The sequence below is a fragment of the Peromyscus maniculatus genome, chromosome 8, assembly GCF_049852395.1.
Source record: "Peromyscus maniculatus bairdii isolate BWxNUB_F1_BW_parent chromosome 8, HU_Pman_BW_mat_3.1, whole genome shotgun sequence".
Lineage (NCBI taxonomy): Eukaryota > Metazoa > Chordata > Mammalia > Rodentia > Cricetidae > Peromyscus > Peromyscus maniculatus.
Window position 1 is genome coordinate 27557252 of NC_134859.1, and position 144179 is coordinate 27701430.

General features: G+C 47.1%; 2 protein-coding genes across 2 annotated transcripts; one reads left to right on the forward strand and one right to left on the reverse strand.

Moving 5' to 3' along the window:
• Positions 1 to 34639: 34639 nt before the first annotated feature.
• On the forward strand, positions 34640 to 98167 carry Ccnjl (cyclin J like). The gene is made up of 6 exons (XM_006971610.4): positions 34640 to 34846; positions 35232 to 35336; positions 61384 to 61597; positions 90590 to 90892; positions 93648 to 93807; positions 95657 to 98167. The coding sequence occupies exons 2-6, from the start codon at positions 35274 to 35276 to the stop codon at positions 96075 to 96077; spliced, it is 1161 nt and encodes a 386-aa protein (XP_006971672.1). The 5' UTR covers positions 34640 to 34846; positions 35232 to 35273; the 3' UTR covers positions 96078 to 98167.
• An 8849-nt stretch (positions 98168 to 107016) lies between these two features.
• Positions 107017 to 111733, reverse strand: Fabp6 (fatty acid binding protein 6). Its single transcript, XM_006971609.4, has 4 exons — positions 111619 to 111733; positions 109662 to 109837; positions 108749 to 108838; positions 107017 to 107125 (listed from the first exon to the last, which is right to left on the reverse strand). Exons 1-4 carry the CDS (start codon positions 111683 to 111685, stop codon positions 107072 to 107074), a joined length of 387 nt encoding a protein of 128 aa, XP_006971671.1. The 5' UTR covers positions 111686 to 111733; the 3' UTR covers positions 107017 to 107071.
• Between the last annotated feature and the right edge of the window lie 32446 nt (positions 111734 to 144179).

The following is a 144179-nucleotide window of genomic DNA, read 5'->3' on the forward strand; positions in this document are numbered from 1 at the left end:
GGTCAACATGTGGTCAAGGATCCTGCCCAGGGCCCTCATAGATGGGTCAGCCTCTGAGATGGAGCAGCACCCCCATTTGTAAACAGTTTTTTTCCTTTCCTTTCTTTAAAAAATTGTTTTACCAGACATGATGGTGAGCACCTTTAATCCCAGAACTCAGGGTGCAGAAGCAGGTGGATCTCCATGAGTCTGAGGACAGCCTGAGCTATATAACAAATTCCAAGCCTGCTAGGGCTACACAGTGATACCCTAATCCTTCATCCTATCCCTAGCTGCTTCTTGAGGGTCTGGTGAACCAGGGGCTGTCTTTGGGTCTTCCCATTATGTAGGCACAGTGCATCTTTGTGCTGTAAAACTGTCTTTGGTCCAAAGGTCTTCTCTCATTCAATATACGGCTTTGACGGGCAGCTACCCCTTCTGGAGAAGGTTGGAGAACCCGCACTCTGATCAGGACATTGCAGGGAGCTTCCAACCTAGACAGACAGACAGATGCTGGGTTTCTCCTGATGAATGCATGTTGTACTCCATGAACTAGGGCTCTTCCTGTGCAGGATTACAATCAAGATTATGACAGGAGAGAATGAGACACCTATCTCACACACAAAGTTTAAATGACAAAAAAAGCTCAATACTCAATACCGAAAATATTTTAATACAGAACGCTAATAAATCAAAGACAAAGAGAAAAATTCAAAGTTTCAGTAAAGATAGGATCTGACAGGGCTGGGATTCTGGTGAGGTAAAGGAGGGGGGAGGAAGAAAGGGAGAGGGGACAGAGAGAGAGAATTCTACAAGTACAGACTGCATCAAAGCTGCATGGAAGCCTTGACATCCCACCCACCCCCACCCCACCCTCCACCCCCACCATAATAGGAAGAACCCGCCTCCTTGCTGCATGTGATCCTTACTTGGGTCACTAGAGGGCGCACACCTACCATACAACCTCCAGCAAGCCGCAGGCAACTGGAAGAACCAGCAGGCCTCTGCAGCAGGCAGTTTCTTAGATTCAGAGCCCCAGACAAAAGCCACGGTTCTAGGGTGGTCATGATCTTGTGCTGGAAAAAGAAAAAAAGGAAAAGGAATAAAATTAGTCCCACCTACTCCTAACATTTGCACTCAGGGCAGAGTTTGGGGCACCCTGTGCGTGGCAGAGACAGCCTGAGACGGTGCAAGAACACCTGCCTGCTCTTGCAAAGCAAGAACGAGATCCAGTCCTGAGTGTCTTTGAGTCCCTCATGTGGCTTGGGCCATGTTATTCATATGTGTGGCTTCAGCAAAATGAAGGGTTGGTCCAGATGATCTCAGATCCAATTTGGGCAACAAATCTTAATTTCTATCCCCAAAGCAAAGTCAGAAAAGGAGCCTAAGATTCCTAAAACACAGTAACTCTGCTGGAGGAAGCTGCTGGCATGTTGAATCTTCACACCTGGGTCTCTGCTTCCACTGCAGACGTGTGTGTGTGTGTGTGTGTGTGTGTGTGTGTGTGTGTGTGTATGTGTGAACTCATGCACACAGAGAGGACAGCAGAGGATATCAGATGTTCTGTTCTATCATTTTCCATCTTACTCCCTTGAGTCAGAGTTTCTCACTGATCTTGGATACAGGCTGACGGCTAGCGAGCCCCAGCAATCCTCCGGCCTCTGTCCCAGTAGCGCTGGGGTAACAGACTTGTGCTCAAACATGCCAGGCTTATGGGGGCTTTGGGGATTTTCATTTAGGTCCTTGTGTTGTTTGTTTGTTGTTTGTTTTTTAACTTTTTATTTATTCTTTGTGGCTTTCACATCATGCATCTCTATCGCATTCATCTCCCCATCTTTTTGTATCAGGCCTCTGCCCTTGCAACCTCCCCTCAAAAAATAAAATGAAATAAAGTTTAAGAGAAAATAAAAAAGAAAGAAAAGAAAAATCTCATTGTGGAAGCTGTGTGTGTCACGGTGAATCACACACACAGCTTACTCTTTAGCCCATATATCTTTACTTGCAAGTGTTCATTGCAATGAGTCATCGGTCTGGTTTGAGGCCTCTGGCTTCTGCTACACTCTAGGCCCTCACCACGACTCCTCTTGGATATCCTGTTTGTTACCCTGTGTCACGGAGATCCTGCAGCTTTGGATCTGTGGGTCAGGCCCCTTCACATGCAGATGCACATCATAGATGAGGTGGATGTTGGAGTGGGCCAACTTGTAGCCATAGATCTGGGCCTGGGTGGTAGCAGGGTTGGTCAGCCTGCCAGCTCTTCCCCATCCTCATCACTAGGGTGAGCTCTCCAGCACTGTCCCAGCTAGTTGACCCCATGCAGCAAGGAGCAAGAGGCAGAGCTGGTTCTCCTGCTTTCTCACCCTCAGGGCCGGCTCACCCACACTTAACACCACCAAGACCAGCACTACTGTGTTGCCCAGATGAAGTGCGGGGCCACTCTCCCGAGTGTTGCAATGAGGGGCAGGGACAGCTAGCTCTCTCATGACCTCGGGGCCAGCTCTCCCACCTGCCATAGGCAGTGAGGGAAGGGGCATCTCTCCCCTGCCCATACCACTCTATGACAGATAAGGAGTGGGACCAGTTCCTTCACGCTCACATTCTCAGGGCCAGCTCACCCACGCCCCTGTCAACAGGGTCAGCTCTATTGTGCTGCCCAGCAGAGTGCAGGGTCCGATTTTCCAGGTGCTGCCTCTAGTAAGGAGGAGGGTCAGCTCTCTTGCTGGCTTCAGGTGTGCAGGGGTGAGGCAGGGGGAGGGCGTCTTTCCTTCACCCTTGCCACCACGTGGCAGGTGGGGGGCGGGGCCAAGCTCTCCCATTCCCATACCCTCAAGGCCAGTTCACCCTCGCCCTTGAGAACTGGATCAACTCTATTGTGCTGCCCAGGAGAGGGGTAGGGGGCTCACTCTCCCTAGTGCTACAGCCGGTGAGGGCCGAGGATCCTCTCAGCCTTCAGTGGTAACAGGAGCCAGTGCAGACCACAGCTGTGGCAGGGTCACCAGCCCACACCTGGGACTGAGCTGCATCACCATGGCCCCAAGTGGCAAGCAGGCCACCCACCTCAGTCTGCTCCTCACCACCTTTACCTCTTCAGATCTGCCTCTCTCCACAGAACATGATCCATTCTGTCTCTCTCTCCCATACCCCACCATATAGCTGTTCACCATAATAGTGCCTGGCTGCCTGGAGCCACAAGACACCAGGCAGGCCCATGTGCTCTCCTCGTCACCTGTAACAGGCTGCAGGTCCCTGTGCTTTTTTTGGCCAGTGTTCTTACACCCTGAACCATCTTACCATCCCTCACTGAAGATATCGGTTATGACAAATCACTGCTAAGTTCTACGTTACGGGTGTTTGGTTGTTGTTGTTTAATATTTCTAGTTCTCAAATAACGACATGGAGACTTCTTATTAAGTGTGAAAGCTTGGCCTTAGCTTAGGCTTCTTCCCAACTAGCTCTTAAAACTTAAATTAACCCATTTATATTAATCTATGTTCTACCATGTGACTTGTTATATCTCCTCAGTACCATACATCCGAATTCCTCCACATCTGGCTGGCGAATCCCCCACCTCAGATTCTTTCCCATTTATATTGTAGCTCAGGAAACTATTGGGATAATCTTTTTGTACACGGTGTAAAGATGTGCCTCTGTTTTACATTATCTGCCTACGGCACTTTCTGATTAGCCAGTTAGCCCTTTATTAAACCAATCAGAAGCCATATTGTACCACAACCTACCCAGGCTTTCAGAGCAGAGTCGGCTGAGGGTGGATTGCCTCTTTGGGACCCTCTGATTCCATAGTCAGAGCCACAGAGCCAGCTCCCTGCCCACAGGCTCTGAGAGCAGGAAACCCAAGTTGGTGTGGCTCCCTTATTCTTCAGTAGCTACTTCTCCCTGCTGTAGCGAGATAAGCCTAAAAAGAACTTTCCAGAAAGGGCCACAGATGGCTCTAGGCAAATGCCTTTTTTTCTTCCTATTTAAGACATTCTTCATCTACTCTGTAACTTTTCTCATGTTAGCATTAATTTAAAAACAAAGTCATCACTGACGCCTTCCTAACCCCAGCAGGTCCCTTGTGTCTGCCTCACGTGGAATTTTCCAGCCCAGGCTGACAACCCTCCAACATGGTTTCCTAATGTGAAACATTCAGGCTATGAGCATATTGATACACGGAGGTCTCAGCGGCCAAAGGCTGTCCAAGACATTCACCTGAGATGGGGGGCCATCTTCCCAGCTGATCCACCATCCCTCCGCTAAGCTGTATGTGCAAATGTGCAAATTTCACAGCGCCCTACACTATCCAGGGCTGAGTGCTGTTCAGTCTGAACCTGGCTGAGGACTCAGGAAAAAACTTGCCTGTCACAAGAATGAAATAAAAACAAGAGTCCTGTGGACTCCCCTGACACCTTCTCCTGGGTGGCCTTGGGGTAGAAGGCCACCTTTGCTTTGAGGAGCTCTGGAGAATAGCCCCTAAACAGCCGCTAGCCTTTACCAAAATTGAATAGTCAACAAATAATTAATTGCAATATGCCAAGCTTCACATCAGGCATTGGGGACCCTGTGGTCAGAGTGAGTCTAACACAGGTGACAGACATTGGCTAAATGTCCACACAGATAAAAGCCAAAGGTCCACTGTGACATGAAGCCACAAGAATGAATGGCAAGATGAGGACTAGTCTGACAAGGTCGACCTTTACTGTAGACTCCCAACAGAGCTGAAGGGAGAGTGGGAGTTGGGGGGGGGGGCAGGTAGAAAAGGCATGTGTTGGGGAATAGGGATGTTGACATGCAAAAGCCCCGTGGGAGGCAAAGCATGGCAGGTGGGAAGAATCAAAAACATCCTCTCTCTCTCTCTCTCTCTCTCTCTCTCTCTCTCTCTCTCTCTCTCTCTCTCTCTCTCTCTGTGTGTGTGTGTGTGTGTCCTTTTTTCTTATTCTTCCTGTAAACTGGCTTTATTGTGAAATATACAGTTGATTACTGACTAACTTAAATTATTACATCTCTTCCAGATACATGAAAATGTTTCTTTGGATACACACATGAAGTATTTAATGATTTCTATATTCTCTATTAAGTATTTTAACATTAACATCATTAAAATGTTTTGACAAAACAACAATCGTTGGAAATACATCATCAACCCTTAGACTTGTACTCAGGAGACAGACACACACAAGGACCATGAATTCTAATGTATTCATGACTAATTACTGACATTCAAGCCAAGCTGGATAACGAACATTTTAAGGGAATTTGTGAAAAAAAATATTAAAAATAAAACCATGAACAAAAATCCATTGCCCTTTCACAAAAAAATCCTTACTTGAAAAATATGATCACATACTGCCTGAGAGTTAAATAAAAATGAACCACTTAGATGACAGGCATCCCATTCTATACAATGCAGCAGATAAATACCTCTCACTAAGTGAAAGTGCCAAAGAAGATGAGCAAAAGCCACAAAAGGAATATAAGGACCACAAAATAAACGTCACTAATTCAATTTGCCACACACATAGCACACTGCAATATCTATCTCAAATGTTGCAAAATAGAAGCCACAATATGGTCTTTACATCAGTCTTTAGTGATGTTGGTTAATAATTTACTTACTTCAAGGCTACAATGAAAAAGACTTAAAACAAGTTTTTTCCTTGAAACTGAAAATAACTGTGATATCTAAAGTCTTAACCAAATTGTTTACATAAATAGGGTTTTGGGTTGTTTTTTTTCTTGTTTTTTTTTTTTTTGTATGAGTACCTACCTATTTCCTGATATCAAGATGATATTAAAAGCTTTAAAATATTGACAGGGATAGAGATATGGCCAAGCCTTTAATACAAGTTCATTCCCTGAACCAAGGTCTGGTTTTTAATAACTTCCAGTAACTCCTGCTATAAGAAGCTCCAAGGGTCTAACCTTCTTGGGAACCAGAATGCACATACACATACCCACAGAAAGACATATAGACATTTCATAATTAAAATAAAAACAAATCTTTAAACTAACTTTCAATCATGAATGTTTTTCTAGGGCCTGGAGGGATGGCTCAGCGCTTAAGAGCACTACTTGTTCTTCCAGAGGTCCTGAGTTCAATTCCCAGCAATCACACGGTGGCTCACAACTACCTGTAATGAGATCTGTTGCCCTCTTCTGGACTGCAGGTGTACATGCAGATAGAGCACTGTATATGTAATAAATAAATAAATACATACATACATACATACATAAATATTTTTTAAAAAGAAAAAAATGAATGTTTTTCTATTGTAATTCTGGTAACATTGGTTTTGAGGCATCTAAAGGGTTACAGTTTTTCTCCATCATGAATTGGTCCATGTAACAAAAAGCAAGCATGTAGGCTTGAAGTCAGAGAAATCAATCATTTTTCAGTCTGTGATATCATTTAGGAAGATTTAGGAAATGTTACCCTGCTGGAAGAAGTCTGTCACAGGGGCTGGCCTGAGAGTTTACATCTGCACACCACTCCCAATTTACACTTCCTGCTTCATGCTGCAGGACAAGAATGTTAATTCTTACCTGCCTGCTCTAGCTGCCATGTCTGACACTTGTTTTCATGACACTTTTACAGGGTTCATGTATTGCTCTGGAACCAAAGGCCAAATAAAACCCTTTTCTAAGTTCACTTAGATATGATCTATTATCAAAGCAACAGAAAAGGCAATGATACACATCTATGAAATTTTACAACAGAATTCATTATCTCATGTATTTGAAGAGAAATATGAAATCTAAAAAGGTTATCTTATCCTTTAAATTCATAGGCCTTTTGTCCATATAAGTTTGCAGGTGTAAACAAAATAAAAAGAGATATTATAGGGCTGGAGAGATGGCTCAGAGGTTAAGAGCACTGACTGCTCTTCCAGAGGTCCTGAGTTCAATTCCCAGCAACCGCATGGTGGCTCACAACCATCTGTAATGAGATCTGGCGCCCTCTTCTGTATACATAATAAATAAATAAATCTTTAAAAAAAAGAGAGATATTATAATGCTTGAACAGATTATTGACACATGTCATATTTTTTTTCCAAAATAAATAATCTTGTGTAACTGAATGTAAGTGTGTTGGCTAAAGATCATACCAATTCATGTATATTCAGAATTCCTTTGGTATGAGTTTTTTCAGATCCTCAAAGTCTATTGTTATAGTCAAAGGTTTTAAGAGACCAATTACACACTAAAAGTTTTACAGTTATAGAGTTGCTCTGTGTTGTGACTAGGCATTACCACATTGATTACATTCATAGGTTTTCTCTCCACTATGTGTCTTTTATGTACTTGAAGATGCCTGGGCTGAAGCACAGCCATTATTAAGCATCACCTTTGTCTTTGTTCTGGGTTTGTTTGTTTGTTTGTTTGTTCAGGCCTAGGGATGAACTCAAGGCCTCTCACATGTTATCAAAAGTACTCCACCACTGAGTTACACCCCTGGGCTCTGGGCTGTCTTTTCAAAACTGCTTCCATAGAGTTTATCTACAGAAAGGACAGACTTCCTTATTATCCAGAATAATAAAAATATGGGTGGCAGATGGCTTGGTGGGGAGGACCAGAGTTTGGATCTGCAGCAGCCACATAAAAGCCAGGCAGGCATGGCAACTGTCTGTAATCCCAGAACTCTGAGAATCAGAGACAGGGATCCCTGAGCAAGCTGGCTCTGTGGTAGCCAGACTTAGTGAGCTCTGGGGTCAGAGGCCTAGCTTTAATACAATAAAGTAGACAGTGATGAAGGAAGACACCCCATTATCAACCTCTAGCCTCCACATACACATGCGTGCACACACACACACACACACACACACACACACACACACACACACCTTTATATACTTCTGTAGAACTATTAAGTAGGTAACTTATAGGACTGCAGAGTTGGTGAATCTTCCAGACTTCCAGAGGACCTGAATTCAATTCCCAGCGCTCACATCAGGAAGTTCACATCTGCCTGTAACACCAGCTCTAGAGGATCCAATGCCCTCTTCCAACTTTAGGAACACCCAAATACACATGTATAAAAATAAGTCTTTAAAAAATGGAGCTTCGCCAGATGGTAGTTGACAGGAGCCATAAGCCTAAGTGCCCCTTGGCACACATGCTGCCATATTTGGGCTTCTCTCCTCTTTTCTTAGATCTAGGCCTTGCTTAAGTCTCCATAGCACCAGAACCTCTTCCCACAGATACCAGAACCTCTTCTCAGGTATCAGGTGAATGAGCTGCAGTTAAGCAATTAGGCAGCTTGACAAGGGCAGATAGATAACCTTCAGAGCAACATCTCCTGCTGGCCGAACAGCCCATAATTAAGTCCCTTCCTGCTTGCAACCCCCATAATTAAGTCCCTTCCTGCTTGCAACCCCCTTTGCCTACCTATATATGCCTTGAGAGAAAAATAAAGTTTTGGAGGTTGATCAGATGTCCTGTCTTGCTCTCATTCTTTGTGTCTTTTGTCCCTCTCATTCGCCAGCCCTCCCTTTAGGTCCCCGTTGAAGACCCTGCTGGCCAGGGCAGGTAGTGGCGCATGCCTTTAATCCCAGCACTCGGGAGGCAGAGGCAGGTGAATCTCTGTGAGTTCAAGGCCAGCCTGGTCTAAAGAGAGAGATCCAGGACAGGCACCAAAAACTACACAGAGAAACCTTATCTTGAAAAATACAAAAAAAAAAAAAATGTAGCTTCTTAAGAAAGATGCAGGTCCTGAGCTCTGGCCTCTCCTCTGCATCCCTTCATTGTCTGTGCAGATGTCAACACTGAATGTATGCACTCCTTCCCCACACTGTACTCAGTGACATCACACCGGTGACTTAAAATCCACTTATGGCAGTTGCATTTACCCTTGCAGTTATATTTATAGAGTAGAAGTGTTCCCTTCTCCCCCCGAAAAGTGACAACTCTTATAAAGGAAAGCATTTAATTAGGGTGGCTTACATGTTCAGAGGTTTAATTCTCATCATGGTGCGAAATGGCAGCATGCAGGCAGACATGATGCTGGAGAAGGAGCTGAGAGTCCTACATCTGGACCCTCAGGCAACAGGAAGTAGTCTGAGACACTGGGCATGGCTTGAACATATACAAGACCTCAAAGCCCACCCACACAGTGACACACTTCCTCCAACAAGGCCACACCTCCTAATAGTGCCACTCCCTATGACCTTATGGGAGCAAATTACATTCAAACTGCCACAGACTTCACCAAAAATCATTAAAAAATTTACTTTGTGAATGACCCTTAAAAGGAGAAGAAGCAGCATTGGAGTGTGATTCACTGGTTAAGCACCTGCCTAGCATGTGCCAGGCCCTGGACCAGTGCCCAATACCATGCATACTTACACAGAAGCGGGGGGGGGGGGGGGGGGGGGGGGAATCTCATCCTGTAAAGGACTCCTTCAAAGGGAGGGAAACTACTTTCAAACCATATCTAGGACAAAGGACTAATATAGGCAATGTCTAAACCATCAAATCCAGTAGTAAGAAAGTAAACGTAGACCCAATGAGACTATCAACAAAAGATATGAAGAGACATGTCACTGGATGTCTTAGTCACTGTTCTTTTTTGTGAAGAGACACCATGACCAAGGCAACTCTTATAAAAGGAAGCATTTAACTGGGGGCTTACTTACAGTTTTAGAGAGTGAGTCTATGACCATCACAGTGGGAAGCAGAAAGGCATGGAACTGAAGCAGTAGCTAAGAGCTTCACATAATCCAGAGAGAGAGACAGAGACAGAGACAGAGAGAGAGACAGAGAGACTGAGCCTGGCATGGGCTTTTGAAACCTCAAAGCCCATCTCCAGTGACACACCTCCTCCAATAAGGACACACCTCCTAATCCTTCCAAATAGTCCATCATCTGGAAACTAAGCATGCAAATATATGAGCCTATGTGAGCTGTTCTCATTCAAACCACGACACTGAAGAACGTATGTAGAAGAAGTACCACAAATATACACATAAAAGATGTTCAGGATCCTACACAGAAGAAGAATTAGAATAAAATTAAAAGCACATTACCACATACCTATGGAAATATTTTTTTAAAGTGTTGGAGAGATGCTTCAGCAGTTGAGAGCACTTGCTCTTCTTGCAGAGGACCTGGGTTCAGTTCCCAGCGCTTCAGTTCCAGGGCTTCTGGCACCCATGTCTGACCTCCATGAGCACCAGGAACACAGAGTTCACAAGCATATATGTAGGCAGAAGATGCATACACAGACATTTTTAAATCTTTTTTTTAATGGCAATAAGAGCTGGTTAGATAACTCAATAGGTTAAAGGTTCCTGCTGTCAAGGCTGATGACCTGAGTTTGATTCCGGGAGCCTCCTGGGGAAAGAGAGAACAGATTTGGGCTGGCAAGGGTGCAGAAAAACTGTATCATTCCTGCGCTGCTGGTGGAGGTGCAAAAAACGCCACATCCTCTAGTAAACAGTTTAGTTTCTGGAGAAAGAAACATAACTACCCATCAACCAACAACTGTATACCTGAGCTCCCGCCCCCCGCCCCACCTCCAAGACAGGGTTCCTCTGTGTAACTGCCCTGGCTGCCCTGTAGACCAGCTGGCCTCGAACTCACAGGGATCCACCTGCCTCTGCCTCCCAAGTGCTGGGATTAAAGGTGTGTACCACCATGCCCAGCTCACACTTGAGCTTTTATCTTGGAGAAAAGAGTGCGTTCACACCAGCGACTATCAGTAGCAGCTTTGTTCCTGGTCTCAGTTGCTCCGAAGTGGAAACAGCCCAGATGTCCTTCAGTAGATGGGTGAGCAGTTCAACAAGCCTGGATGCTGTTCAGTAAAATGCTATTCAGCAATAAAAAAAAAAGTACAGACAATCAATACATAGAGCTGACAGATAAAGAACTATACAAAATACACCCATCACTGGGGCCAGTGAGATGGCTCAGTGGGTGAAGGAGCTAGCCACCAAGCCTGACGACCTGAGTTCAATCTCCAAAGCCCACATGGGAGAAAGAGAGAACTGTTGTCCTCTGTCCTCCAAAAGTGCATTATGTGGCATGAGCATACACACACACACATACACACACACACACACACACACACACACACACACAAAAAAAAAAAAAAAAAAAAAACCCAAGTATTTATTTATTTATTCCCTTTGACCCAAAGACCAACTAAAGGAAGAAAAATGCATAAGTAATAGTTATTGAAGTAAATACTTGGTGCCTATAAATACCTGGGCCCATTCTGGATGATACAGGGAAACATCCTTCTTCCTGGAGCCATGTTCTACTAAAGATATGACCAAGTAAATGGTAAAATGGCTTGGCAGATGTTACAGGAGGAAACTAGGGGTGGGCGGGGAGCCAATTGGAGAGCTGGTCAGGGGTGTTACTGCAGAGGTGGCATTTTAATGATAGGATGAGAACAGGTGAGGGACATGTGTAAGAAGGCTGCTGATGGTGACAGAACTCCAGGCAGAGGGAACACCAAATGCCAGTGCCTGTCACAGCAGCATGCCTGAGCTGAAGGAAAAACGACTGTGACCAGAGGAGCCCATCAGAGAGATCTCAGTGAGCAGATCATGGAGGGAGCATGGGTTATCCATCCAACGCTCACCTTGGGAATGTTTTGACCAGTGGTTTTAAATAAATGACTTGGTATAAGCAGGAAACAAATGATAGCTCCAGACCTCCCTGCAGAGATGCCAGTTAGAGGGACCAGAGTATGACTGTGCACTGAAGTGGGATTCATAAGGATTAAGAAAAAAGCAAGTGTGTAGGAAAGAGCTCAATGGACAGGCATTCCCCTGAACCTGGTTGCCATAAATTGCAGATAAGAGGTAATCCCACAGGACAGGCTGGTGATGTCTCTCCCCCTCCTTTATCAGCTGTACTCTGATAAGGTGACATGGGAACCTTAACAGCCCGGGGCCTGGCAATTGGGACACCCTGAGCCTGCAGCTCTGTCTTCCTCTTTCCCTCACCCCAGGGTCAGACACTCTCCCAAATGCTCTTCAAACATCATCTCATTTTACAGTTACTGTGTATATGTGGCAGGGTGTCTTGGAGCCTGGGTCGGCTTCAAACTCAGTGTGTAGTAACCTGACCTTGACCTTCTCATCCTCCAGTGCCTGCCTCCTAAGTGCAGGGATTACAGGCCTTCATCACCATGCCCGGTTTTAAGTGATGCTGAGAATCAAACCCAGAGCTTTGTGCATGTCAGGCAAGCACTCTGCCCACTGAGTTCCATCACCAGCCTTCAGACAGCATCTCATTTAAATAAATCCAATCCTTACAGCAGTCATATGATCTAGATTCTAGCTGTTTGATTCCATTAAGTCAATTCCATGTGTAAGAGATACCTTCAATTTTAGGATTTTTTTCCATTAAAAGGCAACCTCTTCAAATAGATTAATTTTCACACACATTCTCATGAGCAGAAATGTCAAAAATGAATGATAGAACTGAGGAAATTCAGAGTGACCACATCTACTTTACAAATAATGAAATCCAGGCTCCTAGGATTCGAAGCAACGGTGGGAAGTAGGGAACTTGGCAGTGCATACTGCTTTTGCAGAGGTCCTGGGTTTGCTTCTAAGCACCCCCATCAGGCAGCTCACAGATGCCTAGAACCTCCAGCTCCAGGGGACCCCACACTCTCTTCTGCCCGTCAGGGGTATGTACACTTACATGCACATATCACCCCCACAAGACATATGCATATACACTTAATTTAGTATAAAAATAAATCTTTAGAAATCTCATCCACGGCCGGGTGGTGGTGGTGGTGGCGGCGGTGGCGGCGGCAGCGGCGGCGCGGTGGCGCACGCCTTGGAGGCAGAGCCAGGAGGATCTCTGTGAGTTTGAGGCCAGCCAGGTCTACAAAGCGAGATCCAGGACAGGCACCAAAAGCTGCAGAGAAACCCTGTCTCAAAAAACATAAATAAATAAATAAATAAATAAATAAATAAATAAATAAATAAATAAATAAATCTTTAATAAAGAAGAAGCAATGAGGAAAGGTCTTGGACCCATAACCATTTCTCCTGGCAGTTCCTCCACTTAATGACTTACAGCTTCACCCATCCAGAGCAGAAATGTGTCAATCAGTCTCTCCACCACGAAGGGGTTACTTCAGTCCTGTATCAGTGGGACCTGGAACTAGCAGGCAGAAGCTTCTCCCTTCTGACTCCTTGCTCCACAGTTCTGCTCCTGAATTTTGATGCTACCTGCCACTCCGTAGAACCAATGTGATCTTGACACTACACTTTCACATCTCTGTTAGCACAAACATAAAGACAGAACACTTTCAGGCAAATCTTTGAATAATTCTAAAGCATGAGGAAAATGGGCCATGGCCTTGGGTGTCTGGAACACAATGATAAAGTCCCTCTATTTGGTCGTGTGTTTCCAATTAGTCGGCCACAGCTTGGGACTTGGCAGCTACGGGTCACAGATGAGAAAGCACCTCACGTATCTGCATGAATGCGTGACTGAAGCCAAGTGAGGGAAGATTTGCAAAATGAGGTACACATTTTGCAGAAAACCATAGTATTATCAGGCTGTAATATTTCGAAGAGGTATCTTTATGTACTGAAATCAAAGAACATGTTACTGGTAAATTCTTAAGTGGAAAAACAATAATGACTTTTCATGGTGGTGGTGCTGGTGATGGTGGCGATGGTGGTGGTGGTGAAGTCCAAATTATGTTTTAGTTATTTTCACCTAAAGTATGTAAATATGTCTTGAATATTTTCCTTGTCTTAGATTTTATGGATTCATCTTCAAAGCCACGTCTCCATCTTAGAGACCGGAGTGTTATTACAGGTGAAGTACTGAAGGTAATCAGGTCGGGACATTTGGGGCCTTAAGGGTACTCCGCTTAGGCTCAGGATGGATGCTTGTGGCTATAACAGCTCATGTTTCTTGAACCTTTATAATGTGCCAGGCCCTGCAGTAAATGTTTGCTGTTACCTGACTTAAAGTCCCCATTCCCTGTTGCGGTTTTCTGATCCTGTGTTAGTGAGCACCCCTTTACATCCACAGCTTCAATGTCCTTGCCCCTCTCCCCTCATCATTCATTCTCAGAAAATATTAGCCTGGCTAAACCTAACCTCCCCTCTTCTCCAAATAACACACTCCCAACAGCATGGAAAGAGAACACATAACTGTTTTTGATGAGTCTCACTTTAAATTCAAAATAGCCTCATACTGTGGGACATGTAGTGGGAAGCTGTTCTGTCTATGACCTTGAAGCACCGCCCCTAGAGAGGCAGCAGGTAACTGCTCCACCTGCCTATGACCTTGAAATACATGCCCCAGGGGCATGGCCTTGTGGACCCTTACACCCTGGGATGCACATAGGCATCGCTCTCTCTCTCTACCCCTCGTGGTTTTTGGATGTTGAGATGGATCAGGTGGAAGAACAGTGTGGACCATAGCTCGGCTTTCCAGGACCCTACGATAAATCTCCCATGCTGTACTGAGTTTTATCCCTAATACATTTCTTGCCCTTTAAACAGACCCTGTGGATTTATCGCATTAGGTACACATTCAGGAGACTGAAGTAGAAGGACCACCCTTACTAGGAAGTTCAAGGACAGCTGTGGAGCTGGAGAGATGGCTCAGTGGTTAGGAGCACTTATGAAGACCTGGGTTTAATTCCCAGCACCCACGTGGTACCCCACACTCATCCATAACACCAGGTTCTGAGGATCCAGGGGAGAGCCCAGACCACCCAATGCCACCTTCTCACCTGTGTGTCTGTCTGTATTTGCCTTTTCTTTATTCCCTCTCACTAACCCCAGTCAGATCCTAGTCTCTGGAATTGTGCATGGATGTGGCAACCTGTCTTATAAAAAAGAAAGAAAAAGATGAAGAATGATGAGAAAGACAACTGAGATCAACCTCTGGCCTTCACACACACACACACACACACACACACACACACACACACACACACACACGAGCCTACAAATCTCAAATGGCACAAAACGTACCCTGGTGATCCTACTAGCTCCCTCGAGGCCCCCAATATTCTCAATAAGAATTCATTTCGGCTAGTTCAGAATCTGAGTGCTAGAGGCGGCCAAAGACATCAGAGAGGCTCCAAGCACCAGGTCATGAAGGCCCAGCTAGGATGTTACTTTCCTCGGGCTGGGAGATGGGAGAACTACTGGAGAGTCCTGGGTAGAACAGAAATGCAGTCTGGCTTAGATTATAGGCTGGAAAGGACCAGGGCAAAAGAGGTGACAGAGGAGGTCATTGTCATCACCCAAACGAGAGACAGTGACCGAGGAGGTCATTGTCATCACCCAAACGAGAGACAGTGACCGAGGAGGTCATTGTCATCACCCAAACGAGAGACAGTGACAGAGGAGGTCATTGTCATCACCCAAACGAGAGACAGTGACAGAGGAGGTCATTGTCATCACCCAAACGAGAGACAGTGCTGGCTAAAACCAGGTGGTCACAGGAGGGAGGGGAAAGGTGATCTGATTGGGACTGTGACTTGGATAAATTTATATATTAGCTCCAGTTGCTCTGTGTGTGTGTGTGTGTGTGTGTGTGTGTGTGTGTGTGTGTGTGTGTGGACTCCCTGGGGTTTTCTATATATAGGCAAAGATTTAAAAACAGTGCTGACAGTTTTACAGCAATTTGACTGTAATTAATGACCCTGAACTACACATTTAAGCGTTTAAAAAGCTGTGTGTGTGTGTGTGTGTGTGTGTATATGTGTGTGTGTGTGTGTGTGTATATGTGTGTGTGTGTGTGTGTGTGTGTGTGTGTGTGTGTGTTGAGATAGACTAATAACATCTAACCCAGGCTGGCCTAGAACTCATTATGTACCTAAAGATGACCTTGAACCCCTCATCCCCCTGCCTTTACCTCTCAGGTGCTGGCAATACACAGCTTGGCACCATTCCAACTTAGTTTTCTTATCTTGAAAATGTGATGCTCTTAACAATATGGTACTTGCAAGGACTGAATAACTGGCCATATGTAACACACATGGGCATTGTTGGAGAAGATAATGGTGGAACTTGGCTGGGAATCCTGGATCATCAGTGCATATTTTGTACTGGAGAGGTCTTTCAAGTGCCTAAAATGATTTAAATTGAACACATTAACAAGTACCATGTAATGCCTGGTAAACACATATGTTATAATGTTCTAATAATGTTAAATTATCTATATCCTCAAAGATTATCGTTCCTTTACTGAGAAGCTTCAGAACCAGTCTGTTTGGTGGTTCATGCCAGCAATTTTAACACTGTCGGAAGGATCATTGGGGGTTGAAGGCCAGCCTGGACTGCATAGTGAGTCCTGACCAGGTCAGTAAAAGTTACTTAGCAAGACCCTGTCTCGAAGAAACAAAGGAAGGAAAGAAAGGAGGGAGGGAGGGGGAAAAGCTAAGCCATCCCAAGCCAGGCACACATCTGTAATAGGATCGGGGATTCAAGGCCATCCTCGGCTACAAAGTGAATTTGAGGACAGCCTTGACTACTTGAGACCCTATCTCAGAAAACAACTTCTAAAATGTTTTTATGAAATGTTTAGCATAGGATTGTCATCTACAGTTACCCTGCTGTGCAATGGTGCCCCACAGCTTCCTGATCCGGCTTTACTTCGGTGGCCATTGTTCAACCTTTTCCCATCCCCCCACACATACCCCACACGCCTCTGATAGCTGCCTTTCTGCTCAAGCGCTATAAAATGAACGGTGGTTACCTTCTGTGAGTGAGTGAGTGAGTGAGTGAGTGAGTGAGTGAGTGAGTGAGTGAGTGAGAGCTTGCAGCATCCGTCTCTCTGTCAGTGACAGTTCTAAAGCCATGTCCTCAGACACTGCCTGACAAAAGCTAAGCAGCCTGGTGTTAGGAATGGGTGATGGAGATAGACCCTTGGTCGCCAAGGCAGTCAGTAAGCATGACAACATCTGAATCTCACAGTGTGGGTGACCTGCACAGTCTCGGGAGAAGGATGGGTGTCCCCAAACCCACAGCAAGGCTGGAAATGCCTTGGCAGAGATGGGAGTCTATCTCACCAGCACACAGATCTCCATCTCTCCATCGGATGCATCATGAACCCGGGGATGTACATGGGACCTCAGATCCTACAAGGCATTGGATCTCACTGTGGTAGGCCTGTCTATGCTGACTTCCATGCTCTGTTCCCCCATCAGTAACGCCCTAATCTACACTCTACAGCCTCATGTTGCTGAGAGAGGCGTAGTGGCTGTGTCAGTGACCTAAGCCTAAAATGGTTCCAGTGGCTCAGTGTGGTTATTGACCGAGCAGAAGTCCCATGGCTTTGCCCAGAAGTCGGTTTCCCCATGGTGAGCCTGGTACTGGCTTCCAAGATGGGAGTCCTGAGCATCACTCCCTCTCCATCCTCTAAGCTGTAGGTGTCTCCTACCATGCTGCTAGGAACCCCCAATGTGTCTTTTCCTTTTGTTTGGCTAACAGCAGGCAGCATGCTCTCTCACCCAATTGCATGCACTTTGGGGAAGTCAGCTTGGTGTATGGGAAGCAGGTCTGGCTTGCTATGTCTGTGGAGCAGGCTCACTGGAGGATCTTACCGTCTTTCTCTGACCCCAGCACATCCTTAACAAAAGGAAATGTAGAGTGCATGGCCACGGGAGTACCCGCCAGAGTCATAGGTGAGTCACCTATCCCTCAACCAAGCTGCTGAGTTCTTACCAGGCCAGTGTCTGAGGAACTGTCACTCACAGAGGGACAGAGACTGTGAGTGCCCATTCACCCAGAGAAGGTAAGAAAGAGTTCATTTTATAGATGTTGAGAAGAATAGCTGCTGCTAGGAGACACTCCCCTCATTCTTCTCTGTTCTCACATATAAAAAGGAAGCATTCAGTGTTTGCCTGGAGAGGAGACAGGATGAAAATAGTCACCTAAGAAAACGGAAGTGGGAATGAACTAGAACAATGGTTTCACTTCGAATTCACACATCAGACTCACCCAGAGGGCCTAACAAAGCCGAGTGGCAGACTCAGGAGGGCCAAGCTGGGGCCTGGGAATGTTGGTCACTTAGAGATTCCCAAGTGGTACCCGTGTTACTGGTCCAGGGACCGCATTTAAGAGCCGTTGAACAAGAACACAGGAGGCTTGCCCAGCCTAGTGGAAGGTTTACAGTCGGCGAACGCATCTCAGGGTGGTGAGTTCACCGGAGGGCTATCCCTGCGACTGTGTGGCTCTCCAGCCAGGCTCAGTTGCTTCTTGGCTGGTGTGTTACAAGTAGACTGTTCAACCTGAGTTGAAGGAACTCCAGCTGACAGCATGTTACCTCAAGCCGCCAAAGAGGCAAGGACACGAAAAGTGGTCACTTATGGCAGGGGTGGGGGGTGAGTGGGTGTTGCCTGAGTCACTTTGGAGGTGAATCTGGAAGAAGTGAAGAAAGGAGGTGAGACTGAGAGATGGGGAAGGATCCAGGGCTTCAAGGCTGCTCGGTGTTTAGGGCTTAGAAGTGAGCTGGGGAATGGGGGGGGGGGGGGGTGGAGCCCAGCGAGTGATTCAAAGTTGAGATTTGGGGGTGAGGTGATACCAGAGCAAGGCGGGTGAGCACAGGGAAGGGCAGAGTTCTTTAAGACACCAAGAATCAAAGCAGGGGCTGTGCTACCTGGCGACAGACAGCAAGCCAGATGTCACACTCTTCAAGGAATCTCGGGTGAGCGGTGACTGTCACGGAGAAAAAGGGTAAGAGGTGACATTCACGGCCGGCCGGAAGATTTTACAGGAACAACGACAGAGAAAGAAGCAGTCATAGTGAGGAGACCAAGGAGGAACCCACCCCACATCCAAGCCCACCGTGCCTGAGGTAACCGGGGCTAGCACACTGACCGAGGCAGCTGCCAGGGAAGCCAATCTGGCAGGAGCACTCGGGGTCTGTCTGTGGTTCGCCACTGGTCCCTAAATTAAACACCTGGGAAACCTAGAGCACATAATTGGTCTGGCAAGGAGCCCAGGCTTTGGGCTGTTTTTAACTCCCCCTCAGGAAATTTGCATGTTTAGCCTGGGGAATGAGCTAAGAAGCTGAAAGTAGGTTCTGAGAGGATTGGCCCAGCAGGGTTGCAGGCGACAGAGTCAGAATAAGGCAGAGCAAACCTTGAGGATTTGAGTCTGAATGAACAAGGTAGGTGTGGGAGGGCTGAGCTCCTCATGGTCACAAGGCAGTCGTGGGGAGAGGTTCTACCCTGATTTCACAGAGGTGGTGGAAAGGCTGGAGACAGGGTGGTCCTCCTAACAGCAGTGTCTACATTAAAGGAAAAAACCGTCAACCAAGTGAACCTCCCAAGATCTGATTGGCTGTTATTAGCGGCTCATCCATTGGATGACATCATGTCTACAAAACAGAGGGATGCTCCTCGAGCGAAGCTAACAGGCAAGTTTTGTTGGCAGAATGGCTGAAGAAATACAAAACAGAAAATAGGAATCGTGGTGGTTTGAATGGGCTGCCTCCCTTCCCCCTAAGTCTCTGGTACTTGAATGCTTGGTCCCAATTGGTGACTGTTTGGGGAGGATTAGGAGGTGTGGCCTGGCTGGAAGAAGTGTGTCACTTGGAGCAGCTTGATGGTTTCAAAAGACCCGACATAATGAGTCTACTCTCTCTGCCTTGTGCTTGTGGTCCGAGGTGTGAGCTCTCAGCTGCTCTGATCACCTGCTGCCTGCTGTCTGTGCTCCACTGTCATGGACTCTAACTCTCTGGAACCGTAAGACCAGAATAAACTCTTCTATAAGTTACCGGTCATGTTTTGTTTGTTTGTTTTTTGTTTTCACAGTGATAGAAAAGTAACCAAGGCAAAAGAGCCAAGACTAGTTATGTCAAAGGTTTTTGTGTGGTTGGTTTGGTTTGATTTTTGGTTTTGTGGTGTTTGTTGCTGTTTGAGATAGGGCTTCACGCAGTAGCTCAGGTTGGTCTAGAACTCATGACCCTCCTTCCTTCACTCTCCTGAGTACCTAGATTGCAGACATGGAGTTCATTTGTGTTCATCCGATGCCGGGGAGACTTCCCTATCATGTCTGCTCAGGTTCATCAAGGCCCTTCAGGCTGGTTGTGATGAATCTCTTGTTTTTGCAAACTGGCTTGTTTTCTAAGTTTAGCTTACTACAAGGCATTAATGAATGAGTGACTGTATTCTGGTTGGGTCTGGTCAGTTGGGGCTTAGTACTGCTACTTATACAGTAATAACCACTCATAAATTTTATTTACACCAGGAACCCCAGGGTTTCAGCTCAGCCCCTTGCTTCTTCTTGCCCTTGTTATGCCCAGATCACTAGGACCCCCAAAAGACCACCACGGAGACTCAATCCCATAAATAAAAGCAAAGAGCCTTTATTTTCAAGCTCTGAGCTTGGTCTCTCTTTCTGTCCAATGCAGCGTGAGAGCAGAGAACCCTGAACCCACGCAAGGTAGCGTTTTTATCATAACAGAGGTTGGAGTGAAGGGATTTCCAGGGTTCAGGACCCTGCTTGGCTAACATTTGGCTAGGGGTATCTGTAAAACAGAAATAGATGTGTGCTAGACTCAGGGACATCTGACCATCTTATCTAACCTTATCTAATGATTAGAATATTTGGGATGTCAAGGTACTTCCCCTTAGATGTAGGCCCTCCCTGGGTGGGATCAGCTTATGGCTTTTCCTGGCTCTGGATGTTGCCTGCCAGTAAGCCTGTCACAGAAGCTGTGTCTGGGCCTCTAAACCTGTCATAGCAGCTGTGTGGTCGAGCTGTTTGCCCCCCCCCCCCCCCCCCCGACACACACCCTTATTGCCAATCCCTGAGAAAGAAGACAGACTCTGATGGGCTACACAACTTCAGAGGTTAGATCACAGACTGTGAGTGCTTGACTATTATGCACAAAGCCCGAGCACTGTCTCACACACACACACACACACACACACACACACACACACACACACGGGGATTGTAGCTCGTAGAATATAGGTATGGAGACCTATGGTAACTAAAGTGATGATTCAAACCTTTACTCTAGGTAGTCTTTGTGCCTTGCTTGACTTCACCCTCTGGAACCTGAAGCTAAGAACGGTGTCCATCTTTGGAGAATTCTGTGGGCGCTAATGATTTTCTCTCATCAGGATGAAGACACGCCATTCTCATTTTGTTTGCCATTATTCTTCACAGAAACATATCCCAAATCTACCTATCTCCATCTTTATTTGCACAGCACCAGGCCGAGCCACCATATACGGCCGGAAGTTCTGCAACGGTCTCCTTTGGCAGATACCTGTTACCCACTCCCTGCAGAAACTGCTGTCATGCCGAAGCTGCAGAGATGAGCCGGAAGTACAGTGCAAGTCATGCCTCTCTCCTGACTAAAACCATCTGTTGATTCCTTCTCCGTGGCATTTAGAATAAAATCCCAAGTCGTTGTACGTGGATTGCAGCAGAGGCCCTCATGATACGGCCTTCGCTCATGTCTTCATCCACCAGACCGGCTGCCGTCTCTTTTCTCTGACACTCCAAACATCACTGCTTTGAGCCTGTGCAGACCCACTCTCCCCTGTCTGCATAGTTTCCCACCTAATTAAGCACCTGTGGCTCCACTCCTGTCACTCAAGGGCCCTAGTGTCCTGTAGCCTGTGAACATTTATTTTGTTCATTCCCATTTTAATTCTGCGTGGCTCTTACTATTCTCTTGTTTTGTTTGTTTCACTTGCTTGTTTATAATTTGTTTTATTTTGGACTTCCCCCAAAGCAGACACTAAGATAAAGATTTGGGTGTGGGGTGTGTGCTTGGAAGATGTGGCCAGAAAGCCGGGAACATGAGACGGTAAGGTGCTAAGTCCGTGGATGGGAGTTATCAGCCACACTGCTGTACTCCAGGAACTGGATCTCACCAGAACCTCCAAGAAACATACAGAGTGTTACCAAGAAAGATGGGGTATAGCCGGGCAGTGGTGACGCACACCTTTAATCCCAGCACTCGGGAGGCAGAGCCAGGCAGATCTCTGTGAGTTCGAGGCCAGCCTGGGCTACCAAGTGAGTCCCAGGAAAGGCGCAAAGCTACACAGAGAAACCCTGTCTCGAGAAAAAAAAAAAAAAAAAAGAAAGATGGGGTATTAAAACTGTCATCGACCACCCCCCACACTCCCACACCCCTACACCCCCTTAACTCCCCTGACCCCCAGGGTCGTGCTTGCCTAAGGTTCACTGCATTTCTGCACTGGAGAAGGTTCTGGCAACCATCCGGGCATTGGAGCATTCGCCACCACTGTGACTGAACTCAGATGTGGACTAAGCATGTTCTATGTTAAGGACCAATGCCTGCCTCGTGATCCATTTCTTCTATTTACTGCAAGTTCACATGCAGGGACACTTTTGGTAGTGTTCACTGATGATCCCAAGAGCTTAGTGCAGGCCTGCACACAGTAGGTATCAATGAATGGACTTAACCCTTTCATTAGTTCAGCACTGCAGTCTTCCTTGCCTTTCCATGAGGCCATGCTTTCCTGCAGCCATGCAGACCACACAGGTGACACAGATGGATGATGGGAATTCTGCCTTTCAACCTCACAATTTTTTTTTTTTTTTTGAGACAGGATTTCTCTATGTAGTTTTGGTGCCTGTCCTGGATCTGGCTCTGTAGCCCAGGCTGGCCTCCAACTCACAGAGATCCACCTGACTCTGCCTCCCGAGTGCTGGAATTAAAGGTGTGTGCCACCACTGCCCAGTGTCCACCTCACAATTTTAACTGCAGGACTCCCCTGACAGTAGCTGTAGTTATTGAGGGACAGTGTTAATCATTCCTGGGCAATACTAAAGGACTTGGTCATCAAGGTTTGTACTAGAAAGACAATGCTTCTGGGTGATGTTTAGAGATTGCCTTGCTCACATGGTGCAAGGGCTTTCCTGTCACATTAGCAAATATTTAAAGTATTAGCAACACAAAGATGGAGAAAAGACAGTTTTTAGGGGCTGGAGAGTAGGCTCAGTGTTTAAAAGCACTTGTTACTCTTGCAGAGGACCAGGGTTCAATTCCCAGTACCCACATGGTAGTTCAGAACCATCCAAGTAACTCCAGTTCCAGGGGGATTCAATGCTCTCTTGTGGCCTGTAGCATGAATTTTAAATGGTCTCATTAATAAAATCAAACCTGAGGCCAGTTATTGGGGTGAATGCTGAACAAGCCTCAGCCACCTCACCTCGCCAGTTCCTCAGCTGATACTGTTTTTTCAGGCTGGAAGCCTCTGAGTCCTCATCCAAATAGATCTCAACTGAACTGCTTCTCAAAAGCCTGAGAGCTTAACCAGCCTAGTTCCTGGTTTTCATGCCTTATATACCTTTCTGCTTTCTGCCATTACTTCCTAGGATTAAAGGCTCTTGTTACCATGCCTGGCTATTTCCAGTATGGCCTTGAACTCACAGATGGATCTCTGCCTTCCAAGTGATAGGATTAAAGGTGTGTGTGCCACCATTTTCTGGCCTCTATATCTAGTGGCTGTTCTGTTCTCTGACCCCAGATAAGTTTATTAGGGTGCACAATATTTTGGGGAACACAATACCACCACAGTGGCCTCTGAGAGCACCAAGCATGTATGTAGTATACATACATACATACATACATACATACATGCAGGCGAAACACTCAGACATAGAATAAAATGAATAAATATAATTTAAAAAATTTAAAGGACAGCTTCTAAAAGAAGAAATAAAAGTGACAGGCACTCATACACTTTTTTAAATTGTTTTTTATTTTTATTTCTATTCATGTGTGTATATGCATGTGCTTGTGTCTGTGTGTGTGATTGTGGGTATAAGTTCCCACAGAGACAAGAAGAGGGTGTTAGGTCCCCTGGAGTTGGAGTGACAGGCAATTATGAGAGGTCTGGGAACAAACTCTGCAAGAGCAATATGTATTTTTCACATTCTTAATCGCTCAGCCATTTTTGCAGCTCTAGATACTCATATTTTAAAAACTCTACTTTTTCTGGAGAGCACTCCATGCATGAATGCTCAAGTATACTCACACGTGTACTCACACATGCATGCTCACCAATTGAATAAAAATTTATTCAAAAATTTTAAACATTTTTGGCTGGGCAGTGATGGCACACATCTTTAATCCCAGCAGAAGCAGGTAAATCTCTGTGAATTTATAGGCCAGCCTGGTCTACAAAGCAAGTTTTAGGACAGCCAGGGCTACACAGAGAAACCATGTCTCAAAGAAAGAAAAAAAAATTTGAAAGACTTTTTTTAAAGTGTCATAAAAATTTTTCATGAGGTGATTTGAGGCTTAAGAGCAGAAGGATGGTAAACTATGTATACATCTGATAACAAATGAATGATTCCATAATAATTTTGACTCATGTTTATTTGGCAACTGTAATGGCTATTCCTGGTCGTCAACTTGACTATATCTGGAATGAACTACTACTCAGAAATGGAAGGCACACCTGTGGTCCAAATCTTGAGGCTGGAAGACACAGGCTTTTGATGCAGATCTTGAGGCTGGAATACACATGCCTTCAATCGAGATCTTGAGGCTGGAAGGCACACCTTTAATCTGGACCACACCTCCTGCTGGAAGCCTGTGTAAGGACATGGAAGAAAGAAGGTTCAGTTCATTCATTCTCTCCTGCTTGCCCTCGCCTTGTCAGCATGCCCATTCCTCCACGGGAGCCGACCGCTTCAGGATTCCGGCATATACAGAAGACCAGCTGAGACACCAGCCTCATGGGATTGGGCAACTACGAGATTTTTGGACTTTCCATTCACAGCTAGCCATTGTTGGACTGCAGGCTGTAAATCATTCCAATAAATTATATATATAAATTATATATGAGATTATATAAGAGAGAGAGAGAGATTCGTTCCATAAGTTCTGTGACTCTCATGAACCCTAACACAGTAACCCACTACGTGATGGGTACTATCATCATCTGTACTTCATATAACCCTGTAAGGAAGGTACTGGTTATCATTGCCATTTGCAAATGTGGAATCTGGATTCAACAAACATCTCAGCAATCATTGATGGGACAGAATGGAAGCCAGAAGTGACATCTGAGGCGGTCTTCCTCAGAGCTTTAGCTCTCCCCGCTGAGCTGCTGAGCTGGTGGAAAGCCAGTGTGGTGGTGCAGGCTTAAAGGATGCAGGAGGAAAGGTCACACATCGAAACATCCTGACAGATGTGGCTAATTTAACTTCCTTCTTTAAGTACTTGGCACTAAAAATTGGAGCCGTTCCAACTCCCGTCTTTCCCTCACGCCCCGCATCTGGTCCACCTGATGATCCTACCAGCCCATGTTTTCAATTCGACTCAAAGCCCGTTCTCTCCTTACACTGTCCATAACTTTCCTTTGGAGGTAGAGCCCGTTGTACCCTGGCTGGCCTGGGCCTCTCTGTCCTCCCCCTGCCTCTGCCTCCTGGGTGTTGGGATTACAGCCACAACACCCAACTACATTTTAAAAGAACGGATCGACTGGCACCTTCCTCTGCTCTGGCCTCAGCCTCCTCTGCTGAGTGGACCACGCCCACATCTTCAGCTCCTTTCTCTTCTGGTCTCTACACACCTGGAATCTTTGGCTTCCTGGTGGCCCAAGGGAAATAGTGCCCTGAGGCTGGCGGTCAGAGTCTCCCCAGCTTGAAGGAGACTTGTCTGGTCACTTTTTACTGTCCAGTCTCAGCCTTCTTCCTGTCCATTGTCTGTCAGGGGAGGGACGCTTGGAAGGCTCCCTTGGGGTCTTTGAAGTTAATGGCTCCTTTTATTTCCTCCTGTTGCAGCCATGAAGTTCTCAGCATCTTGCTCCACTACGCCCCACACACAGAAGCCTAGTTGGGTTGGTTGGCTCCTATCATATACACCTTGTCCAGGGCTCCCCGGCTGGGGCTGGGACTGTGTGTGGTCCACATGGAGTTAAAAAGAAAAACAATATTTTAAAATCAGGAGATATAGATACCACCCAGGTGCCACAGGGATTTTTATACAGAACTTGCTTCTGGTTCTGAAGAGCAATGCCACAAGAATGTTTTAATAATAAAATGTTATTATTTAATTGTCACTTTTTAATTTTTTTATTTAAAAAATGTAAAATATATTTGTTAATAAGTGGGAGAAAATGTACCATTTGTGGAGTGCCTTGTTATTTTGATCAAAGACAAAAACCACAGTAGGCTGCGGTAGATGTACTCCTGTTTCCTTTCACGGCTGTAGAGATCCTTTAAGGAAGGGTTTTTTCCTTTTACTAATTTAATCAAGGTTCACAGGGCAGACTTGGCTTATCCAAGGTGACATATGTTTCCCGGTCTCACTGGGAAAGTCGGGACAGTAATTTTGTACAAGGTGGTTCCTTTAGCCTCTGCTCCCACTGGTCTGCTAACCTTGGTGTGACCATTGTTTATTAACTCGGGAAACTTGTGTTGGCATCTCCTTTACTATAGGCATGTGCGCCGTGCCAGCAATACCAATGTGAAAGAGACACATGCCTTCGAGTGAGCAGAGGAGACAGAAATGGATGGGAAGAAGCAGAGGAAGCCGGTGGAGCGCTGTTTGAAAACCAGGGACAACTTCCTATGTGGCATGGTACCTAGTATATGCTAGGCACTCCACAAATCGTACACCTTCTCATATTTATTGACACACACGAAGAATTATCATAGCAATCAAATAATTCTTAAACAAGCAAAGGGAACATTTTGCTCAAATGATTTCCCCCACAAAAGTAATGGAAAGTTCGGGTGAAGTGCAGGGCAGTATGGGACATCTTCAGAAGGAAATATAAATGGATCTCCTCCAGGGATAAAATTCAGGGGGGACAATGTGGGGACCTGAGTACATAATTTATGGAAAGCTATGCAAAGTGAAAATATGGGGCCTTTGCTCAAAAAGCAGGAAAAGTTACAGAAATCTGGGCTTTCTTTTCCTTTCACTCTATCTCCCTCGAATTGACTAGATGTTTTTTAGCAACCCGTTTTTAAAATGTTATTTATTTATCTTACGTGTATGAGTACTTGGTCTGGCTGTATGACTGTAAACCACCTGTATGCCTGGTGCCCTTGGAGGTCAGAAAAGAACGCTGGATCCCCTGAGACTGGAGTTACAGACAGTTGTGAGCCACCACACAGGTACTGGGGATCGATCCTAGGTCCTCTGGAAGAGTAGCCAAGGCTCTAAACTGATGAGCCATCTCTCCAGCCCAATCTGGAGGATCATTTTTAAAATATGTGCTTATAAAGAAAGTTTTGACCTGTGAGTGTGAGTTTTTATCATTCATTCTTATATTATAAAGTTTTCATTTTAAATGCAAATATAGGGCTAGAGATCTCAGCAGACAGATGTTTGCTGCCAAGCCTTATGACTTAAGTCCAACCTCCAGGACTCACATGGTGGAAAGAGAGAATGAACTCATGCATGCCACCCCATAAAATAAGTAGATGCAATTTTTAAAAAAAAATTTAATTGCAAACACACCTTTAACTTACACTCAGAATCGCTAAACCGCACAGCCTCCTGTTTGGGAGTGCTTCCTGCGTGAATATGTTAATTCTTACAGGGGTGGAAATACTACACAACACCATAGCGCTTTTGCTTGACTTCTTGATACATGAAATCCCAATCAACCCTCCCTGCCTCCAGCTTACAGATGAGTTAAGCAGAGCTGAAAGAGAAGGAGATATGGGTGGTTCCATTGTCCCCTTTCCCCATAAGAGAGCACATGACAGGGTTTCTTTTTTTTTTCTTTTCTTTTCTTTCTTTCTTTCTTTTTTTTTTTTTTTTTTTTTGGTTTTCTCCATGTAGTTTTGGTGCCTGTCCTAGATCTCACTCTGTAGACCAGGCTGGCCTCAAACTCACAGAGATCCACCTTGCTCTGCCTCCTGAGTGCAGGGATTAAAGGCGTGCAGCATTGCCGCCCAGCATGACAGGGTTTCGTAAAATGCTGTTTCCTCTGGAGATAAACCATATCCCCCAAACAATGTGCTGAAGTGACTTTATCTCGGGAACAAGTTCATCGTAGACGTCATTAGTTAAAATGAGGTGGGCCTGGGGACTGGGAAGATGACCCCGTGGTTAAAGCAGAGACAGTGCATTTCTCAGAGTAATCCAACAAGTGAGAATAGCCATGTCCGGAGCTCTGAGTTTGAGAGCCATTGCCTCAATGAATAAGATGGAAAATGATCAGTGATGATTCTTTCTTTTTAAAGATTTATTTATTTATTATGTACACAGAAGAGGGTGCCAGATCTCATTATAGATGGTTGTGAGCCACCATGTGGGTGCTGGGAATTGAACTCAGGACCTCTGGAAGAGCAGTTGGTGCTCTTAACCTCTGAGTCATCTCTCCAGCCCCAATGATGATTCTTGACATAAGCTTCAGGCCTTCATATGCACGTGTGCCTAGAGCACATGTACCCCCAACATGTCCCCCCCCACACACACACACATGTTCAAACATGCACACATACACACATGAAAATGGAGAAAGAAAAGAAAACAAGTCCATCCTGGAGCAGGGTGCCCCCACAGTGCAATATGATTGGTGTAGACCTTTGGAAGTCCAAGTGAGGACAGGAAGAAGACCATGAGGACGGAGCAGAGTTTGGTGTCACGTGAACATACACCCAGGCCACCAATGGAACAGTGGAAAAGGAAAAAAGGGTTCTTCAGTGTCCTCGGTGGCAGGGGGACCCTGCTGCCAACTGACCGGACTTCGGGCATTCAGGATGGAAAGAACCCTTCCTGTGACGTTAGGCCACATCGTGAGGTGCTCTGTCACAGAGACCCTAGAATGCAAAATGCCCCTTTTCTGTGTTCAAAGCAAGTTCTGGTTCAAATGGAATGCATGGCCTCTGCAGGTTGCCATTGCTCCCAGCTCATGCCTGACTGTAGATTTAGCCCACCTGCCTCTAACTTCCCTGGAGTCTCATGCATCATAAATTTGGAGGAATTCTGTGCTCCCAAGGCATAGGGAATGTAACATCCCAGTGGGCTACAGGAACAGAAGACACTTTTTGCACATATTTGCTGGCTTTATCCATACATTCAACCTTTCTGGAAGATGTCATTACAGAAGACAGAATCAAAGATAAACTCTTAGTGTCAACAGACTGGGGTTGTAGTCCAGTGGCAGAGTATGTGCCTAGGATGCTAGCATGGGTCTGGTCTTGGATTTGATCTCAAGAATTGCCAAATAAAAGCTCAAATGTATTATATAGATGATAACATAAAAGAGTAATGTGGAGGGGCTGGAGAGATGGCTCAGGGGTTAAGAGCACCGGCTGCTCTACCAGAGGACCCAGGTTCAATTCCCAGCACCCACATGGCAGCTCACAACTGTCTGTAACTCCAGTTCCAGGGCATATGACACCCTCACATTAATGAACATAAAATTAAAAAAAAAATATTAAATTACTTTAAAAAAAAAGAATAATGTGGAGCGGGCAGTGGTGGCACATGCCTTTAATCACAGCTCTTGGGAGGTGGAGGCAGGGGAATCTCCATGAGTTCAAGGCCAGTATGGCCTGTCTACAAAGCAAGTTCCAAGAATAGGACTGTTACACAGAGAAATCCTGTCTCAAAAAACAAAAAACAAAGCAAACAAAGAAAGGGGGCGGGGTGTGGTAATGTGGACCAGCTTTGCAAATGTCTTAGAGTTTGTGAAGTAAAATACCACTTTTTTTATGATTCCTCTTTGATTGTTGAGCTTAATTTGCAGAATTATTATCTAGGCCAGTATCGTTACAGGATCTGGCAAATACTCTTGGTTCCTTGGAACACATGGCTAGAAACAGTCTGAAAGGGTTGCTTGGTTTTGGTTAAAGACCAAAGTGGTAATAAGGCAGGTGTCTTCCTTCGGCCCCTATTAACACAGCCAGCCTTCACACCTTGGGTTCTAAATAAAGCAGTATGAACTGCTCAGACCTGGAGGAAACACTACTCAAAGTGGATACTTCACCTTCCCCCGAGAAGCTGTATTGGAGGAATTGAGTCACTCCACTACTGGCCCAGGATATTCTCCACAGCATGGCCATGGCAGCAAAGAGCTACGAACACTCATGGTGTCCAACAAAAGAAAATGCCCATCATGACGGATCCACACTGTGAGACACTAGGGTACCGTGCAGCTCTATGGTCAAGGCCATGAAAGAACAGGGGCAGAAGGATGTGAACAGCATGCTCCATTGGTTTAAAGGGAGAAATAGGAAATAAGCACTACGTTGGTAACCACAGGTTGGTCTGTGTGCGTGCGTGCGTGCGTGCGTGCGTGGTGTTTGAAGAATAGAGGAAGGTAAGATAAGGTCTTGTTACATATCCCTAGTTGGCCTTTACTTACTAATTGGCTCAAGCTGTTCTCGAACTTATAGCAATCCTCCTGCCTCAATCTGATGACTAATGAGATTACAGGAATATACACTGTAGAGAGGCCAAACACCTTGACCACACAGCTGCTATGAGAGACTTAGAGGCCCAGACACAGCTTCTGTGACAGGCTTACTGGCAGGCAACATCCAGACCCAGGAAAAGCCGTAAGCTGATCCCACCCAGGGAGGGCCTACATCTAAGGGGAAGTACCTGACACCCCAAACATTCCAACCATTAGATAAGGTAGCCAGATGTCCCTGAGTCTAGCATGTACCTATTTCTGTTTTATAGATACCCCTAGACAAATGTCAGCCAATCAGGATCCTGAACCCTGGAAATCCCCTCACCCCAACCTCTGCTGTGATAAAAACTCTACTCAGCCTGAGCTCAGGGTTCTCTGCTCTCACTGCTGCATCAGACAGACAGAGGGACCAAGCCCTGAAGCTTGAAAATAAAGCCTCTTTGCTTTTATATACGGGATTTGGTCTCCATGGTGGTCTTTTGGGGGGTCCCCGAAATCTGAGCACAACATACCCCATACCCATATCACCAGAGGGGGGAAAGCAGGCTCTAGCCCAGGCTGGCCTTGAACTCACCATGTAGATGAACTTCTGATACCCCTGTCTCTACCTCCTGAGTGCTGGGATTACAAGTGTGTGCCACCACAACTGGTTAGTGTGGTTCCAGGGATTGAACTTGAGGTTTTGTGCAAGCTAGGCAAGCACTCAAACTCGGCCTTGTCCCCAGCTCCTTATCAGTCAAATTATCCTTAGAACATTTCTTTATTTTTTATTTATATCTGTGTGTGTGTGTATGTGTGTGTGTGTGTGTGTGTGTGTGTGTGTGTGTGTGTGTGTGTGTATGTGTGCAGTTCTGTGCAGGTAACCAAAAAGAAGGTGGCATCAGATGGGGTATTGGGTCCCCTGGAGATGGAGTTACAGGGAATTGTGAGCTGCCTCTCATGTGCTCTGAGAACTGAACTCCAGTCTTCTGCAAGGGCAGCAAGTACTCCTAACCACCAAGCCATCTCTCATGCGTTCGATCCCCACAAGTCACTTTTGAAGGAGACAAGCTGACGGCTATCCTTAGCAATAGAATGGGGCCTGGGCCAGGGCGAGCTTGTATCACATGAAAGGGGGCTGATGGAGGAAGGAGAGGGTAAGTTTATTGCAGAGTTAACAGTCAATAATAAGACGGTGGAAATACTAGACTCATTTGCCTCTAAGTAAGATTGTAATGGGCAGAGATTTTCTTTTTCTCACTTTATACATAGGAAATTGGAAGGTAGCTAGAATGTCTTTACTTCAAACCTTTGATTCCTTAACGGTCAGCTTTTGAGGTGGAGGGTGGAGAAGGGGCCATTGCTCTATAATAAGCACTTAATAAAAGTTTAGTTTTTTGAATGATCCAAACCTTTTGGCCTGACTGGGAGAAGTAACTCCAGCTACATTGTTTCCCAGCAGCCGGCACAGGAAATCGCCTCTGCTGAGGGCACCTGTGGCCAGAGACCAACCTCTAAAAGCATGAGTTTATTGGTGCAATGTGTTTTTACTCTTCAGAGATAGTGGGAAAATGAGGATACACAAAAGAGGGCTGGGAGACTGTGTTTAGACTCCTCTTAAAACAGCCCCTAGAGAAAAGCCCAAAGTGTGTTTCTCCTTCCGTTATCAGTGTCCTTGATAAACTCATAGCTGATGTTTAGGAAAGGGAGACAATAAACTAATGAAGAATCAAGGCCTTTCTTCTTTCCACATACCCAGAATGGGGGGATTACTGAAAACAAAATAATATGATTTCAAAAAAAAGTGAGCAAAATACAAACAACACCGCAAACTGTTGTTCGGGGGAACCCCCACCCTGAAAATGTAGCACATAGGCATTGAAAATAACATTCTTTTTTTTTTTTTTTTTTTTTTTTAGTTATGAAAGCAGTTTGTGTTTCTTGTGGGAGATTTAGAAAACACAGATATACTGGCAGGGGGTAAATTAAAGATTTCCAGGACTGAAGATGAAGAGGTAGAGAGTGCCTGCTTAGGATGTGGAAATCCCTAGGTTCAATAGCTAGCCCGGCTCCTTCCCCCTCCCCCCATAATTATCACCCTGGTTATAGTCAATACTTCTATGGATATTTTCCAATTTCTTTTGTGTGTGAATAAATATGTACGAAAGTAGTAAAGCCATATTCTATCCTCCTGATTACTACATATATTGTGTATATTAACCTACTCCGACTCATTACATAGTCATTCTTTTTTTTTTTTTTTTTTTTTTTTTTTTTTTTGGTTTTTCAAGACAGGGTTTCTCTGTGTAGCTTTGCGCCTTTCCTAGAACTCACTTGGTATCCCAGGCTGGCCTCGAACTCACAGAGATCCGCCTGGCTCTGCCTCCCGAGTGCTGGGATTAAAGGCGTGCGCCACCACCGCCCGGCCCTACATAGTCATTCTTTAAAAAAAAAAAAATACCTTTATAAACAGGTCATTCTTAGCTAGTTCCTTGTTGAAACACTTTATCACTGCTGTGTGTGTGTGTGTGTGTGTGTGTGTGTGTGTGTGTGTGTGTGTGTTGGGAGGTGGGGAGTGTTTTGGTTTTTGAGATGAGGTCTCACTATGTAGCCTTGGCTGGCCTAGAACTCACTATGTACACCAGCCTGGCCTCATACTCACAGAGGTGAAATAGTTGGATCAAATGATACTTTTAAACTTTTCCATTTATGTTGTTTTTCAGAAAGATGGCATTTGCATTCCCAAGAACACTGTGTACCAACCTTAGGAGTCTTGTGCTAAAAAATAAACCCTTGACAGTAGGGGAGGGTACTGATTGAGAACTAAGTAAAATGACACATAGGTGAGAAATGCCATCCCTTTTTATGCTAACCTAAAAACTTAAGAAACACAAAAACACCTTTGATAAAGATAAGCTCCAGTTTTTAAAACTTGTGTTTGTTAGTGACTGTGGGCATGCATTTTCTTTGCTGGCACACCTATTCTCATGAACTCCATCCATTTCTACATGGAGGTGTTAGGGTTTTTACACATTGGTCTAAAGATATGCATACATTCATGAACATAATATCACATTCGTTTAATCCCGAGTATTTTTTATTTTTATGAGGGTTCATAAATGCTAAAACTTTTTTCAGTGCAAGCTTTTTTTTTTTTTTAATCTCGTATATCCTGGACAGGTTTTGGACTTCTGTGTAACCCAGGCTGGCCTTGAACTCCTGGTTCTTCAACTACAGTCTTCTGAATGCTAATATTGCAGGCATGCACCACTATGGTAAGCTTTCAAAACTGAATTATATTTCTAACCAGTAAATTTTTACTTGTAGCTGGGCAGTGGTAGCAAACGCCTTTGATCCTAGCACTCAGGGGGCTGAGTCAGGCGGATCTCTGAGCTCAGGGCTAACCTGGTCTACAGAGTGAGTTCCAGAACCGCCAGGGCTACACAGAGAAACCCTGTCTCGAAAAAGAAAAAAAGTTTTCTTACTTGTAGAAAACTAGGCAGAAACTAAAATCTTTCTCTTAGTAATTTTAATGACTGTTCGCTTTCTAACGGGCCTGGTGGTTATCCTCTTTCCTGCGTTTTCTCATTTAATCATAATGTATCCTCAGCAGGTTATTGCAATTTGTATCCCCCGCCCCCATTACCTGAAGCCCAGCTCTAAGTGGTTGCGGAACTGGGCAAAAACATCCAGGTAGGTGGTGGATTTGATTCCAAATTAGTGGAATAACCAAAGGGGGTCACAAAAATCAGCACAGCGGGATGCAATGCCATTATACGGCTGACTCCAGAAAATACCGTTCTGAAAACAAGTGTATTAAAAGGGCTTTCTATCCCGCAACCCGCCATAAGGACTGTTGCCTTGCCATGCTCGATGCATGCTTAAGAGCACAATAAAATACTCACTGAGTCCCCTTTATAAGGAGGAACTCGTGCGTAACCAAGGGTGGCTTTTCTGGGGCTCCTGTGGGAATTGTTTGGAAATCTACCTCCCCATCGCAGGACAGGCTGAAAAGAAAGAAAGACAGGTGGAAGCGCCGGCAGGTTGGTAGGAGCAGCGCATGCGGAAGTCAGAACTTTCTGGGGGCGTCCCGGCCGCTGGTTCCACGCGCGGCGCGCGCAGGTGGCGCCTTTTCCCCCCGCCCCGGGATCAAGACGGAGGGGTGATTGGGGACCCTCCCCCCCTTGAGTCTCGGGGAAGGTGAAGCCTAGCTTTCCTCCTGGGCGAGGGAGGAGGGTGGGCAGGAAGCTCAGCCCAGCGCCGGGGAAAAGAAAGACTGCCATTCCCAGCCCCCCGCCCCGCGGGGCGCGGGGCGCCGGCGGCGCATGCGCGAGGCCCGGCCCCCAATTCCCCGAGCGAAGGAGGGAGGCCCCCGGCGGCCCGAACTGCGAGCCGCGGCGGGACCGAGCGCACGCAGGGGCGCGCCGGTGGCCGGGCTGGACGGGCTGCGGAGGCGCCGGTCGCGAGCACGCGAGGTCAAGGGCCGGACGGCCGCCGGAGGGCACAGCGCTCCCGGTGCGGGGAGGGACCCGCCACCCGCGATCCCCCACGCGGGGACAGCAATGCGTGAGTCTCGCCCCGGCTCGAGGGCAGGATGTGCGAGCAGGACAAAGGCTGGGCGGCGGGGGAGGAGTTGGGGACTCAGAGCTGGTGACCCAGTCAGCCCCGGGCGAGCTACTGCGGCCAGCAACTTTGCAACTTTTGCAGAAGGGGACATTGGAAATTCTGCAAGTTGTTGCACACAGTTCTAGATCGCCCCAGGTTGGGCGGGCGGAGAGAGGGGAGGGTACACTGCTCTCTTTTCAGGACAGCAGGCGACCACCGGCTCCGCAGAGCGGGGCAGGAGGGGGCGCCCGTCCAGGACGGGGACAGGGACGGGCTAGGATAAGGGTGACCGAAGGCGGGGTGGGGAAAGTGTCTCCGGCCGCTGAAGCTCCCTGTGTCCTCGTAGGGTGCACCCAGAGGTCCCCGTAGCCTCGGATCTGCGGCGGTGATGGATGAGCCGTGGTGGGAAGGGCGCGTCGCCTCGGACGTCCACTGCACCCTACGCGAAAAGGTCAGTCCCTCCCAGCCCTTGTCACTCGCACGGACTGGGTATTTAGAATTACTTTCGCTCTCGTGTACGTGTTTTCAGGATGTCCCGCGTGGGAACTCGGAACTCTTGGTGCTTATTTGTGCGCCGGCCCTTTTACCTTCATGGAGGAGTGTGATCTTCCTCCAGGGAGAGGACCTGGAGATCCAAGAACTTGAAGTCGGTTTTTCAGGAGAGCAGAGTTCCAGGCAACTAAATGGAGAGTAGTTATCTTTTCCCATTGAATTTACCTCCGGAGATTACTTTAAATGGTACAAGAATGGACTTTAAAAAAAAATACTGTGTACTCATTTCAGTGTGTAGTTCAAAGACACATAATACACCAGGTCTGCATGCCATACATGATGCTGATTCTTCCCTTTATTGTAATAATGATGTAGCAATGGCTTTTAAGATAAAATTATTAGCCTGGTGCCTAGCTCAGTGGTAAAGCAGATGCCTAAATAAATTTATATAAAAGTAGTAAAGTTAGAAATATTAGGTAGTTGATGAGAATGCATTGTTAAGGTAGGAACTGATTGGAATTTAAAAGCCAGGCCTGGAGGAAACGGGAGGATCCCACAAGTTCAAGGCCAGTGGGGTCATGGTGAATTCCAGGAAGGACTGGGGGCTACATAGTGACACCTTGTCACAAAACAAGAGAAAGAAAAGAAACACTTAACTGGAAGAGGTTGCAAGCTAGAAAGCCAAGGGAGAGAACAGAAATTCCCCTGCCGGTTGGCTTTCTGTGGTAGAAGGTGGGGATGCCTGAAACATGATCCTGGCTCCTCTCCCCTCCCCAGGCTGCTGGTGGCCACTGGGAGGCTGAAAAAGCCCAGTGGACTGGAGGCTTCTCTGTGTTTCTTCCTACTTGTACCAAGGCTGGGAAGAGTCGTTTGGACACTTGGTGTGCCTATGGAAGTGGAGCTACTGTAACAAAGTACTGGAAGCTGGAGGACATCCCGCAGCAACAATGTATTCTCTGATGTTGGAAGGGTCCGGAGATGACCTTTCCAACTTGTTTTGGAGACAGGGTCTTGGCGTGCAGCTCAGACTAGCTGTCTACTTACTGTATGGTCCAAGCCGTTCTCAAATTCCTGACCCTGTTGCCTCAGCGTTCTGAGTGCTCTTGGCTTCCTCACAGTCTCTGCCTCGGTGTCATCTCATAAGGTCTGCCTGAGGGTCTGTGTCCGTTGTCTCATAGGAGCCCACCCTAACCCGGTAGGACACAACTGTCCTTCAACCGGTACCTCTGACAGGATATGACTTTCAAGTCAGTTCACATTCTCAGGTCCCAGGTGGACATGAATTTAGGGGAGAGGTGTTCTCAACTGGTTTGTCAACCCAGTGTAGAACAGAAGTTGTCTTACTGGGGCATGTGGCTCCCTGCGGAATCGAGTCCCCATTCCAGCACATGTGTACTGAGCTTCTGTGGCAGTCCTGTTGAAAGAGTCCCCAGATTCTTGGGGGAGGGGGGACGACTTATCAGATAGTCAGTGTCTTCCAGTCACAGAAATACTTTATTTTTTCTCTTTTCCTCTACGTTGATCTCTCTCTCTCTCTCTCTCTCTCTCTCTCTCTCTCTCTCTCTCTCTCTCTCTCTCTCTCTCATAGCTTTCCCATGTTACTTTGCTCTTTCCAGAATAGAATGTTCCAGTCTGGGGATGTGGAGACAAAATTGAGCACTCATAATTCTTTTCAAAAGCAAGTCATGGTACTGCACACCTTTAACTAAGCATTCCGAGTTTGGAGGTCAGAAGTCAAGGCCAGAAAGCAGAGTCAGAGGAGGTAGGGATTGTGCGTGGAACAGTAGGTTCTTAGTCCTTTTCTAGGCGTGTTGGCTGAATGAATGCAGGTAGCGAGGGCCACTGGGGAACTTGCCTTCCTGATTGAACATGCCTCAAGTGGTTACCATTTCTGCACATAGTTTAGGGCCGGATAGGAAGAGAAAGCTTTGTGGAAACAATGTAACTCCGAGTTCAGTTGCCTGAGACATTCCAGGCTCGAAGCTGACCTTAGGGTCAAATCTCATTACTTACAATGTCCCACTTCCTCCAAATCCTGCTGACTGTATTCTTGCTGCATTTCTTCTCCCTCTTCAAAGATGTTTAAGAGCGTTTGGCTTGATGCAAGTTTTGAGTGAACAGTTCGTGGTAAAGGGACTGGTACCTCGGCTGGTCTTCTGTCTTTGAGGAACAAGGGCTGGCCCCTTATCTTTCCCAGAAGGGTGATTCTGTTTTTTACTTACCCATCAACTCTAATAATGTGTTCTTAATACTGTAGAACACCTTTCCAAGTGCCTGGCACCCACTGGACACTCACCCTTGGTTGAATGTTGCCAGACGGACACAAAGCATGTTTGCATACAGGCTGTGCAATTGTTTTTGTGGAGCCGCTACCAGCTACCCTCTCCTGGTGGCCGCAGAGGGCACAGCTGCCGTCTCGGGAACAGTGGGAGGGAGCCCCACCTCATCGGATGGAAGAGTCTGGTGCCGCACATACAATAATGTGGGAAATTTAACACTGTAGAAATAAGTCTCGGTTTTGTATGCAAGTTGGTAATGATGGCATCTCCTGAGCTGGCTTTTTACCTTCTCTCGGCCCAGATGCTCTGGTTCATTCTTTCCCCCATACCCATAATTCCATTGTGTCACTTTCTTCCTTCAAGACCTGCTGCTCTTCAAATAAAATTCCCAGAGGACTGGGGACATGGTTCAGTGATGAAGAGCACTTGTGGCTCTTTGGGAAGACGCAGGTTCAATTCCCACACCCACATGACTGCTCACAACAACTGTAGCTCCAGTCCTAGGCTATCCAACGCCCTCTCTTCTGGTCTCTGTGGGCACTGTGTGCACATGGTGCGTAGGTATACATGCAGACAAAACGTCCATACACATTATGAATAAATACAATATTCAACAACATTCCCAGTCCACACCATTACCTGGACTTCCTGACAGAGCCTCTCTGGCTTACTCTCTTATCTTGTCTCTGTGTCCCTCCCTTGGAGCCACACTGACTTCCTCTCTGTCCCTTGAACATGTCAAGCTTCTTCATGCCTTAGGGCCTTTGTACTGGCTATTCATTTGCAGTCTGTGTTTCTCAGCCGTTCTCATAGTGTCCTCCCACTAATTTCTTATCCCCCCCACACACACCATGGTTAGATCGCCCTGTTTTATTCTCTTTGTAGCATTTACTAGTATCTGAAATTGTCCGCTCTTAGTTTGCTGTCTTTCCCCTGATTCCAAACATATATGCTTCACAAGAGTCCACCTAAGTCTGTCTCGTGCGGTTCTGGGGCTTCTGTGTCCAGAGAAATGGAGCCTTCCCTGTATGTTTAAAGTGAGGGAAATGAATCATTCATTAAACTGGGGAGAAATATTTTATAGGAATTAAAAAGGTCAAGGGAGACCATGTAAGAATATGAGCTATGTGGAAAGTGTGTGGCTGGTCTCCTTTCCCCCTTAGGATTGGTTTGTGGGAGCCCAGTGGACTCCTTCCTATAACATGTGCTCAGCTAAGGCTTAGGTTTATGGAGAGTCTCCTGGGGTCACTAAGTATGTCAGTGATCCCTGTAAGAAAGGAATCCTAGGGGTCTGGAGAGATGGCTCAGTGGATAAAATACTTGCCATGCAAGTGTGAGGACAGAGTTGGAATCCCCAGCATGCACATAGAAGCCAGGCAGGCATGGTAGCCACTTGTAATTCCAGCACTCAGGAGGCAGAGAGAAGGTATGCTAAGGGCAACCAGGCTAGCTAGACTAGCCAGAATTGGGGAGTTCCAGGTTCAGCAAGAGACCTTACCTCGATAAATAAAGGGTGAATGGAGAAGACATTGAGTGGTAACTTCAGGCCTTTACACACATGTGCACAGTACACACATACACACACACACACACACACACACACACACACACACACACACAAACATGCATGCTTACCACACATATTTCAGGTTTGTTTGTTTTTTAAAAGGCATCTTAGCTGTTTGTGGTGGCACAGAATCATAACACCAACACTTGGGAGGTGAAGGCAGGAAGATTGGGAGTTCAAAGCCAGCCTCAGCTACATAGCAAGTTGGAGGCCAACCTGAACTCCATGAGAACTTCCCTTACCCTTTCTCCCAGGAAAAGGTGTTTGTCATCTCATGAGACCAGTGCACAGTGGTGGGTAAGACTCAAAAGTGAAAGTGACATGGTAGTTTGCTAACAGCCCTGGGTCTGGTGAGAGCAGGACCCAGGAATGAGATGGTTCACCCAGAGACCTTCCACCCAGCCTAGATAGGATTCAGGACTGGATTGGGGGCAGGGTGCCTTTCTACCAAATTGTCTGGAGAAATGGCTCCCACTTCTCCCTTTCCAGGCCACCTCTGTCCCACACCAAGTCCTTAAGTTTCACCTGTGGTCCTCCTTCTCGGTCCTGAAGCTTCCATGGAAGACCCCTTTAATCCTAAAACACACTGCCCCTCAGCTTCGCCCCTTCCGACCTGTCTGCTGTGGGTTGAACACTAGCTGTAGCTCCTACAGGAAAATCTGTTCCTCACCTGTGCACTGAACCTGAGAGAGGAGCAGATCGTGACACACACACACACACACCCCCCCCCCCGGGAGGCATGGGGGATGGTGGTAGTGACGGTTTTCATGGTCCATACCCCTTCAAGTATCAGATTAAAACCTAGAGCTCTTTTTTTTTTTGTCCCCCTAGAAAATGTGTCCTCCTAAGTTTAAAGTTAATACAGTCTTCAGTCTTCTTCTACCTAAGAGGTTCACATAAGTTTGGGGTGCACCCAGAGGTGGGGCACAGACAGCACCTACCTTGAGGCTCACCTTCCTCATCCCCACTGTGTGTCTCAGCCTCGCTGATCTCGCATTTACTTTGCTATGATCTTTGCCGTCCATACAGGAGCTGCTCCTTCAAACGTGGCTGTGAGCAGCCTGTGTGGGGGCATGAGGTATGCCTCATCATGGCTCAGAGGGACCTCGGGGGCCACTGCCTTACCTAATACACACAGCATGCCGAGGGTCTAGAAAAAGGAACCCGGAGGACTTCACTCAGACTTGTTGAACAGCTGTGCAGTAGTGTTTTTCTCTTCCTAGTCTTTGGCATGGTGGGGGCTCCTGGTTCAGCTGGAGCTGACCTTAGTGCTGGCTAAAGCGTCGTACACCGGACCAGGGGAAGACACCTTCTCAGCTACGGAGACACCTGGGTACTGTCCTCTCAGATAATGCTGGGTGGGGTCGTAAGAAAACAATTAGCCACAGAAGCAGGTGTCCTGGCCTGGACCAAAGTACACTGTAGTGATCTTGGAGAAATGACTACATATTGAGCTCAGATAATAGGACTAATTTCTCCCAGACCTCAGCCGGGGGAACCATTTTCCTTCCTGAATTTTATCCCCCAAAGAGCAGCAAGTATAGACAAAGCTCGCTGTCATCTCCTTTGGCTTTATGTCCAGGTTGTAGCCCTTACTCTCCAACTAGGAGGAGCGGGGTGTGAAAGCCAGCAAAGAAAATGTTTAAGGACCCTCCCTCATGCCTGTGATTTCGTGCTGGCTTGGCATAAATACCTGACTTTAGAGGTTTTCGGGATGGATTCTTTCCTCCTAAACCCACAATGTGACACACACACACATACACACACCTTGACATGACATGGTGGATCTAGCTTTCTGGGTTCTAAGGCGCCCGCAGCCTAGAGACTTTTCCACCAGGTGCTCCCTGTCTTCTGGAGTGGAAGTCACGGGGTACCTTAGGGTCTTCTCATGCTGCCCTAGACCGAGTGAGATCTGTTCAGCGCCGTATCATCGGACACATTTCTCCTACTTCCCGAAACTACTTGATTGCACACTGAGAAGACCTTACCCACGTGAGACTGTTTCTCTTTGCTTTGATTTTGTTTGCATTGCTGGGATCAGACCCAGGGCCTGTGATTGCTGGGCAGGTACTCTCCCACTAAGCTGTGTCCCTGGCTTTGCAAAACCACGTCTTGAACCAGTGGATTAGTAAAGGACATTTTTAGTAGTTTATGGTTGCATTTATTACAATTACCTTCCAACACAGCGACAACAAAGGTTTTGGTCAGTGATCAAACTATTACAGCTCCTCTACTTACTCTACATTTTACACCTTGCTAGCATCTATCTGTGCCGTATCTTGTTTATCCCCCATTTTGGTTCCAGTGCTGGGATTCAGCCCATTTTACAGATGGGGACCTGTAAGGCACAGAATGAATGACTATATTAAAGTCACTCTTGAAAAATGTTTTAGCAAGGAGTGGGAACGTAAGCTGGGCCGGAAGGGGATCTAAGCTCTGTTGTCCAAGACACTGTAGTCTGTTTCATTATGCCATGGTCTCAAGGAACTGTGCTTTCCTAAACCACCCTCAGATGCTAGCAGCCGCAGGTGCTGGCTTCACTCCAGGCCTTCAGAAGGGCTGTTGTCAAGCACACCCTCTTTGATGGATCCTGGCCATGCTTGGGGCCTCACCTGTGTAAGATATTCTTGCCTTGAAGAAACATGGCCTCTGCCACCGCCTGCCCTTGGGTAGACACAGCGGGCTCTTAAATGTCACCTGTCTTAAATTCCTTTTATTTCCTTACACTCGCCCGAGTCTCTGTCTCCTAAAAGAACAATGTGACCCAAGTCCATGTTCAAAAGTCTGACTAGGAGCCCGGCTCAGTGGTGCAGGCCTTCAGTTCCACTACTCAGGAAGCTGAGGCAGGGGGATTGAAAGTTCAAGGCCTGCCTAAAGCAAGTTTAAGGCCAGCCCGAGACAACTTACTCACATCCCGTCTCAAAAGTTAAGTTTAAAAAGGGCAGAGGACAGCTGGGTGTGGTGGTTCATGTCTGTGATCCCAACACTCAGAAGGTGGAGTCAGGAAGACTGGCGTGAGTTTAAGGACAGCCTGCCTTACATAGAGAGCTAGCTCCAGGCCATCCTGGGCTGCAGAGGAATGCCTTGCCTCAAAAACACAAAATAAATAAATGAATGAATAAATAAATAAGTAACGATATAAAGGTAAGGAATTCAGCTCAGCCGAAGAGTTCTTGCCTAGTATTCCTGAGACCCTAAGTTGAATCCCTGAAAGAACAAAATAAACTGGCCATTGAACAAAACAGCCCAGCTTGGCTATTGTCCGTTTGGCGTTTCCACTCCCTTTCCTCTTTGGAGTTCTGAACCCCTTTGCACACAGGGGGCCATTTTCCATACGTCTGAGACACACCCAGTTCTCCAGGGAGAAGATGTCCTGGCCACTGCCGCCGGTGGCATCTGTCTAGTGTTGGTCTTGACCAGCCCTAGCCCGCCGTAGCAGCAGGGCTGTCTCATGGCTGTCTTGGCGGCCCCTTCCTGGAAGTGAAAGGAACTAAGACTAGAGTACCGAGAGTGTTTCCTGCTGTCTGAGCTGCAGAGCTGACTTGAGCTGCCCAGGATGGGGAGACAGATGGGATGGGAGACTGACCAAGGAGGATGGGAAGCTGCTGGGGCCTAAGTGGCATTCCAGATGGCATTCAGCTGTCCAGCTGTGCAACCCCTGAGCCCAATGCGTCACATCTGTTTTTTCAGTGTGTGTGTGTGTGTGTGTGTGTGTGTGTGTGTGTGTGTGTGTGTTACTGGGAATTGAACTGAGGACCTCACACGTCCTAGGCAAATGCTCTACCACGGAGCTACATCCCCAGCCCTCTTTTTCTTTTTTTTTTTACTTTTTGATTTGAGGCAAGGTCTTCCTCAGTTGTCCAGGCTAGCCTGAATTTTGATCCCCCTGCCCCAGCCTCCCATATAGCTGGAATGACCAGCCTGTACCATGAGGCTCAACTCCTTGTAAGTGTCTCATAAGAGGATAGGATAAAATGTGTGTTCACGGGCGACCTCAGGCCTTAGGGTACCAAAGTGTGAACACAGCCCCCAGGGGAGACTTGGTCTTGTTGCTTCTTATCCTGAGGAAGCCCAACTCTTGAGTTCTGGACCACATACTGTCCCTGCGATAAGACAAGGATGCATGCTTTTAGTGACCCTCCAGCCTCTGAAGAACGTGATACAAAGACTGGGCTGGCATCCTGGTTGCTGGGGACGCCTGTACTCACTAGCTAAAGGAAGGCAGAGCTTGGAAGGCTGGAGCTGGTCCTGAGCCTGTGCCCTTGACTTGTTCTTTGTCTTCTTAAGTTATGTATCATCCCCTTGGGCAAAGGAAATGCAGCCAGACATTTTCCCGAATGTGAGCACCTAGCAGAATGAGGTGACACTGAGGTTTACACACGCGCACGCACGCACACACGCACACACAAACGCTCAGAGAGAGAGAGAGAATATGAATTTGTCTGTTTAGAAATCTTCAAAAATAAACACAAGAGGACTTGGAGAGATGGCTCAGTGGTTAAGAACCCTGGCTGCTCTGATCTTCCAAAGGACCCAGGTTCAATTCCCAAAACCCACATAGTAGCTGACAACCATCTGTAACTCCAGTTCCAGGGGATCTAACACCCTCTTCTGGTCTCCTTGGGTACTGCACTCACTTGGCACACAAACATACACACAGGCAGAACATCGGTACACATTTAAGAAAAGAGATCCAGGCTAGTTATGAACCTGTGATCCTCCTGATGTAGCTTTTAAGTTCTGAAGTTAACATGCCACCATGTCTAGCCTGTGTCTTTAAGAATTTGCCGACATCGTGCACGATGCTTTACTTTATAGTTGTACCACGATTTCTTTGCTGTAGGATTAAGTTCCAATGCTCACTTGCTTTTGCCAAGTTCAAGTGTGACTGACATGCTGACATAGAGTAGGATGCACAGGTATGAAGTGTGCATACTGTTTACAGTGTATTGTGAGTTTTCGAGGATGTGTATAAACAGGTAACTAGCATGATCAGAACAGATGTCACCTGAACCTAGGAAGCTCCCTATTCCTCTCAGTCACCCAATCCTGCTCCCAACCCCAGATCATCCATAACCTACTTCTTCCTCCGACAGCTTAGAATTAGTCTTTTCTATGATTTCATGTGCGTGTAAATGGAGTCACATATGCCCTCTTCTCTGCCTTTCAGCTTGACATGGTGCTTTTGCGATTCATCTGTGCCATTTTGCCTTTCGGGGGTCTGTTACAACAGTTTGAGCAGCCGTTATTCCCCCTAAATGTCTGTTGGGTTATTTCAAGTGAATCACTTAATTGCCTATTGCACTGTGGTGATGAGACTTATCTGCCTGCCTGTCTAGGGATAAATTCCTAAAATGAAGTTGTGCATGACAAGATACACTTGTAAGAACCTTGCCTGTCACCAGTCAAATTCTCAAGAGGGTACAGCAATGTATACTACTGATGGTGATGAAGCTTGCTAACGTTGCTAACGTTGCTAGCCCAGGTAGAATCCCTGTTAAAAAAAAAATTAGTGCCCTTGGATCAGCTAAAAGTGATGTCTCATTGGCTGTGTGTAGAAAAGACAGGAACCCCAGAGTGAGAATGCCCCCAAACACAAAGGCATGGGGAAGGGCACTCTCTTAGGCCTCTCAGGGGGCCATGAACTTCCAACTGTAGTAAGGAACGGGCCTTACTGTGAGAGGCTGGGTGGGGGCTGTCGGGAGCCTTTGCTGGAAAACTCTTGCCCCCTCTTAACCCTGGCACTGCAATGTACTGCAAGTGGCAGCCACTCAGTAATTGGATGCATTGGAAGCAGTTTCAATTATCTTGAGACTCAGGGTCTCATGCAGGTCGCTGGAGCAGATGGTGCCAGAGTCTGGAGTCATTAGAGTAGACCTCATAGATAGCCTTATCTTTTCTATTGCTGATAATTTTGGTCACAAGAAAAAAAAATCCAATAAATTTTGGCACCTCTGACTCTGAAGCTAACCATTATGATTTTTGTTTGTTGGTTTGTTTCCCCTTGATTTTTTTTTTAACCCATTAAATTTTTTTTAGACAAATTTATTTTGCATTCCCCCCCTCTGCCTGCCTCTCCCAGATTCTCGTGTGTGTGTGTGTGTGTGTGTGTGTGTGTGTGTGTGTGTGTGTGGTGGGAGGGGTGTTATCTAAGCCAGTCACTTCTTAATTTTTTGGGTGTGTGTGTGACAGTCTTTCACTTTGCAACCTTGGCTGGCCTGGAACACTTTATGCAGAGCAGGCCTGGCCTTGAACTCACAGAGATGCACTGGCCTCTGTCTCCTGAATGTCAGGATTAAAGTGTGTACCACTATGCCTTGCTCACTTGAGACATCAGACCAAGTTTCTTGAGCTCACCTGTTCCCTACACTGACGGCCAGGAAGCCCCCAGGGGTCCACCTGCCCCTGCCTCCCTTCCATGTGGTTAGCTCCTGAGGGCAAGGCTGCACCTCGTTGTCCTGAGCAGGGCGTGCTATTGCACAGGGGTCCTTGTCAGAGTGTGCTCATCACAGACACCTTATGCAACCAAGGACGGTGCATCACAGCCCACATTGCCTCCTTGAACTTCCCCATTACCACAGTCTGGAGGGGCAACAGCCTAGGTACCAGTACTTCTGTCATACTGGTAGAAAAGGAGCCTCAAGACCTTAAATACGTACTTCAGGCCCCTAGTAAGTAGGAAAGTTAGATTTGTGAAACATTGCCACCCACTGTCCCTGGAGTGCCACCTTAGCCAAGACACAGCTTTGTGGTTGTTGTTGTCTCTGTGTAGCCCTGACTGGGCTAGCCCTCACTCTGTAGACCAGGCTGGCCTTGAACTCACAGAGATCCACCCTGCCTCCTGAGTGCTGGGATTAAAGGCTTGTGCCACCACGCCTGCCTCAAGACTTACCTTTTTTTTTTTTTTTTTTTAACTTATATTCTGGCCTCAGTTTCTCCTTTTTTCTCTCCTCCCAGTCCCTCCTCGCCCTTCCTACCTCCCAATCCACTCCTCCTCAGTTTCTGTTCAGAAAAGGGCAGGCTTCCTATGAATGTCCACAAAACATGGCATATCAAATTGCAGTAAAGCTAAGCACCTCTCCCACGTATTAAGAGATGGGCAGAATTTCACAACTATAGGGTTGCAATTAGGGGTGGCACAGCATGGACTCCCCCTCACACAGATGACACCGGGGCCATCCCGGAGCTGGGCGTGAAGGTGGGCGTTGTCCAGAGCGTTTGACTTGGTGCTGACATCAGGCTTCTTTCCCACTAACTTTGGTTAAGACAGAGCTGCAAATGAATACTCGATTTCATGAACATTTTAACACTTCTGCCTTCTCATGCTCTTCTCTGTGTACATTTCCTGAACCCAGCCGCAGAGAGAATTCTCCATCACCCTGAGCACTCCAGGCTTTAGTTCTCATGGTTCTGTGTATTTATAGACAGAGTCGCTGCGTAGCCCAGCCTCACCTCAAACTTGCCATCCTCCTGCCTTCACCTTCCGAAATTAGAATCTTGTAAAATTTTGCCCATCTCTTGTGGTTACTTTAAAGCCCAACCATGAAGTAGTTTCTGGGAGATCTCATCAGATCAGTGGGGGGACACCTGGCTGAGGATGGGGACCACCCAGGAGGTAACATTTCTCGGGGAGGAGATTCTAATCAGGAGGGAAGAAGTCAATGCATCCACATTAGGCTTTGCTGCCCTTGAGTTGGGGGAAGCAAACTTCGGATATCTCTTTGGACTGTCTTCACTTTAACAGCACTCAGTATGACCCACTGCGGAGCCTCTTCATCTACAGCGTTTGATGAGCTCCATATATAACTCACTATCCCTGATGCTCTGCCAGGGGAAACCATATCCCCAAATCTGCCCTGCCCGAGAACCTTAGCATACCTAAGGACATTCCTATAAAACCACTTCCAGCCATGTGCTAATGCCCACGCGAGTCTGTAGTGACGGTATACCTTTAACGTGTGCTTACTGTGTGCTCACAAGCTGATATCTGTAGGTAGTAGCCACCATTTAGTGAGTGCTCAGCTGTCTGTTAAGAGCTAGATTTCCATTCTGTTGCTAAGACCTCTTGCAGCCCTCTCCAATACCCTGGGATCTTACGGATAGGACAGGCTACGTTTAGAGAATTGAATAACTTACCAAGACCACAAAGCTAGTTTGGAAGTTCAGTATGGCCACACATACACATACACATACACACACACACACACACACACACACACACACACACACACACACACACACACCGTCCCTGTACAATAGGCGAGAGGGTTTGCCTGGGGAGTAACGAAAAGCTATAGAGAATGTTTTTTGAAAGATGAGGGCAGGTGGAGACAGGTATGGAAGAGTTGCTTTAGCATGGCCCAGGGCAGCATATGCCAGTCACGCAAAGCATGAGCCCCACGAGGACTATCTTGGTGATTTAGAGGAAGATGGGGATGGACCAAGAGAGTTTTGGGGATGCTGATCTCCCTAGAAGTTTACACCTTATCCCCAAAGCATGTGGAGAGCTGTGAGAAGAATGTGAGCCAGGCGTGCTGGCTCACGGTTATTGGACCCCGGTTCTCAGGGGGTTTGTAGCTATCCAAGGCAGTGAGTAGCATGCGAACCAGCGCAGGAAGTGTGCATGCCCTTAGGTTTAGGCATTAGGGTCACAGAAGCGAAAGGCTGCATGTCGCTCCCTGGTTGGAATAAAGGGGATCCATAGCTGGAGATGTCCAGCATTTTCACAGCAAACATTGTTCTTGGGGAGTCCCAAAAGGAAACCCTGTCTAGTAATGTTGAAAGACAAGCTGCCTACTAAAGGAAGTCGCTGGTGTTTACTGGATGCCTACAGGGCACCTGCCATAGACTGTTGAACGAATGCCTAGTACACATATTTCCTTCTCGTTATGGACGTGACTTCGGAGAGGCGAAGAATGGAACCAGTTGTTTGAGTGCTTGCTTAGCGTGCACAAAACCCTGGATTTTATCCCCAGCATCACATAAAACAGCATGGTGGCACATACCTATAATTCCAGTTCTCAGGAAGTGGAGGCAGGAGGATCAGAAGTTCAAAGTCATCTCTGGACACATAGCAAATTGGAAGACAGCCTAGGATAGATGAGGACTGTGTCTGAAGAAGGGAAGGAAGAGGGGGAGGAGGAAGAAATAATTGCCCAAACATTCCTAGCAGCCCTTTTATGTGGTACTTTTTATTTCCCCCTCAGCTGACTGCACACGAAGCCTTGGGAGCCTCTCTGATTTGAATGTAGAGACTTTTACCCTTTTTGAACTGGCTTGCAGAGTACAGCCAAGTGCTGGTGCGGTTTCCTGAACTCGAGATTCCCTGAGTCGGGAGCTGGAGAGATGAACCTCATTCGTAGGGTTGCTGCATCAAAGAAGTGGCTGGGGGATTTCACACAGCAGAAATGTATTCTCCTGGTTCTGAGGTACAAGTCTGAATCATGGCGTCAGAGCTCAGAGGGGGTCCGTTCCTGCCTCTCCCAGCTTCCGGTGCTTGATGGCAGTCTGTGGTACTCCTTGAGGTCTAGTTGAGTCTCTCTAGTTCCTGCTCTGTCTTAACAAGGCTTTCACTGTGCCTCTCTTTACCTTATCTTCTTTCTGTGTGTCTGTTTTGTGTTTTAAAAAAAGTTTGTTTTATTTTTTTTTAAGATTATTTTATCTGCCAACCATGGTAGCACATGCCTTTAATCCCAGCACTAAGGAGGCAGAGGCAGACAGATTTCTGTGAGTTCGAGGACAGCCTGGTCTACAGAGGGAGTTCCAGGACAACCAGTGCTGTTAAACAGAGAAACCCTGTCTGAAAGAAACCAAACAAATGAAAAATTTATTTGATCTTGTTTGTGAGTGTTTTACCTGCATGTATGTCTGTACACCACTTGTGTGCCTGGGGCCCTTGGAGGTCAGAAGATGGCATTGGATGCCTTGGAACCCAACGTATGGATGATTGTGAGCCACCGTATGGGTTCTGGGAACTGAGCCCTGATTCTGTGCAGGAACAAGTGCTCTTAACTACTGAGCCCTTGCTCCAGTCCCTGTTTCTTTTCTCTGGAGGAACTGTCCTAATCCACTATGACCCCATTTTAACTTAAGTTCACCTGGGAGGAGTCTGTGTCCCAGTAAGGTTACATTCTGAAGTTCTAGGTCGACATGAATCTAAAGGAGACCCCGTTGACCCCTGCATAGGGAGGAGCCGCTATTTTAAGTCAGCCTTCAGGAGATCCTGATGCATGTGGTCAACTCTCTGTCATTTGAGAGACTCAGGGGATGAGTGAGCAGGGGAGACTAGTCCCAACTCGGAAGTAATGGTGGGAGTTCGTTTCCTATCAATCCCCAGTGGGCTTCACTAAGGTGCCTAGGAGAAGCCCTAAAAGGAATCTGAAGATGAGCGACAGGAGCTAGGAGTATCAGTGAGGTGCTTCAGGGCCCTCAGCAGAATAGCAGTGCTGACTGGGCACGTGCAGACCTTGGTTCACTCCCCAGCAGGGAGAGAGAGGTGGGGAGGAGGAGGGAGAGACAGAGAAGGGGGTGAGCCTGGCTGTTAAAGGGAGGGGAGGGGGAGGGAGGGAGGGGGAGAGGAAGAGAAAGAGCAGGAGGTGGTGGAGGAGGGACCCAGAGAAGAGATCTCCAAGACTGGATCAATTAGAAAGCCAGCCGTGAAGCAGGGTCACATTGGTCTGACCCCAGATAAGAGGGCATAGGAGGATGAGGAGTCTCCTCCATCCTGGAGGTATGAGGGCTGTGCTCATATCAGGAAGCCGGCTGACTTGAAGACCTTGGGGATGTGATGAAGGAGACCCTGAATGTTATCCGTGGGGGTGTTTGGGGAGGGGACTCAGGGGTCTGAGTGGGATGGCAGACCAGTGAGGGGCGAACAGGCATGTGTGGTGTGTGGTCGCTGTCCTGGCTGTAGCCGGGCCTGGTACTGAGTGTTGCTTAGAGGGCCAGCGACTGTGGCTCTCAGGAATGAGGAGATAGGGGGAACTGACCCGTCTGCCATTTGCTGAGGAGTCCAGGGGGGCAGTGACAGATGTCACAGGCATGACTTCTCACCCTGCTGGAAGGAAGTCGGGCCCAACTTCCGCAGAAGGGGATGTTACCAGCACTGTTGGCTTTGGGAGAATGTTGAAACTGTCTGTCTCCTCAGGCTGTGGAGAAGCAGTAGGCTGAGAGGAGGAGGGGAGGCTGGGGCCTCGCTCAGAGGCCTTTGAAAAGTCCCTCCCCCTCCCTCTCCTTGCGTTTTCTTTTGAGATTTGCAAGTCTCCACTTCCTGTGGGTCACTAGTTGCACATGGTGTTTCCTCACCTCTTGCTTTATGATAAACACGTAGGCTTCCAAGTGTTGTGTTTAAATCTGTCTGTATGAATGTCCACAGTAGAACTCCGTATTTATCAGAAGACGATGCAAAATTGTTTATCATACTGAGAAATTCCAAACACACATGAAATCCCGGGAGAGGTGTAGAAGGTTGGGGAGCTGGATTTCAGTGAGCAACAAGAAAGGTGCTGTCTTTCCTTGCCTTAAGGCGGCATGTCTCATAGTCTAGCAAGCTGTAACACACAGGGCTTCCGTGGGGGAGGCAGGTCAGTGTTTACAGAGGACTGGAAGCCACCAGGATTGTGAGGTATAAAGTGCTATGTAGGAGATGGGGTACAGCTGTGTGTTTAATCCTGATGCTACCTTTGGTAGGCACCGAACCCTTGGCTGCCTGGGGCTTCCTCATACCAGCTTCTACTGCTGGGCCAAGACATCTCTCAGTCTCTGCTAGTATCATGGCCACAGGGAAATTCGTACCCAGGCAATTTAGCAGGTGGAAGCTGCAGTTCTTAATCTCAGCCAGCTTTTTTATAAATCTCTGGGTTTAAAGGACTCATCAGATTATGAAGCACTGTGCCAGGGGTTTTCGCCTCCAGGGTCCCGCCTTGAGGACGCTCTGGAGTTTCCCTTTCCCACACGCTGCTTATCAGCCAACCACCCTAAAGCTCTGTTTCGGTCCAGGCTTTCTGGAATGTTGTCACTCTGCCCCTCCAAAAAAGAGGTGGTGGTATTCTGTGGCAAAATAAATTTAATGTTCGGTTCCCCCAAATTATATAAAGATTCTTCACCATACACATGTTTCAGGGACTGTGCTGATAGGTACTTTAGGAGTGAGCAGTGTGGTGTGTGTTGTTTCCGGAGCTGGCCTATGGAAGTCTTTTCTTTAGGAAGCATGTCACAGGACTGATTGCCTTCAGGGAACACACATTGGGAAACATTGCCTTTGATGGGTCTGGTAGGGAGATAATGTATTGGTTTGTTTCCCCCCCCCCCCCTCCGGAGCTGAGGACTGAACCCAGGGCCTTGTGCTTGCTAGGCAAGCACTCTACCACTGAGCTAAATCCCCAACCCCTGTATTGTTCTTTTTAAAGTTTAAAAAAAAAAAAAAAGAACAAAAAAATGAAATTTCTCTAATATTAATAAATTCTTCATAAACTTTATTAAAACTAAAAACATCACAAAATATATCTAGGTACATAAAAAATATGGGTTGGTTTCATTATGATATTTTCATGCATGTCAGTCATTGTACTTTGCTCATACTTATACTTCTTCTTGAGGCTCACAAGGCTCTGTGAAAGCACCTGTCCTATCTACACTTAAGAAAAATGCTTCCTCTTTCTCTGGACTCCAGTTCACCCGGTTTCTCCCCACTGGTCTTCATTCGTGTTACAGTTGCCCCCTGAGATGAGCGCCGAGATTGCCCTCGCCTATGTAGTTCTACTAGTGTGTGCCGTTCTCAAAAACAGGAGCTTCGGGCAGCTGTTGAGCATCTCTTTTGTATCAGGTATTGGGGTCACAAGCTGAATTGACATGAGCCTCGTCCCCACCCCCATGCTGCTAACAGTCTGTCAGGGAGGGGCAGTGAGAGTGAGTGAGTGAGTGAGTGAGTGAGTGAGTGAATGAGTGAATGAGTGAGTGAGTGAGCCCGTGGACATGAATGGATGAAAAGTCAGAGATGCTTAGGGAGTGACTGACAGAAACTTGACAGGGAAATGACGTTTAAGCCGCCGCCTGAAGGAAAGAATGCAGACCAGGACACCAGGGGTGAAAATTAGGGGTGTCCCAATAGAGGAAGCTAGTGGTAACTGGTCGGACTTCAGAGTGCACTGACCTTCAGATGCCAAGGTTTCAGGGGGTCATTGCCCTCCGTGGCTGAGCAGCTCCAGGGCTGGCTCTGGCTCCCGTCTTGTGCCCCTGCACTTGGGGCTGGCCCTGCACAGTAGTCAGCCCTTCTAAGTCCAACACAGACATGGAAGAGTTTGCTACTGTACCAGGGTCGGTGCCACGGTGCAGGAGGGATGGCGGAAGGGATGGGGCACATGTCTGCGATCTTTGTAGACCTGGCCAGGCATCCCCACTGCCTGTATATGTAGCTCAGCATGGGGACTTTGTGCAGGTTATGATTGATGTATCCTTGTTTCCCTGAACTCTTCCTGGGGGTGGGGGGTAACGCTCTTTCTACTGGAGGACTCCCAGGTTGGTTTAAATATATATTGCATTTATTTTTCACTTGCTTTGTGTATGCACTTGTGTTTGTGCGCGCGCGCGTGCATCCTGTGTGGAAGACAAAGGACAATTTTCAGGGTTTGGTTCTCATCTTTCACAACGTGGGTCCCGAGGATCATCAGGCATGGTGGCAAGCACCTTTTCCTTCTGAGCTAGCTAGCTCCCTGGCCCCAGGAGCAGTGGTTCTAAAAAAAATCAAACCTGACGTGACATCACCACTTCCGCTTCCCCCTGAATGGCTGGCTCTTTCTGTCTCAGAAGTGCTGCCCCTGTGTCACAGAAAGGGGGAGTCCCTCTGTGGGCAGTGACACCCCCACATTGGTTACCAAGAGAAGGATGCAAGATAGCTAAGAGTGCCTGAGGGAAAAGGAGAGCATAAAAGGCCAAAGACATTCCATTCATTTATTCACACATGCCTTCACTAATTCAATAGGTATTCATTCGTCCTTGCTGTGTGGTAGGTAACACTCTGTTTAGAAATACCTGTCGGTTGTGAGAAACTCCTGGGATGCGGTCATATGGGACAGAGGTTGGGGACAGTCTCTCTAAAGAACATTGGGACAACAGATGGCCAAAGAAAGAGGAGCAGTCCACATTTCTAAAATCAGGGCTCACAGTACATTGCCATGAAATACTTTGCAGCCATTGAAAATGGTTCTGAGGGGGAAACAGGAAGCTGTGTGTGATCCTGGTTCTGAAAGTTGTCTAAATAAAACCCTAGAGAATCCGTTGTCTTTTATTCTGAATCCCTCTGAATCATAAAGGAGCTGGTGGTGGTCCCACACCTTTAATCCCAGAGACAGGTGGATCTCTTGAGTTCCAGGACAGCCAGGGCTACACAGAGAAACCCTGTGTGTGTGGTGGAGGGCACAGGGGTGGAAAGAAGTCATGACAGATCATTTGGGTATTTTAGTGAAAAGCTGGAAAGATGAGTCAGTGGTTAAGAATACTTGATGCACTTGCAAAGGACCCAGGTTTAATGCCCAGTGATCACACTGGGTGGCTTACAACTGCCTCTAACTCCAGTTCCAGTTCCAGGGCGTCTGATGCCCTCTTCTGGCCTCTAAGAGCACTGCACATACATGATGCACATAAACTCATGGAGGCACACACCCACATACACAAAAAGACAAATAAATCTTAAAATTCATCAGTGAACACAAAACTTAACAGAAATTCCTCAGTAGTAGGCAACTACTGAGGAAGACATTGGCATGCCATATGCATTTTAGGGGGGTGCGATTGGATGTTTACCAAGTGTGGCCGCTTCACAGTTGAAGAGCTGATTAAGGGGGAGGGGAGAACATTTGAGTTTGGCCTCAATACAGTAGTGACCTAGCCCTCTCCATACCTCTCCGTTTCTTCTAGCTACAAATCCAGTAATTGAATTATAAAATTACATATTGATTTTTTTTTTAATTCAGACAGTGTTGAAAAGCTTGAAAACAAAAACCATTCACTATTTCAGGCCATTTCATTACCTGCCCAAGATAACCACTGTAAACATTTTGGTGTGTATCTTAATAAAAAAAATATATATTTTAAGTCAATTATTAAAAAACAAACAAAAACTGGCTATGATAACAAAGCAGGTTTTTGTAAGGTACATTTCCCTGAGTTGTGGCCATCTGTCCCTGGCCTCCATCTGCTCATCTCTACATGCACCTGGGACAGAAGGCGTTCCTGCCTGGCTCAGGTGATAAGGGGCCAACATCTGGGGAGTGGGGATCGTCTGGGAGTGCCTTCCATCCATCTGTCCCTGTTGTCACCCTGCTCCTGCAACCTTGCTGCTGGCTATACAGAGAGGAAGGTCACCCTGCCTGGCTGCGTTCCTGCAGCCCACCCTGCCAAGCTGGTGGTTGCTGCCTGCCAAGCGCCTGCCTGATCTTGAGAGAGCTTTGCAAGCCGCCCTGGGCATGCTGCTCCTTTGTCCCTGAAATCCAGGCCACTCGCCAGCAAGGCCTGCTTCCTGTACTCAAGCTGCTGCAGCCTGAGAAGGCTTAGGTCAAGAGTGCTTGGGGAATGAAGAATGCAGGTCCTGAGGGCAAAGCCGTGTAATGAGTGCCTCTCCCCTGCTAATTGGGTTAGCAGCATAATCAGCTGGACTTCCAAACTCAACAGGGCGAGCCTGCTGCAAGCCCTCCACCGCTTTTCCTACGCCAAAGTAGCAGCGCCCTTCTCTGGGGGAACAGGAAGAAACTCAGGCTCAGCATGACTAATTCCATTTGGGTTGGGGGCCCTGCAGAGCAAGCTAATAGACAGCTGTCCTTTTCTCCAGAGGCTCCCTTGGCCCCAGCTGTCCACACACCCCAAGGTAGAAAACTTTGTTCCGTGTGTGTTAAGCAAAGCAAGTTCCTTTGAGAGTCCTCTAGCCTTCCACCAGGCTCCAGGCCTCAGATAAACCCCGCTTATCTGGAGTTTGATTACTCAGCTCCAGGGAAGGGCCATTCTCCATTCTCACTTGGATGGCTGGTGTGTGCCAAATACGTTAAATTTATAGCAACATGACCCCGTATTTCTCAGACAAGGTCGCTGAAAGTCGGAATTCTGTACCCAAGGTTAGTAAACGGTAGAACTAGCTTCCCGGCTGGAGCTGCTTCCACACATCTTTTGGCGTGAGGAAGGACGACCATTCTCTTTCTCTCAACATACGTTTTCAGCACTTGCTTGTGCATCAGCCATTGAATTGGGCGTGGGGCAAACTGTATATATATAGCACCTGGCCTTGGCTGTCTGGAATCTGCTGTTGAGTGGGAAGACACATAAATAAGCAGAATTTGAGCCATGAAGAACAAACATTGGGAATGTAGGTCAGTGGGTAATGGGCTTGCCTAGCCTACCAGATCCTTAGCATCACATCAACCAGTTTTGTGGTTGTACACGCTTGTGATCTGCCATCCCAGCGCTTGGGAGGTGGAAGCAGGAGGATCAGAAGTCCAAGATTACTTCTGGCCACATAGTAGTGAGTTAAGGCCCGTGTGAGCTACATAAAACCACCGCTCCAATGGGGCGGGGGGGGGGGGGGGGGGGAGGGAGGGGGGCAGGGATAAACTGCATGTGAGGAGAGGAAGAAAGGAGAACCTCACTTGGAACAATAGAAGTCAGGCAGGCCTCTCAGGAAATGACATTTAAGTTTTTGAGGGTCAGGATGAAGTAGGAAAAACATCTCCAAGAGCTAGCTGTGGCTGCCAGGGTCTTGTCAGCCAGTGTCTAGTCTTTTCTAGAAAGCCTTCCTCTTCCCTGCTCCTTGGCATGCACTGTGTACCTTCCTTCAAGTTTCCTCTTCCAGAAGCTGCTCAAGGCAAAAGAGCCTTTCCCCAGGAATCTGTATGAGGACAGATAGGGTGCTCCATGGAGCTCTCTTTTCTCACTTGACTTGGGGGGGGGGGGGGCAGAGATGGGGAAGGTTCGCTTCCTTGAGAAGCCGGGACTTCTTCTATCTGATTGTGTTTTGTGTTTTGTGGCTGAACTGCCCTGATGAGGGTAGCACGGCGCCCGGGCAAAGGTCATTTGGCAAAGGCTAATATGGCAGCTGCAGCTTGCCAGACACCAATGGCCTGAATTTAGAGCCGGGTGCTTAGAGGGAATCCCCAGGCTGCCTGCCTGCAGGGTTGTGGGGTCTGTTGGAGGTCGGGAGGGATGCTGGGGAAGATGCAGCCCTACACAACGGCTGCCACTGCCTGCCTTGAGCCCAGTACTGGGCTGGTGCAGAGATTTTATGGAAGACGCCTCAGACCAGGTAGATTTCGTAGATCATATCCTACCTACCTTCCCCGTCTGCTTTATCTAGGGTTTTCAAGACAGGGTTTCTCGGTGTAACCTTGGCTGTCCTGGAACTCGCTCATGTAGACCAGGTTAGCCTCAAACTCACAGAAATCCACCTGGCTCTGCCTCCCGAGTGCTGGGATTTAAGGAGTGCACCACCACCGATCGCCCGGCCTGCCTGGCTCTTTTAACCACTAGATGTTACCTCTGCTTTACAGATACTCTGCAGCTTGAGCAACCTTCCCTTGCTGCATCTTCTGAGGCAGATTCTTAGACTTCTTTCAAGACTTGTCTCTCTAGCTGGGTAGTGCACACATTGGTCATTCCAGCGCTCAGGAGGCAGAGACAGGGGGAGCAAACATTCCAGACCAGACCAATCTACATAGTGAGTTCCAGCCTAGCAAAACCAAAGAAAAACTTCTGTTTCCTTTTCTGATGTCCCCTGACAACTACTAGACTCCGAGCTGTACTTTGAATATGCTTTCCTTCTTCCATCCCTCAACAGTTATTGGGCATCCAGCTGTTGTATTTACACTAAGGTACTGGGGTTTGGAATCTGCCCTAAAGGAGTTAGAACTCCTGAGGTAGCACATGAATCCACCAAACAATGTAGACAAAAAGCATGCAACATCAGCAGGCTGTTTCCTTAAATTTAAGCTGGGAGTAAAATGTCTTTATGACTTCAAAAATAAAATGTTCATCTGCTCATGGTGGCTCACACTTGTAATCCCAGAAGCTAGTGGCCTAAGGTGGAGTTTGAAGTCAGCCTGGGCCAATTTAGCAAGTTTGAGGCCAGCTTGGACTACATTGTAAGAGACTGCCTCAAAAAATAAAAATAAAACCATGCATAGTGACTCAGACCTGTAATTCCTGCACCCGGGAGGTGGATATGGTAGGAGATCAAGGTCATCCTGGGTTGTGCAGTGAATTTGAAGCCGTCTTGGGCTACCCAAGACCTTGTCTCAAAAAACAAACAAGCCATTTACGGGGTAACACAGAGCCGTCAGAATTATGAACTCAAAGCAGCTGCCAGTACCTGCGCTGGGTCTGCACAAGAATGGGCCTGTCAGCCAGGCAGGATGGAGGAGAGGTTCAGAGAGCCGTATCCCTTTCTCCCGAATTTGCTACTGTTGCTAAACTCCCTCCCTGGTGGAAGAAGTTGGTCTATCTCTTCCCCTGAGGTCTCAGCCAGAGTCCGTCCTGGGGGAACCAAATGAGTTTGTCTTCCTTACAGAGGATAGGAGTTGCTTAGAGGGGTGTGAATGCTCCTCTCCGCTCCCAAAAAAGCCACACCTGGGAAGCCTTGACCCAGCAGAGGTGAGAGCTTCCTTCACCAAGACTCCCGGGCCTGTATACTCTAGCCCCTCCCAGAAGCCATGTGCAGTTTAGACAGGGTTGTATGCAAGAGTGGTAGAGAATGGCTAGATCCTCAGGTGAGGGGCTTGTGACCGGAAGTGGCTATAAACAGTCAACACGACCAGCTGGGATAATCCTTTGCAAGAGGGTACAGGTGAAGGCTCCAAGATAGTGGGCACTTGGCTGCTGATGCATTGGAGAAGGGGGGAAGTCATTGCGCTCAGTTGTGTACCCACTGGTGACCCCACCAGGCTCTTACAGAGAGTTCCAATCTCACACAGTGCTCACACAGATGGCCCCGGTTAAACTAAATGAGACACACATACACAGCAATATACAATGTTACACACAGGAAAATGTAAGAATGAAACCCATTATTTTGAAAGTCTTCTGGCCTCTGGTTCTCTTGCTAGTTCAGCAAAGCCTTGGGATTAAGGGATTTTTTTTAAAAACTAGGTTTCTTCCCACATGAACTAAGAGACAGGAAGGAATGTATCTAGGCTCTGTGCACCTTCTACAAGCAAAGCTCTAGAGCTGTAGAGAGAGCTGATGCTGACCTCTTGACCTCTGAGGACAAGCCAGAAGAGAAGAAAGGTTTGGGAGATCTGAACCCAAGCTTCTGCCGGACCGGCCTCCCTCCCTGTAGGGAGTATGGTTGTCCTGCAGCTTCAGTTTTCACGGTGGTGCCGCCATGTTTTCATTTCTCATAGGTCTGTACCAAGGACTGGAGTTGCCGGCTCCTGTGGTGACTGGGTGCAATAGGAGGATCTGCCATGTGCTTCCCACAGTAGGGGTCCTATGAGACTTCCCCAGTACCCGTAATCAAGACTTCCGATTTGCCCACATCCTCACCAACACTTGTTTATTTTAAACTTGTGCTTTTTGGTGTTGGGTTTGTTTTGTTCATTTGTTTGTTTGTTTGATTTTGTTGTTGTTTTGTTTTGTTTTTTCGAGACAGGGTTTCTCTGTGTAGCTTTGGAGCATTTCTTGGAACTCACTCTGTAGCTCAGGGTGGCCTCGAACTCACGGAAATCCACCTGGCTCTGCCTCCTGAGTGCTGGGATTAAAGGCATGCGCCGCTGCTGCCACTGCCGCAGCCACCGCCACCACCTGGCTCATTGTTTTTTAAGTAATACTCATCCCCAAGGAATGTGAAGTATTATGTGGTTTTATTTGTATTTCCCTAATGACTAGCAATGTTCAGAGTCTTTTCATTTGCTTACTAGCCATTTTTAATCTTCTTTAGAGAAATGCCTTTTCCATACCTTGCCTATTTTTATGTTATTTTTAAGATTTGTTTTTATTTTGTATTTGTGTGTGTGGTGTGTATGCATATAGGTAGGTGCCTACAGAGGCCAGAAGAAGGTGTCAGATCCCCTGGAGCTGAATTTACATGGGTGGCTGGAATCAAACTCAGGTTCTCTGGGAAAAGAGCAAACCCTTTTAATTGCTTAGCTGTCTCTCCAGCATGAAAGTTTAATTTTAAAATCCACCTTGTATTTCTTCTTCTCTGCTGCCTCAGCTTTTGGAATCACATTTAAATAACCATTGCTTTGTCTAAAGTCATATGCATCTACTCCTTTTCCCTTTAAGAGTTTTTTAGTTTCAAATCCTACAGTTAGGTTTGAATCTGCCTTACTGAATTCAGCTGTATCCCTGGAGCCTAAAATAATGCCTAGTATGCAGAAGGTTCGTGATACTTACTGAGTGAAATGAGTGAGTTCATATCTCTAGCAAATGAATGAACAGACACTCCTTTCTAGTCTTAGTCTGCAGCTGGTTGAGTAAAGGGTTAGAGGAGCATGTGCTGGGTCCAGTAGTGAGGCCTTCCTTACCTAGCATATGCTTGGCTCTGGGTTTGATCCTCAGCACTGTTTGAGAGGTGGGCTGACATAGAATGGGGGTACCAGTTTGCTTAATGTTACTAGTAAGTCCCCATGATTCCTTGTCTGCCAATTTCCTTCCTGTTTTCCTTCAGTTTCTTCTTTTTTTTTTTTTTTTTTTTTTTTTGGTTTTTCGAGACAGGGTTTCTCTGTGTAGCTTTGCGCCTTTCCTGGGACTCACTTGGTAGCCCAGGTTGGCCTCGAACTCACAGAGATCCGCCTGGCTCTGCCTCCCGAGTGCTGGGATTAAAGGCGTGTGCCACCACCGCCCGGCTTCAGTTTCTTTTCTCTTCTGTTTCCCTAGTTGACAGGATACCCATAAGATTTGTATGTGTTGGGCAGGCTTTTGGGAGCACGGTGACCGTGGTGTGACGCCTTGCGCAGCCTTGGTGCAGTGGGAAGGGGCTCAGCAGTTAAAAGCACTTTCACCTCTTTCAGAGAACCCAGGTTCAGTTCCCAGCAGCTCACAAGAATCTAATCCAGGGGGTCTGATGCCCTCTTCTGGCCTCCTAGAGCACCAGGAATGTATGCACACACACACACACACACACACACACACACACACACACACACACACACACGTACATGTAGGCAAATACTCATACACATAAAATAAAAATAATTTTAAAAAGAAGGTTTGATGGCTTACATCTGAAATCCAGTGTTTGGGAAGCTGAGACAGTGGCTTGACTTCAAGACAGGCCGTGTTGTATAGTACGTTCTAGCTATCCTGAGCCGTAGAGTGAGACCCTGTCTCAAAAATAAAAACGCTTTCTTGATTTAATATTTCTTTCCCTGTTTTTTCTTGTGTTCAGCAGATAAATTCAGAAAACATGGCAGTGTAGAAATTACAAAGTAGATGATACCATGAGAGAGGAGAATGATAGTATTCAGAGCCTGTAGTGAGAAACTGTGTAAGGGTGGAGACAGAAGGCAAAATGTCCACCATGAGTGGTCACAGTGGACAGGACTTGCTAGTTCCTTGAACTAGTCTTTCAAATCTATTTGTTTGTTTACTGAGGCATGTCCTTGCTGTTGCCTTGGCTATCTAGAACTCACAGTGTAGAACAGGCTGGCCCCAAACTTTCAGCCATCCTCCTGCCTCTGCCTCCTGGGTACTGGGATTACAGTCATGTCCAACAGCACCATTTAGTTTAGTCTTGTTTTTATTTTTTTTTTCCCCAAACCACTCACAATCCTATACACAGAGGGAATTATCAGAGAACCCAGAGAGGTTTCTGTGTGCTAGACATCCAGCACATATTCTCATTAAACCTCGGCTACTGAAGAAGAAAAAAGGGAAAGAAGTGACTTGGCTACTCGTTAGAATCATAATTTGGATGTGGGTCTCTGCCTGGAAGACACCATTCTTTCGTGGCTTTAAGTATTGGCACAGCACCTTTCTCCTCTGTCATCATGATGGGACTCGTGGGCCTGTGCTTAGGGAGGGTGGATGGGAACTGGTCTAGAGTTTCTAGAACAGAAGCACCACCACCTGAGATTTGAAACAAATGAGCGGGACATAGAGGGAATCGCTGCCCACCCCTGCCAATCCACAGGCAGGCCCTGGGTCTCAGTGTCCTTGACCCTTTTCTGTTCACTTTCCTCCAGGAACTGAAGCTGCCTACCTTCCGCGCCCACTCCCCGCTCCTGAAGAGCCGTCGGTTCTTTGTAGACATTCTGACCCTGCTGAGCAGACACTGCCATCTGTGCCCCTCAGCCCGGCACCTGGCCATCTACCTGCTGGACCACTTCATGGACCAATACAACATCACCACCTCCAAGCAGCTGTATACTGTGGCCGTCTCCTGCCTCCTGCTGGCAAGTAAGTAGAAACTTACCTGTGGCCAGCTGGGTTGCTGCTAAACCACTACTTATTTCCATACACTTTCCATGGCCTCCGTGTTCATCCTTTGCTGGATGGGAACTGTCTTAATAACTGCCAATATTTTTTGCACCTATAATATACCAGAGAAACTAATAAGTGTAGGTGGGGTTTTCTGTCCTGCCAGCCAGCTTCCAAATACCCACACAGAGACTTAGGAATTATAAATGCTCAGCCAATAGCGTAGACTTGTTACTAACTAGCTCTTACAACTTAAATTAACCCATATTTCTTATCTGTGTTCTACCATGTGGCGGTACCTTTTTCAGCACAGCATGTTCATCTCCTGCTTCCTCTGCATCTGACTGGTGACTCTGCCCCCTTCTTCCCAGCATTCTCTCAGTCTGGCTCTCCTGCCTAACCTCTTTCTGCCTAGCTCTTGGCCATTTGGCTCTCTATTAAACCAATGAGAGCAAAACACCTTCACAGTATACAAAAGGATTGTTCCCACAGCAAATCAGGATATTCACAGTTGGATCTTGATGAATCTACATAGTGGTTTTAGAAGACAGTCTTGGTAACTGGTGTGAGCAAGGCGCAGAGAAGCTTAGAAACTTGTTTTGGGTTGCCCAGCTAGTGTATAACAGACAGTATTTGAGACCATAGCTGCTTGATGCCAGGCCTGTGTCCTTGACCTCGTGTCTCCTGCTTCTTTCCATGAGGACTCTGCATGGGCCCTAGCACTCTATGTTTAGAGGTGTCTAGAGGTAGAACTGCTTGATTTGGATCCATGATGTAGCCACCAGGCCTGAGCACATTCCTTGTAGGGCCTACACCTTCCAAAGAGGCCTCACTGAAAACAGTCCATCTCTAGCCATCGGTCCTTCTTAGTGAGGATTGCTCTATCACTGTACTGTAGCTTGGGTGAGCTCCTGACCACAGAGGTCTGCTATGTCATCTTGCTACTTAAAAATCGCTCTAGGATAGATAGACCAAGAGTCTCAGTAATAATGGCCAGATCTCAGGCTCTTTCTCCTCTGGATTCATGTCTTCTTTCCTCATCACTCCCTAGATGGCAGGCACACTGGTGAAGCTCTGTCCCATCACAGACCTCTTCCTTCATTGCTTCTTGCTGCATTTGTGAACTTGGGCTGCCCACCCCTATTGGAAACCTCCCCCTGTTGCATGAATCCTAAATGGCCTTGTAATAAAAACCTGGAGCCAGATAGCAAGGTGAAAGGTCAGAGAAGCAGAGCAAGCCACAGCCACCACCTCTTACCTCACCAGCTCCACAGCCTGAAAGAGCTAAAGTTCCTGTCTCCTCCCACCTTATATTCCTTTCTCTGCCCAGCCATATTACTTCCTTTTTCAACCTTCCTAGTGCTGGGATTAAAGACATGCCACCACTGCCTGGCTCTGTTTCTCTTTTAGACTGCATTAATCTCATGTAGTCCACTGTGGCCTTGAACTCACAGAAATCCAGGCGGATCTCTGCCTCTGCCTCACAAGTGCTAGGATTAAAGGTGTGTGCCACCACTGCCTGATCTCTGTGGCTAAGTCTGTGGCTGGCTCTGTCCTCTGATCTTCAGGCAAGCTTTATTTCCTATATTACAAACAATATATCACCATGTTTCCCCTTTTTTTTGTCTAAAATAATAAGAGGTTATAACTAATATAAGAAAAACTATATACAGTAAATACAATAACTACATATAATATATAGTCAAGAACTACATTAACAATGTCCAGTCCATAAACATTTGACAAATTGAGAGAAAATACTCCATTATTTATCCTATTTTGGTGAGTCCAAAATGTTGTACCTAATTCATTTTCTATTCTAACTTGTATTACCAACCCAAAACTATCTTTTGATGTCTTTCAAACTTATACACTTTACAACTCTTTAGTGAGTTTCTTTTCTGAATTTGTTAACTAGGAAAACTATAACTATCAACTCCATCAGAGACCCGAGAAGGAAATAATATTAACTGAATAAGCAGGAAGTACAAGCAATCGACTTCCAAAAAATGTGAGAAATGACAGAAACAGCTGGCTGCCTGGATAGTCACCCAAGGTTCCTCTGCAATGTTGGTACATTCATCTTTGGCTTACAGGCCTAACATATCTGACAGACTTTTCTGTGAAGCAGGATATTCTGAAGGGCTGTCCTATCTTGTCTTGGAAAGGTTCAGCAGTCCTTTCTTTTATGTCCTACTTGTTCATTTGGACAGCATACTGTTAGCAGTTGAGGCAAGGGCATTTTCTTGCCCAGTGGCTATCTTTTGCCACAAAGAACTCCATATGGAGTTTTTTTTGATGCCCATCATCTTCTCTGAAGTAGATTGGTGCTGCCAGGAGCAGACATGTCTCATAGTCATTTTAAAAAACAAACAAACAAACAAACAAACAAACAAAAACCTGTGTTATTAAAACATCTTTTTTTTTTTTTTTTTTTTTTGTGGTTTTTCCAGACAGGGTTTCTCTGTGTAGCTTTGCGCCTTTCCTAGAACTCACTCTGTAGCCCAGGCTGGCCTCGAACTCACAGAGATCCGCCTGCCTCTGCCTCCCAAGTGCTGGGATTACAGGTGTGTACCACCACCGCCCGGCTTATTAAAACATCTTAAATGCTATATTTTGCAGATCTGTGAAGTGTTTGAAGATGACCTGTCTATCTAAAATATATCTGTTTGACCTTGAAAACATACCTATTATGACAACAGGATCTTGCTATGTAACCCTAGTGAGTCTGGAAGACCCTATATAGATCAGACTGCCCCCAAACTTTGAGATCCTCCCCAGTGTTGGGATTATAGGCATATGCCACACTGCCTGGCAGGAGAGTGGCTTTCAAATTTCCCAGACTCTGTCTTATTTTCCCCTAGGACCTCCACCCTATTGTAAATTGTCTCTAATCTGGACCAGCTAGAATGTGCAAATTATCAGTGGGAGCTAATTTTGCTCAGAGCCCAGCCTTTTGTAGCATCTTATCATCGCAGGAAGAGATGCAGAGGCCTGTGAGACGTCTCCATCAGAGAAGGGCAACACAGGCATCATGTTTCGGGCACACCATGGCCTTTGGCCTGCTGCTCCTGTGATCTGTGGACTGCATCGAGGCCTGCTGGGGACAGGAGACTTAGATTTCCTTGGGGCCATGGAGTTCTCCCCCAGCGTCTGTCTGGGGAGCCTGGATGTAAGGCTCACACTGGAGACTTCATTGTGCTGCTGTTGCCATGGTGGAGGAAGAGGGCCTTCCAGATGGAGAGGCAGACGCCACCCCACTTTCCCCCCTCCCCACATGTTGATGGGCCTCAGCCAGCCTGGGGAGGCAGAAATGGAGTTTTCAGAACACCTGCCATATGTTCCAGGGCTCAGGGAAAGAAAAGTTCCTGTGACAGCCTGAAATCCTATTCACCCCTCCCCTCTTTCCTGGACTCACTGTCAGCCACAGGGGTAGGTAGGGTGGGTCACCTTGCTTAGGGGAGCTTGGAGTTCTGCTGATTCAGTGTCAAATTACTCTGAGATAAGAAAACCTGGCCTCCCTGTCCCCACCTGTGAATTCAAAGGGTTTTGCTTTTTTTTTTTTTTTTTTTAAAGATTGTGTGTGTGTGTGTGTGTGTGTGTGTACATGAGTACAGGTGTCCATGGAGGTTAGAGGATTGGATCTCCTTGACACCTGTGTTGCAGGTGATTGTAAGCTACCGAATGTGGCCAAACTGCTGGAGTCTTTTGCAAGAGCAAACACACTCTTAACCACTGAGCCATCTTTCCAGCCCCAGGTCCTCAGGGTTTTATGTGTAGGTGTATATGTGTGGTGTGTGTGTGTGTGTGTGTGCAGCTGTATATGGAGGCCAGAGCTTGACTTCAGGTGTCTTCCTCAGCTGATTTCTAGTTTATTTCTTGAGATGGCGTCTCTCACCAAACCAGGAGCTTGCCAATTTGACTAGGCTGGCTGACCAGCAAGCCCCAGGGATCCTCTTGTTCCCACCTCCACAGCACTGGTTTACAGGCACATGCAGCCACGTGCAGCATTGTACAAGGGTGCCAGGAATCCAACCTTGGTACTCTTTACTGGCAGAGTCATCTCCCCAACTCCAAAATCCGAGGTTTATAAAGCTGTTTCCAGATTAGGGCTTTTGCATAGATGGAACTTCTCTTCCTGCCTAGGGTCCTGAGGCTCTCATGAAAGAAGTAGAACTTTAGGTGATCAGGCAGCCAACTTATGGCAAAGTGGCCCCTTAGTCTCCATCACTAATTTGTCTTCTATCTCCACACAGGATAGGCTCATAATATAAATATGATACGGGGTTTGGGTAGAGTTTGGTGGTGGAGAATTTGCCTAGCATGTGCAAAGCCCTAGTGTCTACGCCCAGCAAAAAGACAACAAATCCAAAACAATAAACATCATGGTGACACACATCTTTAATCCCAGCACTGGGGATGTAGAGGCAGAGGCAGGCGGATCTCTGTGAGTTCAAGGCCAGCTTGATCTACAGAGTGAGTTCTAAGTCCAGCACCCTTAGTTTTCGAACCTCAGACGTTAATGTAGACAAAGCACTCCACAAAGTTGCCCTCTGACCTTATACTATGGCTTGCATACTTATATACACATCATGAACACACCTGTGTACCCATATACAATAATATTTTTTAATTATATATACAAACTGTTGCTTTCCCCTGTACTCAGCGTCTGTATCCACAAATCGGTTTTTATTCTTCCTGACCTAGATGAGCATGGTGTGTCTTCCTAATTGGAGGGAAGAGAGAAACCATTCTCATTTCCTAGCAGGAAGACAAGCCATGGGTTAGCGTACCCTCGTAAACCCCCAGTAAACACGGAGCCAGGGGCCCCTCACCAGTCTTCTCAATTCTTTGCCCTCTTCCGTCTCAGTCCACGGGCTCTGTCCGCACAGACCTCTGTTGCCTTCCGTGGTCACTTCCAGACCCCACACCCTCCCGGGGAAAACAGTGCTCACTGCTGAGTGGTTTCCTGTGGGCTGGAAGCCCACCCATCCGGCCCCTAGCTGACCACTGAAAAGCCATGGAAGGTGGGGGTAGTGGGATGATGGTCCTTCTGCCTCTGAGTGTCAAGTTCTGATGCGGGGTGTGTGTGTGTGTGTGTGTGTGTGTGTGTGTGTGTGTGTGTGTGTGTGGCTTTCACATATCCCCACTCTCTACTGTGCATGTGGAGGTCAGAAGACAGTTCATACAAGGATCAGTTTTCACCTTCCATCCTGAGTCCTAGTCCTGGGCATCAAACTCAGGTCTTTGTGCTTGGCAGCAAGTGCCTTTACCCTCTGAGCCAGCTCATCAGCCCCAGACCATAAACAGGTTTTAAACAGGTGAGACTGAGTTCTTCCATGGCCTTCACGTCAGCCCCTAACCCCTCCCCAGGAGAAGAGTGGGAGGCAGTCATGTGATCTCTCTGTCAGGAAAGGACCCCTGTCTGGATGGCGGTCCTCTCTCAGCCAGGGTCCCTCAGCCTAGACTGAGTCTGTCACTGGTAGCTTAACCTGCACAGGGGCTCATCTCCCCAGTACAGGTCTTTAAAATTAGAAATGCTTTATCAGTTAGAAATGATATCCAAAGAATAAAATAAAATCATTGTCCACCTGACTGGACAGAGGAAACCTCTAGAAGGCTTCTGTGTCTTCCTACAAATTGAGCTGGTATATTTTTGTGGAAATATCCTATGTCTGTATTGACATACAGTCGGCCGATCCTCATTATTTGTTGATTCTGGCGATCATGAATTTGTCTAACAACACCACCCACCCACCCCTCCACCCCCGGTGCTGGGGAATTGCACACAGGACCTTGTGTATGCTAGACAAACACTACTGCTGAGCTACACTCCCAGCCCTTCATTAAAAAAATAATAATAATAAGCAAAAATCAATGCTGTTGCCTCCACCCGTGCCCACGGACAGAGCAGTAGAAGCTGTTAACTGCCCTGTATGTGCATTCCCAGCTGAGATGGAAAGGGGCCGCGCTCTGCCTTGTGTCATCCCTCCTGTCGTGAACAAGAATTCTTCTGGATTCCCGGTTAGGGCTGGGTTTCCTCACGCTCCTGAGTTTTTATTGATGGCTCTGCTGTCTCAGGTGCCCCACACCTAGTCCTGCAAGGCTATTGTCCTGTTTCCTATGCTCAGGAGAGCTGTGTTGTGCCTCTCCAGGAAGGCACATGTGTTTGTTACCTTGTCAGGCGTTAGCTGTGCTTTTTGTTAATGAGTCATCCATACAGCGTGTTCAGTGGAAACAATTCAAAGTTATATAAGCTATGTATTGACTGACCGGTGGAATGTGGTTGTCAGAGGTTCATGGGAACTCCTCACCCCATGTCTTCCCCCTAAAGGCAGTGGTTCCATGTTCAGGGTGACTTTATAGAACGTGACCATCACAAAGAACAAAACCCATCAGGATAGGGGGCCCGAGAGCAGGTGAAAGCACTTTGTAAAAAGCCCCATGACCTGAGTTTGGGTCCCAGGACCCACATAAGGGTGGATGGATTTCACAAAGTTGCCTTCTGACCTCCACATGCATGTGTGGTACATGTGCCCACACAATAATAAATAAATAAATAAATAAATAAATAAATAAATAAATAAATAAATAAATAATAAATTCATGTGCCCACACAATAATGAATGAATGAATGAATGAATGAAGTGTATCTAAATGGGTTCTTACACGAAGCGCTTTCTTCAGTCTGTCGGGGATGGTCTTTGTCCTTTGTTGTCTACGATCCCCCATTTTATCAGCAGCATTTATTTAATGATCTCTGCATTGATGGAACTTCCGGTTGGCACCCACTTTCCCCCCTGCTCTTTACAGCCAGATGGCCACTGTCTTGTTCCCTGCGTCACTGCATACTTACATGAGTCTGTAAGAGGAAGTCCTCTCCCACAAGGACTTGGCCATAGGGCAAGTGAGGGGCTGGAGACATAGCGTCATGGTACAGTGTTTGCCTACCATGGGTGAGGCTCCAGGTTCAAACTCCAGCACTGCCAACACACACACACACACACACACACACAATGTATATGCATGTTTAAGATATTGGCAGGGGATAGAGTGGTGGCTCAGTTGTTAAGACAACTTGCTGCCCTTGCAGAAGACCTGGGTTTGGTTCCCAGTGATGACCCGATCACAATTTCTATAACTCTAGTTCTAGGGGACCTGATGCCTTATTCTGGCACTGCACACACATGGTATACTTACATGCATGTAGGCAAACACTCATACCCATAAAATACAAATCCTTAAAAAATATATTGGCAACTGGGCAGTAGTGGTGCACACCTTTAATCCCAGCACTTCGGAGGCAGAGGCAGGCGGATCTCTGAGTTCAAGGCCAGTTTGGTCTACAGAGTTCTAGGACAGCCAAAGCTACAGAGAAATTCTGTCTCAAAAAACAAGTGTGTGTGTGTGTGTGTGTGTGTGTGTGTGTGTGTGTGTGTGTGTGTGTGTGTGTAAGAGTTTGAACTGAACTAAGAGCCAGGTCTAGGTGATCTTTTTGATTGTTGTTTTGAGGAATTTTTTTTTTCTGTTGAACAGGCTAGCTTGGAACTTGTTATTTATTCCAGGCTGGCTTCAAACTCTCCATCCCCCTGCTTCATCCTCCCAAGTGGTACATATAAGCATGTACCACTCCCCTCAATACATTCTCCACCTAAGCAATACATTGTCAGACCTGAGTGGTGTGTCTGCCTGTCCCTGGCTCTCACCAGGGTGCCCTGGCGGCTGGCCCTCTGTGGGTGCATTTCCATTTTGCACATGTTCCTGGCTCTGTCTGTGATGTTCAGAGAAGGAAGAGAAAGATACCAGTTACTTTTAAGGCTCCTTAAAGCAGAAATCAATAGCCGTGTCTCTTCAGGCAGAAACCAGTGAAGGCTGATGCCTGCCAGGCTCCTGCTTAAGGGTCTCGGGAGATTACAGGAAAAGCCTGGCTTTCTCCCAGGAAATCACCTTCACACAACCCCAGCATCCCTCTCACTGAGCATCTCCCCCCCAGCTTTGATCACTCAAACTGTTGCCTCTGCCGAGCTGCCGCCCCGGCAACAGAGTGGGAGGGGGCCACCCTTTGGAGATCTTGCTGAAGATTTCAGAAACTTGAAAGCAGTCTTAATCCCTTGTGGTGGGCAGGGAAGAACTAAGCCTGAGGAGACTGAGCACAACAGCCCCCCCCCCCCCCCAGCTAAGAATCCTTAAGATGCCTCCAAGGCTCTCGCTGATGCAGGCATTAGAAGCAAAGGGGTGATCTTTTTCAAGGGTTCTGGCAAGATGTCAGAGTTCTTACCAGAGTCAAACCCAAGTCCGAAAGGAAACAGACCCTGAAAATACAGGGAATAACTTACTATTTCCTCATAACTCTTGGAAAAGCGACCAGGAGGAACACTCTCCTTTGTCCTGCCGTGGGGATTATTTGTGAAAGGTTCAGCGCTTTAGGGAGTGGATCACAAGGGGGGGTCTTCTATCTTTCCCTTCACCCGTGTCGCCCAAGGCTGCTACAGCATCCGCAGCGCCTCTTCTCAGCGGTGGCATTTGGGTGGTGGCCACACAGCCTGGAAGGGGTGGCCTCTCTGCTGAGAGCTGCGCAGAGCAGACCCCAGCACCAGCTCAAACACGATAGCCCAGTAGGCAGGGGACATGGTGATTTTTCCATTTCCTGTTCCCATCTCTGCGGGCTGGCAGGCCTGGAGCTGTTTCAGGGGAGGGATTTTGTGTGAGGGCTGCCTGTCAGACAGCTGACTGGGCCTGAAGCTCTTAAATTGTACAAAATGCCTTAGCAGGTTAAGAGCCCAGGCTTGTTTGTCTGGGAACTGGGCTTCTGAGAATCTGTAGCTCCTGCTCACCCAGGAGTTTTAGATTTCAACTGATTGAATACGCAGTGTTCAGTAGCTCCCACCGCACACAGGTGTTACCCACACACTCACACACACTCCATTCTGTGAGGAATGACGTGGACTCTAGAGAAGTGATACTGAACGGAGGTGATGTTCACAGCATCCCTGGATAAAGACTAGTCACCCCGAACCTGTGTACCTGCTTGATAGGGAGTGGTCCGTGAAACAAACTAAGCCAATCTTCAAGTTGTTCATCGTCTGAAAAACTCTCCTAAAGATGCAGGCTTAGGCCTGCAATACCAACAGATCTTGGGACCCATGCTAAGAGCAAGCCCTTCTAAGAGAACAATGTGCCCTTGCTGCTAAGGGAATAAGCAGCGTGCATTGTGAGCAGGGAGAATACTGGAGTCAGGGACCCCCTCTCTGCGCCATGCTACCTAGGGCTGGTAGGAGCTAGGCTCAGCTACAGAGTCCCTCTCTGGTGAATATTTGTATCTTTTTTTTTTTTTTTTTTTTTTTTTTTTGGTTTTTCGAGACAGGGTTTCTCTGCGTAGCTTTGCGCCGTTCCTGGAGCTCACTTGGTAGCCCAGGCTGGCCTCGAACTCACAGAGATCCGCCTGGCTCTGCCTCCCGAGTGCTGGGATTAAAGGCGTGCGCCACCACCGCCCGGCGAATATTTGTATCTTTTAAAATGTCTTTTTGGATTTCATTATTTTATGTGTATGGGTTTTTTGTTGTTGTTGTTGTTGTTTTTACCTGCATGAATATCTGTGTACCATGTGAGGCTGGCTGTGTGCGTGGAGGCTAAAAGAGAGCATCAAGGTCCTGGAGAGATGACTCCATGATAAAAAGCACTTGTTCTTAGAGAGGACCCAGGTGTGACTCCCAGCACCCACAGGGTGTCTCACAGCCATCTGTAACTCTAGTTCTGGGGGATCTGACACCATCTTTTGATCTCCTCAGGCACCAGGCACACACATGGTACACATACATACATACATGCAGACAAAACACTCAAAAAATAAAATAAATAAATAAATCTTTAAAAAATATTAAGAACTAGAGTTGCAGGTAGCTGTAAGCCACAAACCATGTCAGTGCTGGGAATTGAACCCAGGTCAATTGAACCCAGCCAGTGCTCTTAGCTGCTGAGGCATCTCTCAGCCCCAAATATTGGCATCTTGACCATATTGTGCACCTTATTAATGCCAAGACTTACACCCATTCTCCTGTTGTTTTATTTTGATGGCTTGGGATAGAACCCAGGACCTCCAGATGCTACACATTCAATGTATGGCTAAACCACTCCCTCCCCTGTACCCCATTTTCCTATTTCCTGCAACATCCTGAAAGACTAGCCCAGGAGGCCTTGTTTATTATACCCTGTACTCTCTAGGAAAACCATGTTGGGGGTTTTCTAGATCAGGGCCCTGACATGACTTTCTGGGATGCTCAGGTAAAGGTTTCATTAGCCTCAGGGGTGAACCTTGGTCACATCAGCTTACCTTTCGTCAGACCCTTTCCATCACCACCTAGCTAATATGATTGGTTGTTTTGGCCTGTATTTAAAAGCATTTCATGAAGCCGGGCAGTGGTGGTACACGCCTTTAATCCCAGCACTCTTGAGGCAGAGCCAGGTGGGTCTCTGTGAGTTTGAGGCCAGCCTGGGCTATAGAGTGAGTTCTAGGACAGGCACCAAAACTACACAGAGAAACCCTGTTTCAGAAAAAAAAAAAAAAAAAAAAAAAAAAAAAAAAAGGCATTTCATTCTCAGGGGAAATGTGCTGGCCTGGCGGTGAGATGAGAACTTACTGCTGTGTGTGTGTTTGTTCTGTCAGCATAGAGTTTTAAGACTGACTTTGGGGAGCGTCTACTGCCTTTCCCCTTTCACGTCTTAATTTTAATTACAAGCATTTTGATGTCTAGACAGGAAAAGTCTCCTCTTTGTCACCAGCACGATGGGGTTTCTGGGACTCTTCTAGGAAAATCTGATGTCTCCTGACTTGTGGGCACTTGTGAAAGCAGGTTCATGCCAGGAGAGTCCTGGCCTCAGCAGTCTCACGTTCTGGAACCTTCTCTGGCAGTTTTATTCTGCCACTTCTGGAGTCTAGCTTCCCTTCAGGAGTGCCTTGCCTTCTGAGGAGTTAAAGATGGTTTGCCTCTGTGGGAGAGTGGTCTTGGTTTCTTGTGGAAATTTAGAAGACAAGAAAAAAAAAATAGAAGCGTCTTATTGCTTCACTACATTGTTCCCATCATCAGAAGGTGTAGGTGGTGGGTTAACCTTCTGTGAGAGATGGAATTGCTAATGTTTATGGAGTTTCTGTGCTATGTGAAGTTTTTCCTTTTTATACATTTTGACTCATTTAATTCCCAAAACAAACCCTGAGGAGGTAAGTGTTATATTCCCTACAAAACAGAGGTGGAAACCAAGGCTCAAGGACTAGATAACTTGTATAAAAAGGACACACCTAGGTTAGTGGGAAGGGGGACCAGGTAAATGTCTTGGAACGGCTTGGTGGGGCTTGGCCCACAGCAGCAGCCTTTGCCTTCAACCCGATGGACAACCCCTGTGCTTGGCAGTACCAAGAATACCCAGGTCAGCAGACAGGTTGTGCAAGCTCCTGAGTCCTCTGCTTTCTAAGCCACAGACCCACACTGACTGCATCGGCCCTCAGGACTGTCCCCGTGTCTGGGAGTGGCTCCCCTCCTAACCTCCAGCAGTGGACCGGTTGCCCCTCCTGTTCCTTCTTTCTGCTCCCAGCAGATGTTGGAACAAAGGATCCAGGGCCTCTGGTGTCTGCACCTTTGGCCCTGCCGATAGAAAGCCTTGCTGTTGATAATAGAACCCCATAGGTGCAGTCCAGAGGCAGTGCCCACAAGTGGGAACGGACAGTAACTACTCAGCAGCTACTAACGGAGCGTCATTCACGCTGGGACTCGGTTCTTCCACACAAAGCACTTACCCAAAACCCTGTGCCAGCTGTGCACGTGACAAATGGGCTCCTGTCCTAAAATCCTCGATTTCAGTCAGTGGAATTATTTGGGTCACTTATAAAGTAGGGCACAATGGAGCCAGGGATTGGCTGAAGCTGCCGGGTGAAGTCATCGCTCCTATTTCTGCAGCCTGAGGCAGCGACGTCCCGGCGGTGAGAAGGGAAACCTGTGTGTGACCCAGCTGGCTAGATGCCACCACAAACCCTGAGAGGCATTTCCACAATTTCCTCTTGAAGAAAACAGCCAGTCACAGTCTCACCTTAGGCTCTTCCCCGAACGGGACTGAGGAATTGATTCAGGCCATCGGAAATGTGCTCCTTCTCATTCCTCCACCCATCCGTCCTTCCTCCCGTAGGTCCATTCATGCATTATTTATCCAGCCTGCTGTATGCACTCACTGGAGACAGCCGTCATCGTCATTGTCGTTGACAGAGTGGCTTTGCTTTTAAGAGAGATGGGGGAAGGAAGGGAGTTTTCTCTTTGCTCCTAAGGGAGGAGGAGGCCCAGCCATACAGGGGTCCCAAAGCCACCTTCCTGCCAGATATGCCCAAGGCTCCAAAGCCCAAGGTCGGCTGGTAATGAGAGTTTGTTCCTCCAGGACATCCCTAACCTCAGCATCTTTACAGATGCCAGAGATATTGTACCCAGCTGCAGCAGGACCATAGGAACAGTGGGGTTGGGTGCTGCCTGGTCCCCAAGCCCTGTGGCTCTCCCGGCTCCCTTTCTTTCCCAGAGATCACCAAACACTGATGTAGAGGGGGTGCTTCTCTCCCTTTGTCCCTAGCTTTCTTTGTCCCTTTTATCAAGGTCCATCCAGAAACCTACCTGCCATTGTATCTGAAACTAAGGATGGGGCTAGTTCGGGATATAGTAAGATCTAGAAAGATGCCGTTATGAGTGCACTAACCCGGTGTGCCTCCCTGACTCACTCTGTTATTCCCATGCCACAGAGCAGAAGGGGTGGATACTCAACCCAGAGTACATATGCCAGAAAGTGACCTGGCTGAGCCTCTGACGCCTTATGGTTGTCATTGGTGTGATTTGACCTCTGTGCTATGCCACGTGTGGTTACCGATCTCTTCTGAGGATGATGTCCTCCCGTGGGTTTTTGGGCTATTGTCTGGTTGGCTTTTCAGCCATATTGTTCCGCCTGGGTCCTAGTTCCTGGACGAGGCTGGCTGTGCCTCCCTTGGGGAAGAGTGGGAAGCCCCTTTCCTAACTGCCTCGGCTAACTACAAAAAGCCAAAATGGTTGGGGTTGGTTGTGTGTGTTTTTCAGGTGGGCTGGAGGGTTTGTTCACTACAGAAAGCATCTTGGTAGCGAGTCCCCCTTTTGATTTCAGTTCTGTTGTGCGTAGAATAAGCTAAAACCTGTTGACCCTAGAGGTCTTCCCTAGAAAAGCTTTGGAATTCAGTCGCTCATTAGCATAAAGGAAATGGGAGGTGAAAATATTGTGGAGCACAGAGTGGCTAGACAGGAAGAGACAGCAGCTGGCCTCACACCCACGCCTGTGGGAAGCCTGCACCCACAGGGTTCTTCCTGGAAACTGGGCTGCCTTGGGACCGTGTATATGAGGTCCATGCTTGTGGTATAGAAAATTCTAGACTTTGGAATCATTGATGAAAGAAAACCAGAGCTATCTGTTGAGTGTTATCCTTAGGCCAGAAGCTATGCTCTGGTGTTTTTCATGGAGGATGTGTGCCCTGGCCTCATGGAGCCAGCAGCCAGACTTAATCCTGCTTGGATGCGGGGCGGGGGGTGAGAGGGTGGGGGGTGGGGTGTTTGCCGCTGAGAACCAGGTGTCCTCCACCTCCCATAGCTCCCAGCTTGGTGGGCAGACTCTCTTGCTCTAACCAGCTGGGAGAAATGCCATCCCCGAGGAGACAGGGATCTGGGGAGAGAGTCGAACCCAGCACTACCCTCTGTCTCACTTTGACCTTCTGGGCCTGGTAATTACCAACTGGCTGAGTGCAAGGTGCCATACCTGAGGAAGGAGGCTGGGAGTGTAGCGTCCACTGTCCGCACCAGCACCACTGTGCAACGGGTTGGAGCCGAAGGTGCCTGTTGTTGGAATGATTTCTACCCTTTTCAGAACCTGTAGGAAAGTATCTTCTGACATTAGCCACCACACTCACTTCACCTGTGCCTAACTGACAGGCCTCTCAAAGTTACCCGTTTGATTAAAAAAAAAAAAAAATCCTATCATATTCTGTAACTAATACAGCAGCAGCTGCTACCACTGCTGGGCACTTCCCATGTGCCAGGGTTCCTTTGTTATGTTCCCCGGGGTGTCCCTTGAGCCCCACTCCCCTGCCCTGTGAGGCATCCGCTCAACTGCTCAAATTCACACAGTGATAACTGGAGTGGGGCTAGGTAACGTGAGACTCAAGGGAGAGTATCTTCCAGGATCTTCTCTCTGGTCACTGGCCCCACAGGGCCGTAAAGAGCTGGCTGAGTTGTTCCCCTGCTGGTGACCACGAAGGAGAAGGAGGAGGAGGAGGAGGAGAAGGAGGAGGAGGAGGAGGAGGAGGAGGAGGAGGAGGAGGAGGAGGAGGAGGAGGAGGAGGAGGAAGAAGAAGAAGAAGAAGAAGAAGAAGAAGAAGAAGAAGAAGAAGAAGAAGAAGAAGAAGAAGAAGAAGAACAAGAAGAAGAACAAGAAGAAGAACAAGAAGAAGAAATTGACACCTCCAAGATTTCTTGAGAGCCTGCCCTGCTTGGGCTGCCACTCCTGGGATCCTGGCCTGGCCTCACCTTCCTGGCAAGGATTACAACCTGGCCCTGGGCTTTCTAACCCAGGACCTCTGCAAGAGCAACAAGTGCTCTTTCCATGTGAGGCCCGTGAGGCCCCTGCCTCTGCTACTTGGTATTTCCCACGTTTACCTGGAAAGATGTCAGGACACCCGTGGGCATGAGGCCAAGCCAGGGTGAAAATGGAGCAGGTTTTTGTCCCTCTGACCCAGCTCCCCTCTCGTCTGCCCTCATCAACACCGTGCTGGGTGGGAGGCAACCAGCTGCTACCGTACCAGTTGCCACAGAGTCCCAACTCCAGATAGAGTTATGGTTCTTGTTCTCATATGAGTGGAGGGAGAGCTGTTTTTCAGAGAGAAAAGCATCCCTGATGACAGGTTTTCTGTTTTCAGAATCGCTGCCTTTAGAGGGAAGGACTGCCAGCCGTTGCTCTTCTAAAACCCAGTTCTTTTGAGCCAAGAAACGTTGGCCTCCTCTGAGCCTCGGCTTAGAACCTGGATGGGCAGCAGGTATCTCGAGTGAGTCCAGCATCCTGCCAACCACAAAACAATGCTGAGGTTTAACTGGGTGCAGCCTGAACAGTTGAGAAAGGACTGTGCCGGAACCTGGACAGCAGGGATAGGCCAATTACTAAAGTTTCTTAGAACCGTGTTCTAAGTCTGTGTTTTTGTTTAAGAATTTTTTTTAGCAGGGCTGGAAAGATGGCTCCTTTTGCACATGACCTGGGTTTGGTTCCCAGCACCTGCAGGGTGATTCAGAACCACCCATAACTCTTATTCCAAGTGAGTTATGCCCACTCCTGACCTCTGAGGAGGTCACAGGCACACATGTGGTACACATACATACCTGCAGGCAAAACATTCATATGTGCAAAATAAAATTAAACTTATGAATTTTTTTCTTTCAGAGGCAATGTAGATAGATAAATACTATGACTATTGAAGCTGAGTAATGCATTCACAGTGGTTATTACAACACGTTCTCTTCTTCCTGTTTTTTCTCTTCTTTTTTTTTTAACTTTTGTTCCTATAGCATACATTTTCCAGAGTAAAGAGGTGAGTTATTTTTTGAACAGCAGTTAACAATGTTGCTTCTCTTGGCTCTGATTGAGGCTTCATTGTGGCTCAATTGCCAGGACAAGTAAGTAGCAACAGACTAGCCAGTCGGTAGAGAAGCCCCAGTCAGAGAGACAGTAAGAACTGCAGTTGCCAGGACTGAAGTGGGCAGAAATCCGGAGCTAGCGTTTCATGAGGACAGAGTTTCAGGTTTGCAAGGTGCTGGGTTCCGGAGAAGTGTGGTGGTGATGGCTACGGCTGTTGTCGAGTACGTAATATCACCGAACCGTACATTTTAAAATGGTCAGTTTCCTGTAATGTGGTTTTTAGTTTGTAACCACAGTCTTATTTTTTTCCCCCTCTAAAAGGAAAAGCTGGGGCTCAGGGGCTGACTCGGTTAGTACAGTGCTTTCAGATTTTTTTACTCCACACTGTATGGCGTAAAAGCGAGGCTCTGGAGCATGTGTCTGTGATCCCAGAGCTATGAGGATGGGAGATAGAGACGGGGTCCTTGGAGCCTGCTGGCCAGCTACTCAGGCCTAGTGTTCAAGTTCCAGGTTCAGTGAGAAACCCTGACTCAAAAAACAAATAATATGGGAAGTGGTAGAAGTAGACACCTAATATCTACTGAACATCTACACCCGTATGTGTAAACAGTCTTTTTCTGTCCCGACAGCCAGCTCTGAAATAATGACATGGAGACTTACTATTAATTATGAAAGCTTGGCCTTGGCTTAGACTTGTCCCACTAGCCCTTATAACTTAAATTAACCTGCTTATATTAATCTATGTTCTATCACGTGGCTTTTACCTCTGTCCCATTCTACGTTTACAGTTCATTCCACCTCTCCATGGCTCTCTGCCCCCCCCACTAGATTCCTCCTCCTCTTCCTCTCTCCCCAGAAATCTCACTAGTACCTCCTGCCTAGCTATTGGCTGTTCAGCTTTTTATTACACCAATCACAGCAATACACCTTCACACAGTGTTCAAATATGTGCACACATGTTGTTCAAATATCCCACAACATGTGTGCACACATTTGAACACACACACACACACACACACACACACACACACACACACACACACTCACACACACTGGAAAGGAGGAAGAGTGTGAGAGGAAGAGAGATTCCCCCACCCCCAACCCGTAAGCACAGGATTCGGAGGCTGATGCCTGAGAACTGCTAAGGGCTCAAGGCTTGGCCTATGTAGTAAGATCCTGTCTCACACCAGCCCCCGCACCACCACCAGGGGGAGGAGGCAGGGAAGGAAAGCCAAGCCAGCCTGAAGCAGGATCAGTAATGTCTTACCACTGTGGCCTCATGTTCAGAGTCCAGGCCAATGGAGCTGGAAAGATGGCTCCATACTTAGGAGCACTTGTTACTCTTGCAGAGGACCGGGGTTTAGTTCCCAGCACACACATGGTGGTTCCTAATCATCTATGATTCCATTTCCAGAGGATCCAGGGCTCTCTCCTGACCTGCAAGGGCACCAGGCATACTTGTGATGCACATACATACATGCAGACAAAACATTCGTACATACAAGATAAATGTCTTTAAAATGAGCCTAAGCCAACCCAAGCATGGGGGCTCACATTGGTAATCCCAACACTTGGGAGGCTGAGGCAGGAAAATTGCATGAATGTGAGGCCTCAGATACATAGTGAGATTCAGATTAGTCTAGTTTAAGAGACCCTATCTTAGAAAAAGTAAATGCTTTGGTGGAGGGGGGTGTTTAGACCAATGGACTGGAATTCTGGTCACTAGGTGGCTGTTTAGTCCACTAGCGTGACCTGCCATGAATACCCCAGTGATTTGTACACCAGCCTTAGGGTTGCCACTCAGTTAGCCAGGTATGCAAATGGGACATATGCAGTACTTTGCTTACAGACCTGACCTCTGGGAGCCACTGTGAGTTCCTCTATAAGTCCATGGTTGTTTTTAATCTCAGAACAGTGTCAAGAGGACTCTTGACTATTAAAATTGAGACAAGGAAAGAAATTAAAAGAAAAAAATGTATATGCAATGACAACATATATAAAACAGCCTTTTCTGCTCCAGTGTAACAATGTATCCAGGAAAGCTTCACCCATGGATGACAAGCCAGTGAGACAAAGTTGTGGGAAACATAGGACATTTTGTCTCAAGGTATCACCTTGGCTTCACAGGCTACTTGTGAATCTCACAGGCAAAGGGGGAACTCTTTAGAACAGAGAGAACCCATGTCCCCACCTTAGCCAAGCAGTACAAGCTGGCTTTCTGTTGCTGGGATACATCGACTAGATCTGTAAATCCCAGTATGACTCAGCAAGGAGGATTGGGCTCCTCTATGCGTCCCTGCACACTGTTCAAAATGTGTCTATCCACAAGGAAACAATCCAGCCAATCAAGAATGGGGAACACTTTAAAATATAGCTGGACTCTGTGTTCTCAAAACACTAAGATTTAAGACTGAAAGATTTTAGACTCTTGGTGTAAACCTAGTTTGGCTCTGGGATCCAAAACAAAGGAGGATAGTAAATATGTTTTCAGAACCCCTGGAGCAAATCATATGTGGACTGAACATTAAAATGTTATTGCATGCAGGTTTGTAATCCCCCCTCCCCAGCACTTGAGAGGTAGAGGCAAGAGGACCAGAGTTCAAGAACAGCCTCAACAACATAGTGAATTTGAGGCTATCCTGGGCTACATGAGACCCTGTCTCAGAAACAAAAGAGAAGCTATTGCTTTAGTGGTGGTGTATTAGTGTTATTAATGTCTTGGCATGTGTATGAAAATGTCTTCAGGAGGAGATGCTCGGGTGCTGGGGGTAGTAGCATAGCCCATCTATAACCTGCAATGCCCGTATTTTATATACAACACACAGAAACAGAGTAAGTATGGACCAACTGTCTGCAGCTGGGGGATGTGGGTGAATGGTTAGGTGTGTTCCTCATTCTCTCATTTCTGTAGAGTAAAAGGCTTTGAAAATCAAAAGTGTACCAAGGAAGTTGAGGAGAGCCTGGCCCTTATCTGACTCTGGCTTGGGTCCCAGCATCTCTCTGGGTGCAGCCCTGAAGACTTAACATTTTCTGCGCATTTTGCTCATAAGGAGGAAGCAGCTAAGTGTAATGGTGCTTGGTGGTGGCAGCACCCGGGACAAAGGGCTAGGCCACTTAAGGCTGTGGGAGGAGGGGAGGAAATGTCTGCTGGGCACGTGCACTGCTAGGCAACTCAGAGCCATTCCTGACTGCTAAGTGTATCTGTGTTGGGAAACAATGTGTATATTGAAGTCATTGTGGCCAGGAAAAAGGAGCAGGGATTCTGAAGCCACTTCTGGGGATAAAGACCAAATCTCCCATCATCTTTTTTTTTTTTTTTTTTTTTGAGCCCTAGGGATGCTTGAGGTTCCTTTGAGGACTCAGCATGGTGAGGCACGGTGCATTCTGTGTACTGGGCGCTGGTGAAGCATTTTCCATTCTGCAAGATCATTCTCTTTCCACGTGGGGTATATTCCTAGTCATAAACAAAAGAACAGCCTGGAGGGTTTCATGCCGCTAGCGCCAGAGCAAACTCATTGAGAATGCAGGCCCAACCCTGCCTGGCTGTAGCCTGCAGTGTGGAGGGTCCCCAAGAGGCCTCCCCACTTGTGTGGTGAGTAGAGGGAGCCAGGGAAGTGAGATCCCTTCTCCCTAAGCCATGACCCCTCCTTTGGGGGTTAATCCTCTGAGGCCTGGTAGCAAGGCTCTGAAAGGTTTGAAAAGCAAGGAGGGGCAGAGGAAACTAATCTGATTGAAGACATCAGCTGGTGCCTCCAGATAGCTGGCTGGCTGCCAGCAGTGCTGCTCCAGGGGCTCAGGGCCACCCTGAGCACAGTGTACCATCCTGCCTGGGCTGAATACCCTGCCATTTTATGCCTCCCTGCACCTACCCCCCCCAAAAAAAAACCCTCATGGGGACAAGGGTGTAACTCAGTGGTAGAGCACTTCCCTTGTCTGTGGGAGGGTGCGAACTCAATCATTAGCACCAAATTGGGTGTGGGGGGTCCTATCTGTTAGTATATGGTGCCAAGATTAGCTCAGTTCTGTATAAGGTTCAGGGAAAGCTGGGCAGTTGTTGGGGGCGGGGGTAGCTGCTTTTAAATGATTATTAAAATATACGATCTTGCCTGTTGCACTCTTGTAGTTACTGAATAGACCTGTCTTGAAAAGGGGTCAGGGGCTGGAAAGATGGTTCAGTGGCTAAGAGCATGTGATATTCTTGCAGAGGACTGGTTCCCAGAACCCACAACCATCTTTAACTGCAGCTCCAGGGGATCTGATACCCTTTGGATCCTGAGAGCACCTGTAGTCATGTTCACATAACCACACTCAGACAGAGCCAGCCACCCAGCCACACACACACACACACACAATTAAAATTACTAAAAAGCAGAGTATGATTGGGCACACCTTTTAATCCCAGCACTCAGGAGGCAGAGGCAGATGGATCTCTGTGAGTTCGAGGCCAGCCACAGCTCTATAATAAGATCCTGTCTCAACAAAACAAACAAAAAACGAAAAGACTAATAAAAATATTCTTGGGGCCCAGCGGCGGCAGCCGACAGGGATATTCAGACCCGGCGGCAGCCGGCAGAGACATCCAGGCCCAGCGGCGTTCCACAGAGGTAGACAGGCCCGGCGGCGGAGACAAGCAGACGCAGGTAGGCCTGTGGCGGGGGCCCGTGGAGGTAGACGGGCCCAGCGGCGGCAGCCGACAGGGATATTCAGACCCGGCGGCAGCTGGCAGAGACACTCAGGCCCAGCGGCGGCCCACAGAGGTAGACGGGCCCAGCAGCGGCCCGCTGAGGTAAACGGGCCCGGCGGCAGCGGCCAACAGGGACATTCAGGCCCGGCGGCAACCGGCAGAGACATTCAGGCCCAGCAGCGGCCCACAGAGGTAGACAGGCCCGGCGGCAGAGACAAGCAGACGCAGGTAGGCCTGCGGCGGTGGCCCGCGGAGGTAGACGGGCCCAGCAACAGCCCGCTGAGGTAGACGTGCCCAGCGGCGGCAGCCGACAGGGATATTCAGACCCGGCGGCAGCCGGCAGAGACATTCAGGCCCAGCGGCAGTCCACAGAGGTAGACAGGCCCGGCGGCGGAGACAAGCAAACGCAGGTAGGCCTGTGGCGGCGGCCTGTGGAGGTAGACGGACCCAGCGGCAGCCTGCTGAGGTAGACGTGCCCGGCGGCAGCAGCCGACAGAGACATTCAGGCCCGGTGGCGGCCCCCAGAGGCAGACAGAACCAGCGGCAGCTGACAGGGACCACAGGCCCGGCGGAGGACCGCAGAGGTAAACAGGCCCAGGGACGGAGACAAGCAGACGCAGCTTGGAACAGGGACGCCCCTAACCCCAACAACTGGGGAAGAAGCTATCTCCGTGGGTCAGAACCAAAACGAATCTGAACACTCCATCTGAGGACAACCCAGGGCCCAGCTGCTGATCCTGTGAAACCCAACAACTTGGAGGTGTTGGTGAGACTACCCTGCTCAGCTGAAACCCATCTGGGGAGGATTCAGATGCCTACAGTTTAAAGTCTGAAGAAACAAGATCAGCTGAGGAGTTGACAAATGAACAAAAAGTGACCTGAGAACACAGAAGAAGGCGCTACCCAGACACCAAACCAGATCACCAGAATCATAAGTATATAATTCACCGATCGAAATCAGCTGCCCCTGAAGAAATAGCCCAATAGCACCAATTTAACCAAGAACCACTACTAAACCAAGACTAAAAATTAGAACAAGAGAGGCACTCTCAGACACAGACACCACCTGCACCTCACAGAGGAAGAGATGAGTAGACGCCAGTGCAAAAATACAGGCAACAACATAAAGACCTATATGGCAACATCAGAACCTAGTGATTCTACACCTGCAAGACCTAAACATACCATGACAGAAGAAGCAGAAGAAATCAACCCTAAAAATGACATTAAGAAGATGATAGAGGCCCTTAAAGAAGAAATAAAACATTCCCTCAATGAGGAAATAAAAACTTTCCTTAAAGAGGAATTGAAAAACTACCTTAAAGAGGAAATAAAAACTTTCCTTAAAGAGGAAATAAAAGACTCCCTTAAAGAGGAAATAAAAACTTCCCTTAAAGAGGAAATGAAAAACTCCATTAAGGAGGAAATAAAAAACTCCCTTAAAGAAATGGAAGAAAAAACGAACAAAAAATGGGAAGAAATCAAAGAAAGTCAAGAAAAAGCAATTAAACAGATGAAAGAAACATTCCAAGATCTGAAAAATGAATTTGAGACAATAAAGAAAACACATGCTGAGGGAATGCTGGAAATAGAAATCCTGACAAAACGAACAGGAACTACAGAAACAAGCATAACCAACCGATTGCAAGAGATGGAACAGAGAATCTCTGACACTGAAGACACGATAGAGAAAATAGATTCGTCAGTCAAAGAAAACAATAAAGACAAAAAAGTCCTAACACAAAACGTCCAGGAAATTTGGGACACCATGAAAAGACCAAACCTAAGAATAATAGGGATAGAAGAAGGAGAAGAATACCAACTCAAAGGCACAGAAAATATATTCAACAAAATCATAGAAGAAAACTTTCCTAATCTAAAGAAAGAAATACCTATGAAGATACAAGAAGCTTACAGAACACCGAATAGGCTGGATCCAAAAAAAAAGTCCCCTCGCCACATAATAATCAAAACACTAAACACACAGAATAAAGAAAAAATATTAAGAGCTGCAAAGGAAAAGGACCAAGTAACATATAAAGGCAAACCCATCAGAATAACACCAGACTACTCAATAGAGACTATGAAAGATAGAAGATCATGGACAAACCTCATGCAGACACTAAGAGACCATGGATGCCAACCCAGACTATTATACCCAGCAAAACTCTTAATCACCATAGGCGGAGTAAACAAAATATTCCAGGATAAAACCAGATTTAATCAATACCTGTCCACAAACCCAGCCCTACAGAAAGCACTAGAAGGGAAAATTCAACCCAAAGAAGCTAAACACATCCATGAAAAATCAAGCAATAGATAATCCTACACCAACATACACCACAGAAGGACAACACAACACAACCAAAAAAATAACAGGAATTAACAATCACTGGTCATTAATATCCATCAATATCAATGGTCTCAACTCACCTATAAAAAGACACAGGCTAACAGAATGGATTAGAAAACAGGACCCATCCATATGCTGCATACAAGAAACACACCTTAACTCCAAAGACAGACACTACCTCCGAGTAAAGGGATGGGAAAAGGTTTTCCAAGCAAATGGACCTAAGAAACAAGCTGGTGTAGCTATCCTAATATCTAATAAAATAGACTTCAAACTAAAATCAATCAAAAGAGACCAGGATGGACATTACATATTCATCACAGGAAAAATCCACCAAGATGAAGTCTCGATTCTAAACATTTATGCTCCAAATACAAAAGCACCCACATTCATAAAAGAAACACTACTAAAGTTTAAAACGCACATCAAACCCCACACATTAGTAGTGGGAGACTTTAACACACCACTCTCACCAAAAGATAGATCTACCAGACTGAAACTTAACAAAGAAATAAAGGACCTAACAGATGTTATGACTCAAATGGACCTAACAGATATCTACAGAATATTCCATCCTAACACAAAAGAATATACCTTCTTCTCAGCACCCCATGGAACCTTCTCAAAAATTGACCACATGCTTGGACACAAAACAAATCTCAACAGATACAAAAAAACTGGAATAACCTCCTGTATCTTATCAGACCACCATGCCTTAAAGTTAGAACTCAATAACAACAAAAATTATAGAAAACCCACAAACTCATGGAAACTGAATAATACCCACCTGAAACATCAATGGGTCAAGGAAGAAATAAAGACAGAAATTAAAGAGTTCCTAGAATTCAATGAAAATGAAAGTACAACATACCCAAACTTATGGGACACTATGAAAGCAGTGCTAAGAGGAAAATTCATAGCTCTAAATGCACACATAAAGAAGATGGAGCAATCCCATACCAATGAATTAACAGCACAACTGAAAGCTCTAGAACAAAAAGAAACAAACTCACCCAGGAGAAATAGACGCCAGGAAATAATCAAATTGAGGGCTGAAATCAACGAAATAGAAAACAAGAGAACAATACAAAAAATCAATGAAACAAAGAGTTGGTTCTTTGAAAAAATCAACAAGATAGACAAACCACTAGCCAAATTAATCAAAAAGCAAAGAGAGAACACCCAAATTCACAAAATCAGAAATGAAAAGGGAGACATAACAACAGACAATGAGGAAATCCAGAGAATCATCAGATCATACTTCAAAAACCTGTACTCCACAAAAATGGAAAACCAGGAAGAAATGGACAATTTTCTGGATAAATACCAAATACCAAAATTAAATCAAGACCAGATAAACCATTTAAATAGACCAATAACCCCTAAAGAAATAGAAACAGTCATCAAAAGTCTCCCAACTAAAAAAAGCCCAGGACCAGATGGTTTTAGTGCAGAATTCTACCAGACTTTCAAAGAAGAACTAATACCAATCCTCTTCAAAGTGTTCCACACAATAGAAACAGAAGGAACACTACCAAACTCTTTTTATGAGGCTACAATTACCCTGATACCCAAACCACACAAAGATGCAACAAAGAAAGAGAACTACAGACCAATCTCCCTCATGAACATTGATGCAAAAATACTCAACAAAATATTGGCAAACCGAATCCAAGAATACATCAAAACAATCATCCATCACGACCAAGTAGGATTCATCCCAGGGATGCAAGGATGGTTCAACATACGGAAATCAGTCAATGTAATACACCATATAAACAAACTGAAAGAAAAAAACCACATGATCATCTCCCTAGATGCTGAAAAAGCCTTTGACAAAATCCAACACCCCTTCATGATAAAGGTCTTAGAAAGAATAGGAATACAAGGAACATTTCTAAACATAATAAAAGCAATTTATAGCAAGCCAACAGCAAACATCAAATTAAATGGAGAGAAACTCAAAGCGATACCACTAAATTCAGGAACAAGACAAGGCTGTCCACTCTCCCCATATTTATTCAATATAGTACTAGAAGTTCTAGCTAGAGCAATAAGACAACAAAAGGAGATCAAAGGGATACAAATTGGCAAGGAAGAAGTCAAACTTTCACTATTTGCAGATGATATGATAGTATACATAAGTGACCCCAAAAACTCTACCAGGGAACTTCTACAGCTGATAAACTCCTTCAGTAAAGTGGCAGGATACAAGATCAACTCAAAAAAATCAGTAGCCCTCCTATACACAAATGATAAAAGGGCTGAGAAAGAAGTCAGAGAAACATCACCCTTTACAATAGCCACAAATAATATAAAATACCTTGGGATAACACTAACTAAACAAGTGAAAGACCTTTTTGATAAGAACTTTAAATCTCTAAAGAAAGAAATTGAAGAAGATATCAGAAAATGGAAGGATCTCCCATGCTCATGGATAGGCAGGATTAACATAGTAAAAATGGCAATCTTACCAAAAGCAATCTACAGATTCAATGCAATCCCCATCAAAATCCCAACACAATTCTTCACAGACTTGGAAAGAAAAATACTCAACTTTATATGGAAAAACAAAAGACCCAGGATAGCTAAAAGAATCCTATACGATAAAGCAACCCTTGGAGGCATCACCATCCCGGACCTCAAACTCTACTATAGAGCTATAGTAATAAAAACAGCTTGGTACTGGTATAAAAACCGACATACGGACCAATGGAATCGAATTGAAGACCCTGACATTAATCCATGCACATATGAACACCTGGTTTTTGACAAAGGAGCCAAAACTATACAATGGAACAAAGAAAGTATCTTCAACAAATGGTGCTGGCATAACTGGATGTCAATATGTAAAAGATTACAAATAGATCCATATCTGTCACCATGCACAAAACTCAAGTCCAAGTGGATCAAAGACCTAAACATAAATCCAGTTACACTAAACTTAATAGAAAAGAAGATAGGAAGCACTCTTGAACGCATTGGCACCGGAGACCATTTCCTAAATAAAACACCGACAGCACAAACCCTGAGCACAACCATTAATAAATGGGACCTCTCAAAACTGAGAAGCTTTTGCAGGGCAAAAGACACAGTCAATAAGACAAAAAGACAGCCAACAGATTGGGAAAAGATCTTCACCAACCCCACATCTGACAGAGGATTGATCTCCACAATATATAAAGAACTCAAGAAACTAGACATCAAAGCACTGAACAGTCCAATTAAAAAATGGGCTAAAGAGCTAAACAGAGAATTCACAAAACAAGAACTACAAACGGCTGAAAGACATTTAAAGAAATGCTCAACATCCTTAATCATCAGAGAAATGCAAATCAAAACGACTCTGAGATACCACCTTACACCTGTTAGAATGGCTAAGATCAAAAACACCAATGACAACCAATGTTGGAGAGGATGTGGAGCAAAGGGAACACTCCTCCACTGTTGGTGGGAATGTAAACTTGTACAACCACTGTGGAAATCAGTATGGCGGTTTCTCAGAAAATTAGGAATCGAACTACCTCAAGACCCAGCCATCCCACTCTTGGGCATATACCCAAAGAATGCTGATACATACCATAAAGATACATGCTCAGCTATGTTCATAGCAGCACTATTTGTAATAGCCAGAACCTGGAAACAACCTAGATGCCCATCAACGGAAGAATGGATGAAAAAAATGTGGTACATATACACAATGGAGTACTACTCAGCAGAGAAAAACAATGAAAGCATGAAATTTGCAGGCAAATGGATGGAACTAGAAAAAATCATCCTGAGTGAGGTAACCCAAACCCAGAAAGACAGTTATGGTATGTACTCACTCATTGGTGGATTCTAGATATAAAATGAACAATCAGACCACAACCCATAGAACCATAGAGGCTATATATATAGCATGGAGGTCCCTAGGATGACTGTGGCATATAATCAATTTCAGTTTTACTCAATTATTGAAAAAAAAAATAGCCAAATGAATGGAAACACATGAACTATGAACCAAAGGCTGAGGGGCTCCCAGCTGGATCAGGCCCTCTGAATAGGTGAGACAGTTGATTGGCTTGATCAGTTTGGGAGGCATCTAGGCAGTGGGACCAAGTCCTGTGCTCATTCCATGAGTTGGCTGTTTGAAACCAGGAACTTATGCAGGGACACTTGGCTTAGTCTGGGAGGAAGGGACTGGACCTCCCTGGACTGAGTCTACCAAGTTGATCACAGTCCTCGGGGGAGGACTTGTCCTGGAGAAGGTGGGAATAGAGGGTGGGCTGGGGGTAAGGGGAGGGTGTGGGAGGGGGGAGAATAGGGGAACCCATGGCTGATATGTAGAACTGAATGGTATTGTAAAATAAAAAATATATATCACAAAAAAAAAAAAAAAATAAAAAAATAAAAATATTCTTAAAAAGAAAAATTTTAAACTTAAAAAGTTAAATAAATATATGGTCATTGGAGAAAACCATAGGGAATATTAAACTCTCCAGAGAAAGTACAAACAGTATTCAATTCCAGTGACCAAAGAGAACCACCCATTCATTCATTTGTCTTCCTACAGGAGGTCTTAGAATCTGGTGGTGTTGATTCATGTCAACATGGCCTTTCAGCTAAGCTTTGAAAGACACAGGGTGAGAGAGAATTAAAGAGCACTCCACAGGGGAGGGTCATTGGTCCATGGACTGCATCCTGCTGATGAGGAGGAAGGCCTGGATATGAGGCTGCAGACACCAGTAGGTCCCAGATTGCAGCTGTAAAGGAAGCTCCTCCCCCTTGGACAGTTTGCCCTTGCACTTACCTCTGCCAGCTCCCTGAGGGTGCGTGCTCCGCAGGCAGCACCATTGCAGCCACACACTGCACTCTGGGAGGAGATTGCCCTTGACCGGAGTAGTCTCTGCTTCCTCCCTGTGGTATATCCACTTCCCTGCTCTGCTTCTGAATTCATGCCCATCCATCTTTCCCTTCTTTGAGGGCTGTTGCTGGCTCCCTAATGAGTCAGATCCTGGGCCGCCCAGAGTTTTGTGTTGCTTTGCAGTGGCATCCTTGCATTTGGAATGGGTGTGTCTACAGAGCACCCTTGGGTGGGTACTTCTTACCTTTCCGGGGAGATGGAAAAGCTGGTGACTAATTGGGTCAGGGAGTCCATTGCCACAGCCACGAGCAGGTACACAAAGGTCCTTGTGCCCTTCCCAACACATTTGCTCAGCAGCTGCTCTGCACCCTATAAGGCTATTCAGAGATCACAGGTGACCGGGCCAGGGCTGACTCTCAGTTGGGGAAGGCTTACTGGAGGCAGTAACTTGGAAGGAAGGTGAAGAACACCAAGCTTGGCCGAATGAACAGAGGGGATGAAGATGGGGATGGGTATTCCAGGCTACCGAGCTGTGCAGACAAGGCCAGGAGACACAGCGCTTTCGAAGAACTGCCAGTGGTGGGGGTCCACTGCCAGATGTGGAGTGGTACCCCCAGAAAGGAGTGCTGAGCCTGGAGGTTTCCAGCCCGCAGAGCCTCACAAAGTGGGCCTACCATGTCTCCTAGTAGCTTCTGGTCTTGACCCTCAGTGCAGGAGAAGCCCCTCTGTTTCTGGCTAGTATAACCCAAGGCCTAAAGCCTGCACTTTTAACCATCTCTCAGAACCCCCTGGTAGATGGTCAGGCTCCCACTGTCCACAGCAGCACCTCCTAATGATTCCTTTGGGGCGTTCTTCCTTTCCCTCTTTCCTTCCCCAATTCACTGGTCTTTTCTGAACTCCCCTTCCAAGTGAGCTGTGTCCTAGGCAACCCAAACTAAAACTACGATGGTTAGAATAGGAGTCCCATAGAGGACAGTGGAGAGTGTCAGCCAGGCTCTGCTGCCCACAGAAGGATGGGGTCAGACTTGAGGCCGTTATGACTCTGCCTGAATTGGTGAGGGCTGGACAGGGAATATGGGAACCTGGCCCCTAGAACCTCAAGGCTGCCCGTGGCTGCTCTCCAGCACCTTTGATGTTCTTGGCACCTATCTGAGCATTGGTGTGCATTTTCTCATGGGCTCAAACAAAAGCCTTACAACTGGGGCCACAGAGAGATTGAGCCACCTCGTCCTGATCACACAGCAGGAAGTGATGGTGTGGAGATTCGAGATCCAAATGTGTCCTTTTGTTCCTAGGCAGTTCCTCCTGCCTGTTGCTTTCTGTCACTTTTGCCAACACCATCCCGATATCCCAGGGGAGAAACTGCTATCCCGGGTTCAGTTTCCTCTAGTAAATTCTGCTTCTGCTTTACTGTAGGTAAGTTTGAGGACAGGGAAGACCGTGTGCCCAAATTGGAGCAGATAAACAGTACGAGGATCCTGAGCAGCCAAAACTTTTCCCTCACCAAGAAGGAGCTGCTGGCCACAGAACTTCTGCTCCTGGAGGCTTTCAGCTGGGACCTCTGCCTGCCCACACCTGCCCACTTTCTGGACTACTACCTCTTGGCCTCCATCAGCCAGAAGGACCACCACTGCCACACCTGGCCCACCACCTGCCTCCGAAAGACCAAAGAGTGCCTGAAGGAGTATGCCCACTACTTCCTGGAAGTCACCCTGCAAGGTGAGGGCACAGAGGCAGTGGGGGGGGGGAGCCCAGGGGCTGGGATGGAGTGGCTCAAGAGGGGTGTCATCCAGAGAGGGCCTTCTTTCATGCCCGGAGTCCCCACACCCACATCATTCCCCCTTTGCAAAGAAATGCAAGGATATGCCCAGAGATGCAGAATAACACATAAACAAAATAGCAGCTAACACAAAAGCCACTGGTACCCAGAGACTAGCAGCTCACCTGGGAAGTTTTCACAAGTGGCTCATTCCCAAAGATCTGCCATCACAGATTAAATAGAGTTTGAGGGGAGGTGACAGCGTTCTTCTCATCTGCGTTAGCAGTAAGTTGGCTTCTTTGGGGGCTGGGAAGACAGCTCAAGTGATAATGTGCTTGCTGTGAAAGCATGGGGAGTTCTGAGTTCAAGATGCAGAACCCACATAGAAAGCCAGACATGGTGACACACTCCCCGGTAATCCCACAGCTAGGGAGGCGGAGACTAGAGAATCCAGGTGCTTGCCATTGTAATCCCTCAGGTCCCAGTACGAAACCCTCTCTCCAAGAGCAAGGTAGAGGGCGCCCAAGGAACGGCACCTGAGGTTGACCTCTGGCATCCAGGTGCACACCTGCCAATATGTACACTCGGGAGCAGGGGGTGCTGGGGCTGGAGAGATGGCTCAGAGGTTAAGAGCACTGGCTGCTCTTCCAGAGGTCCTGAGTTTCATTCCCAGCAACCACATGGTGACTCACAGCCATCTGTAATAAGATCTGATGCCCTCTTCTGGCATGTAGGCATATACACAGGCAGTATAATGTGTTCATACACATTGAATGCATAATAAATAAATCTTTTTTAAAAAACAAAATATGTGCACCCACACACATGAAAACACACAAGTTACCCTGTTTGGAGAAAAACAATAATCTCACTCTGTGTGTGTGTGCATAAGTATGTATGCACACACACACACACAGAAGCCAAAAGAGGGCAATAGGCCCATCACTCTCCACTGTTCCATTGAGGCAGGGTCTCTCCTTGAACCTGGGGCTTGCTCTCAGCTAGGCTGGAAACCAGCAAACCACAGTGTTCTTCCTGTCTCTGCCCTCATCAGAGATGGGGTTTCAGGCAATGGCAGGATGCCCAACTTGTTTTGTGAAAGTTGGGATTTTTCTCCATGAGTGTAGAGTAAGCACTCTTTAAAGGTGCATTTCTGCAGCCCTCCAAACCAGACTTTTAAATCTAGATGTTAGGTGAGATGCTGGTCAGAAACACTATTGGTACATCTGCTCAGTGACACACCAAAAGACAAAAAAGCCCAGAGCAGGGATAGTGATGATTTTTCATTATCCAGCATTGGTTGAGCACTTACTGTGTGCCTTCCTGCAGACCTTTGTGTACATGAACTCATCTGAACTTCACAGTGACCCTGTGCTGGCTAGTTTTATGTCAGCTTGACACAAGCTAAAGTCAACCCAAGAGGAGGAAGCCTTAACTGAGAAAATGTCTCCGTAAGATGGGGCTGTAGGCAAGTCTGTAGGGCATTTTCTTTATTAGTGATCAATGGGGGAAGGCCGAGCACCACATTGTGGGTGGTGCCATCCCTGAGCTGGTGATCCCAGGTTAAAAGTAGGCTGAACAAGCCAGGGGAAGCAAAGCAGTACACAACACCCCTCCATGGCCTCTGCATCAGCTCCTGCCTCCAGGTTCCTGTCCTGTTTGAGTTCCTGTCTTGGCCTCCTTCAGTGGACTCTATATAAGTCAAATAAACCCTTTCATCCCCAAGTTGCTTTGGTCATGGTGCTTCACCACAAAAATGGTAACCCTAATAAGACAGACCCCTTTCAAAATAGTTTCAGTCATTCCCATTTTATAAATGGGGAAATGTATACTCAAGAAGTGAAATCACTTCCCCAAGGCCACTGACAGCATTTGAAGCTGGAAGTCTGACTCTATGACTCTACTTATAATTATACCACTCTAACTGATGGATACTTTCAAAGGCAAAACTTGTAGTAATTGAAAGTTATGAGCAATTGATAACAGATAGTAATGCACTGGACCCTGAGTATCATCATTGAAAAGTATAGGAATGCTCATTGTATCCATTCACCATAGCTTCAGTTGTCTTAATGGAACATAAAATTTCTTGGGTTGGTGAGATTGCTCAGTGGAAAGATGGGGCTGTTTGATCCCTGACTCTCACTTGGTACAAGGAAAGAATCGACTCCCTCTGACCTCCACATGTATGAATATCGGACACTTCATGTGCCTATACAGTGACATAAATAAATGTGATTTAATCTTTTTAATATTACTTCATAAACCTAGACAAAGTTATGAATATCAAACTTGTACAGCCATTCATTTGGTTTTCATCCGATTTCCAGTGTCTGCTGAGGACCAGACATGGTTGCTGTACACACAGCCTTTAGTCAGACTCTGTCTATTAATAATAATCAAAAAAAAAAAAAAAAGAATAGAGATCTTTGTGGTTCTGTTTGTAGCCCATCAGCAAGCACCTTTACAGCATTCTGGGAGCTGTAGACATTTTGAAAAATTATCCCTCTAGGCTGATGCCGGAAACCACAGACTGCATGCTGAAACCTTTAAGACCCAACAATGGCACCTGGTCTCTTCTTACCCCATTTGTAAAAGGCCAGCCTTGCATAGCCCTTCCTTGAACTGACTCATTTGTCTGCTGTTGGGCGGACCAAGCAGGAGACTCCATGGAGACGCTTTCCAGTGCTTACACCCTCTGCAATTCTCTTTCAGATCATATCTTTTACAAATTCCAGCCTTCTGTGGTCGCTGCAGCCTGTGTGGGGGCCTCCAGGATCTGCCTTCAGCTTTCTCCCTACTGGACCAGAGACTTGCAGAGGGTCTCCAGCTACTCCCTGGAGCATCTCAGCACATGTATCGAAATCCTGCTGGTGTAAGTCCTCGCCTGGTTGGCTAAGTTTATGAAATACTGACCTTCTATTTGCCCTTGGGGCCCCACCCCAGTGGGGGTGGGGGGGATGTTCCTGAGTCTGGGGCAGATGGTAGTTCCCCCAGGTAAGGTGTTGGATGTAAAGGAGCAGAGTGCCCCCTGACAGAAGTGGTATTGTGGAAAGCGGGGTATGGCAGTATGCAACTGTAATCCTTGAGAAGCTGAAACAGGAGGATTGAAAGCTGGAGGCCCGCCTAGGATAAATAGTGAGACTCTGTCTCAAAAAAAACCAAGAAGTGGGGCTTAGAGAGTTGCCTATTTCTCTTTGTGTTTTTAGGATTGGGAAGGAGGGGAAAGAGGACCGGGGCTGGGGACACCTGCTCCTATATGTCTGGACTCATCCTATCATTTTGTTTCGTTATTGAGACCGGGTGTCATGTAGCCTAGGCTAACCTCAATCTCATTATGTAGCTAGTGGGGTCTCCTGGGACTTCCGATCTTCCTGCTGGTATTATAGGTGTGTGCCACCAGGCAGGTACTCTTCTCAGCTGAACTCCCTCCTGTATGGGCTAATTTCTAATGTCCAGTGTGATTTCGTGAACGATCGTGAATTCAATCTCTCATCGAGTTCCTTTTCTCAGGCAAGCTGCGAAGCTGATCACTTAGCCAGCCAAGTCCAGAGTGTCTTCAACTAAGAGGTCACAGCCTCCTTTCAAGGGTCATCTTAGATCTAACACTGTGAAATAGAGATTGGCAGCCCAAGAGGTCTGTAATGGCTATCGGGAGGAGGGCAGACAGGACAGAACAGCCCTTAAGTGGCTACCTCCAGTCAACTCCCTCTTCTACCAGCGGATAGCAATGACCTCTGTGTGCTGGCCTAATTGATCAGAGGTCTGGGAGGCCGAAGCAAAAGTCCTTCAGCCTCTGAAGAGCCATCACTCAGCTTCCCAATGTGAGCAGCTTGGCTGTGCTACCTGCTCTGAAATGTTAGTCCTGCTCCCTAGGCCGTGTCTTGAATCGTATGCTTTTAGAAGTCCTCAAGTCAAGCTTGGTGGTGGCGGCGGCGCATGTCTTTAATCCTGGCACTGAGGAGGCAGAGGCAGGTGAAGCTCTGTGAGTTCAAGGCCAGCCTGGTCTACAGAGTGAGTTCCAGGACAGCCAGGGCTACACAGAGAAACTCTTCCCTCAAAAAGCAAAAAGTCCCCAAGTCAGAACACAGCTTGTTTTGACAACTGATGGCTGCTCCATTATCAGCTGCCAGGCCAGCCCTGTTCATCCCAGCTGGCTGTCACCCTGGGAAATCCTTGCTCAAATAAATTCTAGACTCCATAGGCTCCTTTCTTCCAGATGACTCTGTCTTTACTTTCTCAAAAAGTTTTGTTTGTTTAAGATGGGGGAAAATAACAAAAAGTATCTGTTGTGTCCCCTCTTTTCAAATGTCTCCTTGGTGTCCAGAAGCTAAGGATTTTCCCATCTGGGGACAGAACTGGCCCGGAAGAACCTAGAGAGTAGTGCTGGTACTCGGCCAAGTGCTGGAATGCAGGAGTGAACAGAAGCAGATGGGACCCAAATTACCCTCTGAGGTTTTAACAGCCCACATGTGTTGGTACAGGGGCTCCAAGGACAAGGTCAGCTGATCTTGCACAGGATCAGAGAGGTGGGACGGAAGCAGCTCCAAGCTGAACCCTGGGGCCAGAGTCTAGTTGGTGAGCAGGCGAGGCTGTGTTGTAGCTTGCCGCCACAGACTGGTATAGCATGGTGCGCCATTCTCCCGGTGCCACCTACTGGGGAAGGTAAGCAGGTGTCTGGTGACGTTTTCTCTCCAAGGCTCACCTGAGTCTTTTCCTTTCAGAGCATATGACAATGTCCTCAAGGATGCAGTTACAGTCAAGAGCCAGGCACTGGCCATGGTGCCTGGCACATCACCAGCTCCCACCCAAGTGCTGTTCCAGCCGCCCGCCTACCCTGCGCTCAGCCAACCACCGCCAACACTAGCCCAGTTCCAGAGTCCAGCGCAGGACTTGTGCTTGGCTTATCGGGACTCATTACAGGCCCATCGCTCAGGAACCCTGCTCTCAGGAGACACTGGTCCATCCCTCCACACCCCATACCCAACCCTCCAACCCTTGGATATGTGTCCTGTGCCCGTCCCTGCATCCCTTAGCATGCAGATGGCCATTGCAGCTGAACCCAGGCACTGTCTTACAGCCACCTATGGAAGCAGCTACTTCAGCGGGAGCCATATGTTCCCCACAGGTTGTTTTGACAGCTAGGCCACATTTGGACCACATGGAGAACTCTGGAAGACCCAGACTGAAGAAGTGAGCACCTAAGAGGGAGAGTTCAGCCAGGTGAGGGAAAGAACCTGGTACCCTTCAATAGTGAGGGTCTGTGTGCTTTAAACAAACAAACAAACAACCCAGAGCAAACATCCAGGGACATACCTCACCCAACAGCATCTCTCTGGGAACCTCTTCCACGAGTGCCTGGAGGACAAAGACATGACTCTGTGGCCATTCACTCCCTTGAGCTGGGGGATCCAATGGAGCACATCAGGCCTGATGAGAGGCTTGGACATTGAGGCCTGCATAGACATCAGTAGCACATCTGGACTTTTCAAAGACTACTTTTCACAGCTATGCCAGTGAAAAAGAAGGGGCAGTTGGGTGGTGGAGGCGCACGCCTTTCATCGAAGCGCTCGGGAGGCAGAGGCAGGCGGATCTCTGTGAGTTCGAGGCCAGCCTGGTCTACAGAGCAAGTTCCAGGACAGCCAAGGTTACACAGGGAAACCCTGTCTGGAAAAAAACAAACAAAAGCAAAGAAAGAAAGAAGTGGCACCTGGCATGTCCTCTGTGTCTCTAGAAGATCCTTCCTGAGTGTGTTTCTCGCCTTAGCTCCACACCAAGGGCCCCTTTACCCCGTGTTTATGCCTGAGCACTGGCCCCTGGAGGCACAGTGGCTATCTTGCCCTTTCGTTTTTGAACCCAAAACCTTTTTTGTCCTTCTCAAGATTTCACATGCTGCTGCTGCTTCCCGGAACAATCTAGCTTTCTATCCCACAAAAAAACAAAACAAAACAAAAAACAACAACAACAAAAAAAAACCCATCTTGTTTACATACTGTGTCAGGGATTTTGTGATACTTGAAAATTCCGTAGGAGAAAAAAGTTTGAATTGCCACACTGTCTGTCCCATGTTGAGGCTGTATCTTTTACGAACCCAGCTTGTGAGCAACTGGTTGGTGGGTAAGAACAGCAGGGAGAGAGAGCACCTCCCAGGCTCCTGGCTCTGGAGTCCGCCCCTGGGATGCTAGGCTTCACCTGTTGAACTTGGATCACTGCCCCCTGGCGGGGGGCTGTTGTGGAAAGGAAGACAAAGGTTTGAACAGGTCGGTCCTCACTTCCCTCCACCACACACAGGCTTGTAGTGCTAAGGGTGAACTGCCCCCAGCTTTGTTTGAGTTTGGCCAATAGTAAAGGGTAATAATACTGTGGAATATTTGAGAAGTGGGGGGTGGGGGGGACGAACATGGTCTATGACACCAGCATTGACAGGCAAGGGATTGCTGGAGCAAAAGCCAGTGTCTGGGGATCTGCAGTGGGAGGGCTCAGGAAGACTGTCACCATGTGCAATATGTTAGGACTGACTCATACATAGCCTGTGCTTAGGATGTGCTTGTGGTTGGTTTTGTTTTGTGTCAGGGGACATGCTGTTCACCCATCAGAATTGGGAGGGAGGTGCAAAAGACCACAAAAACAAATTGTAGTTTTGTTTTTGAAAAGATTGTGTCTAGGTTTTTTTTCTTCTTTCTTTGGTAGCGGGGGCTGGGGGCGGTTCCTTTAATTTCGAGGCAGGTCTAATGTAGCTAAGGCTAGCCTCAAACCTAGTACATAGCCAAGGCTGTCCTTGAACTCCTGATCCTCGTGCTTCAGCCTCCCCTGTATGCCACCACACCTCGCCTCCCATCTTGGTTCTCTCTGACTCGCTTGCCAATCCAAGAGACCATAGCAGGGATGGCCAGGGAGGCGGCCACAGGCTGCTGAGTCGGATGCGACAGTGATGGGACTTTTCTGAGCAGTTGAACTTCTCACGGAAAGTGAATAAGGAAAGAGCTGGATGCAGATGAGGCGCTGCCATTTTGTCAGTTAGCATAGGAACCTGCACATTGGTTTGTTAGTTTTGGTGTTTTTGGCTCCCACCCCTCCACCCCCATTACCAGTCTCTTTGTATTTATGTGCAACTGGTTTGGAGTTATTGTATCTGTCTGTTCTGGGCTGGGGCTTGTGAGAAACATCTCCACTGGGGCCCCAGAGCTAGCCTGATTCCCAGGACCAGGTGTCCTGCAATAAATACATCACCTGCTCTTGGTCTCTTCCTTCTTTGTCCAGACATCTCTTTGCAGGCCAGCCCTTCCCCTCCTCTCTCTAGCCCACCTCCGTGGGAGTCTTCCCTGGATGAGATGTTAGAGAGATCAAGGGATTTATGAGTTTTCTCATTGCTGTGACAAAATGACCCAGTAGAACAACCTAAAGGGGAAAAAAATGTTTGTTTCTGCTCCTGGTTTGAGAATGCAGTCCACTGTGGCAGGGAAGCCATGGTGGGCAAGAACAGCTGTGATGGCCATGGCAGGAGTATGAGGCTGCTTGCTCACATCTCCATGAATCAAGAGCAAAGATGGGACAGGAAGTAGAGCCAGGCTGTCAACATCAAGACTGGGTCCCTAGGAATCTACTTCCACTAGCTAGGTCCCAACTCCAAAAGGTTCCACAACCTCCCAAGACAATGCCACCAGCTGAGGACCAAATGTTCCAGTAAGTGAGCCTGTGAGGGACATTTTACAATATTGGATACATCAGCAGCAACACCAGCTGCTCTGGACCTGAGCCTTTCCCTCTAAGCAGGAACTGGGCTTCCCTGGGCAAAGGAGTATGTTGTTGGTTGTTTTTACTCTTTACTCTTTGAGGGGCACACCACCCAGCTCCCAAATAAATCACACAGAGAGGCTTATTGTTTCCTATAAAGAATAAGTGTGGCCTTAGTTTGGCTTATTTCTAGCCAGCTTTTCTTAAATTATCCCATCTTCCTTTTGCCTCTGGGCTTTTACCTTTCTCTATTTCTGTATACCTTTCTTTACTTCTTACTCCGTGGCTTGCTGTGTAGCTGGGTGGCTGGCCCCTGGAGTTCTCCTTCTCTCACTCGTAGATTTCCCTCCTTTTCTATTTCTTCTCTCTGCTTGCTAGCCCTATCTATCCTTTCTCCTGCCTTGCTATTGGCCATTCAGCTCTTCATTAGACCAATCAGGTGTTTTAGACAGGCACAGTAACACAGCTTCACAGAGTTAAACAAATGCAACATAAAAGAATGCAACACATCTTTACAACATTAAACAAATGTCCCACAGCACAAACAAATGTAACACATCTTTTTTTTTATAAATGTGTTCTTTTTTTTTTTTTTTTTTTTTTTTTGGTTTTTCGAGACAGGGTTTCTCTGTGTAGCTTTGCGCCTTTCCTGGAGCTCACTTGGTAGCCCAGGCTGGCCTCGAACTCACAGAGATCCGCCTGGCTCTGCCTCCCGAGTGCTGGGATTAAAGGCGTGCGCCACCAACGCCCGGCAACACATCTTAAAATAATATTCCACAACAGGAGTATGTGAAGCTTGACCTGCCAACTCTACTCCTGCATTAATCATCACTGTTCAGAGGCAAACCAATAATAGATTCACTACAAGGAATTTGGTCGCACAACCATGGAAGCTGGCAAACCCAGAATTTTTAGAGTGCATGCCAGCAGGGCGAAGAGGCTGCTACAGCAAGTCAAGTCTAAAGTTTGCAGTGTGGGCCGGTAAACCAGGAACTTGGGCAATTTATTGCATCCTGGAGGCAAAATTCCTTTTTTTTTTTTTTTTTTTTTTTTTTTGCTCTTAAGGCCTTTCCCTGATTAGAAAGGACCCACTCCCCTGCTGTTCTTGAAGTCACACATCTAAGAAATAATCACATCTGGAAAAAAATCTTCACAGCAACACCTAGACTAGTTTTTTGGGGGTTTTGTTTTTTTTGTTGTTGTTGTTGTTGTTTTTTAATCAAGTAACTGAGCACCATAGATTCCCAAGGTGTTGGGAGACAAATTGGCCAGCCCCTTCCAACCTGTCTTCTTACCTACTAAAATGGGTGTGGTGACAGCACTTGCCTATTGGGGTCTCATGATCAACAATATAATGTACACCAAGGCCAGTACCTCCTAATAAGAGGTGGTTATTATACAGCTCCTCAAATGTAAGATGAAGTGTTATTACAACAATGAAGGTGTTTCGTTTGCAATAATAGCAGACTATGTTGCCCAGGCTGGTCTTCACCTGACCTTCCCATCTTGGCCTCCCAAGTAGCAAAGACAGATGCAGGAGGACACTGCCTGGCTAGGACACCTTCCAAGGGCTGGGAATGAAGCTCGGTGACAGGGCTGAGTACAGGGTGGCAGTGTACTTGGCTAGCATGCACAGAGATCTGGTCACAGCTCCCAGCAACACAGAAGGAAAAGGCAGAGAGAAAAAAGAAGAAAGGGAAAAGGGGGCCGAGGAGATGGTTAAGTGGGTAAGGTGCTGACGGTACAAGAGTGAAAACCTGAGGTCCAGCCTCAAGAACACACATCTTTCTTTATGTGCCAGATACAGTAGTGTATGTCTGCAATGCCAGCACTTAGACAACAGGTTGGGAGTTGGAGATGAGACTCTCCAGATACTCTGACCTGGCATATGCAGCAGCAAATAAGAGAACTAGTCTCAAGCAAGGACCAATATCAAAAGTTCCCTCTGACCTCCACACATGTCATGACATGGATCCACTCACAGGAACACATACATTATACATAAAAAAAAAAATTTTTTTAAAGGTAAAACACAAGCCAGCCATGGTGGCCTGTGCCTGTAATTCTTGCACTCAGTGGGATCAAGCAGGAGGTTTGTGTCTTTGAGGGCCAGCCTGAGCTACACTGAGAGCCTAATTCAAAAGCCACGATGTGTGTGCTAGAACTATGGTGGAAAAGGTCCCAGTCCACTGCTCCTGGCCCCTCTGCTCTGTCCTGCAGGAAAACCATTGTGAGCTGCTGTCGTGGGGCTAAGGGGTATTCACCCAGCACAGATGCCTTGCTGGGTGACATTTTATGGCATGAAGAGTAGGACCAGACTGTGAAGGACATTTGGGGACCATGTCCATTGGTAGAGAACTGGAACACTCAACCCCTGCACACAAGACTCACTGAGGCAGGGGCCTCTAGGTTTGGAGGATGCTGATAAAATAAATTGAGTTCACCAAGAACAATGGATTCACTTTGGACACATCCTTTCCTGTGGCTTTACTCCCCATCTGTTACCATGGAGACCATTGAACTTTTGGCCTGAGAATAGCTCTGGGCAAAGCTGAGGCACAGAGTCACAGCTCCAGCCTTCAACCAGAGGGATCACACAGACATGGGTATTCTGCTTAAGGCTTTGTTGCCATACCAGATCATGACTAGAAAAGGTTAAAAAGCAGAGATGGCCGGGCATGGTCACACACACACACACACACACACACACACACACACACACACACACACACCTTTAATCCCAGCAGACAGACTGATCTCTCGGTCTGTCTACATAATGGGTGCCAGGGCTACCTGTCTATAAACAAAAACAGCAGCCACAAAGCATGGAGAAGGCATTAAAGGCTCCCCCAGGCCTGCTATCTCCATGAGGACAGCAGACCAGACATGCGCGAGCTGCAGAATGACCTGGGGTCCTCTGTAATTGGGATGGGACACAGAATCAACATGTTTAGTCAGCTTCCTCATAAATACAGATGTGAGAATTCTTCAGCTATCCAAGGAAAGAGTAAATGTGCAAGGTCCTCAGAGGAGAATCCACATCTGGACCCTGTGAGTTCCTAGCTTCTCTGTTGTACCGGGTATGGGAGTACACACCTTTACTCCTAGCCCTCCTGAGGGCTCAAAGATCTCAAAAACAACCCAAAAAAACCTACCTTGATTCTATATAGTATTTCTTTGAGCTGGGAGCTGTGTGAAGGGTGGAGACAGCCAGACTCCTTTTCCAAGGAGAGCCTGCTTCCTTCTAGGATCACACTATAAATGCCTGGTCCCTGACTGCAAAGCTGTTTGACCTCTCTCATCTGGATTGTTCCCACTTCATCCCATTGAGATGGACTCCTTTCCCATCATTCCAGCAAATTGCAGCCAGAGTCACACGGGGACCAAGAGAACATTTAGTAACAATCGAGCGATACAATGTGTTCCTGTAACTGAGGGTATCTGCTCTTGGTACCCAGTGGGTAGAGATTGGGGGTGCTGCCGAACATACTACATGTAGAGGACAAAGCGCCCCCCTCCCCCCATGGCAAAGGATGCACCAGCCACAGATGGCCGGATGGATTCTGGGGCTGAGGAGCCCGACTGAGGTCTTGGTAGGTGGCAGATAAGCCTCTGCAGTAGCCCTGGGTGCACTCACTACTCCTGTCTCTGCTCCCAACCTGAGATGCACTTGCTCATTTGTCTACTTGGTGTGACAGTGACGCCCTAAGCCGGAGCTCGTGGAACTTCCCCACTCGCTGCCCCCAAGCCCTTTTCACCCAAGAAATTTTTCACGTGACCCAGGTATATAGAGGCATAGAATAAGCATACAAATAAGACATTTACTGACAATAAATCATACTCATCTTAAAAACAACTCTTTGGTACATATAATTTAGGACTTATTAACACAGATTCGCATACTGATAAGACAGATACGCCTTACAGACTTTTTACATAAAAAGTTAAAGTTTTGGCTGAAAGTTTCATGCTTCAGAACATACTGGCATCTTTGATAGCTATAAAGTAAATTTGAGAAAAGCCTGGGCTAGATACCTTGTGACAATCAATTAATAAACAAATATAACTTTTTAAAAATTAGACATTCTAACATGGTACAACCGAAAGATAGACTAATTCGACACATGATGAAGAATGGTGGTAGGGAAATATTGCATGCCTTTGCTTCCCATAACTGAAGCATTATATGTGTATAAGAGTAAGAAACCTTGAGGGGCGGTGGTGATGACCCAAGCCTTTCATCCTTCATGCCAGCACTTGGAAGGCAGACACCGGTAGATCTCTCTGAGTTTCAGGCCTACAGAGTGAGTTCCAGGACAGTCAGGGCTACACAGAGAAACCTTGTCTCAAAAAGGAAAAAAAGAAAAAAAAAAAAAAAACACCTGTGGTCTCCATTAGGGAATGAAGCCCGGTTCCAATACTCTAAGAACATACCCTGCTTCCTGCTGTATGACCTTAAGTGGACCTCTCCCCATCTCTGAACCTGTTTCTATATCTGTGAGATGTATCTTTGTCATGAGCTAAGGTTCTTTGATTACATATTCCCTGGGTCTGGGAGACTCTCAACACAGACTTAAGACTTTCTCCTTCTCTGTCAGCTATTTGAATTTATGTTATTTATTTGTTTGTTTGTTTGTTTATACATGTATTTATTTATTTTGTGTGTGTGTGTATGCACGGATATGTGTGGTGTTTGTGTATGGAGTATGTACTTGTTAGTGTGAGTGTGGGCAATTGCACATGCATGTGTGTGGGCATGCATATGGAGACCAGAGTTCAACCTCAGGTATCTTTGCTTTTGCTTTTTTTGTTGTTTTTATTATTTAAAAAAAAAAAAAAAAAAAAAAAAAAAAAAACTTTGAACTAAATGAGAACATCACACACCAAATTAAAAATTAAAAATTGAGCCGGGCGGTGGTGGCGCACGCCTTTAATCCCAGCACTCGGGAGGCAGAGGCAGGTGGATCTCTGTGAGTTCGAGGCCAGCCTGGGCTACCAAGTGAGTTCCAGGAAAGGCACAAAGCTACACAGAGAAACCCTGTCTCGAAAAACCAAAAAAAAAAAATAAAAAAAAAAAAAAAATAATGAACTCTTCGCTACCTTCCTCTCCTCTGTCTCCTGCCCTCTGTCCCTCTCTCCCTACCTCCCCCCCACTTCCATTCCTTCTTCGGCTCTCTCCTTTCTTCCTCCCTCTCCCTCTTACGATTTTCAGCCTAATTGTGGTTAACTCTGTTATTCAGCGACTTATTATCCAAGCCCACTATGAGTAATGATTCAGTCTGGAGGGGAAACAGTGATGGTACTCCTTTAATTTAATCCTTACCTAGTTCATTTAATTAGCAGTAAGTTTTGGCAAAAACGGTGGAATTCATGGGCTGATGGTTGGGTGGGTAGGAGACTCTGCATGCTATCCTTGAAAAGATGGGCAAAGTCTTGACAGAGTAAGGAAAGCCGCAAGGGACACTACCAGTGAACTGGGCAGAACTTTTGTCCAAGCCAAGGAAGCCTTGAAAACCAAAGCCTAGAGATTACATGAAAGGAGAAGTGCCTTAAGGGCCACTTAGTAAGCTGTGCTGCAAGCCAGCTGCTACATGGGTGTTTGGTAAACTTTTTTTTTTTTAGACAGGGTTTCCCTGTGTATCCTTGGCTGGCATGAAGCCTCCTATGTATGTAGACCAGGCTGGCCTCTAACACACAGAGAGATGCCTACTTCTACTTCTCAGTGCTGGGATTAAAGACGTGCCACCATGCCCCATTAAACCTTATTTCTTCTGTCTGCCATGCAGTATTTGTATATCCAAGATAACCTTAGTGTGCCTGCCTGCCTTTGATAATTCAACTCTTCTTCTTTTTTTTTTTTTTTTTTCAGCACTAGGGATTAAACCCAGGGCCTCATACATGTTGAGCAAATTCTCTGCCTCTGGGCTCCATTCCCAGTCCTCTTTGTACTTTTTTATTTTTAGATAGGGTCACACTCACTTGTCCAAGCCAGCCTTGAACTCTTTGTAGCACCAGCTGACTTCGGACTTGCTTAGTGGTCTGTATCAGGGATTGTCCACCTGTGGGTCGTGACCCCTTTGGGTTTGCATATCCGATGTTTACATTATGATTCACAACAGGAGCAAAATTATAGTTATGAAGTAGCAATGAAATAATTTTATGTTTGGGGGCCACCACAACGTGAGGGACTGTATTAAAGGGCCACAGCATTAGGAAGGTTGAGAACCACTGGTCTGTATAGTCCTTATACTTGCAATACTTTGGCCTTAGCTCCCTAAGTAGCTGGGGTGACAGGAATGTGCCACCAGGTGTGGCCGATAGTTCAACTCTTGTGTAGGAATTCATCCTCTTCCAAGAAGGCTTACGTCATTTCACTGCGTTAGGAATAAAGCATCCCAGTGGGTACTGATAGGGCTCTCTCTCATCTCAGGGCTGGGATAACAATCCTGCTCGCAAAGTCAACATCGCTCATCTTTGACCTCTTTACCGTTCACTTTGCCAATGGCGAATGAGCTAGAGTTTCCACAAAGGAAAGTGACCTCACGTTTCCATCACAATAAAACTAAATGATACTTCATACAATACCAAACAAAAACTAGTGGGGGAAAAGAAGTTGAGTGAATACCCAGATGTGGTGAGCACTCCAAAGGAGCGAGGAAGATGGAAGCAGAGCTGTTCTGTCCTCTGGGTTAGCGAGGGGACCAGCAGGCTGCCTGCTCTGCTCCATGCCTGGACAGATTGAGTTTCCCATCAGCAGTCACAAACCAGCTGTTAAACCCAAACACCACTTCAGCATCCTTCTCAACCCGAGGCTCTGGTGCCCACCATGGAGTGAGCAGCCTCCTACCCACGCTTCCTAGCACTTCCTCCCAGACATCAGGTTCCAGTCCAGGACATCTGGGGAAGTCTCTCTCGCCACGTCTAAGAACCTTTGCCGTATCCTAGGCTACTGTTTTCTTCCAGCCCTGGGTGATCCTTACAGCCCCTTTGGTACCAGTGGATACACCGAGGCCAAAGGACAGCGGTTGCACAACCAAGCTGAAATGGATTCCCTGGGTAAGAGCTAAAGAATCCATGTCTGCTCTATCTTGGAGCCTGGTAGGCAGGGCTCTTCCTAAAGGTGTAACTGCCACCCACACCTTCTCACCAAGAGTCAGGATAGGCTTGTCCTGTGTTGAAAATCATGTCACCCTCCTCAGACAACTGTGTCTGTTGATAAAATTCCTTCCTGGGGCCGGTGGTGGGGAAGACATGGGTAAGGTAACGTCTACTCCTTCACCTAAGTTCCAGGGACAAACCGAAGCTCCATTCTGCCAAAGTTCACTTTGGGGAACCAGTGAGTTTATTGGACCTCCTTACAGAGCATAGCTGAGGGGTTCCTTACAGGGGTGTGGGTGCTCCTTCCCCAACAGGCTGCACCTGGAAAGCCTTACCCAGCAGAGATAAAAAGCTCCCCTATAGCCTCAAAGATGGAGCCTCCCTTCTCGAGTCTTCCAGGACCAATATCTTCTAGCCCCTCCCTGGAGCCATATGCAGTTAAGACAGCATTGCATGCAACAGGTAGGAGGGATAAGCTGTGTTCTAAGGGTCCTATGACCCTCCTTACCCCCTCCACGAGGGGCTGTAAACAGTCAACAAGACCAGCTAGGAAAGTCCTTTTGCAAGTGGGCACAGCTGAACTCCCCAAGATTGCAATTGCTTGGCTCTGAGGACAGTCAGGCATGCACAACAGTGTCCTTGTGTACAGGTATGTATCTGTGTGTGAGGTATATGTGTGGTATTTGTGTACACACATGGCAGCCACAGGAAGATATGGGTGTTCTGCTCCATCCCTCTGTCTTACTCCCTTGAGCCAGAATCTCTCACTGAACGTGGAGATTCTGAACGTGTACTGGAGGCCATGAAGCCCCAAAGCTTCTCCAGTCTCTGCTCCCCACAGAGCTGGGGTTATGGGCATAAGTACAGCCATGCCTGGCTTTGTACTCAGGTGGTAAAGGTTTGAACTCACGTCTTCACGCTTGCCGAACACTCTTACGCTCTGAGCCATCTCTTCAGCCCCGAACTGTGTCTTTAAAGGAGACTGGAAACAAGACAGTGGCAGATGATACAAGGTGTCCACAGAAGTGTGCCACCATGTTCCCCCCGTGGCTGCTGCCAAGGATGGGGAGCACTGCACTCCAGATTGAACATTCACACCTCCCTCTGCCGTGGTAGAACCTGCAGACATCTCAGGGCCTACATTTGGTCAGTGCAGCCATCCTGGGATGCTTTCCTACTCCCATTCAGGCCAGGGCTGCCCTAAGACACCAGTCAACAGAAACAAAGAAACTCCAGAGTCAGCATTGGCAGTTCATGGTGCATTTTTATTGGTGGGTTGCAGCCCCTCAGAGCCCAGAGCTTGTGGCTCAAGCCAGCCTCTTGCTTACGCGCTCATAGGTCACACCCCCAATGGTGGAGATCTGAAAGAAGAAACCAGAACATAGGACATCAGTGCTACTCCCCCAGGCAGCGGCCCTGAGGTGATCGTGGGTGTAGAGGAAGCAAGGCCAGCCACCATTGCCATTCCTGGTGGATGCAAGGCAGGCGCACTGCATTCTGGGGCTTAGATTCCGTGTCAGTTACAGGATCCACTGCAGAGCAAATGTGGTCACATGCTGAACAGAAAGAAGCAAGAGTGATGGGCTGGGGGTAGGTCAGCCCCTATTCTACCACTGCTCCTGTTGACTCTTGCCTGCCAGGCCCCTCTTCACGTTATTCCCATCTATAATTCCCAGGAGCCCCAGGGGGTTGTTCCCATTATACAGGGGAGCAAACTGAGGGTTGGTTCAGCCTGTGAAGATTAAGTCTTGTGCACACGAAGCTTCAAGTCTCCTGCCCTCAGATCTCCCTGCACAGCTCAGGCCTGGGAACCTTGGGAATCAGGACCCACTGGCTGACATTTCACTGGAAGCTCTCATCAGATCTCCCAGTGGGCTCGTGTTCACCCAGATCAGAAGACGCCTTTGTTCTTTTCATGTGTGTGGGCGCCTGTGCCATGTGTGCACGGGGGTCAGAAGACAGCTTGCAGGAGTTAGTTCTCTCCTTCCATCATGTGGGTCCCAGGAATCGAACTCAGATCCTCTGACTTGATGGCAAGCAGTTTATCCTTTGGACCACCTTTTTGTTTGTTTTTGTTTCAACACTACCACATTTATTTTCTAATTCTTATTGTCATCTTATTGTATCAATTCAATAGTATTGATTTTGACAGTACTGAGGGTTGAACCTAGAACCTTATATAAGTAAGCATGCAGTTTCCATTGAAATATATCCCCTGGTGGTGGGTGGTGAGTGGTGTGTGGTGGTGGTGGTGGTAGATGGTGAGTGGTGGTGGTGGGTGGTGGGTGGTGGGTGGTGGGTGATGGTGGTAGTGGTGGTGGTGAATAGTGAGTTGTGGTGGGTGGTGGTGGTGAGTGGTGGTGGTGGTGGTGGTGGTGGGTGGTGGGTGATGGTGGTAGTGGTGGTGGTGGTGAGTGGTGAGTGGTGGTGGTGGGTGGTGGTGGTAGGTGGTGGTAGGTGGGTGGGTGGGTGTGATTTGAGGGATCAGTGTCTCACTCTAGTCCAGGCTGATCTGGAACTCAAGATTCTCCTGCTTTGGCCTCCAGAGATCACAGGCATTTGCCACCATGTTCAGATGTATTTTAATTCTATGAGAAAGAAACATGGCAGGGTGGCAGAGACCCACTGGTCTTCGAGGAAAGACTGAGAACTTCCTCTAGAAATCAGCTAAGAGGGTCTGCCTCCACAATGTGCTATCTCTGTGACCTCAGGCAGGTCACAGGCTGTCTCTGAGCCTCATAAAGCACCTTTTAAAAACAGAAATAATAGGAAGCTGGAGAGATGGCTCAGCTGTTGGGAGATCTGACTGCTCTTCCAGAGGACCTGGGTTCATTTCCCAGCACCCACATAGCAGCTAATAACTGTCTGTAACTCCAAAATGTAACACTCTCACACAGACATGCATGTAGGCAAAACACCAATGTACATAAAATAAAGATAAATAAATAATGAAATAGAAATAATAGAAACCTCTACGAACTCACCTCCACCAACTTGTCACCCACGATCTCCGAGGTCTGGTGATAGTTAGGGAAATCTGCCACCACCTTCCCGTTCTCCATCTTCACAGTGGCCTGGGAGAGAGACAGAGCACTGAATACAAAGCCTAACAAGCCTAACAAGTTTTAGGCATCAATTAAGGTCTTTTAAAAATAGCATGTAGGCCTGGCAGTAGTGGCACACGTCTTTAATCCTGCAGAGGCAGGTGGGTCTCTGTGAGTTTGAGGCCAGCCTGGTTCTACAGGGTGAGTTCCAGGACAGCTAGGACTGTTACACAGAGAAACCCTGTCTCGAAAAATAAAAATTATATATATGTATGTATATATATATATGTATATATATAATTAATTAATATAATTAAAGGTGTGCGCCACCCGCCGCCACCACCACCCAGCTTTTTTAGTTCTTTTTGAGAAGAGGTCTCACTGTGTAGGCTTCACTGGCTCAGAACTCACAGAGATGGCCTGCTTCTGCCTCCTAAGTGCTGTAACTACTAGCATGCACCATGCTCAGAAAATTAGACTATGTTTGTTTGAATTTGGGGGTTGTTTGTTTAAGACAGCATCTCTCTGTGTATCCCTCGCTGTCCTGGAACTCACTGTGTAGACCAGGCTGGCCTGGAACTCACAGCGAACCTCCTAGCTCTGCATTCCAAGTGCTGGAATTAATGTCATGCACCACCACACCAGCACATCAGCTATTTGTGTCTCAGGGTTGTGTTCCTTTCTAATGGTGGCCATTACCCAGCATTAAAAACACCAAGAAAGAGAGTTTTTCATACTGAAGGCTAAACTATAGACAGAAGCCTCAGCCTGGGGAGCAGAGGAGCCATATCTGAAATGGAGAAGCTAGCCTTTGGCCTGGGGGGACAGGAAAGGGCAGCCAGGGGCCTCTCACCTTGAACTTCTTGCCCCCCATGGTCTGCATTTCACATTCTTTGCCAATGGTGAACTTGTTGGTCATAATGTTGCCCCCAGCGTAAGACTGGCTCCAGGTGAAGTCCTGTCCATCCTGCTGGACCTCTGTGATAATCTTGAAGTTACGTCCCTTTTCAATCACGTCTCCTGGAAGACCTGGGCCCAGTGACAAGCAGAGAGTCCACATGGGATCTACTTATAACCCTGCAGGTCTAATACAGTGTCTGAGACATAGATAGCACATGGTTCAAATCCCAGCTCTGTCATGAGACCCGGGGCTTGAGCAGGACACTGCCCTACTATCTTCATTTATAAAATGATGACAGTAAGGTCTGACTCTTAGAGCCTTTGTGAGAATTAAGTTCAATGTGGCTGTGTCTCTTACAGCACCTCACAACTACTTGGTGCTCTTCAAAAATAGCCAATCTTGGGGGCTGAGGAGGTGGCGGAGCAGTTAAGAGCACTTGTTCTTGCAGAGGACCTGGGTTCACTTCTCAGCACCCACATGGCTGCTCATAACCCTCTGTAACACTGTGGTTCACAGACATACATAGGAGCAAAACACTCATATACGTTAAAAAACCTAAATTTAATAATAATAATAATAATAATAATAATAATGATAGCAAATCTTCCTACAGTAATACACCAATACAGCAGAAATTTGCAAAGCCCAGAAAGTTCTGGAATGGATGCAATGTTCAAGATTCAGTCTTCTAATACTTTTATTCTACAGATGAGAAAACGGAGACCTGGCGCTGAAGAGAGACCACTGATCTTGCAACGCTCCAGGGTTCAGTTCCCAGAACCCACAGGCAATTTACAACCATCTGTAACTCTAGTTGCAAGAATCTGGTGCCTTCTTCTGGCCTCTGGGGACATCCGGTGATTACATATATATAGGCAAAACTCTAACACACATAAAAATAAATTTCAACACACATACATACACCAAAGAAATGAAGACCCAGAAGGCAAAGGAGCTTGTCCACAAGGCCTTGGAGAAAAGGCTCTGCTCTCCGGGCCACTCTGACACAACAGATGTGACCACAATAGGAAGGCCCCCAGGTCTCCTGGAGCTTTCCTTCTTTTCTTTTTCTTTTTTTTTTTTTTGGCAAAGCTCTCAAGTGCCCTGGACTGAGGATGGCCTTGAACTTCTGACCTTCCTTCCTCTGTCTCCAGAGTGATGGGATTATAGGCATTCATGACAATGCCTGGATTATGCATTGCTGATGATGGAACTAGAGCCTCATGCATGCTAGGCAAACCCTCTACCAACTGAGCTACCTCTTACATCTGCCTCTTGACAATTGTGTGGCTAGTGCATGGAAATTTTGATAGGATTCTCAGATCTCTAACAACAACAAACATGTGAATGACTAAAGATCAAATCTCTACTTCACCCATCACTACTATGTGACTTGGAATATTAATGAGCCTCAAGCTCAAACTGGAGATATGAAGATACTAGAAATAGTAAGATTCTAAGTCTTTTCAAATCAAAGTATGTCTTACAGCTTCGATTGTCCTTGGAGACAGGACAGAATACTCAGCAAAAGTGAGGATGCATGCATGGATGGATGGATGGATGGATGGATGGATGGATGGATGGATGGATGGGTGGATAGATGGGTGGATGGATGGATGGGTGGATAGATGGGTGGATGGATGGATGGGTGGATAGATGGGTGGATGGATGGATGGATGGATGGATGGATGGATGGATGGATGGATGGATGGATGGGTGGGTGGGTGGGTGGATAGATGAGTGGATAGATGGGTGGATGGATGGGTGGATAGATGAGTGGATAGATGGGTGGATAGATGGGTGGATGGATGGATGGAATTCTGTCCCACTCCACCCCAAGGGCTTGGGTTCCTATCCCAGAGCTGGTTGTAAGCAGCCAGCCCCAGGGAAGGAATATGAAGAAACTCACCCAGGCGTTTCATGAACTCGTCATAATTCTTCTCACTCTCAAATTCGAATTTGCCGCTGAAAGCCATAGTGCTGGGAGAGAGCTGGCAGCAAAGAGCAGCGAGCTGAGGAAGAAGGTTGGTCCTGAGGAGGCTGGAGTCCCAGTTTATAAACACTCCCAACTGCCAAGGCTCAGCTCCAAAGTCACCCCACTTCTCGGCCCTGCCCCTAATCAGGAGGTGTTTGCTGTTTTATGATATGGGCAGGACATGGAGGGGCAGAGCCCTAAGGTTATTCACCCTGGGGAAAATCACCTGCAACCCCACTACCAGCGTCAGCAAGGTCAGGGCCAGGACTGCCATCGAGTGTGGTCATTCACCTCTCTGCTCATCCCACCCTCCATTCATCCCTACCATGCCCTTTTCCTATGCTCTCCTCATCCTTCACTTACTCGTTCTAGCCTTCATTCACCAAGCACTGTGCATTGAACTGTATGTGTCGACCCAGAAGAATGAGGCACCCAGGAAGCATCCAGGCCAACCCAGACCCAAGGCGTGTGTGTGTGTGTGTGTGTGTGTGTGTGTGTGTGTGTGTGTGTGTGTGTAATGTGTAAGCTAGATATGATCTGTGACACTGAGGCTCCAGTCTTTGGGGTGACAGCTGCCTGCTTTGCTTGTTGGGTGGCTCCTGGCCACACAAAAATAGCAGTGCAAAGTATCTACAAAGGCCCTCATCAGCATCTTCATCATTACTACTTAAATTACAAAGTTTCAGCCAGACATTGTGGTTCACATTCATAGCCTTAGTACTTAGGAGGCTGAGGCAGGAGGATTGCCATAAGGCCAAGGACAGCATGGGATACAGAGTAAGGTCCTGTTTCAGAAACAAACCAAAAGCAAACAAATAAAAACTCTCCTTTTCTGGGGTTTCCTCTCTATGAGAACCCATCATTTCTGTTCAAAGCAGAATTGATCATAGTTGCTGACTCCAAAACCTGAGACTAAGTGGTTTCTCTGTCTGTCGCCCACCCTTCTCTCTCTTTCTTTTGAGTGTGTGTGTGTGTGTGTGTGTGTGTGTGTGTAGGTCAGAAGACAGCTTTCAGAAATGGGTTCTCTGTCTCCATCATGTGGGGCCCAGAGATTGAATTCAGGTCAAGCCTGGCAGCAAGTGCCTTTCTTTCTTTCTTTCTTCCTTCCTTCCTTCCTTCCTTCCTTCCTTCCTTCCTTTCTTTCTTCCTTCCTTTCCTCCTTCCTTCCTTTCTTTTCTTCTCCTCTTCTCTTCTCTTCTTCTTCTTCTTCTTCTTCTTCTTCTTCTTCTTCTTCTTCTTCTTCTTCTTCTTCTTCTTCTCTCTCTCTCTCTCTCTCTCTCTCTCTCTCTCTCTCTCTCTCTCTCTCTCTCTCTCTCTCTGACAGAGTCTCAAGCAGCCCAGACAGGCCTCACACTCCCTATGTAGTTTAAGATGACCTTAAACACCGGACCCTCCTGTCTTACCTTCCCAAAAAGTGGAACTACAGACACACACCAATACACTTAGTGTTTATATCATTTTAAATTGCTCCGTGGTAGAGAGCTTGCCTAGCATGGGCATGGTCTTGGGTTCTATCCACAGCACCACAATCACTCAAATCAATCAATCAATATCAATCACATTCTAGTCTATGGATAATTTACTTTTTTTTTTCTTCTTTTTTTTTTTCCTTTTTTTTCTTGCCACACTGCTGTGTCAGGTCCTCAGAAAATTTACTTTCTATCTGATCTTTGGGTTGTTTGCAGTCCTTTTCTATTATAATTAAGTAATTATTGTTAATACCTCTGGGTGTATATCAGATAATAAGCTAGAACTATCTGCTAAGGATGGATTCCTAAGCAAGACAGGGGCCATATGACTGGGGCAGGTGAAGGGGGGAGGTCCCAAGGGAGATGGTAAGGAAGACAATAGAAGGGACATGGAAGGGACAAATACTGGGATTAAAAGTACAATGGGGAAGAGTGCTAGAGGGATGAGAGCTGGGGGGCGGGGGAGGTGGGAAGAACCAACCAGGCTGAGATACATATGAAAGCTCTATATGTTGAACAAGGCCCTTATTGTTTTGTACAACAAATAAAATAAATAAAGGGGTGGATTACTGCTGTGGGATGTTAATGTATGTCCTGTGGGAGCCCTTCTTGGGTTCCTTGTGGCGTTACCCAGCAGGTTTGCATAGAGGATGATTAGGACCATGGGCCTGAGTGCAGGTGTCTGAGATGGTCTGCACTTGGCTGTACTGGGGGATGGTCTGTATGTCAAGTTGCTCTGATTGGTCAATAAATAAAACCTGATTGGTCGTGGCTAGGCAGGAAGTATAGGCGGGACTAACAGAGGAGAAATAAAAGAACAGGAAGGCAGAAGGAGACGCTGCCAGACACCGCCAGGACAAGCAGCATGTGAAGATGCTGGTAAGCCACGAGCCACGTGGCAAGGTATAGATTTGTAGAAATGCGTTACTTTAAGATATAGGAACAGTTAACAAGAAGCCTGCCATGGCCATACAGTTTGTAAGCAATATAAGTCTCTGTGTTTATTTGGTTGGGTCTGAGCGGTTGTGGGACTGGCGGGTGACAGAGATTTGTCCTGACTGTGGGCAAGGCAGGAAAACTCTAGGTACAGATTACTATGCATAATATTCCTGGAACAAGTCACTCTGAGACAAGGTGTCACTGTGTAGACTAGGCTGGTCCTAACTCAGAGATTTGCCTACTCTGACTCCCAGGTGTGGATTAAAGGTGTATGCCACCACACCACCACACCACCATACCACCACACCACCACACCACCACACCACCATACCACCACACCACCACACCACCACACCACCACACCACCACACCACCACACCACCACACCACCACACCAAAAGGGTCACATTTAAAATATATCTAGAAGGGCATTGTGGTGCCTGTAATCTTAGCACTTGGGAGACTGAGACAGGAGGATTAGCCAGAATTCCAGGACAGCTGGTGCTGCAAAGTGAGACACTGTCTTAGAAAAATAACCAATTAATTTTAGAAATAATAAAATATGGTCGGCAAGATGGCTCATTGGGTTAAGGCACTCACCACCAAGCCTGATGGCCTCAGTTCAATCCCCAGGACCTACATGGTAGGAAAAGAAAACTAACCCCAGCAATGTTGCCCTTTGGCACACATGTGCTGTGGCATGTACACACACACACACACACACACACACACACACACACACACACACAGTGGAAGACCAGCTCCCACATTCATTTACCCCAGGGACTCTTGAGGAGTGAGGGATAAGAGATTTAAATAGAAATATAGAGGGGAGAGAAACAGAAACACAGGATAGCCTCGGGAGGGCCTGGATTGTTATCCACCGGCCCAGAACTTTATTCCAAATGTCTGTTTATAACAATGCCAAAGGCAGGGGCAAAAGACCATCCCTCTGCTAGATACAGTCAAATGTAGACCCTTCTAAACATCTGGTACCCAGGCCCATGGCCCAATCATTCTCTTATGCAGTCCTGCTGGGTAAAGCTACTAGGAAACCTGGGTGGGCTCCAACAACACACACACATACACACGTACACACAAAATAAATAATTACAGGGTCATAATTTTTTTAAGAAATAATAAAGTATTTATAGCTATCAATGTCATTCAGAAAGACTAGAGTGGTTTGCATTCTCTCCCATAGCCACATGAGAATCTCCCCTCCTTAATAATAATGGTGATAAAATAACAATGGCAGGAACAACTAATAGGCATTGGGCATGTATGGCTGATCTCATTCTTTGATTCCTCTCAACAAGTGTGTGAAGTTGCAAACCGAAGTTCAGAGCTGTGGTGCCAGAAGACATGGCTGAGGAGCCGGCGGGATGGACTTCTGGCCTCTCTAGCCCCCACTTGGCTCCCTTTCCACCAGCCTCTCCCAAACAGGGAGAATTGGCTCCTTCCAAACTGCTGCTCAGCCATCAAGGACAGGATGGGAGCGGTGAGGTGTGATAAGGACAAGGTTGGCACCCGGGTGCCTGACTCACCTACACCTTCTTCCCATGGTGCATCTGACCCGCCACCCTCCATCCACCCACACCTGTATCTTTCCTCTTATTCTGGGGTTCATCTGTTTGAACATTCAGCTTCCAAGGCAGGGTAAATGAACTCCAACTGCAGGTTTTATGGGGCCATTGAACCATCAGCGCAAATATACCCCCGTGGAGATAAGAATAAGCCTAAGGCTACTCCTTTTGGGCACCCCCCCCCATAACCCCCTTGGACTCTGGCTGTGTCTCAAACAGCCACCACTACCCTGTGAAGAATATGCAGAGTAAGGAATGGGGACCTGGGTCCTTGGGTCCCAGATCCTCACATGGACATGTGAACTGTATTTGTCAATTAATTCACTCAATTGCCTGAGCCCCAGGTTATGCATGAGGGAATAGTGATACAGCAGATTGTGTCTAGCTTGACAGCTTATCCCCTCCCCCACTCCCTCCTTAGCCCCTGACCTTTAGCTTACTTCCCTGTCTGACCTTTGAACAAACCACTTCCTCCCTCAAGATTCTCCTTTTTTTCTTTTTCTTTTGGGAAGGGGGTTGGAGGGAGGAGAGCTCATGTAGCCTAGGCTAGCTTCAATCTCATTATGTAGCTGAGGATGACCTAAACTTCTGCTTCTGTCTCCACCTTCCCAGTGCTGGGGTTTCAAGCAGGAGCCATAACCCTCGAACTGGTGCCAGGGATTGAACTCAGGGCTTCATGCACACTTGGCAACAAGGGCTCTACCAGCTGAGCTACATCCCAGCTCAAGAATGGCTCAACTCTCCTTCCTTTCAGCAGAGTTGACCCCTACTCTCCTTGCTCATAACAACTGATGTGGAGTAAAGATCATCTTCCTACCAACCCTCCAACCACATTCCCACCAGCTGTGGCCACCCAGATCAACTATCTAGAGACTTAGGCTGCGACCCAGGATGGCCTGGAACTAACTATGCAGCCCAGCATTACTGTTTGAGTCTAGAATGTCCCCTACAGACTCACTTTTTATAATTGTTTTATATTTACTCTTTGAGAATTTCATGCAATTTATTTTGATGGTACTCTTTGCCTCTCCCCAGATCCTCCCCTACTTCCCTGCATACCCAAATTCATGTCCTCTCTCTCTCTTAAAACAAAACAAACACACACACACCAAAACCAACAACAGAACCATGGAGTCCAGTTGGTGTTACTAACTGCTCCTGGGCACAGGGTCTGCCCTGGAGTGAAAGTGATACACTCAATTTTCACTCCATTGAAGAGAAGGTTTGTCTCTCTCCCAGAAGTTATCAATTGCAAATAACTTCTTGGTTAAGGGTGAGACTTGGTGCCCACTTCCCGACCTCTGTGCTTGGATTTTGTCTGCCTTGAGCTTATGCAGGTCTTGTGCATACTGTCAACAGTCTCTGTGAGTTCATATGCTCACCAGCCTTGTTGGGTCTGGAAACCGTATTTCCACTGCCTCTGGCTCTCCTGCATAGATCTCAGACAGGCTCATATTTTAAGTACCCAGACCCCAGCTTGTGGCACAATTTTGAAGACTTTGGAATCTTAAGTGCATGGAATTAGGATGGAGGAAGCCGATCACTGAGGAAAGGTCTTTGAAGGTTATGCTCACTACTGCTCCTGGCCTCCTTCCTCTGTGTGCTGGTTTGCTCCCTGTGAGCAGCTGTGGTCACAGACCCCTGCCACGGCAGAATGAGCCATTCCGGTCTGCATGCTCTTTCCACGACAATGGACGAAGGCCCTCTGACACCAGGAGACAAAATCACTGTATTCTATTTGACTATTTCTCTCATGGATTTTGTCACAAAAAATAACTAATACACCTAGGCTAGATTCAAACTCATGATCCTCCTGCCTCAGCCTTCCCAGTGCTGGGATTACAGGCATATGCCACCACATTATTGTTTTTTATTTTGAAATAAGCTCTTACTATGTAGTCCAGACTGGCTTTGAACTCAAAACCCTCTTGTTGCCTCAACATCCTAAGTACTGGGATTACAGGAGTGCACCACCACACCAAGATACTGTTCTCTCTCTCTCTCTCTCTCTCTCTCTCTCTCTCTCTCTCTCTCTCTCTCTCTCTCTCTCTGACAAGGTTTCTCTGTGTAAGAACAGGTTTGGCTGTTCTGGAACTCTGTAGACCAGGTTGGCCTCAAACTGAGTGCTGGAATTAAATGGGTGTGCCACCACTGACCAGCCAAGACTCTGTTTCACTGTTTTCGATAGTCACATTGTCATCCACTATGAAGATACATTGTTATTTTAACTTCCGCACAGCAGCTGCACAGGCCTGTAATCCCAGCACTCTGGAAGTAGAGGCAAGAAGTTCATTTTTGGCTACATAGCAAACTAGAGGTCAGTCTAGGCTACCCTGTCTCAAAATAAAAAGGAGAGAAAGTACTATTGGCCTAGAGAGAGACATGTGTGTTGGGGTCAGGGGAGCCTTGATGGGTAGGTTGTTCCATGAAGATTCATAGGCTGCAGGATCTTCAAAGATCAGCTCTTTGAGGAACATGGTATACTAATAAAATTAGTAGCAGATTAGTCGTTATTAGCTGGCGGGCCACTGCACTGGGTATCTGAGATCCTAGTGTGGCCCCGAGCCTTTCTCAGGGTGAGCTTTTAAGCACACAAAAAAAGCTTATCTTGGATTGACATACTTCAGTTAACAAGAACAGTTAGTCAGAAGCAGAACTGCAGAAGCCAAAAGGCAAGGTTAGTGCATTTAGAGACTTTCCCAGAACTATGGACTTTGATGGATCAGGTCTTTGTTTTCATTTTGGCAGGTGGTGCTGTCTACATGCTAGGTTTTATGGCCTGAATGCTACTTCCATCATGAAGTCAGTTGTGCTAAGTTCACCTGTTACAATCAGACTGAAAGAGAAGGTGGCCTAACTCCCTGTCCATAGGTCCCATCCCCAGGGGGAGAAGGAGGAAGAGTCAAGGAGTTCCAACAACATCCAAGGAAACTCACCTCCAAACTTACACCTAAAGCAATCGATGACTCCCCCCCCCCCAAAAAAAAAAAAACTTCTTCGGGCCAAAGTCAGATGCCAAAAGATCTTCCCACTCTGCCTGCAATTATCCATCACCCACTTTCCTGCCGCTGGCTAACCGTGATTAATTCCTGTGGCAGCCACAGGAATCATGCCTAATGAATTTCTAATGAACTCATTTGGTGTTAATGCAGTGTGTAATTCTGCAGGACACTCATTATGACTTAGCCCTATTAAGCCTCTAGTTATTGGGAACTACTATTGCTCCAAGCTCAGAAGCAAAGACAAGTAATTATGTAGAGCAAGAGCTAAATTATGGAAAGGATTGGACATAACAGAGAATGCCAAGAAGTGGCCTGGCCACGCCTGTTTTTCTCTTTCTTTGGGGTACCTAAAGGTCAAAGTGTTTTAGGGGCATTCAAAGGCCCCTGTCCTTAGAAGATCCATACACACCCACTCCCCCTGTCTGCTGCTTGGGCCTGAATCACCAACATAAGGAAGGATGCTTTTGTATTTGAAGTTCTGTTCCAGGCTGATACCAGAGTCCACAGGGCAGTCAGAGATAGTTTATCTCATCTGATCATCAGAGAATACCATTTGCTATCATTAAACCCCCTTGATAGATAAGGAGGTTGAGGTTCACAGAGGTAAGGCAACTCATACCCACTGGCAGCAGCCAGGTGGATTCTCTTTCCACTTACCTCTCATTTCTTGCCAACTATGATTTTCAGGTATGTATGACTTATACTTCCACCTAAAGCTAGTGTTGGAGGTTGGAGCCCTTTCTAATAGTTTATCCATGTGTTTTTCTTGCCTTGTATATTATTCTATTTTTCTCTTGCTATAACAAAATAAGAGGTGTAACTTAAAAAGAAAGGAAATCGACTTTGTTTATAATTTTGGAGGCTCTAAATTCAAATGGCATACCAGTCTTGCAAGGGCTCCCTGACTACATCATGTTATTGCTAATAGCTTGGGAGTACTTCTGTGAGATGGAGCACACGTGGTATGAGAGTAGTCCAGATTTAGACATGGTGGTACATGTCTGTAATCCCAGTACTTAGAAGGCTAAGACAGGAGGATTGCCAACACTTTCAGGCCACTCTGAACTATATAACAACACCTATCTCAAAAGCATAAACAAGGGCTGATTTTTGGTAGAGTACTTGCCTGGCATACAATGAAGCCCTGGATGCATGGTAATGCATGCCTAAAATGCTCTAGCACTGCAAAGGGGCAGGCAGGAGGACCATGAGTTCAAGGTCATCCTTGACTACAAAGAGCCCACCTGGAATATATATCATCTGTTTCAAAAACAAGCAAGTAAAAGAGGTTTAAAACAGCATTTTAGCCAGATGGTGGTGGCACACGCCTTTAATCCCAGCACTCGGGAGGCAGAGCCAGGCAAATCTCTGTGAGTTCGAGGCCAGCCTGGGCTACAGAGTGAGTTCCAGGAAGGGCACAAAGCTACATAGAAAAGCCCTGTCTCAGAAAAACAACAACAACAAAAACAAACAAACAAAAAACAGCATTTAAAAAAATCATTTCCCACAGGGCAGTGGTGGCACATGCCTTTAATCTCAGCACTCGGGAGGCAGAGGCAGGCAGGTAGATCTCTGTCTGTGAGTTCGAAGCCAGTCTGGTCTACAAAGTGAGTTCCAGGACAGGCACCAAAACTACACAGGGAAACCCTGTCTCGAAAAACCAAATCATCATTTCCCAGGATTCTGTAGATCAAGAATTTGATCAGTGTGTAGCTGGATGGTCAAGTGCACCCCCACGGATTTAATGACCAACAGCTGGGCTGGTTTCACTCAGATGTCCAACATCCCAGTGCTCCTCAATATGGCTCCCCTCTCTCTTTTATGTGACTTGGTTTTCCTTGGGTTTCCTCCCAACATGGCAGCCTCGGGATGGCTGGATTCCTTCCTAGATGGCTCCTTCCCAGTCTTCTTCAAGCATGGGTTCAGAAATGTCCGAGCATTGCTTGTACCACAAATAATCAAGAGGAGGATAATAGATTTTCTTCTTGACAGATGGTGAGGATGATACAAGGCTTGCTGGCAGCCACCTTCGGAAACTGCCACTGTGGGAATTTGTACTGAACATCAGGGTGGCTGTCTGAACACACTGTGTTCTGAAAGTGTGCACTGAATGGGAACATGTGTATGTGCATATTTATGTGTGTGTACACCTGTTGGTTTAACAGGCAAGGCCATTTGTGCACAAGTGAAGAACTGTGTCTGCCTAGACACATAAGGTGATGTGCACACACGGGTCTCTCTGTTGTCCCGTGCTAGGGGCTGTATCAGGAGGAAAAAGGAAATGTGTGCGAGCTTAGTAGGGGAAGTTCATAGGGCTGACCCTCATTAGCAGCATCTTTCTTGGCTGGGATCCCTGAGAGCTAGTCTTAGACGATGTAACAAAGTAATCATTACTGGTATCTTGTCCTTCCCTGGGAGGCCTTGGGTCCGCAGCCAAGCGGAAGACACTGCCCTTGTCATAACCCATCAAAACCACCACGCCAGCAGTAAAAAAAAAAAAAAAAAAAAAAAGTAGAAGTCCACATCTCTTTCATCCCCAGAAAAACTTCCAGGCCGAACAGCCAATGGGAAAGCTTTATCACTGTCACCCCCTTCCGGCCCCACCCACAGTGCTGTAAAGCTCCTGAATGCTTTCTCTCTTCTGGAAGAGCAGGAAGCCAGAGCTCAAGGCTGCTAGCAGGGTGAGGCCTCCTGCCTGGGGAAGGCTTCTCCTTTAACTACATATGTTCTGGAATAAGAAAATCCAAGGGTGCTAGGTGTGGTCCTTCCTGCAGGCCTGTAATCCAGGTACTCAGGTGGTTAAGCGGAAGGATCTTAGGTTTGGTCCTGTAGGCAAGCCAGCTTGGTCTACAGAATGAGACCCTGTCTAAAATTGGGAAGGAGAGGCAAAAAGACAATACCTCATCGGGTAAAAGCACTCACCACCAAGCCAGATGACATGAGTTCAATCTCCAGATCCCACATGGTAGAAGGAGAGAATAGACTGCCACATGTTGTCCTCTGATCTCATACATGTGCACACCATAAACACACACACACACAAATTTAAATTAAAAAAAAAATTTAAGAGGTAGCAAGAGTGATGGTCCTGCCATTAAAAGTACTTGTTCTTCGCCAGCCGGTGGCAGAGCCAGGCAGATCTCTGTGAGTTCGAGGCCAGCCTGGTCTACAGAGCAAGATCTAGGACAGGCACCAAAACTACACAGAGAAACCCTGTCTTGAAAAACAAACAAACAAAAGAGAGTACTTGTTCTTGCAGAGGACTCAGGTTCGATTCCCAGAACCCACATGGCGGTTCACAACCCTCTCTAACTCCAGTTTTAGGCGATCCATTGTACTCTCCTGATCTTCTTGGGCATCAAACACACATTCATACATAAAAATATAAATGAATAAATCCAATTTTTAACATTTCTAATTAAAAAAGAATGAGAAAGACAAAGGAGAGAGTGAGAAGGGAGAGAGGGAAGAAAAGAAAAAGAAAGCCAGGCATGGATGTGGTGGTGTGTGGTTGTAGTCACAGCACTTGGGAGGCTACGGCAGGAAGATCACCCTAAGTTCAAGGCCATCCTGGGCTGCATAATGGGTTCTTGTATTTAAAAAACAAAAACAGGCCGGGCGGTGGTGGCGCACGCCTTTAATCCCAGCACTCGGGAGGCAGAGCCAGGCGGATCTCTGTGAGTTCGAGGCCAGCCTGGGCTACCAAGTGAGTTCCAGGAAAAGGCGCAAAGCTACACAGAGAAACCCTGTCTCAAAAAACCAAAAAAAAAAAAAAAAACAAAAACAGCCAGGCGGTGGTGGTACACCCCTTTAATCCCAGCACTCGGGAGGCAGAGCCAGGCGGATCTCTGTGAGTCTGAGGCCAGTCTGGGCTACCAAGTGAGTCCCAGGAAAGGCACAAAGCTACACAGAGAAACCCCGTCTCGAAAAACAAACAAACAAATAAATAAATAAAAATAAAATAAAAAAACAGACACAAAACTGAATAGAAAGAGGAGATGAGAAGTACAATGACGATTGGGGGTAGCAGAGTAGAGAATTGATCCTTGGGGATAATTGGGGGTATTTATTGTCATTTCTGAGACATGGCCTCATGTAGCCCAGACTGGCCTCAAACTTTCTATGTAGGTGAGGCTAGCCTTGTCCCATCTTCTTAGTAACTGTTATTATAGGTGTGCACCACCATGCCTGACTTTGAATATTCTGTAATAGCAAGTAAATGGTAGCTGGAAACATCACGCATCCTTTTACTTCCCATCCGTGAGTCTGTCTATAGGACCAAGCCGGTCAATTGGAGCGGCTAGGTCAAAGGTCACTGGTAGTGTGTCCTCTGAGGGTTCTGCCAGTCAACACCCCCCCTCCCCTCCCCAGCAGTGTTTGAGACCACCTCTTCTGCCTTCCCACCTGAGCTGGGTGTGAGGGGATATCAGGTATAGCGGGGTCAGAATGAAGGGTAGCACCCTCCCCGGAGAAATCCATGGCACAAAAAGACAGATAATGTGCCCGAGGACAGGGGTCCCTATGTTTTGGCTAGTACAGAGACTTGTCCCCAAAAGAGCCCAATCAGAGGGGGCATTCTGTTTCCTGTGTGTGGCCTCTGCCTACAAGGAAGATTTTCAGCCTGAGAGTTCAAAGACAGGGATTAGTCCCAGTTCTGATACCCCAGCTGGGTGGGTAGCCTTGGCCTATGGACTAACTCCAGACACAGCTGTAAGCATTCACATACATGTCTCTCACAGCCCTAATACACTGATCCCAGAGGGTATGCAACCTGTCCAAGCTCATTAAACAGCAGAATGCGGATTTGAACCCATTTAACACCATATTTCACTTTGGGCTGGAGCCGCAGTTCATCCCTCAGTGAGGCAAAGCTGTCCTATTTTTCCTCAGCTTTCCCTCTCAGGAAATGAGGTGTTGGGTGCTCAGTGGAAAGGGCTGTGGAGCCCCTGGGTAAGAAGATCAAGTCTCCCTTCTGTTCCTCCTAGGCAGGCCTCCCAGGAAGCCTCATGGCTTTCTGGCTTTGCGGGATTCAGGTTAAACTATGAGCTCCCTGGTGGACAGAGAGGTCCCACTGTGACATGTCTCCGTCCCTAGGGCTGATCACAGGGTGGGACCAGCCTAGATGTGCTGATAGAGATTGACGAGAAGGAAGGGCTGAGAGTGGAGTAGAAGGAAAACCCTGGAGAGAGGAGAGAAAGACTGGGGACAGGAAGGAACAGAGAGAAGAGAGAGGGAGGAAGAAAGGCCTCAGGAACAAAGATAGCAAGCCTCCCAGGCAGCTGGCAGCCCTGGAGACAGATACTGTGAGTTGGAGCCCCCTCTAGTGGTCACTTCCATACAGCCTGCCCCGGGGGAGGTGCCAGCAGGAACCCTACCTGCTAAGGGTAAGAGGACCACTCACCAACTACCCCAGGGAAGCCAGCTGATAATAACAACGACCATATCCCCGCAAAAGAGCCACAGAGACAGCTGGAAGGAGGGAAGCGCTCTTCTCAGCATCACGTGGAAAGGTGGAAAGAGTCCCCAAGCTTCCTTGACCTGGGACTTCTTTACATTTGCCTCCAATGGCTTCTTCCCTCCTTCACACCTGTATCACTGGCTTGGTCACCCCTGATGGGGCCAGCCCATACACACCACAGAGCAGGCCAGTGACACTACACCAACGACACCCAGAGCCAAAACACCAAAGACCTCCAGAGACCATCAAGGTGCTCGTTCAGTTGTCTACTCAACAAATATGTGCTGAGTGCCTACTGTGCATGTCAAACTGCAGGTCCTGGGGGCAGAGCAAAGACAGACACACACAAAAATGATGGAGGCAGGGTGGGGCAGCCTGGGCTATGCAGCAATGCAACTCCCTGTGAGACCCTGTCCAAAACAACCAGCCGGGGAGAGGGGGATTGGTGCCAGGTGCATTGGTATGGGTCAGTAACCCCAGAACTCAGGAGGTGGGGGCAGGAGGATCAGTAGTTCAAGGTCCTCCTTGGCTATACACTGAGTTTGAGGCCAGACTGGGCTACAAGAGACCTTGTCTCAAAAGAGAAGGGGTGATGTACACCTGTAATCCCAGCATCTATGAAGTAGAGGCAGGAAGATTAACTCAATAATTTAAAGCTAAATTGAGCCATAGAGCAAGAGCCTGATCATGAAATAAAAAGGCAGGGGATGGTTCTCGGTGGTGGATTACTTGCCCAGCCTGCTCAGGGCCTAGCCTGGGTTCCCAAGAAGGAGGAGGAGTGTACAATGGACGGTGCACAAATACTTGAAAAGGTTATTTTCAGATTGGGAGAGAAAGGAAGGGCCTGGTCTGACAAGGAATGTTTGTATAGACACCATGTGGGGAGGATGCAGAATGGAGGCCAGTAGAGGGGGTTCAGGTGAAGGTTCAGCTTGTACAGAACCCCCTGCCCCTGGGGCAGCGGGAGTGTAGCATCCCCAGTGCGTGAATGGAAGGGCAGTGAGTATGGTTGAAGCTTAATGGTAAGAGAAAAATGAGATTAGCTACAGTGAGAGACTGTGGACTGCACATGTCCAGGGCTTTGGATTTGCTGCTGAGGACCAAGTCAGCCATCGGACAGCTTTGGGGGCAGAGATGGCTTGAGTAGATTTGCATTGACTGGTTGATGTATTGACTGATTCCGGGATAGCCCTGGTTAGCCTGGAACTCACTGTGTAGACCAGGCTGGCCCTGAACATTGGGACCCTCCTGCCTCTGCTTCCCAACAGCTGGGAGTCAAGGACTGAGTCACCACATTTGACCTGACTTGAGCATGCTTGTTTGTTTCCTTTCTCTTTTAGATAGAATCCCATGTAGCCCAGGCTGGATTTGTACTATGTAGCCAAGGATGACCTTGAATTTCTAATCCTCTTGCCACTGTCTCCCAAGGGCTTTCTGATGTTATTTTTTCCCCTAGGTCTGATCACTTATTTGTTACATTTAAAGACTTATTTGTTAGTTATTTTTGGCTGTACTCAAACTTAGAAGTAGAAGCTCTCAGCAGAGACAGACTACATCTCTTAGCAATCTGTTCCAGGCTGTTTTCTTTGGCTTCCTTCATTCTCTTGGCCAAAAGTTTAGCATATTCTGCAGTCTCCTCATTTTTCTTGGTGTGTTGATTCTTCAGAGCAATAGGCCAGTGTTTGTGTTTTAGGACACAGAGTTACAAGACACTGAATCTTTGGTGTTTTGGTCCTGGGTTTCTTCCCTTCTTGGTTTAAGGGCTTTCTGATGAACAAATTAGCGGACATCATCTACTTTAGATATTGAAAAGCTTTTAGATTCTGCTAGCTCTTTTGATCCCCAACCTCTAAGGCACTGTAGCATCTATCCCTTAAGGAAAATCCTTCTCCGCTGCCCCCCACCCCCGTTATTTTTAAATAATCAAGTTGAGAGCACTCAGATTGACATCCATAATGTATCCAAACAGACTTACACTTCCTCTCTCCAGTTCTCCTTGAACTATAACAACCATGTGCCTGACTCAACAGCGGGCACACTCTGCGTGGGTCAAGACACCCTGCTTCATAAGAAAACCTTGTTTGTTGTTCCCACCACTGATGTGGACCACATGACCTTCACTCTTGACCCAGAGCATCAGCAGCTACTTCTGTAGCCGTGGGTTTCTTACTAAGCTTATGGCCCTCATCCACCTCAATAACTTACTGACAGCTGGCGGCTGGGAAGGAGATACTCAGCTTCATCCTAACAGGGCTCATCAACTAGGAGGTGCCATGAAAAGGAGTTGACTTCCATTTTAACAGGTTCTTCCATCTGCTTTGTGGAGAAAAAAATGCTATAACCAGTGAGTGAGCACGGAAGCTAGAAAACCAATGAAGCTCTGTGATCAGGAGTCAAACCCGTAAAGATTTTTTTTTTTAAGGAAAGAGTTACTTTGGCTCACAGTTGGAGTAGCTACAATTAATAGCTCTGGGGATGGCGTGGCAGCAAGAGCTGGAGGGTGAGACAACTAGTTACATTGTGTCTGAAGAGATACAATGCTGATGTAGTGAATTTAAAAGCAAGGTGGGGACTGGGAGAGATGACCTTTAATCCCAGCACTCAGGAAGCAGAGGCAGGCAGATCTCTGTGAGTTCGAGGCCAGTCTGATCTACAAAGCAAGTTCCAGAATAGCCAGGGCTGTTTCACAGGAAACCCTGTCTCAAAAAAACACACAAAACAAAACAAAAAACAACAAAAAAGGCAAGGTGGACAGGACCTGCGGGGTAGCATTTGAATGCAGGGGAGCACAGGACAGACTAGGTGCTTTCCATTCCTACTCTAGGCTGGGTGGGTGGGTGGGGAGACCACTCAGCATCTCCCAGGTCACCAAGAGGAGGAGGAAGTGTCCAAGACTCTGGCAGGAGGGAATGGAGGCCCACAAGGCTAGAACTTGTGAATATTCGGAATGTGGGGACCCAAGGACCCTCCTACAACTCTCTCTTTGCCTGCTACCCCTTTCCCCACACCCACCCCTCTCTCCTCTTCCTCCTTTTTCTATCCTTCCCTCTGCAGTTCCTTCCCCACTACAATTACACACACACAGACACACACACACATATGTACATGCTCGCACCCACAAAGGGATGGGGAAGGGGGCTTCTCAGGAGGAAGGCAGCTGGAGGAACTGCTGTTTCTGTGAGGTGTCTGAAGCTCTCTGCCTTCCGCATGCCTCATGGCTCACGGCAGAGCTCCCCCCCAAACCCACGGTTCACAATGGGAGGCCAATTTGTCTCCCTGGGACCTCTGGCAATTTCCCGAACCATTTGTAGTTGTCATATTGAGAAGCAATAGGTCTGGCACAGAATAGGGTTGTGGGCATCATGCCTGCACTGGGCGGGGCCCTCAGGACACAGAATGTCAACAACGCTGAGGCTGAGACCCAGCCCCAGGCTCTGCTGTCACAGCTGGCAGAGGCTGCATTCCCGGGAGGTTCCTCTGTCAGCATGTAGCCATCTCTCAGTGGGAGCTGTGCGGTCATGCTGTCTTGACACTGTCCTTTCCATTGCGGAGTGGGCAGAAGTATTCTGCCCAAGGTCCCCAAAGACAGTGAGACCGTGCTTTAGCTGGCCTCTCTCTAGTAAAGGCTTTTGCAGCTTGTGGCACTGCTCTTTGCAAAAGAACATGCTGTTTCAAGCCATGTGTATCTTCCTGGTGAGTGCAATGTGCTTAGGAGGTAAGAACTGCCTGGGCTGAGGCAGTGTGGGAGGGCCTCTGAGACCGTCTTGTGCTCCAGCAGGGCCACTCCACCAGGCTGCACAATGGAGCACTGCATGGAGCTAGGGGATGCCACTACCTTACAGAGCTGGTAAAGATTATGGGGCTGGGGGAAGCAGCAGGTTTTGTCTTGGATGCAAAAACATATTGCTTAGCAAAAGTCTTAATTTGCTTTCTGTTGCTGGGATAAAAACACTGATCGAAAGGGCTGGGCAGTAGTTGTGCAAGGACCAGGTGGCGGTGGTGCACGCTTTTAATCCCAGCACTCAGAAGGCAGAGCCAGGAGGATCTCTGTGAGTTCAAGGCCAGCCTGGTCTACAGCTCGAGATCCAGGACAAGCACCAAAACTACACAGAGAAACCCTGTCTCAAAAAAAGAAACAAAACAAAACAAACAAACAAACAAACAAAAACTGACCGAAAGCATCTCTGGAGAGGAAAGGGATTTACTTGGCTTACAGGGCATGGTCCTCAGAGAAGCTGAGGAAGGAACTGAAGCAGAGACCATGGTGAGTTGCTGCCTCCTGGCTTGTTCTTCATGGCTTACTCAGCCTGGTTTGTGTGTGTGTGTGGTCTTTTTTTTTTTTTTTTTTTTTTTTTTTTTTTGGTTTTTCGAGACAGGGTTTCTCTGTGTAGCTTTGCACCTTTCCTGGAACTCACTCTGCAGACCAGGCTGGCCTCCAACTCACAGAGATCCGCCTGCCTCTGCCTCCCGAGTGCTGGGATTAAAGGCATGCGCCACCACCGCCCGGCTCAGCCTGGTTTTTTAATACAACCAAGGCCCTCCTGCCCAGAGGTGGCACTGTCCATAGTGGGCTAAGACATAACACATCAACCATCAATCAAGAAAATGCCCCTCACAGGCTTGCCTAAAGGCAGATTTCTGATGGAGGCACTTGCTCAGTTGAGGTTCTGTTTTTCAGGATGAGTCTATCCTGTGCTGACCAAACATACACACAAACAAACACCTAGCCAACAAGACGGATAAGGTTCCAAAACAAACAAACAAACACCTAGCCAACGTGGCAGACAGGGTTCCCAAGTCAATAAGGTCTGGGTTGGGACATAGTCTAGTGACTGGGAGTGTGTAGTATCGGGCTTCACTACCCGAAGACATGGTGCGAAATGAAATTGGACTGGATGTCTTGCCCCTCCCCACACCTTGCAGTTGAATGGTGACTCACAAATGAAACCGCCCATCTTACTGGAAAAACAAAACAAAAATGCCAGGTGTGGTGACTTATATATGTCATCTCAGAACCTTAGAGGCTGAGACAGGGGGGTTGCAGTGAGTTAAAGGGCAGCCCATGCTAGAGTGTGCCCCCAAAACAACACAATGAAGTGCCTATCCATTCAGGTCACCCCAGGAAAGCATCCACCCACCCATGGCCTCTTTCCCCAGAGCACTGCCAGGTTTCCCTTTGGCCCCTCCTGTTATTCATCGAAACCTCATTTTGCTTGCATTCTTGTTTGGACAGAGAGGGTCTGTAGTTGGCTTTTCTTCCCCCGCCTGCCTTCTCACTCCTCCTAAGTAAGTTTTGGGGAGCTCATTGGTACCTGGCCTAACCAGTACATGGTTCTGGGTGTGAACCACAGTGCTAACAGTAAAAATAATAGGATTAACAATAATAGAGTAGGATATGGTGGCAAACACTTGCAATCCTAGCACTTAGGAGGTGGAGGCAGAGGATCAGGAATTCCAGGTCATTCTCAGCTATATACTGAGTTCGAGGCCAGCTTGTGTTATATGGGATCCTGTTCTAAAACATCAAAAATAAGCATAGTAGTAATTATAATACATTTGGGGCCTAGAACTGGCAGTGGGGGTCTAGAGGGGGATGACTTTCTCCATGTTGCACCCTGAAGAAGCATCTTTCTTCTACCTAGCATGGTCCTCACCCTTCCATAGTTAACCAACAGGATAAACAAAGGCCCTGGACAGCAGACAGGAGGCACTGTTCTCTGTGTATAGACTCCCCAAGCTGTTCAAGAGCTTAGGATCTTCCACTGTAGAGTGAACTATGCAAGCCAGTCCCCTCTGCCTATACCCACTCTATTCCCCTACCTGGGATGCTGAGCTGGCTCCACCCACGGGGGGGCGGGGGGGGCGGTCCCTGTGGTTTATCAGAGCCTGGAGACTTAGGCTGCAGGCCTCCCTTTGGTGAACACAGTGCCACAAACAGGAGGCCAGCCCAGGAGACTTCTTCACACACCCTCTGTTCTAAGGAGGAGCAAAAAGAGGAAGAGGAGGAAGAGGAGGAGGAGGAGAAACCACCCTTCCGAGCCTCCTGAAATGTGCACCATCACCAGCCTAATTTGAAAATAAATAAATAAATAAATAATTAAATAAATAAAAGTAATAAGAGCAAGGATCACTATGGGGCTTGGTCCATGGACCTCTAGGAGGCAGCCAGGCCAGCAAACACACTGAGACAGGGATGGACTAGGGGGGTCGGGGTAGGGAGGGGGGGCACTCTGCTTCTCCCGTCTTCTCCCGTTCTCTGACCTCAGAACTCTGCACATTTGTTCATTCTGTCCACGCATCCTCAAGCCTACTATGTGCTTAGTTGCCCTGGGCCTGGTCAGCATCCTGCTTTTCCAAAGGAGTTGAGGTGCCAAGGAGCATGGTGTTTCAGCCGGTAGAGTCCTGAGAAAGCAGTCCAACTGGGGGACCAAGAAAGCATGGGGCTGTTTGATGGGGCTATTTGTTGGTGTTGCCATAGCCACCCTCTGCCCCCCAGATTGTCTTTCAGCAGATTCAGGGCCCGTAAGCCACGTGTGGCCTTATTGTTCGTGACTGTCCCCAGAGTTTCTCAGTCCAGGACTGATTCTGTGTCCCTGGAGCTGCTCCGCTGCCTCGGCTGGAGACGCACGATAGGGCAAAATGTCCATTGGATGACTCGGTGCCAAGTTACTATCTGTCATGGAGAGAACAGAGGCAGGGGACATCAGATATGTGTTCAGCACAATGACAGTTACACACAGAAGTGTGCCAGATGTGGGAGATCCCTGGGGGAACTGCTGGGGGATGGAAGAGAAACAGTGTGCACAGGACAATTCTAAAGATGGGGGTGACTGCTGGGAACACGGTAAAACGGGATGTGGGCTAGGAGGGCAGGTAGGCGTGGCCAGGAAAAGCTGGCTGGGAAGATGTCTGGAGCTACCATCCGTATGAAGACCTGTGGAGAAGATGACGACAGGTCCAAAGTGAGGAGAGGGGATCTGGCTCCCTGGGAATTAGAGAGACAGAAATGACACCACGGAGGCTGAGCGAAAGAAATGGGAGCAGGGGGATTCGGACCAGTGAGAGGCCAGGTGTTGGTGGCACAGTGTCCCAAGGCACATTCTGGGGTTTGATTTCAAATCAGCTAGGAAAAGCTGGACGCAGTGGTGTATGTCTGTGACCTCGGTTCTGGGGAGGCGGAGGCCATCTTGGGTGCCCTGGTTTGCTGTTCTCTGTTATTGTGGTAAAACACTGACCAAACGCGGCTCCTGGGAGAGGGCCCTGTTTCATCTCACAGCTTCCAGTCTACCTAAAAGAAGAGTCAGGGCAGGGACTCCAGAGTAGAGCCCAGAGGCAGGAACTGAAGCAGAACCCACGGAGGAACACTGCCTGCTGGCTTTTTTTTTTTTTTTCCACACAAGCCGGTACCACCTGCCCACAGGTTGCACCTCCCACATCAAACATTAATCAGGAAAAAGCTCCTACTGGCTTGATTGCAGGCTAATCTGACGGAAGGTATTTTCTCAGTTGAGGTCTCCTCTTCTCAAATGACCTTTGCGTCAAGGTGATGAAACATTAACCAGCCCGCGTTAGCCTACACAGTGAGTTCAAAGTCTAGACTACATACTAAGACCCTATCTCAAAACAAAAGCCGAAACAAACCAGAGCTGGGAGAGCTGGAGAGCTGGCTTTATGGTGAAGAGCACTGGTTGCTCTTCCTAGAGGATCTAGGTTCAGTTCTCATCATCTGCATGGCCGTAGACCACTGGCTGTAACTGTAGCTCCAGCAGGTCAGATGCCTTCTTCTTCTTCTGGCCTCCACAGGCACCAGGTAAGCATGTGGTTCATAGGTATAAATGTAAGCACCCATATACATAAAATTTTAAAAATTAAAAAAAGAATAAAAGAGACACCAACGCTGGCACAATGGAGCAAAGGTACCTGTTTTCAAGTCTGATGACCTGGGTTCAAGCCCAGGGACCCACAAGGAGGAGGGAGGGAGCTGACTCTGTCCTCTGACTTCCACATACATGTTGTGGCACACACTCCGGTGCACGGATACACATACACAAATACATGAATCCGTGTTTCTTAAAGCTATAAACAAACTGTTACTTGGGGTCCCGTAAACAACCCTAGTGGAATTATTGGTCACAAAAAAAATAAAAATAAATAAAAATTAAAAAGACAGGAAAACAGAGGGGGACAATTGGGAAGAAGACAGGAAGCAACTAGGGAAGAAGGAGAAATGGAGATAAAGGAATAAGGGGATACGATACAAATGCATCACGTGGCACATGAAAATATCAAGATGAAACCATCATTAAGCATAGTTAATACAGTAACGGGCAATGGTGGCGCACACCTTTAATCCCAGCACTCGGGAGGCAGAGGCAAGCAGATCTCTGTGAGTTCGAGGCTAGCCACAGACTGAGTTCCAGGATAGCCAGGGCTACATAGAGAAACCCTCTCTCAAAAAAAAAAAAAAAAAAAAAAAAAAAAAAAAAAAAAAAACCAAAGACGAAAAAGAAAAGAAAAAAAAAAAAAAGAAAGGAAAGAAGAAAAACATCAGAATACCTGGGAATGGAATACCACAATATTTGTCAGAGAACTTGCTTACAATGTATGAGGTCTTGGGCTCCCTCCCCAGCACTGCAAAAGGTGTGCTGGGGGCGGGGATGGACAGGGGTGTTGGAGAGAGAGCTCAGTGGGTAAGAATAGGGTTTCTCTGTGTAGTTTTGGTGCCTGTCCTGGATCTCACTCTGTTGATCAGGCTGAACTCGAACTCACAGAGATCTGCCTGGCTCTGTCTCCCGAGTGCTGGGATTAAAGTCATGTGCCACCGCCGCCCGGCTGGGACTACATCATTTTTTTATCTCATTTATCCAAGATGACTGGGGTAGTACATACTAGGAACTAGCACAAGTGGCTGTCACATCATACATGCTTAAGAAATGGGGCAAACCTGGCATGGTTGCGCTGTCTGCAACCCCAGCACTCGGAAGGCTGAGGCAGGTGGACTACCACCAGGCCAGGGCCAGCCTAGACTGCACAGCAAACCCCTATCTTGAAAAACCAACACAGCCCTGAATGCCCAGCCCTTTTAATTTAGACTTTTTGAGGCAGGTCCTACATAGCCTAGGCTGATCTTTAACTACTAATCCTGACTCCTCCTCCTCCTCCTCCTCCTCCTCCTCCTCCTCCTCCTCCTCCTCCTCCTCCTCCTCCTCCTTCTTCTCTCTCTCTCTCTCTCTCTCTCTCTCTCTCTCTCTCTCTCTCTCTCTCTTTTGTTTTTGTTTTTTGAGACAGGGTTCCTCTGTGTAGCCTTGGCTATCCTGAAACTCACTCTGTAGACCAGGCTGTCCTCGAACTCAGAGATCTGCCTACCTCTGCCTGCCGAGTGCTGGGATTAAAGGCATGTGCCACCTGCCCAGCTCTGCCTCCACTTCTTAAATGCTGGAATTATAATGAGTTCCACCACCCCTGGCAATGCCATCTGATTCTAAAATTCCCAAGTGTCAAGAAATTTTACTTAAAAAACAAAAAGACAAGAAATTTTACTTTTGTTTTAATTTTTATTTTTCTATCCATCTAAAACCATAAAAACCACTTCTAGCTACCAGGTCGTATTAAAACAGGAAACTGGCTTTGTGCTGTGGACTGCTGGGCTGGTCTCTCAGCCTTCCTGGAACTGGTTATCTACAAGATTCTAACAACTAGCTATCAGACAACTATAATTCCAGCTAGAAAGAAGGCTCAGTGGAGCCGGGCAGTGGTGGCAGATCTCTGTGAGTTCGAGGCCAGCCTGGTCTACAGAGTGAGATCCAGGACAGGCACCAAAACTACACACAGAAACCCTGTCTCAAAAAAAAAAAAAAAAAGAAAGAAAGAAAAGAAAAGAAAGGAAGGAAGGAAGGAAGGAAGGCTCAGTGGTTAAGAATACTGTCTATTCTTCCAGAGGACTCTGGTTCCATTCCCAAGACCCACATGGCTGCTTACAACTGTCTGTAACTCCAGTTCTAGGGGAGTCTACACCCTCTTCTGCCTTCAGTAGGCACTGCATGTATGTGGTATATACATGTAGGCAAAACACCCATACAGATAAAATAAAATTAAAAATTTTTTTTTTTTTTTTTTGGTTTTTTTTTCGAGACAGGGTTTCCCTGTGTAGCTTTGCGCCTTTCCTGGGACTCACTTGGTAGCCCAGGCTGGCCTCGAACTCACAGAGATCCACCCGGCTCTGCCTCCCGAGTGCTGGGATTAAAGGCGTGCGCCACCACCGCCCGGCAAAATTAAAAAATTTTAATGAAGGTGCCAGAGAGATGGCTTAGCAGTTAAGAAGAGCACTTTTTCTTGCAGAGGACCCAGGTTCAGTTCCAAATACCACATGGTGGCTCCCAACCATCTGTAACTCCAGTTCCAGAGGATCTGATACCCTCTTCTGACCTGCATGCGCAGCAGGCACACATGTGGTGCACATACATACATATATGCAGACAAAACACTCACACACATAAAATAAACCTAAAAAACAAGTTTAAGTCACAACTGAAAGTATTTAAATTCAGCTTCCATAGACAAAGTTTTGTGGGAATACAGCCATACTTACTCATTTAAACCTTACCCAGCTGCTTTTGTTATAATGGCAGAGCTGAGTCATCATAAAGAGGCCTTGAACAAGAAAAGCTCAAAACATTTCTTCTCCAGCCCCTGAGAGCAAAGGGATGAATGAGAACTGAGTGAAAAAAGAAATAAAAGAGAAAGGACGTGACGGCTCCTAGTATGGTGGAGGAGAAAGTTTACTGTAGATAAAAGGGAGAGCCTAGCCAGAGGCAGGGGCATCTGGGAGAGTCCGGAGTGGACATGACCAGACTGAGCTGGACCATGTGAAGAGGATGGGGAGGAGACAGCCAATCCAAGAGACCAGGACAGTGAAGAATAAGTGAAAAGGCCAAGTAGCCAAAATGGCTGGGTTCTATAGGGAAGGGCAGCCCAGCTCCTGGGCTGGAGAAGTTTAGGGTAAGGGGTGGGGTATGCCAGCCATACCCTGTAACAGGTAGAGACTGAGAGATGCAGAGAGAACCTGGCAGCCAGGTCCGATTTGATATGCTAATGGATACCTCAGTTAACCATTTGTCCCGAGTTTGAGACCTAAGCAGGACCTCTGCCTGAAACCATACTTACCCACCATGGGAAGAATGTTGTCTGAGGAGACCCAGGGTCCCCCTGGAGACTCTGGAGGAGGGAAGTCACTGAGGCAGAGCAAGAAAGACACCACCATGGGTAGCTTCAACTAGGAGGGACCTTCAGAAAATCAAGCTCAGTTCAGTCCCTCCCTTTAAATAAGAACAGCTAAGGCTGCAGCATCCCAGGAGCCACACAGAAGGCGGTGAACAGCAAGTTCTGGAAGCTGTCGCTCTCTTAGCTGGGGAGACACATAAACTGGGAGACCTAGGGAGTCATAATGTGCAGTCCAACTGTGCCTTGGAGCCCAGCGGCCTCTTTTTGCTCAGCTGTGATTTCTCCATGAGAAAGAGGAGGTGCCTGTGAAATCTGCTTCCTTGCCTTTCATGCTTCGGTTCTTGGCACAGCACCCACGTTGATTCTGGAGCTAAACCCTTGGTTTCCGCAGTCAGATTGTTACCCGGGCTCAGAGAATTACAAAGATTCTCCCCCACCCCCACCCCCCACCCCCACACACACACCTTCAAAGCACAAAAGACACTCTGCTCCCCAGGGCTCTGAAGCAACATCTGATCTGCTTTGGGTAAATAAAGAAAAGCAGAGAAACGGAGGGCAGCCCTGGACACTCAGTGGCTGTTTTCCTCATCCCCATCCTGTCTTCCCACCTGCTGGTATCCAGCAGCCTACAGACTATTTCCTTGTGGAGTGAATGGAGAGTGCTACCCTGGAGGAATTCTGGGGGCCGCCTCTCTGGAACCTGGGGAGATAATGGACAAAGTTGGAAAAGCCAAGTGCCGGCTCTCTTGTTTGTGATCCCACACTCAAGGAGTCAGAGATAGGATGAGCAAAACCAGCCTGGTCTGAATTGTAGGCTACTCAGTAAAACATTGTTTCAGAATAAAACAAAACAAAACCAGAACTGTTTTTAAGGGAGTGGCTGGGAACTGGTCCCCTCGAGGTTCCCACGTGACTCAGCATTTCCAGCTAGATCTGTCTGCATCCTGGCTCCACCTTCTCAAACCATCCTTCAAGGGTGTCCTCTGGAGCTCACAGATCCTTCCCTTCCTCTGCTTGGATCCTCATCTCTGATTCCTGCTCTAAACCCTAACACATCAGTCCCCTCACTCCCCAGGTGTTGTCAAAGGAAAAAGAATTTCCTACCCCTGGACCATTGTACAACTGGTTCCCCATCTGGGAAGCTCAATGTTGTTGTGGAATATTACTTTAACTATGTAAAGATATGTTACATTTGTTTAAGTTGCAGAATGTTACTTTAACTACGCAAAGGTGTGTTACATTTGTTTACGTTGCATTTGTTTAATTATGTAAAGATGTCTTGCTGTCTCACGTTGCCTGCTAAGGCACCTAGTTGGTCTAGTTGAAAGCTGAACTGGCCAATAGCTAGACAGTAGAGGGATAGGCAGGGCTGGTAGGCAGAGAGAATAAATAGGAGAAATCTAGGTTCAGAGGATGAGAGAGAAGAGAGAACAAGGGCGGGGGGGGGGGGGGGGGGGGGAGATGCTGGGACCAGAAGCCAGGCAGACATGGAGGAAAACAGGAAAGTAAGACATGCAGAATGAAAGAAAGGTAAAAAGTCCTGAGGCAAAACGTAGATAAAGAGAAACAGATTAAAACAAGAGCTAAGATAAGGCTGAGCATTCATAACTAATAACAAGTCTCCATGTCATGATTTGGGAGCTGGTGGGTGGCCCAAAAGAAAGTATGCTATACAATGTCACTTCCTTTGTGCATGCCCAAGGGAAGCACTTTATTTCATTGTCTTAAAAAGGGGACAAAGATGGTGCCCTCCAGATCTGTGATTAAAATGTCTCTGGTGCTTCTAATGCATGCTCAGAACCAAGTGCCCCACAGCCTTCAGGGAAGCTCCAGACCTTAAACTCCTTCTTTGCCCCTTAAAGGTCAAGGCTCTCCCCATCACCAGCCACCAGCTTCCTCGTGCTCCCAATGCAGCCTGGCCTCTTGTTTACTACCCTCTCCTGACTATGTTTTTTTCCTATGACAGCTAGATGAGCACAGAATAGGTGCTGCTGCTGGGTGGGAGACAAATCATTGGGACCCCCTTCTACCCAGCTCCCTGGGATATGTGTGAAGCACTGTCAAATGCGGTTGAGAATGTTACCTGTAAGTCCTTATCCCAAACATCATATGATTTTGTTCTTTTCTGTGAATGAGCCATGCCTCTGGAAGCAAGTTGTTTGGACCTTTGAATGGTAGCTGTGTAGGCTAGTATTTTGTTAACTTGACACAATCTAGAGTTATCCAAGAAAAGGAAATCACAGTTGGACACCACGTCCATAGATTGGCCTGCAGGGAAGTCAGTGGGACATTTTCATACATTAGTGATTGATATGAGCAGGCCCACTCATTGTGGGTGATGCCACCCCTGGGCAAGTGACCCTGGGGTGTATAAGAGAGCATCTGAACAAGCCATGAGGAGCAAGCCATCCAGGAAGCAAAGCAGCGCTCCTCCATGGCCTCTGCTTCAGTTCCTGCCTACAGGTTCTAGCCCTGCTTGATTGAATTCCTGCTCTGTCTTCCCTCAACTGCAAGTGTCAGATGACATAAACCCTTTCCTCCCCAGGTTGTTTTTGGCCAGTGTTTTATCATGAAATAGAAACCCTAACTAAGCCCAGAGTGAGCTGCTGTGGGATGGTCTGTATGTCAAATTGCTCTGCTTGGTCAATAAATAAAACACTGGTTGGCCAGTGGCTAGGCAGGAAGTATAGGTGGGACTAACAGAGAGGAGAAAAGAAAGAACAGGAAGGTGGAAGGAGTCGCTGCCAGCCGCCGCCATGACAAGCAGCATGTGAAGATGCCGGTAAGCCACGAGCCACATGGCAAGGTATAGATTTATGGAAATGGATTAATTTAAGCTGTAAGAACAGTTTGCAAGAAGCCTGCCACAGCCATACAGTTTGTAAACAATATAGGTCTCTGTGTTTACTTGGTTGGGTCTGAGCAGCTGTGGGACTGGGGGATGACAAAGATTTGTCCTGACTGTGGGCAAGGCAGGAAAACTCTAGCTACAGTGAGCAACTGTAGGTCAAGAAGCCTCTTGCTGGCAGGAGGCTGGACTGGCAGTTTGGCTGTGTGGGTCACTTTCCAATCGCTCTCTCTGAGTACCTGCTAGCTTTGGGGACCACTGCAACAGAGTGCCTCCCCTGCTCCAGAGGGCACTGCTCTAGTCACACCCACCCCAGACAGCTATGTAGGCCCTCCAGGCAAGTCAAGCCTGGAAACTGTTAGGTAACCTTTGACCTTTGGGTCTCAAGATGGGAGGAGAAGCATCTCCTCAGTGCCTCGGCAAGAAGCCAACGATCCTCCAATCAGGATTCAAGCTGGGGATGTGCCTGAGCAGGTAGAGTTCTCGCCTAGAATTCATGGAGCCCTGTGTTTGAATCCAAGCAATGTATGAACCCAGTATGAATCCAGTTCACATCAGTAATCCCAGTATTCAGTATTGCAGAGTGGAGGTAGGAGGATCAAACTTCAAGGTTACCCTTGGTTATATATTGAGTTCCAGGAGAGTCTGGGCTACATGTAACCTAGCTCAAATATATATTTGTGTGTATGTATATATACACAAATTATGTAGTTATATATCTATGAATATATAAATATATAAGACTTTATATAAATTATATATATAAATTTTATGTACATTATATACATATATATAAAATGAAGGGCAGTGAGATGGCTCAGTGGGCAAAAATGCTTGTGGAACAAGCCTAAGGACCTGAGTTCACACACACACACACACACACACACACACACACACACACACATGCACACAATAATAATAACAATAATAATAATAAATAAAAATTTTAAAATATCTGAGATTGACATTTAAGACTGATGATTGGTCCCTATGCAGGGCCTCTTATTGGTGGAACTCTAAATCATGCTGTGATTGGTGCAAATACAATTCTTCATTTGCATATCACATCATCCATACCACAGTGCACCTGCACACCCCTTCTTTCTACATAACCGGTCTACACACCTCACTTTTCTTTGTTCTTGTTTTTTTATTTTGAGAAAAGGTCTCATGTAGCCCAGGCTATCTTTAAATCCTGACTCTCCTGCCTCCACCTTCTAAGTGGTGTGAGTACAGGTGTGCATCACCAAGCCTACCTTCAGCTCCCTGCCCTAGGCCTCCCCCTGGTGCCCATCAAAAAGGCTTTTCCTGAATAGTCTTTCTTTGGCTCCACATTGTGATCATGCGTAGAGCAGACACCAACAGGAAATAGCATTGGGGCAAAAAGAAGAATCAAGAAGGTGACTGAAGAGTGCCCCAGAGCAGCTAGAATGGGGAGGGGCAGGCAGAGATGAAGGGGTAGCAGTATCAGTACCAAGAAGGAAGAAAACGATAAAGAGGCGCAAGTGAAGGACTCTACCTCAGATTCTGGAAGAGTTTCAGGAAACAGCCAAGCCTTCAAGGTTTTGACACCTGGAGGTCACACACTCTAACACTAGCTGCCACTGGCGGCTGCTGCCACAAGCTGTGGCAAGAAACTCAGGCAGAATCGACCAGCTGCTGGGTGCTGGGAGCTGGGAGCTGGCTCACTGAGAATCAAAGCCTCCAACCTGACCACCTAGAGGTGTAAATCTCTGGCTTCTAAAGCCAGGAGTTATATATCCAGTTCTTGAGGCTTGGAGTTGTAAGCTCTGAGCCTGTCAGCCCTCCTCAGAAGCCAGCCAAAGCACAGCTTTTAGGAAATGGTTCCTCTCCTTCCGCCACAGGCTCTCAGGTTTGAACTGTTATAACACCAAGGGCTTTACCTGCTGAGACACCTTAACAGCCCTGTTGATTTTTTTTTTTTTTTCACTTCGAAGTAGATTTTATGTCTTTCCCCAGATTTCTCTTCCTCACACCATTATCTTCTCAGCCCCTCCATAGCCTTGCCTGTCATCCCAGTAAGAAACCAAGCCTCCAGCTGGCTCAGGTCCCGGATCTGAACAATTGCCATTGTCTCCTCCTCTTTGCAAACTCCACAGAAACTAGCCTCCAGGCACCCACCCTCTCCATAGTGGATCCTCAGCCTCCGGACACACCCCACTGTGCACACTTCCCCTCACACCTCAGGCTTTCTATGCACATCTATATCACCATGGCTAATACCGGCAGTACTACTCACATCTCTGGGATAAAGAAAGCCCAGACTCCAGCCCCTTGCCAAACCTCCAGTTTCACTTCTCACTGCAGTCCAGTCCTCTCTAGGAGTTTGTCTGCCTTTTTTTTTTTTTTTTTTAAGATTACAAATTCTTTTTTTTTTTTTTTTTTTTTGGTTTTTAGAGAAAGGGTTTCTTTGTGTAGCTTTGTGCCTTTCCTGGAACTCACTTGGTAGACCAGGCTGGCTTCGAACTTACAGAGATCCACCTGGCTCTGCCTCCCGAATGCTGGGATTAAAGGCGTGCGCCACCACCGCCCGGCTAAGATTACAAATTCTTATAAGAGGAGACAGTGAATTAGACAACTTAACTTTAAAAAGAGGTAATTATGTCAGAGTGATCACAGGAGATACCAGAAGTGGGACTTCGTTGGTAGGTGAGGTGGGCATTATTGAAAAGGTAGCAAAAAGCACGAAAGCGCCCAGAAAACAGAAGGAAATGGCTGCTCAAAACGGACCATCCAGCTGGGTGTGGTGGTGCACTCTGGAGGCAGAGGCAGGTGGGAGTCTGTGAGTTCCAGGTCACCCTGGTCTGTATTGTGAGTTCCAGGACAGCCAGGGCTATACTGTGAGACCCAGTGTCTTAGTCACTGTTCTGTTGCTATGAAGAGACACATGACCAAGGCAACTCTTAAAAGAGAGAGCATTTAATTGGGGCTTGCTAACAGTTTCAGAGATTTAGTCCAGTATCATCATGGCAGGGGACATGGTGGCATGCAGGAAGGCACTAGAATGGTAGCTGAGAGCTACATCCCAATCCATAAACAGAGAGAAAAGCTTTAGGCCTGGCATGAGCTTTTGAAACCTCAAAGCCCACCCCCAGAGACACACTTCCTCCAATAAGGCCACACCTCCTCCAACAAAGCCACGCCTACTAATCCTTACAATCCTTTCACATAGTGCTACTCCCCAGTGACTAAGCATTCAAATATATGAGCCTATGGGGGTCATTCTTATTCAAACCTCTGCACCTGTCTCCAAAAAAACAAAACAAAACCAGAAAGACTCTGGCTGGAGCAGAGAGTGGGAGGGGCAGAAGAGGCTGCAGGGTCTGAGATGGTCCTTCTTCTGGAACCATGGCTTCTCCCCACCCCATGGCACACATAGCCCGCATTCTTTCCAACCACAGCTCCTTGGTCCTTTTGGATGATCATTGCCTTCTTATTTCTCTCTGTACACAGACATCTTTCTCTAAACTATTCAGCCCTCCTTTCTTTCTTTTTTGAGATGGAATACCATGGAACCAGGCTAGTCGCAAACTCACTAGGTAGCTGAGAGTGACTTTGAGCGTCTAATTCTCTTACCTGCACCTGGGATTTCAGGCATGTGTCATAATGCCTGGTTTTGTGGTACTGAGGACCATGTTAGGGCTTTGTACATGTCAGCTGAGCAACATCCTCGACCTCAGAGCCCTCCATTTTCAATTTCCTGCAAAAAGCAAGGTACTGATTATCCTTACCAGCCTCCTGACCCTGTCGGTACAGTCTGCCCGTGGCAGTGAATGGTGCTACAACTGTAGAGCAGCTCACCTGAAAACCGCAGAATCACCCTGGCCATCCTGACTCTTTTTTTTTGTTTGTTTGTTTTGTTTTTTGTTTTTTGAGACAGGGTTTCTCTGTGTAGTTTTGTGCATGTCCTGGAACTCGCTTTGTGGATCAGGCTGGCCTCAAACTCACAGAGATCTGTCTGGCTCTGCCTCCCAAGTGCTGGGATTAAAGGCGTGTGCCACCACCACCCGGCTGGCATCCTGATTTGTGGTGTTATTGTGTTCCCCCAAAATATTGTGCACCCTAATAAATTTATCTGGGGTCAGAGAACAGAAAAGCCACTAGACAGGCCTCGGGGGAGGACTTGTCCTGGAGGAGGTGGGAATGGAGGGTGGGCTGGGGGTAAGGGGAGGGCGTGGGAAGGGGGAGAATAGGGGAACCCATGGCTGATATGTAGAACTGAATGGTATTGTAAAATAAAAAATATATATCACAAAAAAAAAAAAAAAAAAGAAAAAGAAAAGCCACTAGATACAGAGGCTAGAAAACAGTGGCACTCATGCCTTTAATCCTAGCATTCCAGAGACAGAAATCCCTCTGGATCTCTGTGAGTTCAATGCCACATTGGAAACAGCCAGGCATGGTGACACACGCCTTTAATCCCAAGAAGTGATGGCAAAAGCAGAAAGATATATAAGGCATGGAGACCAGAAACTAGAAGCTTTTGGGGGGTTAAGGTTTCAGGCTTTGGAGCAGCAGTTCAGCTGAGATTCATTCCAGATGAGGACTCAGAGGCTTCCCGTCTGAGGAAACAGGATCGGCTGAGGAACTGGCGAGGTGAGGTAGCTGTGGCCTGTTCTGTCTCTCTGATCTTCCAGCATTCACCCCAATAACTGGCCTCAGGTTTGATTTTATTAATAAGAACTTTTAAGACTCCTGCTACACTGATTCTTATTTCCTTCTTCCCAGGAACTCAGGGAAATACCTGCCCTGTCTTGTTCTTAAGCCATAGTGAAATCATCTGCTTTGGATGCCCTGACCAGACCACTGAAATCAGAGCATGCCACTCCCAAATCACATTGATACACAGACCCTCTGAATTAAGGGCATCTGGGGGACAATCAGGGCATGCTGAGGTTCTCTATGAGCATCCCACACTAGCCATGCTTGCCTAAAGATGGTACAGCCTTCACGTGTTGATTGTCAGTACTTCACTGCTGCTGAGCATGATGGCACAGACCTGTAATTCCAGTACTCAAGAGGTGGCAGCAGAATTCAAAGTTCAAAGTCATCCCTAGCTACATATCCACTTTTAAACCAGTTTGGGCTACATGAGACCCCCCATCTTTAAAAACAAAGCATCATGGGAATAGCTCAAGAGGTAAAGGTGCTTGTTGCCAGAACTATGGAGTTTAATCTCCAGGACCCACATGAGAACTAACTCCTACAAATTGTCCCCTGACCTTTACAAGTATGCTACGGCACACATGAACCCACCCCACAAATGATAAATATAAAAATAAGACAACAACAAAAAGTGAATACAGAACAGTTGGGTGTGGCAGCAGACATGGAATCCCAGAATCTAAGAGGCAGAGACAGGAGGATTGCTGCAAGTTTGAGGCCAGTCTGATCAATATAACACATTTGAGACCAGCTGGTGCTACATAATGAAATCCTATTTCAATAAAAGAAGGGCCTGTGTATGTGTGTGTTTAATATAAATATTACACATAGTAAGATCCTTTGAACAGAACTTAGTTGTCATGAATTTCCTCCCTGGAAACCTTTTTTTTCTTTCCCAGGTTCAGGATCAGCCCTGTGTTAGACAACCATCTTTACCACTGGCCTCAAGCTCAGGAGCCTCTCCCTCCTGAATTCGGGGACGGCAGGCATGTACCACCATCCCTGGCTCCACCACCATGCCCAGACAGCCTAGTCCCTGCTCATCTCAGGGCCACTCCCAGACTCCTCCATGAAGACCTGTCTGTATGAGAATACAGCCTTTATTCCTCACACATCCCCCTGTCTTCTTGCCATCTCTCTCTCCTTCAGAGGCTGGAAAGCCCTGCTCCCTTCTGTGGTTCCAGAGGCTGTCAGTTACCTGTGTATGTAATTAAATGTAGCATTTCCCCTGTTCCTCTGCCTGGTGTCAGCTTAATGATCAGCTCTGCCAAGGTAACTAGCAGGGAA

Coding starts and splice junctions, on each gene's coding strand:
- Ccnjl (XM_006971610.4), top strand. CDS start 35,274: ATGGATGAGCCGTGGTGGGAAGGGCGCGTCGCCTCGGACGTCCACTGC. Junction 35,337..61,383: donor ACTGCACCCTACGCGAAAAG/GTCAGTCCCTCC, acceptor ACTTTCCTCCAG/GAACTGAAGCTGCCTACCTT. Junction 93,808..95,656: donor TGTATCGAAATCCTGCTGGT/GTAAGTCCTCGC, acceptor TTTTCCTTTCAG/AGCATATGACAATGTCCTCA.
- Fabp6 (XM_006971609.4), bottom strand. CDS start 111,685: ATGGCTTTCAGCGGCAAATTCGAATTTGAGAGTGAGAAGAATTATGAC. Junction 109,838..111,618: donor CGAGTTCATGAAACGCCTGG/GTGAGTTTCTTC, acceptor CACTGGGCCCAG/GTCTTCCAGGAGACGTGATT. Junction 108,839..109,661: donor TGGGGGGCAAGAAGTTCAAG/GTGAGAGGCCCC, acceptor TCTCTCTCCCAG/GCCACTGTGAAGATGGAGAA.